This window comes from Camellia sinensis, chromosome 15 (genome assembly GCF_055761805.1).
Source record: "Camellia sinensis isolate YWXY chromosome 15, ASM5576180v1, whole genome shotgun sequence".
Lineage (NCBI taxonomy): Eukaryota > Viridiplantae > Streptophyta > Magnoliopsida > Ericales > Theaceae > Camellia > Camellia sinensis.
Window position 1 is genome coordinate 13,306,589 of NC_138975.1, and position 144,179 is coordinate 13,450,767.

At 37.2% G+C, this 144,179-nt stretch overlaps 5 protein-coding genes and 1 pseudogene across 9 annotated transcripts; 3 read left to right on the forward strand and 3 right to left on the reverse strand.

The window, feature by feature from the left end:
- The first annotated feature begins 30,245 nt into the window (after positions 1 to 30,245).
- On the forward strand, positions 30,246 to 41,247 carry LOC114296637 (phospholipid:diacylglycerol acyltransferase 1). 2 transcript variants are annotated; one of them, XM_082909455.1, is made up of 7 exons: positions 30,246 to 30,941; positions 36,014 to 36,236; positions 36,356 to 36,639; positions 37,327 to 37,654; positions 38,666 to 38,925; positions 39,463 to 39,960; positions 40,635 to 41,247. In XM_082909455.1, the coding sequence occupies exons 1-6, from the start codon at positions 30,505 to 30,507 to the stop codon at positions 39,944 to 39,946; spliced, it is 2,016 nt and encodes a 671-aa protein (XP_082765581.1). In that variant the 5' UTR covers positions 30,246 to 30,504; the 3' UTR covers positions 39,947 to 39,960; positions 40,635 to 41,247. The 2 variants fall into 2 exon arrangements, with proteins under 2 accessions (XP_082765581.1, XP_082765583.1); XM_082909457.1 differs by having other exon boundaries at positions 30,269 to 30,941; positions 39,463 to 39,955.
- Positions 41,248 to 58,110: 16,863 nt separating this feature from the next.
- Positions 58,111 to 58,659, reverse strand: LOC145812799 (uncharacterized). Its single transcript, XM_082908026.1, has one exon. It carries the CDS (start codon positions 58,657 to 58,659, stop codon positions 58,111 to 58,113), a length of 549 nt encoding a protein of 182 aa, XP_082764152.1.
- A 19,871-nt stretch (positions 58,660 to 78,530) lies between these two features.
- Positions 78,531 to 79,085, reverse strand: LOC145812800 (uncharacterized). The gene has a single exon (XM_082908027.1). The coding sequence runs from the start codon at positions 79,083 to 79,085 to the stop codon at positions 78,531 to 78,533; it is 555 nt and encodes a 184-aa protein (XP_082764153.1).
- A 262-nt stretch (positions 79,086 to 79,347) lies between these two features.
- LOC114296620 (uncharacterized) lies at positions 79,348 to 85,362 on the reverse strand (annotated as a pseudogene).
- Positions 85,363 to 92,180: 6,818 nt separating this feature from the next.
- On the forward strand, positions 92,181 to 93,608 carry LOC114296621 (uncharacterized). The gene has a single exon (XM_028240924.1). The coding sequence runs from the start codon at positions 92,181 to 92,183 to the stop codon at positions 93,606 to 93,608; it is 1,428 nt and encodes a 475-aa protein (XP_028096725.1).
- A 27,710-nt stretch (positions 93,609 to 121,318) lies between these two features.
- CID4 (CTC-interacting domain 4) lies at positions 121,319 to 137,274 on the forward strand. 4 transcript variants are annotated; one of them, XM_028240906.2, is made up of 15 exons: positions 121,319 to 121,524; positions 124,113 to 124,274; positions 124,343 to 124,504; positions 124,657 to 124,793; positions 125,046 to 125,236; positions 127,648 to 127,825; positions 127,928 to 128,164; positions 128,966 to 129,090; positions 129,223 to 129,295; positions 129,420 to 129,453; positions 131,503 to 131,819; positions 132,019 to 132,156; positions 135,812 to 135,904; positions 136,015 to 136,086; positions 136,726 to 137,274. In XM_028240906.2, the coding sequence occupies exons 2-15, from the start codon at positions 124,136 to 124,138 to the stop codon at positions 136,753 to 136,755; spliced, it is 1,926 nt and encodes a 641-aa protein (XP_028096707.2). In that variant the 5' UTR covers positions 121,319 to 121,524; positions 124,113 to 124,135; the 3' UTR covers positions 136,756 to 137,274. The 4 variants fall into 4 exon arrangements, with proteins under 4 accessions (XP_028096707.2, XP_028096708.2, XP_028096709.2 ...); XM_028240907.2 differs by having other exon boundaries at positions 121,342 to 121,524; positions 124,116 to 124,274; XM_028240908.2 differs by lacking the exon at positions 124,343 to 124,504 and having other exon boundaries at positions 121,373 to 121,524.
- Positions 137,275 to 144,179: the final 6,905 nt, after the last annotated feature.

Here is a 144,179-nt window from a genome sequence, read left to right on the forward strand (position 1 = left end):
TTAGCCTCTTGAGTGAGCATCTTATTTAGGTTCATGTTGGCCGTATCTTAGCTGCTATTTAGTGTTATTTTGCCATGCTATAGCACTGTTTTATGTTGGTTTAGGCACACCATGCTTGTTTAGCATACATATCTTGTGATGCCATCATTTGCCTTAACATGTACTTAGCATGTAGATTACCATGCTTACTTGTTTTGGCCAAGCTTTGGGAAGATTTTAGGCTTATTTTTCCATGCTTAAGGTCTGATGTAGGTTGTCTTAGCCATGCTTGCCATGCTTTGTTTAGCCTCTTTGCATTCTTGGCTTGTAAGCCTCAAGTGTATGAACCATGAGCATGCATTACTTGCATTATTCCAGTGGTTTGGAACCATTTAACATGTCATTTTAGTCCTCATAACATGCTTGCATGCTTGCATTTGATGCCCCTTTAATGTGTTAAAAGGTTGTTGTCTTATGCCCCTTGTTTAGGCCCTTGTGCATGCTTGCATGTTTAAGCCATTTAGATGCCATCTAGATGTGTTATTGGCTTTGTCTTAATATGCTAAAACTCTGATTTTGGTTGCTTAATTCATGCCATGTTCGATTTTGTTAAGTGTAGTGCAATACACCTTTGGCTTGCCTTGAATTTTGGCTTTGCTTGCATGCCTTGTTTGTCTTGTCTAGTTGGTTTGGCACCTTTCATGACTTGATTTTCAGAGCTTATAATGCATGCCATTTGTCCTTGTTTTCATCATCTTAAGTGTGCTTGAGAGTTGCTCTTCAATGCCTAAGTGTTGGTCCTTGTGTGCATGCATGCTTGCATGTTATTTGGTCCTCATTCTCTTAGCAATTAGCCACTGTTTTAGGCTTAGTATAGAGCTGTCCAAATTAGTTTAAGTCCATTATTCGCATGTTGTTGCATGCTCACCTTGTGTGTTGTTGCATACTTGTGTGTTGTTACATGTTTAGGTTGTTTAACATGTTTGCTTCATGTGTTGTTGCATGCTTGAACATCCACATTGCATCTTGCACACTTGTTGGTTTGCATTGCCTCATGCTTTGCATGCTTGCTTGCTTGCATAGGTTGTATGCCTAGTATGCATTGTGCATTGCATGCCCATGTTGCATACTTAGTTAACATGCCTAGATTGCATTGCATTGGCATGCATGCTTTGCCTCTTGAATTGAGTATGATAGAGGTTGAGCCTCACTTGTTTGTTTGATGTGCATCTCATTTAAAATCAAAGTGCATATTTGGTTTCTTGGGCCATCACGCATTGAAATGCGCGATTGGTGGTCCGAAAATCGAGAACTATGTCCCTTTAAGTCACAAACATGATAAGGGATGTGTTGGTGCACACATTTGCTTGAAATGCATTGCCATGCCTTGTTTTGCCCTCTGCTACTGTCAAAACAGGTTCTGCAGGAAGTTTTGGCCGGTGGGCTACATACAGTGCCGACCGACCAACAATTTGTGGCCGATATCTCCACAGGTGGTCGATAACCATTCCCCATGACCGGTGACCATTCCTCATGGCCGGTGGTGTTCCACAGCACTCAGAGAAGCAACCTTGGAGTTTGTGCAATTTTCAGAGGTGCCAAACAGTAAAAACAGAGGCAACTTGTGCATGGCAGTGGACTTCCGAACAGAACCGAGCATGCATTACATTGGGCCCTCTTCCCGAGGCTGTTTACCATTTTATTAGATTAGTTAATTTGTTTAACTAGTTTAATTTGTTTGTAATAATTAATTAGCTTGTAGGTTAATTAATTGTATTATTCTTTTGGTCCCTCCGAGCGAGGGCGAATTTGTAATAAGTGTGGGTGCGTGTGTACATGTTTTCCAACCCCCATTTCTTTCTCCCTTTTACTTACCTGCTTTGATGGTTAGTATTAGGGCATATTTAATTTAGCATACCTTATGCTATGCATGCGTGCATCATTCATCAGTATTGCATGCACCAGGCTCGGCACATCATGCTAACTGCATAAGTATTTCAAATCTAACTTGAATATGTGCATCAAATGGTTGCATTTTACATGCCATCCTAGGATTAGCCGAGCCTATCCTAATTGCATTCTGTATGCGTTACATTAGGCACTTAACATGGACTTGGATCATACATTGATTGCTAATGAGTTCTTTGTTTTGGCTTGGAGTACACTGTAAGTATTTTGTGCTTTAGCATCTCACACGAGTGTGAATGTTAACATGACAACATGCTTACCATGTGGCTAGATGCTTATGTGATATGAACTGCCTGAATGCCTGTGGGTGAAGGTTGGATTGCTTGAGTTGGAACAACTCATCAAAATCCGTGTTTTAGCCTACTCGCGAGTAGCAAATTTCAAAACATTTTCCAAACAAACGGATATGCGATGCTTTGTTCCAAATTAGGTGATCTAGTCTATACTTGTTTTGCTGTGCACATCACATAGTAATTCTAGCTAATTAACCGGAATAAGAACACATAATGTTTTCAAAATTGGATATCATGGTTAGTAGAGGCCGATCTTTAGATCGGGCGAGAGAGGGTGCTCATAGTTGACCTTCCCCAATCGTATCCAAGTTCCCGAGCCGAGACAATTTTGGTAATGACGGACACGTGGCCTTAGGCAAACGAGTCAGGGTTTCATAAATTCCCCCATTAAAAAAATATTTTGGTGGCGACTCTGTATCTGGCAAAGCAGTCCATGTTTGACACTTCTTTTCTAAAAATCTATTTTCTCAAAATGATTTGCTGGATTTGGACTCTTTGGTTCAGACTAAGAACCGTGACACAAAACGGAGTCCGAACTGTGGTGGAATAAAGCCCGAGGGCGCGTCCGCAGGTGGTCAAAAGCAAGAATGAAGGAGACCATCTCCAGGATCTCATTGAGATGTTCCAAATTTTGAATACCCACAAGCTGCGACTGAACGCATTCAAGTGCATGTTTGGCGTAGAGTCAGGAGAATTCCTTGACTTTCTAGTAACCAACCGAGGTATAGAAGCCGATCCTTCTCAGATCAAAGCCATTCAAGATCTCGAGAGACCCAACATAGTCAAGGAAGTACAGAATCTTATGGGCCTAGCTGTCGCGCTAAACCGATTCGTAAGTCGGTCATCAGACAGATGTTGACCATTTTTCCAGGCACTGAAGGCCGAGTTTGAGTGGGATGACGAGTGTGACCGCGCTCTGGAAAGCTTAAAGAGTACATGACCTCTCCGTCGTTGTTGGTAACCCCAATATCAGGAGATGAACTTTTTCTATACTTGGCAATTTCCCAGCATGCAGTTAGTGCAGTATTGGTACGAGCTGAAGGAGTACAGCACCTGTCTATCTTTTATGTTAGCAAGACGTTACTGGATGTCGGAATGAGGTATTTGCCGTTGGAGAAGTTGGCCTTAGCTTTAATGATGGCTTCAAAAAAATTATCACATTACTTCTATGCCCACATTGTGATCGTCTTAACGGCCTTTCCCTTAAAAGCCTTGTTTGAAAGGGCGGACTTTTTAAGGCGAATATTAAAATGGGCTGTGGAGCTCGGATAGTTCAACATCAAGTTCTGGCTACGAACCACGATAAAAGCCCAAGCATTGCAGACTTCATGGCAGAGTTTGCGCCAGGTAGTCATTATGTGTGCCTAGTAGACTTATCCGAGATAACCGAGCAAAGTGGGGAAAGGGTCGTGGGAATAGTGCCGCCCCCGTGACAAGGTGAGCAAGTGAGTAGCGAACCACCTAGTCCTATAGTGGTTCCTGAAGATACGCATGGGAATGGAGTGCTAAGACATTTAAGCAGTGAGGAACAATTCGTTATAACGGTTAAAAAATTTGGAGAAAGCACTATTAACATCCCAGATCCTAAGGCACCATCAAATCCATCCACTTATTGGGAGTTGTTTGTAGGGGAGATGTGGAAGCTTTTCGTTGATGGAGCGTCCAATAGGCATGGTGCTGGACTTGGGATAGTCCTCATCTCACCATATGGCTTGACCATTGAACAGACAATCAACCTTGTATTTCCAGTATCCAATAACGAGGCTGAGTACGAAGCATTGTTAGCTGGTTTGAAGTCAACATTCTACATGAAAGCCACCAAGCTGATGGTATCAGTGACTTCCAATTAGTAGTCAACCAAATTTCAGGTGACCATGAAGCAAAGGATGATAGAATGACCAAGTATCAAGAGTTGGTAAAAAAGGAGATCATGAAGTTTGAAATGGTAAGGATAGAGCAAATCAGTCGAGAAGAAAATAGCAAGGTAGATGAGCTGACCGATTTTGCGTCGATGGTAGACACATCTATCCCACAGCCATTGCTAATGAATTTCCTGCCACGACCAAGTATTGAAAAACCTGACGCAACCGAAGTATGCTGCGCCGAGCTAGGTCCCTCCTAGATGGACCCCATAGTGGTGTTCTTAGAAGATGGCATCTTTCCAGAGAACAAGAAGGAGGCTAACAAAATTAAGGCAAAGTCACAGCGATTTTGGCTCTTCCCATCACTAACATTGCACAAAAAATCTTTCATAGGACTATACTTGAAGTGTGTCCATCCTAGCAAGGTCAAGGCATTTTTGTTCAAAATTCACGACGGCATTTGCGGAAGCCACCAAGGGGAAAGATCGCTGGCTTATCGAGCCATTTCACAAGGGTATTGGCGGCCATACATGTTGTGGGGGCCGAGAAGAAGGAGTCGTAGAGATTCTGGATAGTCGAATCTCGGAGAGTTGTGATTCGAAGCACTCGGCAATTGGCTCGCCAGTTCAAATCCAACTTTATTTGGCCACATAGCCGATTAGGCAAAGGGGTCGAGTGAGGGTCGGCCTATTATAAGATGTGCCGAAGATGAGTTGGAAGTGGACCTAGTCCCAAGGCCCATAGAAGAAAAGATATAAATAGAAGAACATCAGCCAGAAAGAGGTAGGTGAGAATTGTAGTGCTTAACTTAGAATACAAGCATTCCTGAGTATGGTTACTGACTTGTCCGTCGGAGTGCTAATTCTGACACCCCCGACCGAAGTGTTTATTCCTTTCAGGTGACCAGAAGAGGATCACGAGCGTTCCCCACGATCGGAAGAGTATTTACAAACCACTTCCCCACACATGCAAGTAGACGCTGAGAAGTACGTCAAAAAATGCCAGAAATGTGAAAAGTTCGCGCATCAAATCCATCAACTAATAAGAGAGCTCCTACCCTTGACCAGCCCTTAGCCTTTTGTAATGTGGGGCCTAGACATTGTGGGACCACTCCCAACTGCGCCAGGCAACATAAAGTTCTTTATTGCGGCAACAAACTACTTTACCAAGTGGGTGGAAGTAGAGGCACTTGCCTCCATTAAAGAGAAAGACGTCAAGAAGTTTGTCTGACAGAACTTCATAACTCAGTTTGGAATATCCAAGGCCTTGATATCTGACAGCGGCACTCAATTTGATGGACAAATCTTCAGGGGGTTTTGCGAAGAACAAAAGATCGAATTCTACAACCCTACGCCAACATACCCCTAAGCTAATGGCTAGGTCGAGCCCTCCAACAAAGTAGTCTTAGATGGTTTAAAGAAAAGACTTGAAAAAGCAAAAAGAAAATGGGCTGAAGAACTTTCTCACGTCTTATGGGCGTACCGCACTACACTTAGGTGATCGACTGGCGAAATGCCTTTTTCCCTAGCTTATGGCATGGAGGCATTGATCCCTTGGAAATTGGCCTCATCACTATTAGAAGCAAAAATTTTGATCCTGATATGAATGGAGAAGCCATAGCTTTGGAGGTAGATCTGGCTGACGAACGAAGAGAAAGGGCATTGGTCCACATCGCCTCTTATCAACAAGAATTATCCAAAAAATACAACAAGATGGTGAATCCGAGGCAATTCAAGATTGGAGATTGGGTGCTATGCAAAGTAATGAGAAACACTCTGGTACCAGGAGATGGTAAATTGGGACCCAACTGGAAAGGACCGTACAGAGTGACCAGCTTGGCAGGAAAAGGAGCATACCACCTCGAAGATATGGACAGCCGAGCTATCCCAAGGCCTTGGAACACCGCAAATCTCAAAGTATTTTATTTTTAGCTCTTTAGACACTTGTAATTTTTCTTTTTGACATTCAATAAAACAAGTAGATATTTTCTCAAGTATAGTTCTTTCAGTACTAGTAGTCCTCTGTTTGTAAAATGGTTTGTACTCATTGCCTAACTAGGGGGCAATGTAGGTTGGCAGGTTTGACCAACAAAACTTTTTGCACTCTTTAGCCGAGATAAGGATCTAGGTTAAAGAAGGTTGGCAGGTTTGACCAATAAATTTTTTTACACTTTTTAGCCAAGATAAGGATTCAGGCTAAAGAAGGTTGGCAAGTTTGACCAACAAATTTTTTTGCACTCTTTAGCCTAGATAAGATTCTAGGCTAAAGAAGGTTGATAGGTTTGACCAACATAACTTTTTGCACTCTTTAGCCGAGATAAAGATCTAGGCTAAAGAAGGTTGGCAGGTTTGAGCAACACATATTTTTCACTCTTTAGCCGAGATAAGGATCTAGACTAAAGAAGGTTGGCAGGTTTGACCAACACAACTTTTTACACTCTTTAGCCGAGATAAGGATCTAGGCTAAAGAAGGTCAGCAGGTTTGACCAACACATTTTTTTGCACTCTTTAGCCGAGATAAGGATATGGGCTAAAGAAGGTTGACAGATTTGACCAACATAAATTTTTGCACTATTTAGCCGAGATAAGGATCTAAGCTAAAGAAGGTTAGTAGGTTTGACCAACACTTTTTGTACTCTTTAGCCGGGATAAGTATCTAGGCTACAAAAGGTTAGCAAGATTGACCAAACAACTGTTTGTACCTTCGGTATGCCAAAGGAGGTCGGTTGGGTAGACTAATACAACCTTTTGACACTTTAGGACCGAGATAGAAATCTTGGCCAAAAAAGGTTGGCAGGATAAGGTAAGACCGAGCTAATTAGTTCGGCTAGACATGCACTTAGAATAACATACAACAATAAAGAAACAAAATAACCAAGCGAAAATATCAGAATTTTTCATTGGGTAAAAGGTTCTTACAAAAGGTGGGGCATATAGCCCAGTTACAAAGCAAGGCAAATGAACAAAAAGCAAGACAAAAATACAAAATTCCATCTTAGTCAGGCAAAAATATCGTCCAGCTCAACGTCTAGATCACTATCAACTTCACCACTAGGCAGTCCTCACCTTCTTGTGTTAGATCGGTCACGGCCGCTTCATCAGTCAGGCTTAACACAGTTTGGTTGGGCAGCTTCAACCGAGCGGGCAACAAAGTCTGGAGGCCGAGGTCAATATTAACGGGAGGAGCATCAATCAAATTTGGGATTTTCTTCTCCTTTCCCTCTTGTAGGAACTTCTGTTGGACAGCGTTTGCATAGTCTATCATATAACTCGGTATGAAGTGAAGAGGAGGATTTAGAAATACATCAAAGTCCAACGCTAGACCGAGCTTCACAGCCACAGCCTTCCAGCCACATTTAAAAAAGATGTCTTTGGACGCCTCGCATTTCTAGACGTACATCTCCTCACCTTCCTTAAAGTCGCGCTCCTCAGCGTCTTCCATCTGTTTTCGCAGCGCCTTTATCTTGGCGTCTTTTTTCTTCTCTAGCTTGGCCAGTTCTCGAAGGTAACAATCCTTCTTCTCGACCAGAGCTTTTTGCTTATCAGCCTCAACAACAGTAACTAGCTCGGCCAAGTGATCCCGATTGGCTCCCAGCTCAACAAATTTTGCTTGGAGCTCTTTAAACTTGGCTTCTTTGGCCTTGCCATCTGCAACAACCGCCTTGGCCGTCCTATTTAATTCCAAAACATGCTGATGAGCGATTTTGGCTCTTTTGCACGGCTTGCAAAGCATGCGCAGTAAGATAAACTGGGCTACAAGTCGCCAGAAAAACCAAAAGGTGTGGAATTCAAGATTACCAGGGTTGGTGATTTGTTGGCTGACCGTATTGCCTTCAGCTCGGTCAAATGTGTATGGTGCTCTATATGAATGGGCAGACAGATAATCTTAGCCAAGTTGAAAGCCAGCAAATGGTCTTTTTCTGCGCAAACGGAGTCCACCGTAGTGACAGCTCAACCTTTGAAAGACATAGATGGTGTCTACGCCTAGATAGGAGACGGGGTAGCTCGGCGACCACCTAGTGATTGTTTGGAGAGCACGACCTCAAGCAGCGCGGTCTCTTCTTCATCTATTAGTCGCTGCGTCTAACTAGCCGAGGTACGATGATACTTGTTGGGCCGAGATGACGAAGCTCTAGTGGATGGAATGGCAACAACTATGTCGCGTGCTTGACCGGTTGGGGGCAGCTCAGTCTGCACTTTGGCGGTTGAGGCAGACGCCTGCTTAGTGATTAGAGCACGGATTGCCCTCTGCCTAGCCATCTCTTGTTCTTCAGTTAAGGGAACTAGGTTGATTTGGGAAAGGTTGGGGTCTGGCTTTGGAGAAGACTCCAAGAGAAAGTCGGTCACTTTAGTCTTCCTTTTACCGCTTTATAGGTAGGTCGGTTAGACGTCATGCAAATCGGTCCAATCTCATTGTCGATAGCGTAACGCGGCTTGATTAGTGTAAGCATAATTTGATTTAAGCTGGTTCGAATCTGCGAAAGATACAAAATCGCAAGGGTTAGCGCGATAGTTAATATAGCAAAGGAAAATTAAACTGAGCTAAACCGTACCAGCTGTTCCTTTGTTCTAGTTGATATTATAGCCTAGTATCTGGGCTTCTTGGTCTTCAAAATTTCCTGACACCCAAAGAAAATCATCGTCGTTTAGGTCCTTATCTAGTGTACGCTTGATGATTTTCTCTCGGTCCTTTCTTATTCTGAGGTAATAGACCCAACCGTTATCATTTTGGCTAAGCGAATATTAGTGGAAGAGCTTGGCCAATCCAAGGTTAAGACCGAGGCGACAATTTAGCTCGACTATCCCGTTGATAATCCTATAGGTGTTGATGGATAATTGAGTAGGGCATAGTCTGGTCTGTTTAAGGAACTCACAGATTAGTGGTTGGACTGGAAACCGAAGTCCCCTCTATACGATGGACACCACGGTGAAAGGAACAAAGCCTGGATTGCCCCATGGCATGGTATCTAGCTCGGCCAGGGAAAAATGGACGTCGTTTGGAATGTGGTAATCTCTTCTAAATTTGGCCATGGCTCCAGGTGAGTTCACCAGAAATCGGTATTTACTCATTGTGTTAAGTTTACTATGTTAAATATAGTATGCACAGCGGCCTAGCACGGCACTAATGTGGACTTTGGTTGGCTCGATTCAGCAAAGACACCTAGGAGCAAAGTGAATGTGTGCCTAAATAAACTAGTCAAGTCTGCACAGTGAAGAACATAGAATGTGTTATGGCTAGGTGGTGACCGGGCTAAGACAACAGTGCAAATTAGCTTATATTTTGCTTGACCAAGGGTGTGTGCGACGTATAGCTCGGCTAAAGGAAGAGGTAGGGTTTAGACTGACCTTGACCTAAGGCAAGCTTTTTTAGCTCGGTTAAGTGAGTGGCATTGCTCATAGTTCGGCTGAGGTAGTGTACGGCAATGGTTTACCCCGGTCCATTCCAATGGCAGGGCTTTTTTAGCTTGGTGTGAGGAGTGATTCCTAGTTTGGTTATATTCGTGTGCCACGCTATCAACAATTTTTTTTATTACTGTTTGTTTATAATTTTGAATCAAAATCATGGATTTGGCTAGTTTAACTCCTAACCGATTGGTGGTCATATAGATCTACATTCAATTTTGTGTGTTTTATGTGGTTTTAAGGCTTAAGTTCTATTCTAAAGCATGGATGGAGGTTTGATAGAGCAAAAGCATCAAAGAACATAAAGAACAGCAAGGGAATATCAAATAAACAATGTTGTGAAGTTTTTTTAAACTTACAAATCTACGGTCGATTCTGGTTTCGAATGGAGGAAGTGCTTCGTCGAGTGATTACGAGCTCCCTAGCGTAAGATTTAGCTTCCACCAATGGCAACAATGGCGAAGTCACAACAGTGAATAGAAGTTGGTTTGGAGTTTGGGAATGAACAATGGAAGTGGCTTTTCGAAATATGTTGTTATAATACGTATAATTGAAAGGTGGGTCTTTTCGAATTTCAGAGGCGTCTGTGACGGCTATAAACAGTAAGGGAGAGCATTTATTACACACCACGTGTCCCAGTAAGGACACGATGTCAGGATAGTGGGCAGACGCGCTGTACAACCAGCTACAATTTTTGGAAATCGAGTAAAATTGTGGGATCGGGATAATCTAAGCTCGGTTGTTTAAGTTCGATTTAGACATGGGCAGGTCAGTAAGAGATGAGTAATCCCAAACATGCTACGTAGATGGAATTAAGGGGCGATTGAGAGTGTAATTTGTGTGCAAATTGGGCTGAGATAGGAAAAGTCTTCTTTAGAAGTTGGGCTGTGCAATGGGCCAAGGAGATATTTTGTATCTCGGCTTTGGGCCGAGGTAGGTACCAGAACGGTCGGATGTGTTATTAGAATTAGGACCTATCTGGGGACAAACCTTTGTTTGACCGAGATTATTAGCAGGGTGATAGGCCGAGCTGGGTATAGCTCGGCAGGATGCCAACCTGTAGCAGGGTCATCACGGCTGGGCCATGTTGAGCACGGAGCCAAAGTAACTTGGTTGATCGTAGTGTCAGCCGAGGTAAAGGGTTTAACCATTTCACTTAGTTGGCAGTGAGTATGGTGTTATCAGGATAGGCATTATCTTTGGGAGTGTGATTCCTAGAAGGACTTTGCTAAGGAGAGTTAGAGTCCTACTAAGATTGTGCCAGGCAGAATATATAAAAGCTCATAACAGGACCAATGCACAGGTATTGCAATTCTTACTCTCAATTACATAGAGCTTTTTGTGTCTATTGTCTAATCGCTGACTTATGCATCAGAGAGGTTTCCGGCACACCACCGCCAGCTAGCTCACGTTTGTGTTTTCAGGTAGTAAAGTGACGGCGTTTAGAGGAGTGCAAACTTGCTCAACAGGATTATACGAGAAGATTATTCTGTGTTCGTACAATAAACAACACCAGTATTCTTTCGAGGACTAAAGTGGTAAAAGGCTATATTTTAAGGGCAGAGTATAATTTACACTTTTCCTGAGATGATGACCATGAAGTATTTGCAACTGTTAATCTTGGATAACGTTTCGCCATCTGAGACTTCCAACTCGTTTTAATAACGTCATCATTACGAAAATTTATTTTGAAGTTATTGATTAGCGTAAAAAAAGTGTCATTTGGCTCTTCACATGTATCGTGATTGATGGAGATTCGTCTCTTCTCTAGCATTATTCAATTCAGCAATTGTTCTGTATTCTCTTGTTGATCATTCAGTTGATCTTTTGGTCGGTTATTTGGTAACAAGGTGACAGTTGCGGTCGATAAGAGTGACACTTGTGATAAATAAAGTGACAATAGTGGTTGACAGGGGTGACAATTGTGGTAAACAAGTATTGCACCGATTATCTGGACAGTTGACCGACATGCACAAAACGTGGCATCTCCCTCGCCTTTGGATCCTTGGTTGCCACACGTCTTCATCTGTTGAAGGGTGCAAAACATGGCTAAACTTGACATAGTTGAAGAGGAGGTGAATCCGATTGGTAGAGAAGGTAAGGTCCATGATTTTTGCATTTAATGATTAAAAAACATGAAAAGACATGGAGATTTGTGATTGACTTGGGACATGGCTACTTGGTGCCTGCGAACTAACCAATAATTTTTCTCTTAGCTTATTTGGGAATTGATTATTTTAATTAATTTTTCAATTTTTATGAAAAAACATTAAAAAATAGAGAGAGTGATGTGATAAGTGTTTTGACTTTTTGACTATTTTAACCAACAATACGTCCATGATTGTTTTAACTTTTTGATTATTTTAACCAAAAATAAGTCCATGATTGTATTTTTTTTTTTTATCGACAAAAAAAAATACACATGAGAAACAATATAATGACTTTAGGTTTATTTGGTGTGATTTTCAAATTATTTATTTATTTATTTTTTAATTTTTAAAACATAATTTGGTAAAATATATATATATTGATAAGTTTCATATAATTTTATCATTTTGGAAAAATAAAAATAATTTTAAAAAATTGAAAATTATTTTTTTAGAATTTAATTTTATCAAACTAGTTTTTATTTTAATTTTTAAAATTTAAAAAATCTTTTTAAAAAGAAACTAACATAGCTTTAACATTTAGGGGGTGTTTGGCATGTATTAAAATAGCACATACTATTTTGCAATATTATTCTATTTGGCTCATAATTATCTTATTTGAGTCACATCACCTCTACTACGTCACTTCAAACCCAACTCATATTTCATGTTTTTTTTTGTAAAAAATCAAAAAATATATTTATTTAAATAATCTCAAATACTCTGGTGCCGTTTGGTAACACTTACGTTTTCAATTTTCTGTTTATATTTACAAAAATTTAAACAACTTAAATAAAAACTTGTTTGGTAAAATTTTTGATTTATAAATCAGTGGTCTCAGTTTATAAATTTGGCCAAAAAATGAAAACACAAAAAATGTGTTTCCGTTTTTAGTTTTGAGTTTTTTTTTTTTTACCACCCAACACTAGCCACCACCCGCCACTATTTTCCATCACCGTCTTCCGCCACCACCACCCACCCCTCACCACCACCACCACCACCACCACCACCTGCCACCACTACTCACCACCCACTTGCCACCACCAGTTACCACCCACTCGCCACCACTACCCACCCCTCGCCACCACCACCACCACCACCACCCACTACCCACCTGCCATCCACCCGCCACTACCATCCACCGCCCGCCATCACCACCCGCGACCACCACTTACCACCTACCATCCACCACCTGCCACCACCAGCCACTCACCACCACCAGCCACCTGCCACCCACTACCACTACCACCCACTTGCCACCCACCTGCCATCAGCACCCACCTGCCACCACCATCCACTCGCTACCACCTACCACCCGCCACCGTCACCCACCCACCCACCACTACCACCACCTGCCATCCGCCACCCACTTGCCATCATCACCCGCCACCACCATCGTCACCACCACCACCACCGCTCACTTGCTACCACCTACCACCCGTCATCGTCACCCATTCACCATCCATCATCACCACCCACCACCCACTCGCCACCACCTTCCATCCGCCAACCCACCTACCACCACTACCCGCCACTTGCTACCACCACTACCCATTCACTACCACCCACCACCCGCTACCGTCACCCACCTATCTACCACCACCACCACGCAGCACCTGCCACCCACCTGCCAACACCACCCGCCACCATCACCACCACCACCACCACCCACTCGTTACCACCCATCACCCGCCACCGTCACCCACCCGCCCACCGTCACCACTCATCACCCACCCTCTACCACCACCACCACCACCACCCGCCACCCACCTGCCACCACCACCCATTACCCGCCACCGCCACCACCACCACCACCACCACCACCAACCTACCCACCCACCACCACCCCACCACCACCAGTTACCCACCACCTACCGTCACCACTTTCCACCACCGTTTTCTATTGCAACTTGCCACCACTTGCCATTTCTCACTCTTTTTTATATTTTAAAATTTTTAAAAATATTTTGCCAATTACCAAACGCGTTTGTAGTTTATGTTTTTCTAAAACTAAACATAAATCAGTTTATAAAAATTTTGTAAATATAAACTGAAAATGTAAACATTACCAAACACAACTTTCTAACATTTTTGGCATAGTGAGCTAAAAGTTTGTTTGGTGATGTTTCAGCTTGTTTGGTTTCACTTTTCAGGATTCATTTTTTTAAAAATTAATTTTTTTATTTTTTATTTTTTATTTTTTATTTTTCATTTTCATTTTTTTTTGTTTTCATTGAATTTTTTTAATACCTTAAGTTTTAATTTTTAGATATACTTAACATAAATACACTTAAAAAATATAATATTTATGAAAAAATCTTTAAAAAATTTACTAAATATCAAAAATATAAAAATTCAATATATTTTCATATTTTTACTATTGATAAAATTTTTAAAATATTCTTTTTATAAATATTTTACTTTTTAGATATATCTAAGTAAAGTGTATCTAAAAAAATAATAAGTTGTTTAAAATTTTAAAAATACTCATTAAAAAAAGAGATTTTTATTGATAAATCCATTTTAGAGTTGTTATAATCCATTAGGTCCACAGAGGATTATTATAACCTGATTAGTCTCATATACTTTTCTTTTTATTCCATAAGGTCCATTTTACTAATTTTATATTTTTACCTGGACTATTATGCCCTTATATATATATATATATTGTGTTAATACATATACCACGTTGCCTCTTTTTTCGTTGATTCAGTTTTGGTAGTTTCTATTTTCACGCTTTTGATCATCATTCTAATTCAGATGGATACGTTTTTATTTTGCATGCTCGTGTCAAGGCTTTAATGTGCTAGGGTTTCATTGTTACTGTTGTAGTATGGTTCGGTGATTTTCGAGTGAAGACGACGAATTGGACGGTGTTCGGTTGTCATATTTTCTGGTGTATAACTAGTTCAAATCAGTTGTTTTCGAGTTACAAGACGAGTGTAGGATTGCATGGTTAAGGTTAGTATCATTTTGGTTATGAATATATGTTCAGTTTATGTTTTGATTTGTATGATGGATCAGATGCTCTGTTTTTTGATTGATATGGATCAGATGCTCTGTTTGTTCAATTATATGCATTTTACGTGGTCCTGTGGATGGGAGGTCATTCAGATTATGTGAAGAATGTGGATGTTCTCATTTTATTTTGATGTTTGCTTAATGAGGCTCTGTGTGGGTGATATAATTCAGAGTATATGTAACAATATGAATGTTCACATCTTGTTAATATGAAATTATGGAGGGTTGCTTGCATGTTGTGTAGTGTCACCTTAATGTGGTGGTGTCATTTTGATATTGTAAAATGTTTTATGTTGTGTAAAGATGGTGGTGATGGTTTTCATTATGGATTTAGCACTTGAACTGTACACATATAGGCATTTAATTTTGCACAATGTGAATTTTCATATCGTTTGGATTATTGTTAACTGTTGTATTGTTGTGTTTTTACAGGAGATAAATACCTTTATGATGTTGGTGTGCACATATGGTTGCAGTACAACTGTAATAAATGTTGTCTACGCATTGTGTTACTCGCGTTTGGTGGAGTGTTTGTGTGAAAAATGGGGTGAGTTGTCTACTGGTTCTATTTAATTGTTTTGTTGGCTACTTGGAATTAATAGGTGTGATTTGGACAATGAGGAAGAATTTTAGAACATGTTATTGCTTGCTAAATCAATGGGGGTACAACATGTAGAAGTTGTCATTGAGTTAAAAAGTGATATTAGTCAGTCGAGTAGCTCTGTGTCGCTGCGTGTGGGGGGTGATGAAGAAATTGATGCACTACGGAGGTTTTGCCACCATAAGGAGAAGGTGTTGTTGTTAGCCCTTTGGGCAAATGGTATTACGCATGCGGGACAATGGTTTGTTGGAGGTGTGCAAGAATTTCGTGATATCTTATGTAAGTATGCCATCCAATGTGGGTTTCAGTTTACGTATGTCAAGAACGAGACAACAAGGGTTACTGTGGTGTGTGCGATGTGCGAGAAAAAAGGCTGCTTGTGGGCTATACATTGTAGAGCACAATGAGCAAATGGTTTTTTTACATCAAAAGGTTTAGTGATGTGCATAGTTGTTGTACATATGTCTGAACATCGAATAATTCGAGAGTTAGTTTTGATTTGGTGTCGAGTACCATATTTGAAATTGTGAGGGACAAGCCGTTGACTCGGCCGTGTGAGGTGGTGACTATTTTGAAGAGGGATTATGGGCTAGATGTGAGCTACCACGTGGTATGGTTGGGCGTGGAGAAAGCAAAGGCTGTTATTTATGGAGATCACTCATTATCGTTTGACCAACTACGGTGGTATTCGGATGCTGTGATGCGTTACAATCCGGGGAGTTATGTCAATATTGACTATGATGTGAGTAGTCAACAGTTTTGTCGTTTCTTTGTATCATTCGCTGCGTGTATTTTTGGGTTCAATTCTTGTCGGACTTTATTATTCTTGGATGAAACATTCCTCAAAGGAAAGTACAAAGGTTAGCTACTTGCGGTAACGGCAAAAGATGGAAACAATTGTTAGTATTTTTTTAGCTGTCTATTCATGTAAATATTCACATTGAGCTGCATAGTATGGACATATGACAAATGATTACACAGTGTGTTCCACATTTACACTGGTGTCAATGTTTACATCAATACACATTGATGTGAACAACAACATAATATAACTGATTGAGAAATTAACAGTAATGTGAACATTCACATTAGTATACACTGATGTGAATGTTTACACCAGTGTCTACTAATGTGAGTTTATTCATTAATGGATAGTAATGTGAATGTTTACATCATTGATGTTTACGAAACCAAATCCAAAAACAACAATAGTAATAGGGCAATGTAGATATAAACATTCACATGACTTGTTTCTTTTATATTGTTTTCTATTCACTTTGAAATATTGTGAACAGTTGCTTAATTTTGTTATGTTGTAGGTCTATTTCCTGTTGCATTTGCGATTGTTGATTCAGAGACCACGACCAATTGGTCATGGTTCTTGCATGAACTTGGGAAAGTTGTTAATGGTAAGCGTCAGATTACTTTTATTTCGGATTGTAATCTTAGTCTTTTAGAAGTTATGCCCAAGGTGTTCCTATCGACTCACCACGGTTATTACTTATAACATTTGAAGAGCAATTTAAGAGACTAGATGAAAGGAATTGATAATGGATTTAGGGATCACCTAGTTAGTAGTTTGGGTGACTGTGCTTATGAGCCGACTGTGGTAGAGTTCCATGAAAAACTTGCAAAATTAAAAGAGGAGGGTAAGCAACGAGCACATAATTTTTTCAAGGACTTGGCACCTGAGCACTGGGCAAATTCATACTTCAGGTAATAGTAGTATCCTAATGTATTTCATTTGTCAAGTTTAGAATGGTAGTGATGTGAATTTTCAGTTATGTTTTGTGGCAATGTGAAATTTCATATTTTGTTTTGAAGAAATTAAATTCAATATTGTACAATGTTTGTGATATTGTACAAGGGCATGCGTTATAGGGAGATGACATCATAATGAGGCAGAGTCATTTAATAATTGGATTAAAGAAGCATGCAATCTTCCTATCACTCAAATGGTGGACACAATTCGTACTCAGTTGATGAGGCAAATGTCTGCACGGCGTGACCAAGTAAACAAGTGGAATGAGCTTATTTGTCCTACATTCGAAACAATGCTTCTTGATTCGTTCAACGACAGCAAGTCTTGGCAAGTTAGCAAAGCCAATGAGGATGTGTTTGAAGTTCATTCGATACCATCTGTTACAGTTGATATTGCAAGGCGTACGTGTTCTTGCTTCAAATGGAAAATCAACGGATTCCCATATGACCATGCTGTGATTGCTATTCAGAAGAGCCGCTACAATCTCAATGACTGTGTGGAACATTGCTTTCATGTAGAGACATATCGTGCAACCTATTCAGGTGCAATATTCCATATTTCATCGATAGAAAAACCGCATTTTGATCCCACAGACATCACTATATACCCACCAACTATGAAAAGACCACCCGGAAGGCCAAAAAAGAATAGAATCTCATCAAAGGGTGAGAAACTGAAGCAAATACGGTACAAAAAATGTGATAAGTTGGGAAGCCATAATCGAAAATCATGCAAGGAGCCGATATAGGGTGTACATTTTTCATTTCAACATTGTGTTTTACATGAGATTCTTATATTGACTTTTGAAATAAGATTGTATTGTGTTGGCAAACATTGTGTTGCAATAAGATTATATTGTATTGGCAAACACAATAATGGTTTGACAAACTTAGTATTTGATTTGTGTTTTTTTTTTTACTTTTTGGGTACCAAACTGATATTTTGTTGATGTTTTAATGATGAATACATGATGTGGACATTCACACTTGCGTAAAAGAATCATATTATGTGAATACTCGCACATGGGTTGAACTTTTTGACATTATTGTTGTAAATGTTGACATGAATATAAACTGTGATGTGAACTTTCACATGCATAGAGATTGACATGGTATGAACATTCACAATTGTTATGAATAAGAACAAATGTGAATATTCACACATGTGTATATTATCCGTAATGATGTCATGTAGACAATGTGAACATTCCTACACAAAATATGTGTATTATAGAACAATCGAGTTCAAACAATCGCATAAATTATGCACATCACAACACAGTAGTATATCATAAGTGAATATGAACATTCACATCAGTGGTGCAACTGTGAACATTCACATCAGTAAAACATTAGTGCATATGAACATTTACATTAGTGGTACAGATGTGAATGTTCACATTTGGCAGAGATGAATAACATTCACAACTGTTATGAATAAGAACAAATGTGAATATTCACACCTGTGTATGTTATCCGTAATGATGTCATGTAGACAATGTGAACATTCCTGCACAAAATATGTGTATTATAGAACAATCGGGTTCAAACAATCGCATAAATTAACATAACAACACCAAAGGGAGATCAAAATTCACAAGTGACTTTTTTCCATTAATAGATGTTGTATCACTGATTTACAATCAATTGTTGTGTCAAAATGTCAAAGCAATTGATATTAACATTCATATCGAGTGTTTGTTAGTTTGTAGGTGGACACCCCCCACCTATAGGTTTTAATGACGCTTTGTTTTCTTATGATTCAAAAAACTGTGTACTAATAAATCTCGTAGTCCACCATGTAGAACTAGTAAGGCTGTTAACAATTTCTTCATAGTATATGTGCGCCCGCATGATGTAATATATTACAGGTTCGCAGTCCACCCTGTAAATGCAAAATGGTTTTGATTAGCACTTGACATGTATGTTTGCATAATGGTTATGGAGGATTTGTAAAAAATGTAGTGAGGCTTACGAGTCGTCGTCCTGCTGAGAACAGACATCAACTGATATGATTGGTTGTGACGGATATTGGCCTGCTAACTTAGTCCATAGCGGTGATGACTCGCCAATAACGTGCACAACGTTCTTGATGTACTTCTTCTATGTAGGCAATTTCACATTAGGCACCAACGAACATATGTGCGTGCACATTCATTTTTAGAATTTAACGCATGACAACAATTGATATTTGTGTACAATAAGAGTCACTTACAACTTCCTGTGCTTGGTCGATATGCGGGTCATGTATGCCTGTCTTTGGGCGCAATGAGTTATAATGCCTCCACAAATTGTCTTTAGCATCATACACAACTATTGTCCAGTGGAAGTCATGGTACAATGAGAATAGTAGGTATCTCTCTCCTTGGTAGTTTTTCACATGTGCATCAATGTGTTTACTTCTTTTGCGAGGATGGTACTCTCGTATCACTTTCTGTACACATTGGACAAATAATTAATGGACTATGAAGTTTCAAATTCACATTAGCAAAAATTGTATGATAAATTTTACCAAACACATGCTCGTAAAGATGAATGATGCTTCATCTGAAGTTGGGTTAACCACCTCTTGTTGTTTTTGTAATAGTTCGGCATATGCATCTATGAGCTGCACAAATATAGGGTCGTACTATATTATTTGTGGTGGGTGAACAATGTGTGCCTGTGGCTGTGAGTGGGTGTGTGTGTCTGTGTGTGTGTGTGCATGAACAGTGAATCATCTTCATAATGGCATACATTGCTGTGTATCGATTCCTCCTTGATAAGGTTCACAATGTCATCAAAATACACGTATGTAGACTTCGAGTCTCCTTTCCATACAAGCAGCCTGTGCATTTTAAACAAACCAATGTGAATATTAACATTGCACAGTTTTGAACAAATCAAATAAATAAGCATAGTGGTGAATATTCACAATAATGGAATGTGAATGTTGACATTAGGTGTTTGTATGGTCACTTACTCATCGTCTCCACTTGTTTGTAAAGCCTGGACCTTTTGCTTGTCGTGTTTGGACATCATGCTCCAAAGTTTGAACTTGTTGGTCAAGGTCAATAATTTTTTTGGGTGCTTCACTGGTGGGTGTTTGTCCACATCTTCAACAATATGGACTGCATGGGGCTATTTTTGGCTAGGTAAGTCTGGGTACTGGAAGTCAGGCAAGCCATGCTCTTTTTCGATCTTTCTCCTTGATATGTTTCACCTTAGAAGGTGGGCTGAGATTGCGTTGCATTGGGATAGGGGGTTGCTTATGCCCTTTGGCCTGTGTGACAATATGGATTGACTGATCATCGTAAAGGTCCTGAAGAATTGTTTTCTCGCATTCTAAGTCGATGACCAACTGCGTTAAGCGCTTAATTTCTTCATCCTTCTGCTCCATGCACTTTTTTATTTCAGTATTCATGTTGGGTGGGCTTGATTGGTTGAACAATTTATGTTCAAGATCAACTATAACTCTTGCCCTTAACTCTCATGAGAATTAAAGGTGTTTGTACTTTGCTTCCCACTACCTTATGATGCCCCAAGCCTTCCGATTTTCTTTGACAAGCATATCGATGATGTTGGGTTGGCTTGTGTTTGCTATGACAATAGCTTTTTCATCATGTGGGCTGCTAAAGGGAATGTGAATGTCCTCATTACTGTCATTTAGCTCAACTCCATCCCCAGAAAATTGGGAGTTGCTGCCATTGTGCTGTTCTTCCTTGATGTTAGAGAGGTTGGGAGATGTGGTGGCTGGTTCATAAATTTTGAGCTCCACCTTCAATGTTGTACGCTTGAACTTTTGTAATTCTGTTGGGGTTGCAAAGAGTTCGCCGGCATTAACCTGAAATGAAAAAGTTATGTTACTTAATGTATATATTTGGATGGTGTCATAAAGTGAATGTTTTGATCAATAGTTGAAGGTCATACCTCATTAAAACCAATATCAGCCAAAGAGGTGGTTTTCATCTTCTTTTGTAAAGCAGTCAGATCCCACTTGACACAGCGAGGAATGACATTGGGCTTGTGAGGTTGTAGGATGGTTGTTGTAGACACCCCATTTTTGACTGTCCTCAAGACTTGGTTGTGCTTGCAGGTACATCTAGCCACAGGTTCGATTGCTCGTCGAGTAGTCGACTTTCGCGACGGAACGTCACAGGTTTGAGCTATCCAAACCCTATTTCCTTTCTGCTCCATTTTTGGACCATGTGTTGGTCCTTTTTGCTTGTTTCCTGTGAGGCAATGCCGACCACCTTTTGGCCCTACCGACCATGGTCTTGTCCCTGCCTGCTATTGATGAAGCTTGCCGGCCATTAATGAGGCACTGCCGGCCACCTCTGATGGCCGGCATAACCCTTTGTCTCAGTAGATTTCACGCCAGATCTTTTGAGCCAGCTGGTTTTCACTCATCTCTCCTCCATTGTATGGAGGGATGAGCCTCTTTTCAAGCTTGTTTAATAAGCTTTGCATTGCCTTTCTTCTATATAAAGAGAGGCTTCTCCTTCATTTTAGGGTTAAAAAAAGAAGAAAAAGGGGCTGAGAGTTATAGAGATAGCTTTGTATCTATATCTCTCTTTGTTTTTTGTTTTGTGCTTCAAAAATGTAGTTTTGTCTTAGTTTAACACACAAACACACACTCAAACACCTTGCTTGTGTTGCTGAGGCTTCTTGAAGTTCTGTTTGGTGTTCTTGGGTTGATTTGAGCTTGAAAAGCTTGCTGGAGCTGCAGTTTTAAAGAAGGTCTTCAAGGGTGAGTTTCTATCCCTTAAAACCCCCATTATTGCTTAAGCTTTTAGCCCTTCTTGCATGCTGTTTTAAGCTTAGCTTTCTATTGGAAAAAGATCTGTTTTTGCATACTTAAAAAGTTTGTTTAAGGTCACTTTTTCATTTGGGGTTGTTTACCTCCTCTTAGGCCTTGTTTGGCCTTGCTTTTGTGCCTTCTTTGTGACCCTTTGGGACCACCTTGTTTTGGCCTTCTCACCACTGAAACTCAGAGGAATTTCAGTGGTGGGAAAGGTGTTTTGAGGTCCCAAAAAGGAAAGGGTTATCCCTTCTCCTTGTGTTGTGTTTACTTGCTTTGAATGCCTTATGTGTGAGCATATTTGTTAAGCTTATGTTGGCTTGTTCTTAGCATGTATTTGTGGTTATTTTGCTGAGGCATGCCACTATTTTTGGTTGCCTTGGTCACTCCATGCATACTTAATACACTTGTAGTGTAAATCACACAAACTAGTTTTGTATGCTTCATGAAGTAGCATGTCATTCTAGCTTATTTTGTCTCCATTTCAGTAGGTTTTTGGTATTTTTTTAGCATGCCATGACTCTGTTTCGGGTGGGTTTGGTTGGTCCTTGCATGCCTTATGCACTCGTAGTGCAATTCCATGAATTAGCCTAACATGCATCATGTTTTGACATGTCTTTTTAGCATGCTTTTGGCTTAGCTCTGAGAAGATTTTGTTCATATTTTACCATGTTTAAGGTCTGATTTTGGTTGTTTTGGCCATGCATGACTTGCTTTGTATAGCTATAGTGTAGTCTAGCTTGTTAGCTTTGTGTGTCAAGCTCACTAGCATGCTTTACTTGGTTTACTTGAATGATTTGACATCATTCGTAATGTGATTTCAGTCCATGTTCCATGCTCATGCACTTGAATTTGTCACTCATTCAATGCGTTGGAGGGTTTGCCCCTTTATGCCTTAACATGAATCATTGCGTATGCCTTCATGCCTTAGCTTGCGAGTCACCATTTTAGTGTGTTTTTGGGGTTGTTATGCCATGATATAACTCTGATTTTTGTTGGTCAAGTCATCCCATGTTTGCTCCTAATAGGTGTAGTGTAATCCACCTTATTTACCTTGTATGCATTGTGCTTTATGCCCCTCATGCTAGCATGTTTTGGCCTCATTCCGTGCATGTTTTAGACTCATTTTAACATGTTTTAGGATTGTTTGGGGTTGTCTTAGCCATATGCTTCATGTTTTGCATACTTGTAGTACAAGTGCTTATGCTTACTTCAAGCTTTGAATACCATAGCATGTTTCATTTGTGTCGTGTACATGATTTGGCATCATCTAACATAACATTTCAGAGCTTGTAGCATTGCCATGTTCCCACTTCATTCACTCTTTAAGTGCCTTTGAGTGTTGTGCATTATTGCCTAGTTTATGGCCTAGCATGTATGCCATCTTGCCTAGGTACTTGAGCCTCCATCTTGGCATGTTTCGGTCATTGTTTTGACCTATTTCAGCTTTGTCCATGTTTGGTTCATGCACTTGTGCCCTATATTGCATGCCTCCTTTGTATTCTTCTTTACTAGCTTTAATGCTTTAAGGACCCTAGCATGCTTTACTTGCATTATTTAAGTGATTTGGCATCATTTCTTGTCTAATTTCAGTGCACTTAGTGTTGTTACACTTCCACATTAGTCACTCTTTGAGCACTCTTGAGAATTGTGCTCTTAGGCCTCTTTGATAGGCTATTGCATGTGCATGCTTGTATATGCTTTTGGTGCCTTCACTTTTGTGTCATGGCCACTGATTTGGCCCATGACTGAGGTCTACCCCTTTTGGTTTAAGTCCATTTGGCATGTTCACTTGCATGTTGCTTGTATACTTATTTTGCTTTGTATTGAGTATGCATGTTTCAAACATTGCTAATTTATTGCATTGTGCATGCATGCATTAGCATTGTTCGCATATCATTAGCTTTGTTAAGTTAATCATATTACATTGCATTGAGTATGCCATATAGTTGCATGTTTGCATGCTTAAGTCATATTGCATGTTTCCCATGCTTGTGTTGCATTGTTGTTTGGATTAAGTATTAATCCTGGCACGAGAAACGAGGGATGTTTCATACTTCAAGTGATGAAACGTGCCTCAATTCTCGGTCGCCGACGCTCTTGATGACGCATGATAGAGTTTTAGGCTTTATATGTTTATTTGTGCATTCATTTTTATTGAATTTGCACATGTTGGATCTTTGGCCATCATGCATCGAGATGCGTGATTGATGGTCTTGGATCCAATAATGCCTATTCCATTGATGTTTTGAAGTGATATGAAGTGGCATAGTGTATACATATCCTTGGGAGACCCTCCATTTCCTCTGTTTTGTGCTCTGTTGTAGCTTGGTGTCACAGCACACCAGTGGCCGACAACCTCTCATCCTTGGCCGGCACCCCCCTCATCTTTGGCCGGCAATATGCATCCTTGGTCGGCAATGGGGTCGGTAGTAGCTTCTCATGGCCGGCAGGCCACTGGTGCATTCCTCAGCATGGTTTTGGTAAGATCCAGCAGCTGGTTCTCAAGGACACCCTGCATGTAGAGCCTCTAAAGAACATTTGGAGAGCTTTCGGGACGGGAATTGAGCATGCATCTTCACTTTCTTCAAGGCAGAGCTGAGGCAGCCTAGTCTACATATTTTAATGCTTTACTTGTTAGTTAACTTTAATTTGTAATTTAATTAGTTAAAGTTTTGTAATAATTAGTTGTAACTAGTTATTCAATTTATTGTGTAATAATTAGTCTAATTAGCTTAATTAGATTAGTTAGTTAGCTTAGCTTAGCATAGCATAGCTTAGCTTCCATTCGGACCCTCCGTCGAGAGGGCGAATTTTATAATAAGTGTGCGTGAGTGTGTGAATGTCTTCCAACCCCACGTCTTTCTCCCTTTTACTTATCTGCTTTCAGTGGTTAGTTTTAGGACATATTTCAATTAGCATCCTTATGCTATGCATGTTTACATTATTCATCTGTATTGCATGCACCGGGCTTGGCGCATCATACTAACTGCATTGTATTTCAATACCGATTTGAATACATGTATCAAGTTGCATTTCATATGCCATCTTAGAATAACCGAGCCTATTTTAGATGCATTTTTGCATGTGTTGCATTAGCCATCTTAACATAGCAAGGATCATGCATGATTTCTAACTAGCTATTGTTTTGGCTCAGAGTACTAGGTAAGCTTTTACGCTCTAGCATACTGCATGTGTGTTAATGTTGCCATAATAGCATGCTTGCCATGAGGCTAACTGCTTAAGTGTTTAATTGCATGAATGCCTGTGGATGGCGGTTGGATTGCTTGAATTGGAACAATTCATCGAAATGCAAGTTTTAAGCCCACTTGAGGTGGCAAAATCATGTTTTCTAAGCCCACTTGAGGGTGGCAAATCCACGATTTAGCTTACTTGCGAATAGCACTTCCAAACCTTTTTCAAACAAACAAATATGCAATGTTTTGTTCCAACTTACCCGATCTAGTCTATACTTGTATGCTGTGCGCATCACATAGCAATTCTAGGTTAATAACCAGGATAAGAACACATGTGTTTTCAAAAACAAGATATCATGTTAGTAGCGGCCGATCTTTGATCGGGCAAGCAGGGGTGCTCATTGCATGACCTTCCCCTCTCGTACCCAAGTTCTCGAGCCGAGGCAACTTTGGTGATGACAGATACGTGGCCTTAGGCACGAGTCAGAGTTTCCTAAATTTTCCCAAAATAAAATATCTAGGTGACGATTCTGTATCTGGCAAAGCAGTCCATGTTTGGCATTTCTTTATAAAATTAGTTTTCCAAAACGATTTACCGGATTTGGACTCTTTGGTGATTCATCGGTCTTGGATTGCACTTTGCAAGATTAGATTCAGAACCATGACATTGAGTCCGAATTGTAGTAGTCTAATGAACAAAACGGATTTCGCGCCGCCTTCGCGCGAGGAGCCCAGGACGTTCGGGAGCGCGTCTACAGTTGTGTGCTCACACAACCAATACTTCAACAAAACAACAAAGACATATGTTATTTAGAATTTGCATAGTAATGTCAACATATATGAACATTAACAATAGTGGCACTGTTGTGAACATTCACAGTAGTATATCATGAGTGAATATGAACTTTCACATCAGTGGTATAGATGTGAGCATTCACATCTGTGAAACATAAGTGCATATGGACATTCACATCAGTGGTACAGATTTGAATGTTCACAGTTGGCATAGATAAACAACACTCAAGGACATGTGAATGTTATTATTTGAGAACATGGGTACTTACCATCAATAACATGACACAGCCGGTGACTTTTGTCGGCTTTTTGTCGTTTTGGGAAATGGAGGATATCAACGTTGTTCTAATTTGCTTGGCCCAATCACATTCTTATATGCTTTTCCAATGGGACCATATGTGCGTACTAGCCCCATCCTATTGTCTCACCGCTTGTCGAGAAAAAAAGTTTTTGGCAAGTATACATGCAGACTAGTTGGGCGACTTCTTCGTTGCCATCTTTCTTTTTGCCTTTCAATGGCTCGGTCAAAAGGGTGCGTATCCATTTTGAAGTCAATCGGTTGACATTTTTGCACCTTTTGTTTATAATGCCAGTCTTTGGTTTCGCACCATATGATATGTCCATTGGCTTGGTGTACAATCCACACCAAAAATCAGCTTGATGTCATTGTCGTATATGTTCATTTTATTCTCCTTAATATAGAAGGCATATTTTGAAGCTTTGTACATTTGTAGGACATACACAACAACATCATCGTATTTCATGCATATGTCAAGGTCGATCTCACCGTTTCTCAATGCATCTAATAAATGCCAGAAAGGTGTTTGCCGTAGGTAGCCAAGCTGTGCTTGTGTGAATTTGGTGCTTTTCATTAATTTCACCAGTCTGGTCATGTTAGATCTGTAGTTGACACGCGACATGTCAATATTGCTGCTAGTATTTGCTTGTGGGCTTTCTTCCTTGACATGGTACTCATCTCTTTTTCTCTTTGAGACTTTCTTCTGTGTAATATCTGCAAAATGGAGCATTTAAAAAAAATTAAGAAAAGGCTCATGTAATTAGCATAGTGGAAAAAATGTGAACATTCACAGCATTGCCATTGATGTGAATGTTCACAGTTGTGTGCATGGGTGTGAATGTCCACAATTTTGTGTATGGATGTGAATATCCACATCTGTACATGGATGTGGATGTTGACTGTGTCAGCACAAACACAACGTGCATATTGTGTGAGTGTATAAAAATCAATGTATGTTTATACAACCGTGAACAACATTCAAGAACGTGTAGATGTTAACACAAACAAATAAAAGGATGTTGTGAACATTTACAGTCCTAATTTGTATGGCAATGCACATTCTTACTACAATCATGCAATGCCAATCTTATAACACAATCTCAAAATTGAAATACAATTTGAAACATGGGATAACGAAAGTGATATATTTCTTCTAAATACAGTGGTTAATGTTCACAAAGTGTCTAATTAATTTACACATGTAATGAATGTTCACAATATAATTATGTATCACAACAATATCAAACACAAGGAATTTTAAATGTGAATGTTCACTACGGTTAATAACAACAATTTGATAGAGGGGGAAAGGATAGTGTCAATATTCGCAGGGACTGTATTTCATGCCACTTTCATGGAAAATAATCAAGAACTGAATGTTCAAATTATTGGATTGCCATTAACAATCAACAATACCAACAAGGCAAACATTCACAAAAGGAGAAAAAAAAAAAACTACAATATTACAAAATAATGATTGGCCAAACATTTTCAATCCATGTGAAAGTTCACAGCTTTCAACAACAATAACAATAATATCTGAAATAATTTGATTATCCAAACATTTTCAATCCATGTGAATGTTCACAGCCTTCAACAACAACAACAACAACAACAACAACAACAACAAAAACAATTTGGTTTGGCCAACATTCTTCCAAACCATTTGAATGTTCACAGTTGTGAACACAACATAATGGCAACTGTAATGTTTTTAAGTAAAAAAATCAATATAATTAGGGATTACGATTGAGGGGTTCGGATTAAAGGTTAGGGTATGAACAATATGGACTCCTATATATTGTATGAATAGAAACTTGGGATATTTGTGAAAGTTCACAATGTTATTTGTTGAAAAAGAGATTTAGGGTTTACATACAAGAATGAGTAGATTACTTACGTTTTGTGCCCATTTCGACGGTTGCGTTGTCACAAATTGCCGTCGAAGGTAATTTTGATGAAGATAGACCTTACGGATGTTCAACAATGGTGATTCCACGATTTCGGCGATCGACGGCGTAGGGATGACGAAGAAGATGATGAGACGATGCGACGATGCGACAAAGACAGTTTTCTGGGCGTTGAGACAATATGGAATACAACTTTGGATTTTTGGAATGGTAGAGATACTGTGCGTGATTTCCTGCAAGAAGAGAGGGGAAGCGAGACGGTTATTTAATTCAAAGAAAGGCTAGGCGCGTGTTTATTTGAGGGCTTTTTTGGTCTTTTAGTATGAAATGGACCTAATGGAATATTATAAAACACTATTGGTCTTATGGAATAACACTCTTAAATAATGGATTTACTGAAAAAGCACCCTAAAAAAATAATAATAAGAAACTTAATTTTTAGAAAATTGAATCTAACAAATTGAAAGCAAATACAGTTAATATTTTTTATATAAAAAATTAGTAAGATCTCCACTAGGGGTGACCCCCACCACCCCCAGTGAATGCTGATTGATCCAATTTTTTTTTTTTTTTTTTTTTGTGTCGTCCTCTCGTTGACGTGTATGTGGGGGTGGTGAGGGTTTGTATCAGTTTTGTTTTTATATTTATAATTACACTGCTATTCATTAAAAAAAAATTCGATGATTGGTATTAGATAGAGACACATTTTTGCCCTATACCACCTAATATTTTTTCTATTACAAGAATGTTCGAATTTAAAATTTGTTTAAATCACCCAAATTCATGCATATCGTTAATTATTTGTATGATTGATGTGACATTTATTTATTACAATTATCACCTTTGTTGATTAGAACTAGCACTTTATTACGGAGGGTTATTTTAAAAAAATGATTAAAAGTTAATTTTTTAATTTTTTTTAAAATATAAGAGATAATATAACTCAAAATAAATTAAAAATTAAAAAATAACTTTTAACTATCTTCGTAAAATAGTCTTGAATGAGAGCATCCTCATCAAACTCGGTAAAATCATTTTTTAGCTAATAAATTTCAAAAAATCAAGTTCATCAAATTCGCTTGCAGCTCGTCAAAATTTATGATTGCTACAATATCTTGTTACAACAAGCGAGGTACTATTTATCGCTAGATTAGTGTTACCGGATGTCCGTCCGGAAGTTCGGCTGATCAACCGGTCAAAGGAAAATTTTTTTTTTTTAAAGAATTATTTGGCTGGTAACTTATCAATTAAATAAAAAAAGAAAGATTAACAAACACAATAAAAAAATAATATTTTAATAAGATTAAGTTAGGATAGCGAGTTTGATACAATATGTACTAAAAAATGACTAGTTAAAATAGCAAAATAACTTTAATTTGACTAAAAATTTGAAAAATTTGGCGTGAATATTCTAACCAACCTAAAATAATCGAGAAACTAAGAGGTTGTTTGAGATAATCTATAAAAGTGTATTTTTTGATTAAAAAAAGTAGGGAAAAAAATGAGTATTTAAGATAATTTTTTGACTTTTTATAAAAAAATATATGTTATAATATGATAATAAATTTTGAAATTACTGTGTTGCCCCTATGGAGTTATGCATACTGACAGAGTCACGTGATGGCCAGTAGTACGGCTTTGTGGTTTAGGGGATGGTAGAACAGCTTGACCTATGTACAAAGCTTCATATATTATTTATTTATTTATTTTTACATATTTTTTGTTCAAAGGATATTTTGGTCTTTTTTGCCTTTGACTAGCGTTGTTGTTTTCCGTAAAAAAAAAAAAAAAAAAAAAAAAAAAAATTTGTAAATAGTATAAATTTTTTGACATTTGTAATGATTTTTGACCTTTTTACTTTTTTTTAAATTAGCCAAAACACCTGTTAAAACTAACGATTGAGATAAACTCAAATTAAAGAATCGTATCATTGCTCTTTCTATTATTGAAAAGAAAAAATATTTGGATATGTTTGGTTTGTGTTTGAGAGATGTGTTTTAGAGATAAAAAGTACAAAAAGTTATTTAGTTTGGTTTTTTTCAAAAGATATTTTGGAAAATTATTTTGAGAGAGAGTTTTGGAAAAAGTGATTGATTTGATGTGTGTGAGAGAGAGATTTGTTTGGAAAACTTGTTTGGGTTACAAGTTTTCAGAAATTTTTTTGGGAAAATTTGTTTGATTTAATTACTTTTAAAAACTTATTTGTAAAGAAAATTTCCCAAAATTTTTTCAGAAACACAAACCAAACGAACCCTTTATCTTCTTAACAGTGACCCACGCAGCGCTCCGTACCACCCAATCGCATTAAAGGCAAATCCATAAAAGGCAACCAACAAGCCATGCCCTTTCTCTCTCCTCCACCACAACCACCACTCTCCGGTCACTTCCACCACCGTCCACGGCGTCTAGGGTTTCCAAACAACAAACACACAGGTACAGACTATAAACATATATGATTTTGTGAATTGTTTATATGATTAATTGAAGAAGATGCCTTTGATTCGACGATCAAGAAAGGCATCTGAGAATGACAACAATCAGACTCCGATTCCGGACGAAGAAGACGATAAGAGCAAGAAAGTAGCCGCGAAGAAGGCTAGGGTTGATGAGAAGAGTAGCAAATGGTCTTGTCTGGACAGCTGTTGTTGGTTGATTGGTTGTATTTGTACTGTTTGGTGGATTCTGCTGTTTCTGTACAATGCGATGCCGGCGTCGTTTCCTCAGTACGTGACGGAGGCGATCACGGGGCCGTTGCCGGACCCTCCCGGGGTGAAATTGGAAAAAGAGGGGCTCAAGGTGAAGCATCCGGTGGTGTTTGTGCCCGGAATTGTCACGGCGGGGCTCGAGCTGTGGGAGGGGCATCAGTGTGCGGAAGGGTTGTTTCGGAAGCGGCTCTGGGGAGGCACATTTGGGGAGGTGTATAAGAGGTATTGTTAATTTTGAGTTTGTTCTGGTGACATCCGTCCAAATTGACCGAACTCGATTGATTTTGGCTAGCACTGCAAATGAACTGAACTGTTTATGAACAAGCTCGGCTCGTTAAGGGCTCGGCTCGTTTAGCAAACGAGCTGAGCTCGAGCTCGAATATTAGGCTCGTTTACTAAACGAGCGGAGCTCGAGCTCACATAAGCTCGGTTCGTTAAGCTCGGCTCGTTTATCTTTATTTAAACAATATAATAAATATATTATTTATATATTAAATAATATATAAATATATATATTTAAATAATATAAATAATATTAAAAAAAATTTATTGAGTTGAGTTGAGCCGAGCCGAGCTCGAGTTTCATTAGAATTAACGAGCCGAGCCGAGCCGAGCCGAGTTCGAGCCCAATTCCTTATCGAGCTGAGCTCAAGCTCAATAAACGAGCTCGATAAGTAAACGAGCCGAGCTCGAGCTCAGCAAAGCAAAGCTTGGCTCGGCTCGGCTCGGCTCGTTTGCAGTCCTAATTTTGGCGGATGCTTGTCTTTCGATGGAATGAAATATTTTTAAATTTACAGATACTATTCAAATGACTGATCAATTATCTTGCACTCGGATGAATCTGATCTGCCCATTGCTAACAAGTAAAAACATAGATCAGATATGATAAAATATATATTTTTATAAATATATATTTTTATAAAAATAGAAAACAATATTACAGGTAAATGATACATATTTTTTTTCATATTACTAGTTATTCGAGATTGTAAAAGTTATAAATTATAATTAAAAGAATGCCCAAATTTGTGAAATTCAAACTACTAAATCGATTGCATCCATCTACCAATCAATCTGCACGGCCTACTCAATTCATATCTGCCAAACCGATAGATGGATGTGGATTATTTTTTTCAATCCGCCTAATTTTAGATGGATGACAAATGAAATGTCACCTGACCCAACCTGATTTGCGATCACCCTAGTTTGTTGTGATGTGTGTTGGATAAATTTCATGGCCTGTTAGATGTTATTTTTTAGAATTAGTTATTTTAGTTAACTATTTAACTTTTTACAAAAAAAAAAAAGAAAAGAAAAAAGATTTGCATTGGTACTTTTTTTTCAGCGATTAGTGTTTGGAAGGTTAATTTTATTTTTTAATGGTAATTGGTTTTTTTTGGGGGGTGGAATGAAAGTAAAGAAATTGTTAGACATGATTTTTTTAATTTTTTATTAAAAATAAAAAAAAGTAAAGAGAATGAAAGAATTCTTTTTAAAAAAAAAAAAATATTTTATACGACTTTTTCCTTTCTTTATAGTGATTTTTTTGGCTTTTGGCTTAACCATCACCTTCCCAAATGACCCCTTGCTTTTGAGAAGTAAGTTTCGTTTGGCATAAAGTTTTTTTGGCTATTTTAGTCGCAAAAAGACAAAATAGGTTAAAAAGTCAATAAGATAAAATGTTAAATTCAAACTATAATTATTTTATTTTTTCTTTCACAAAAGTCAAAAAAGCAAAAAAATCCATCCCAAAGAAGGCTTTTTAGCTCCAAGCTAAAATATCCAAAAATTAAAAAGCCGACCTACATCTCAAACAAAGGCTTAATCTGTTGGATAATCATCTTTTATAATATTGTGTGGGTGATTGATTATTGAATCTGGTGCTGACTTTTCTTTTTCTTATATGAGAGTAGGTATGGGAGAGGTTGAATATGAAATTTATTTTATTTTTAGTTTTATTATTTTTGAATAAATTACAAATACAACCCATGAGGTTTATCTAAAATACAAATTCTCCTATTGGTCTGAGAAATTACAAATATACCTTTCTCAGTTAATTAGTTACGCTTCACATGAACCGTATAAAAATTATTGTTGGTCTTTATCCTAACTCTTAATTAGTCTTGCATTTGAAAGAAGTCAATCACTCCGTTTGGTTTGGAGTCTATGAAGTACAGACACAAAACATGGCAATTTCCAAAAAATTGGGACACGGACACGGCGGAGGACATGGTGAATTTTGTTTTTATTATATATTTTTATATGTCATGTAGATTCATATTACATTCATCCTAAATCAAAATTAACAAATACTAACATAGTAATATTAATTCAAGTTTCAAGTAGATCCAATTTCTTGCACGTCTTCATCATCATTAGCATCACCATATTTTTCTTCGTTTGCACCTCGATCATCTGTAAACAACACAACCTCCATCTCAGGTTCATCAAGTGAGAGATTTGCAACCTCAAGCATTCCAACATCATCAAATGGCCTTTCATCAAGTTGGAAATAAAATACTTGTCATTTGTTTCCCCTGAACATTCAACCGCTTTAACAAACATAGGCCCACCTCCGGTAACAGCCATAAAATTTATTAATGGCTTTTGTTGGGAATCACTCCATCCATCACTGGCTATACTCACACCCTTCTCTCTCTATGTGCCTCGGATAGGGTCTAACAACCTATCAAGGTCTATCATTTCTTTTTGAAGCAATGTAGTTCTCAACATGTTATACCAATGCGGTACATATCCTTGTATGTTGTTATATGCAGCAAAAGTAAATACACTAACACGGTAAGGATTTTTTGCCAAATGAAATGGCAAGTCTGCTGAATAAAACATTCCAGCTATTTTACCATTTAATCGTTCTCGAGCCCTAATGTTAAATGCTTTCGTAACAGGGTCACTACTTCCACTCCCTATAGTAGTTGACCTCTTCCTTTTTTATCCATAGATCTCCTCTGGGTCATTTAAACATAAACCTAATGATGCACTTGAACTAGAAGGAGGCAATGGGACTTTATTCAACCTAGAGTTCTTCAATTTTTCAATTTCAACTCTACTGCTCCAATTACTCTCTCAAATTCAGCTTTATCCTTACTTGTTACTTTTGGACACACTTCTATCCCTTGATTTTTTATTTGCATCAAATGGGCTTTTACCCTAGTGTATGAACCTTTACATATAGCCTGACAAAAGTTACATTGAAAAGTATTGTTCCCCCTCTCTTGCACCAGATTTTTCTAATCTAGTCACATATTTCCGCAGTGACTTATCATCTTCAGCATCAAAGGCAGATAGTGTGTTATTGGCAGAATTTGAACTAGACATTTTCTTATAAATTATAACCATTATAAATTAACATTAGAAAAGGGGGAGGGGGAGGGGGAGGGGGAGGGGGAGGGGGGGAATTTTTTACATATTGTGTATTTATATATAAACCTATAATTTTTTCTTAAAAAAAATACAGTTTTAGAGATATATAAACATATAATTACAAAAAAATAAAAACAATCTTACATACATATATATATAAATGTATAAAAATTAAAAAATGAACCCCGGTTTTCGAATACGAGAGAGAGAGAGAGAGAGAGAGAGAGAGAGAGAGAGGCTTACCTACAAAGTTGTCTGGATGGAGATCGACTGATGGGGATCTTCAGCGGTCTTCGATCGACTTGATGGGGATCGGGGGTCTTCGATTGATTGGATGGAGGTGGTGGATCGACTGGTTTAAGTCGGCGATAGGTTCTCCTTTTCACTCTATTCCTTCACTCTCTATCGTTTGTTACGATTAGGGCAAGGAACGATTTCTGTGTTGATCTTTTACATCTTTTTTTTAAAAATATTTTATTTATTTTATTTTTACTTTTTAAATATTACAATTTGACTCCAAATAAATATAACAAAATTAAAAATGAGTCTCGCCGTGTCTCATGCCGTGTGTCGATATGGACACGCGTGTCCCCGTTGTATCCCTTACAAAAAATTCATTAAATTAAAGGGACATGCCATCTGGTGTGTCCCGGTGTCCCCCGCGTATCCGCGTGTTGCACACCGTCACGACACTGATTTTGGAGTGTTCATGCTTCATTTGGAGTTTTCAGAAATAATTTTCTGAGTTTTTAATTCGTATTTTTATATTTTTAGTATTTTTTAAAATATTTTAATCAATTTTTTTATTTTACTTTTTAGATCAATTTAATTTAGATATACTTAAAAAGTATAAAATTTGTACAAAAAACTTAAAAAATTCATTGAATATAGCAAAATATGAAAATGTATTAAATTTTTGTATTTTTTTGGTATCTATTTTATTTATTGAATTTTTTTTCACTATTATTATACCTTTTCAGTATATCTAGATTATGTGTATTTAAAAAATAAAAAATTGCATAAAATATTAAAAAAATTCAATAAAAATAAAAAAACTTGAAAAACAAAAAACTTAATTTTTTGACAAGTGAGTTAAACCAAACAAAAATGCTAAAGACCCTAAAAGTTTTACCAAATTTTCTACTAAATGTCTCACATGGAAAACTTTAAGATGTATAAAGTTTCATATTTGATTTGTAGTCGGATCGATAGAGACTTTATCTCGGGTTTGTTGATTTACGTTTTGGAATCTTTTATATAATTGACTAAAGCTATGAGATAGTGAGGTTATCCAGATCTGGCAATCATCTGGCATTGTATTTGAGACTCCTTTAACCCTGCCAATACCAAACCTCTAGGCCTGATACTTTATTAATAACCGTTGGGTGGGGGCAACTTAGCTTACCAGGAAAGGGCGATTTCAATCCTTTAAACCAAACCCACGACCTGGGGCAAGAGCTGCACATGTGAGATATTTGGTAGAAAATTTAGTAAAACTTTTGGGATCTCTAGTATTACTCCTCTGATAATTAGTTTGAAGTATGTGAACACTTCTTTTTAGGTGATCATTAGCTTGACTGGGAGTTGTTGACATGACATGTAGAGTTTGGGGAGCTACTAAGCCTTGTACCCAATGCACTTTAGAGTGAAATTTTTTTGGTTATGCCCTTCAAGCATTGATTAAGGACGTGAGCTTGGTCCTAAATCCCATCTGCTTGCTTTTAAAAATTCTACTTATCATTTTATACTTGGAATTACTACAAATATTGATGCGTTATTTGTTTGATATCTTTTTGGAGGATGCTGAACATTTATCCTTTTGGTCTTTTTTTGGGGGTCCATAGTGTTAACTTACAAAAATTGGCAAATTGTTGTGGATACTTAGCAAGCATTGTTCGTCTGATCTTTTGCAGGCCTTTATGCTGGGTGGAACATATGTCACTGGACAATGAAACTGGGCTGGACCCTCCTGGTATAAGGGTCAGGCCAGTTGCTGGACTTGTAGCTGCTGATTACTTTGCTCCAGGGTATTTTGTTTGGGCAGTTCTGATTGCTAATTTGGCTCAAATTGGGTATGAGGAGAAAACCATGTATATGGCTTCATATGATTGGAGACTTTCATTTCAGAACACTGAGGTATTTTTTTGACTTTCATAATCATGTGGGATCTTATTTAAACTTCCCCTCTTCTTACACTGTTATTCAATGGATTACTTACATTGGCTTTTAGTTTAATGCTGAACCCAATTGATTAGGTGCGGGACCAAGCCCTAAGCCGGATAAAAAGTAATATAGAACTGATGGTTGCTATAAATGGTGGCAATAAGGCTGTCATTATCCCACATTCAATGGGTGTTTTGTACTTTCTGCATTTTATGAAGTGGGTGGAAGCGCCAGCTCCCATGGGCGGTGGGGGTGGACCAGGTTGGTGTGCTAAGCATATAAAGGCGGTAATGAACATTGCTGGACCTTTTTTAGGTGTTCCCAAAGCTGTTGCGGGGCTGTTCTCTGCTGAAGCTAGGGATATTGCAGTTGCCAGGTATTTATCCACTTTTTTTTTTTTTTTTTTTGTCCCCTGTTAACAACCCAAAAAAGAAGAGAAAAAAACTAACTATACACTTCTGGACTTTGTTTAGTTTTGACAGAGCAATCATCTTTCCACTATGGGTGGGAAATATTTTAACATGATAATTTGTGAGCTTGGATATCCTCCTGTTGACCTATTGTGAGATGTCGACACACATTGTCAAAATTTGTGTTTTGGGAGTGCAACCTATCAAGTATCAACCCACCAACAACGAAAGATAAAGCATACCATGTAGGAACAAAAGCTTAATTTAGGTTCTTAAAATGTTTTCTTTTCCAAAAACTAAAGCCTATTAGTAGTGGGGGAAAAGTGTTCAACTACCCTGTGCACCAATTCCACAGACTAAATTATATTTTCGTCAATGTTGTTTCTTTTCTTTAGTTGTCCTAACTTTGTTTGCATCCATCTTCTAGTCTGGTACCATATTTGTAGGAGCATGTTTTATGTTTTGGCAAACCTATTTTATTACATATTTAGTAAAGGTTTTAGAATGCATTTGCTCCTCTGGATATACTCAATATTGATAATATACTTAAAAAACTCAACGTTGATAATCCGTTACTGAAGCTTGTTGCATTTTTAAGATATGTGCTTGTCTTGCATTTGTTGAATTCTAAAAAAATCTCACCTAAAATGCAGAGCCATTGCACCAGGTTTCTTGGATAATGATTTGTTTCGTCTTCAGACATTGCAACATGTAATGAAGATGAGCCGTACATGGGATTCAACCATGTCAATGATACCAAAAGGTGGGGACACTGTTTGGGGTAGTCTTGACTGGTCACCTGAAGAAGGATACGTCCCTGGCAAGATAAAACAAAGAAACAGCGATACTCTGGTTTCAGGTCAAAATGAAACAGGCAGTATGGTTTCTCAAGTGAAATCTGCTAATTATGGCAGAATTTTATCATTCGGTAAAGATATAGCAGAGGCACCATCATCTGAGATTAAGAGGATTGACTTTAGGGTAAATTTTCTGGTTTTCTAAATGACTAATTATTCCATTAGAAACTAGTGGCTCTTTGTAAATTTGTTTTAAATTTTCCGATAAGTAAGCAGCAAACTAAGATCATTCTTCAATGATATGGAATATATGGGTTTGAAATGAATATGAGCAGCAAGTAACATGTCCATTAAATTTCAAATGCAGAAAAGGCATCTTCTTGCTGGTATAATCAATCTGGGGCGTTAGGGTCTGGGTGAGGGAACCTTAGAAGAAAGATGCTCTTCTTCCAATTATTCTTTGTTCAGTTTAGAAATAAAGAACAATTTTCTGGTCCATTACCTACTAATTCTGCTTTTCATAATTTTTTTCAACAGTATCTGGGTGAAAATTATTTACTTTCTTAAGCTTTTTCTAGCCCTGGGCCTGAACAGAATCGTAGATTATAATTGAGTTGAGACCCTTATTTTCCTGTGAAGGGACAACTCTTGAAGTATACCTTGATGATTCAATTGCATCACTCAAGCCATGCTTGTAATATGGTATACAGGGATGAGGGGGTGTCACTTGATTCTTGGGTTTACGGCCCAGAGTACCCTGCTAGGACAGGGTTCCTGATTATCATTTTTTTTTAATGGCATACTGCGTAGTTTATATCAGATATGAAACACTCCTTTTATTTTTATGGCACCTCCTCCACCTTAGTGTGAATGATGAACAGTCTTGAGCTGCCCCAATCCACTTTCAATGAAGGAGAAACGCACTTGAAAAGGAGCAATGAGCTGAGTCACTTCTTTTAATAAAAAATTGGGAACAATTAAAAGTAATGGTTTTTATGCAATAAGATTGATATATTCCTTTTTATGCCCTCCATTTAAGTTTAACAACTTTTCCACCCCTTTTGTGACTACAAACAAAACTGGTTCAAGTTTTCAGCTGTGTTTGCTGATATATTATATTAATTAATATCATGTTTGGCGTATAATGTTCAAAGTTCTTGCATTTTTGTGCTGACTTGTTCTTAATAATTTGCAGGATGCTGTTAAGGGTAATAATGTTGCAAATACCACCTGTCGAGATGTATGGACAGAGTACCATGACATGGGATTTGGGGGTATTAAAGCTGTTGCAGATTACAAGGTTTATACTGCTGGAGACATTGTGGATTTGCTTCACTTTGTTGCCCCAAAAATGTTGGCTCGTGGTAGCACTCATTTTTCGTATGGCTTGGCTGAGGATTTGGATGACCCGAAATACCAACATTACAAATATTGGTCAAATCCATTGGAAACCAAGTGAGTATTCTCATTCTTGTTATTTCATTCTCATAAGTTTTGGTATGTTTTTTTGTTTCCCCTTCCAGAGAATAGTGTGTGAAGTGTGAACCCTTTGTCCAAAGAAATGCTTACAGAGTGATTATTGTAATGCTTTTCAATTATAATCTATAGCTGTTAATACTAGGAAAAACTCGGTTAATGGAGAAATTGGAGGTTATATGATAATAAGATTACATTTGGTGCTTTGAGAAATTAGATTGGAGAACTTGTTATGGGATATTGAAAATAATTTTTCTTTGTTATCTGCAACACAAGATTGATACCTTGTTGATGACAAATTCTATCAGTCTCCATAATGGAGAAAATTAGTGGTTATATGATAAATTGATAATCAGACTGCGCATTTGAAGCTTTGAGAAATTAGATTGAAATACTGGTTCTGGATCTGGAGTATTTTGTCATTGCAACGTGATATTTGTACCTTGATGACTATTTTCATTGGTATTAACAAGAGGGAAATTAGTTTCATCAATTTTTTTTTTTTTGCCTGTCCAGATTACCGAATGCTCCAGACATGGAGATCTTCTCAATGTATGGAGTTGGCATCCCAACTGAAAGAGCATATGTTTACAGGCTGTCTCCTTCTGCAGAATGCTACATTCCATTTCAGATTGATACTTCGGCAGATGGTGAAGATGAAGATAGCTGTCTAAAAGGCGGAGTTTTTACTGTTGATGGAGATGAGACTGTGCCTGTTTTAAGTTCAGGCTTCATGTGCGCAAAAGGTTGGCGCGGGAAAACCAGGTTCAATCCTTCAGGAATTCAAACTTACATTAGGGAATACGATCATGCTCCTCCAGCTAATCTTCTCGAGGGCCGTGGCACCCAGAGTGGTGCTCATGTTGATATAATGGGAAATTTTGCTTTGATCGAGGATATCATAAGGGTTGCTGCTGGGGCTACAGGAGAAGATTTGGGTGGTGATCAAGTCTACTCCGACATCTTCAAATGGTCTGACTGGATCAACTTACCAGTGTAATTTCAGATGGTGAGGTGAGTACCTACTTTTTTTAATGGTCATTTGGATGTAACCTATGAAGCACAGACACCTCTTAGGTCACCTACCGGTGCCCAACACGTGTTGGATATGCTAGAAAAATTGAACACGTTGGGGACACACAAAGTCCCATTTTTTTAATTTTCTTTTCACTATAGTAGCATACCCAATGTTGATAAATTTTATGAATATAATAAATTTAAATACTTATAAAAAAAAAAAAAAAATTATGAATATATATTTATATATATATGAAATAGAATAAACGTGTAGTATTCAGAAATATGCCATATAATAACAATATAAAATTATTTGTTTTTCACATGTCCCTAGCATGTCATGTTATGCATTTTTTAAAAATGTGTGTCCGCGTGTCTATGTCGCGTCACCTCTGTGCTACTTAAGATATAACAACTAGTTTGTAGTTCTAATTTTTTTAGAAAGTAAATTTTGAAAACGAAGCTAAACAGATCCATTCTTTAATGCTTGATTGGACATAACAACAAAACCATTTAATTTCCATGCTTGGTCTTGAATGCCCAGTTGCATCATATGGTGGCCCATTCTTCAACCAAAATACTTCTATCACAGATGCTTGTGCATTCAAACATTTCTTTTCTTTTCTTTTTTTATGTCTTTACTTTTCATGACAACTAACTGTCCTTGTTAGGTCATGGAAGACAAGATCCAGAATGTCTGTTGCTGTTATTTTATCGTTCTTCCTTGTGGATCCTTCACTAGAACTATGTCAGCTAGAGGCTGCTGCGAGTTGTACTTTTTGTTTCCTGGTAATGAATAACTTGGTGGAGACGCTGCTCATCACTAAGGTGCCCCGAGTGAACAATTATGTTTCTGAACTTACTCATTACTTGATTGGCACGAAAGTCGATTTGGTTACTGGAATAGAAGCTGCATATTGGCTCGTCCGGTTGTCAAATTTTCCTGGAGATGGGAGCAGTCCTGGATTCCACAATTTTTTTTGAGAATAGAAAGTGTTGAAATTTATATATATTTATATTTAATCAGAAACTAATTTGTTTAGTATTTGGTATTTGGCTCAACTTTGGCATTGTCACAATAATGTAGTGTTGTTATTTGGGAATTGCAACTTGTTTGTGTATTAGTAGACTTTACAGAACTACATTTCCTGTGAGGACAACTTCTATTGGAACATGCCCAGTGCCATTGTTCTTCGATGGCATGTTAGCTCATGTTGGTCATAGTTGAAGTTGATGCATGGATGAACAATTTTTTAGTGAAAAAATGAATACTCTGATCGATAACGCTTGTGTTGTGCTTGTTGTGTGCTTGTGTTGTGCTTGTTGTGTTGTTGTTTTAGGGGTGCTCATAGACCCGATCGATCAACCAAAACTGACCGATCCAACCCAATCAATTCACTTTTAAGCCATTTCGATAGTATGTACAGATGGATACAAATAGAGATTTTTCAAATCCGCTTATGTTTGGACGGATGGCAGATGAGAAGTCACCAGACTCAACCCAATCCGTCACCCTCCCTAACAAAATGATGCTATATTTTCATGTTTTTGTATGTTAAAAAAAGACATTTTATTTAATAATAATATTAACTATTTATGAAATATAAAACTTTAGCATTTATTTTAATTATAAAAATGAAGAATAAAAAATTTGGACTCAAATAAGGCTCAAATTAGTAAAAAATTATTTTAAATAGTTTTTTAAAAAAGCATAAAATAGTAAAAATTAAATTGTCAAATCGATTTGTATTCACCTGTTAACTTGCATAGCTCGCTCAATCTGCATCCGCTAACTAAGCGAATGGATGCGGATTAATTTTTTTCAATCTGTCTAAATTTTGATGGATAACAGATGAGAGGTTATCGGACCCAACCCAACTCACGAGCACTCCATAGGCTTGTTTTATTTTCAAACAAGAAAAAAGGTGGGAATTGTAAGACCTACTATCATATAAAACAACCTTGGGAGGGTGCTTTGCGCACAACACCATGTTGCGAGTATGTGGAGGTGTTTTCTAAATCTGTTGGAATGATTCAAATTATTTATATTATAGGGTTCGTTAAATAGATCATTCATGAAAGAAATTAAATTAATTAAACATCTATAACTCATAAAAAATAAACGATTAACGTAATTTTAAAACATAAATGTAGTATTGTTACGCTAACATAAATGTAGTTCGATCATGAGACTATACATATCCGATTAACCTCATTTTTTATATGAATAATATACTAGACGAACCCTATAATATGAGAACGGTTCAGATCATCAAAATAAAATCGAAACGAACCTCACCATATAAAAATCATATTTAATTTTCATATAATTTTTATTAGAATCCTAATCTTGCTAGTTTGGTAATACAGCGGTGTCACCTCATGTTGATGTTAGCTTTTTACCCTGTTGACGGAGATGTTATGTTTCTGGGTTTTCCTTGCAGCATCATTCAGTTCAATTTCCGGAGCGCATCTTAAACCATTCTTTTCTCTTGCTAGTTTAAGTGCCTACGTCCACTCTTCAAGGGTCTTCGCGTTTGTGCTCCCATGGTATCCAACTCTAGTTCCTCGATTCTAATGCAATGCTCTTTGGTAGTTAAGTTTTTATGCCATAAGTTGTTAAGTTTTTCAGATGATCATTGATCATATTGTTTATGAAGTTGTTCATTATCTTTCTTTCAATGCCGTAATTGAATCTGTAACATATTAACTGCTATAGTCTATCATTACTTGTCGTATGGGATTTGTCATATATATTTTACTACTAGATACAGAAAGGTTTTTTGTTTTTGTTTTTTTGTTAGTTTTTATGGTTGGGTTGTTTTTACTCAATTTTGTTGCTACAGTAGTAATGCAACAGATTTCAACAAACAATGTGATTAGTTTTCCCTCTTGTCTTTCAAATTATTTAGATTTTCCACAAAGGTTTTAAGGTTGTCATGATTCATGGATGCGAGCTTGTTCTTCTTGTCTCCTATTCTTTATTTGGGATAAAAATCTGTGCACGAACCTATACAATGCCCGGTTCCTATAGGTAGTGGTTCAATGAGAATTTGAAATCGAGGTTTAGTTTGTAACACCACTATGTTTTATATCCAAACACCATTCTATTCATAACAAAAAAAAAAAAAAAAAAAAAATAGTCATAATCAAACGTCATTATGAATTATAATATAATATTACTAGATTCATAACTTATTTTACTTGACATTGAAGTGTTCTCATAATCACTTCAAGTCAAAATGGGACATAAATCAAATACCACTAAAGAAGATGTGAACTTTCTCCCTTGCTAAACATGTAATTCTGTGTTTTTTCTTTTTTTCATCAATCATTCATATATTAATTGAATTTAAATGAAACCCCATACAACTACTTTTGTCAGTGTAATAATTAATTCATTATTTTACACTTTCTTTTGTGGTTTTGTCAAGTTTAAACATCGAGTTTTTAGTTTCAGATATTTTTGTTTTTTGTTTTTGGCAATCTATTTATGTTACAGTTGTAGTTTCATCAAACAATGTGTAAGAGATAGGGAGGGTATATGAACCGCTTTCTACTACATTCCTCAGTAGTAATCTTGATCTTTAATCTCAATCTATATTTAGGACGTTAGCTTGGATTATTACTTTGATCTTTAATCTCAATCTATATTTGAATGATAGTAATCTTGGGAGGGAATGAGAATGTGAATGTGATTTCGGATCTCCATAATTCCAACATATGAGGAGTCACACTTCTTATAAAAGCATCTCATGACAATCACAGATTCATTCATAACAGTTGGCTTATCCACATAACTAATAATTTGAGTTTTATACACATTAATATGAAAGTTCAAAAATTTTAAATTAAATTTAAATTGCTAACTAGTCAAATTTTGACAAAAAAATTTAAAATCGGTTCATATTAGAAATTTATTTTGAAACTTTTTTTATTTTTTAATATGTATAGAAGACCCCATGTTAAAAGCTTGCTTTGAGTTCTGAAAAAATCAAAGCCATCCCTTCCTTTGAAAGTATTAAGAGGTCAATTTTGTGTTTAAAATGCTCTAACACTTGTCCCCTGAATTTTTTGACTTTTGTGTTGTATATCTCTCTAGATAGTAGGAGGGATGCATTTTTGTTCAGTTTTTGTATATACTGCATCCCCTTTTGTGGCACATTGTTTTTCTTATAAAATTTTATTTCTTAGAAAATATGATATTATGGTTAGAAAATGAGAATATGGGAATGCCTAAATGTTGGCGCAAGGAGTGGAACGGCTTCTTAATAACACGGTTTATATACTGATTGAAGGGACTAAATATGAAATAGGTTAGATCCAAGCCTTGGGCCGGCCCAATCCATTAGACTCAAGTCCAAAGGAGCTGGGTAAACTAATGGGCCAGCCAATTAGGCCCAATTACATCATTAACAATCCACTCAAGTCCTCAAGCACTTGGGCCCAACCCGCAGTGGAAAGGTCAGTCCAGCAATGATGCTGGGCTAGGCTGAGCTGCAGGACCTGATCCTTGGACCAAACCAAAATAGGCCGAGCCCATCTTTGTAAGCAATCTCATAGAGGGCCGAACTGAGGCACGACGGTACCAAGCCAAAGGAACCTATCAGAGAAACGTGGAAGCAGTGAATGCATACATGTGCAAGTTGCCACTTCAGTTGGTCCCCTACACTTCAATTACGGAAATGGTTAATCAAGAGAATGTGGTTTGTTGTCAACATGACTACAATGAGTATATAAACCCTTTATCAACTACCAGATGGTCCTCTACCTTAAGCAACGCTAAAGGAAACTTGACAGCACTAAAGCTCTATGAAATCATCTTGGGTAACAAGTAAGGGGTCCTATATAAACTACACTCACTTTATACTCAGGGTAACTGATCTAAACTAAACCCTACTCATTGGAAACACAACTCTCTACACTTAGAAAGCACCTTCCTCCTTCTCCGATTACTCATTCCCACACCAGAGAGGTTGTCTGGCTAACCCTGGTCGGGCAGCTTTAATGGTGTTCCTTATTGTAGAATCTTCATTTTTGGATAGTCCAATCAAGTGTGGAACTCCGATCCACAATCATCTAGTGCGGTATTCGATACGCACAATTGGTGTGGTGAGCGTGGAGCGGCTTCATCTCTGAGTTCTGCACTTGATTCCGACGATGGGAATTGAGGACATTCCACCCTCGGCATTGACTCCACAAACGGAGAAGACGAAGGACAAAGGCTTGACACTCCCGACAGTTCTGGAAGAACAGATCGGAAACAACAACTAGACTCCCGAATCTGTTGAGCGTCGACTGCCCTTCGCTAGAGGTTCTTTTCATCATTTCCTATTAGAGAAGGATTACAGAGATCGAATCATTGATTCCATGGAAATAGAGATACAAGAACTGAAAGCACAACTCAAAAGGATGATGGGTGACTTGACAGAGAAGAGGAACGACGCAGAGCCCTCACACCTGCACCAGACGAGCCCATCTTGCAATCCACCAGTGAAGAAGGCCCCCAGAAACGAATCTAGGCAGCAAAGCCAGCTAATTCCAATACAAAGTGAAGCAATGAGCTGCCACACCCGTGGTTCACGCTAGGGAAGGGCTAAGAGGCAAAAAACAACCAGCCAACAGACAGAATATCCTCCTCAGGATCTTCGTACTTAGCTGATTGGCAACAGACAAAATGAGCAACGGGGGGATCATCTTGACGGTACTGTCCATCAGAGAGAGCACCAAGCATTGGATTGGCTCGTCTCCTCTCCTTTCTCTCCAGAAATCAAAGCTATGAGACCTCCTTGTTAGGTTTTTATTCTTGGCAATCCTGTTTGACAAAACTCCTTTCAGTTGTATTTGTTTTCGCACTTTTTATTTCAGTGAGACTATGAGTGTTTAGATGCAAATCCAACCTGAAGTGTGCCTTGCAGAGAAGTTTGTGATGTTAATGCTTTCAAGATTGCCACTTCGTTGATTATGACGGGGATCGAGTTGCCCGGTCAGCTTGAGGGGGTCCAGGGGGTAGTGCCTTTGGCGGGTTCGGGGTAGCGCCATGGCGGGGTCTAAGGGCAGCGCCCCCGAAGCAAAATGCAAAATTGTATTCAAAGTTGACTGTCTGCCCTTGCTCGCTCGAGCGAAGGATTGCGTCTCTACAAAAACCTAAAAGAGCTCATTGGTCGCTCGAGCGAAGGGTTCGTGGCTTGAGTGAAGGCACTAGTGGAAATCATGCGAGTTAAGGTTCTCGCTTGAGCGAAAGAAGCTTTGCTCGAGCGAGCTTCAAAATCCGGATTTCTATAAGGAATTGGTTTTCTTCCAAAACTAGGATTACTTTGGATTTCTATAAGTAGTTGGTTTTCTCCCAAAACTTGACTAACTTCTCCAGATCTTCTTTTTGAATTCTAAGGTTTATATCTGGGGATATTTTGCTAGTTTTCTTTGATGTTTTGATTGAGTATTCAAACTCATGGTTTAAAGAGTATACATCAAGGATTATTTGTTTGTTCTACATAAAAGAGAGAGCTGTTCTTCGGTGGATTCTGAAGAATTCAAGCCTGAAACTTTGGTGGATTCCGGAGTGGCTCATCGTCAAGATAATTCCGAGGTGAAGATGGGGTTGGAAGAGACAAATAGAGGTTGGTTCAATTCGGGCGAGGATTCGCTAGGTAATTGAGAGTATACTTGTGTAATTCCTTTATATCTTCTTAATGGATTATTTTGTGGCTGTTGCCCGTGAATTTTTTATCGCAATTGGAGGTGTCCAATTGTGGTTTTTCCACATTAAAATCGTTGTGTCGATTTGTCTTGATTGTTTGATTGGGATTGTTTTATTGCTTAAAATTGATACATGATCACAAATCAACATTTAGAGAATTTCTAGATTTTTCACTCCTAAAAAATTCACCCCGCCAAAGTTCACGTCATACGATGAGAAGTCAGACCCACTAACACATATCAGCCATTATCGGCCGATGATGTCCTTATGGAGCCGAGACGAGGCACTGATGTGCAAAGTCTTTCCGTCCAGCTTGGGAGAATTCGGACTTCGATGGTTCGATCGTCTCCCCGCCAGATCGATTTATGACTGGAAGCAACTCTCTAAAGAGTTCTTGGCCAGATTCGTCTCCAACACTAAGATCCCAAAAGAGCCAGATACACTGTTCGGTATCCGAAAGGAACAGGAGGAAACGCTGTGTAATTATGCTAGAAGGTATTAGGAGGAGTATAATGATCTAGAGGAAAACATTTGCAGTGAATAGATGGCTGTAATGTCTTTTAAACACGGTTTGCATCCGAAAAATAAGCTGAGATAGTCACTTACCAAGCACCCAACCACAGCACTAAACGACTTGTGTGCTAGGATTGAGCAGTACGCTTGCCTCGAAGATGATCAAATCCCCATCGAGGTAGTATCAACTGAACAAACAACTCGACACAAAAAAAGAGCAGACCGAGGGGAACACCGAGGACTCACGGTGAATGAAATAAACAAGTCTAAATCCCATGATGCAGTTTGTGACTGTATTCAAGGAACCAATCTATCGTATTATAGAAAAGATCAAGAGAGAGCCATTCTTTACTTAGTCGCCAAAAATGTTGGGAGATCCAGCTCGGCAGAATCAGAAGCTCAGATACACCTATCACCAAGACAGGGGGCATATGACTCAGAATTGTAGAGCATTGAAGCAGCACCTAAAAGACTTGGTAACTGCTGGACACCTCCAAGACTACATTGATCAAGATAAAGTGGTGGCCAAACAAGGGAACCCTCTATCGGAACCGAACATTGAGCATCCTCCTCGGTTGGTAATAAATGTAATTCATGGAATAACTAGCCACAAGTGCGAGGAGGCACTTCAAGAAGAAATTGCCAAAGCTATGCAAATTCAGCAAGTCATGTCAATAGGGCCCGTGCCAAAAAAGGTACAAACAGTACCAAAGCCCCCTTTATGCACTGTTTCATTTACTATGAAGGATTTAGAAAGTATTCAGCATCCACATACTGACGCACTGATTATAACTGTGGGAATTGGGAAACGATTTGATGTAAAACGAGTCCTGGTAAATCAGGGTAGTGCAGCAGATATATTGTATTATGACTTGTTCAGAAAGCTCGGTCTCTCTGAGTAGCACCTCACCCCAGCGGCAGCTCCATTGGTCAGCTTTAATTCACAGCCTGAATGGCCACTTGGCAAGATAGTGTTGCTAGTTGTGGTTGGGACAAAGACCCTATAGATAGAATTCCTGGTTATCAATACACATTCTTCTTACAATGCTATACTAGGTCGTCCTTGAATTCATCAAATGGAAGCAGTCCCCTCAACCTACCACCAGCCCATCTGCTTCCCAACGGAACACAGAGTAAAGCAGATCTCAAGGGACCAAGTTGCATCAAAACATTGCTTCATGGCAGCCATGAAGGCTAAATAACTCTACAATTAGGTACAGACAGTTGAAGTAGACGAACAACCAGTCTTGGAGGATGTCGGAGGAATCCCAGCGGAAAAGATAGTAGAGGATTTGGAAAAACACCTAGTAAAGAAAGATGACCCAGAAAAGTATTTCCTTATCGGTACCTCGCTAGGCGCTGATGAGAAACTTCAGCTGCTGGATTTGTTGAGGAAAAATATGGAGGTATTCGCATGGTCAGCGTATGATACTCCAGGGTTGGATGCAGATTTTGCTTGCCATAAACTCAACATCAACCCTTCTGACCTATTGTGCAGAAAAGTCAAAAATCCTCAGTTGAGTATACCGAAGCAATAATTGTCGAGGTCGACAAGCTCCTAGCATTGAGGGCAATTCGAGAGATTCAATATCCACAATGGCTGTCCAACACAGTTATAGTAAAAAAAAAGAACGAAAAATGGAGAGTCTGCGTTGACTTTACCTGTCTTTACAGAGCTTACCCTAAGGATAGCTTCCCTCTTTCTCACATTGATCAACTAGTAGTTCAACTACAGGATATAAGCGTATGAGCTTTCTGGACACTTATAGCAGCTATTATCAAATGCCACTGTTCGGCCCAGATCAAGAGAAAACAACATTTATTACTCCAAAAGGCATCTACTACTATAAAGTAATGTCGTTCATCCTCAAGAATACTGGAGCAACCTACTAGCGAATGATCACTCGAATGTCCAAGGAGTAGCTCGAAAGGACTATGGAGGCTTACATAGATGACATGGTAGTAAAAAGCAAGCTTGCTACGAACCACCTTACAGACCTGAGAGAAGTTTTTAGTATCTTGAAAAACCACCAGCTTCGCCTCAATGCCTCGAAATGCCCTTTCGAGGTAGGAACATGGAAGTTCTTGGGGTACATAATAACTCGTAGAGGAATTGAGACAAATCCAGACCAAATCAAAACAATACAAGAGCTCGAAGTACCAACAAAGGCTAAGGAGCTACAGAAACTAGCCGGAATGATAGCCGCCCTGAATCGGTTCATTAGCAAGTCTTCAGATCGAATGAAGCCTTTCTTTCAGCTGCTAAGGACAAAGGCCACATTCGAATAGGGTGTTGAATGTACCGAGGCACTGTAAAACCTCAAGAAGTATCTCAGTACACCACCTCTCCTGTCCACTCCAGAACCAGAGGAAGAATTGTATTTGTATCTGTATCTGTCAATTTCAAATCACGCTGTAAGCGCAATGCTGATTCGAGAGGTTAAAAAAGAACAGAGACCAGTGTACTACGCTAGCAAAACTCTCTTAGACGCTGAGACACGGTACCTACCCTTGGAGAAGCTGGCTTACACACTACTTATCGCCTCAAGGAAGCAACAACATTACTTTCAGGGTCATACCATCAATGCCCTCACTGAATTCCCCCTCAGACCTGTCTTCAGTCGAGCTAATTTCTTTGGCCGAACAGCGAAATTGATGGTTGAGCTTGGTGAGTTCAACATTCGATATCAACCCAGAACAACAATCAAGGCCCAGGTCTTGGTGGATTTTGTCGCCGAATTCGCTCCCACCCAGAGCACTGAACACCAAAACTCTAGCTCGATACAAGTGTCATGCACCACCGAACTAGGAAAGCAATGCGCTTCAGAAGCATGAAAACTCTTTATTGGTAACATCTGGCAGCTCTACGTCGACGGATCATCCAATAACCGAGGCTCGGGGACAGGGGTAATACTTATATCCCTGGAAGGATTTATCTAGAAGCAAGCTCTTAGGCTTGGTTGGAAGGCTTCTAATAATGAAGCGGAATACAAAACACTATTAGCTGGTTTACGCGGTGCAGAACAACTTCTGGTTTTCAACGATTCTCAATTGGTTGTCAACCAACTCACTGGGGCCTATGAAACACGAGACGAAAGAATGGCCATGTATGTAGACAAGGCAAGGGATCTACTTAAAAAATTTCAATCCATACGAGTGGAACGAATCAGTCGGGACAAAAACAGCCATGCTGATGCTCTGGCCTGCATCGGCTTATCAGTAGATGCCAAAGATGCTAGAAAAGTTTGGGTTGAGTTTGTGCCAGAACCAAGCATTGCATCCCCAGTTCTCTGCAATAACCTAGAGCTGAGCTGGATGGATCCAACACTTGTTTTTCTGAAATCTGGCACTCTCCTCGAAGACAAGAAAGAAGCCAACAAAATTCGACATAGATCAGCTTGGTTTTGGGTCTCACCATCTAGGAAGCTATACCGACACTCTTATGTCGGTCCTTATCTGTTATGCGTGCACCCAAATCTAGTCGAAGATGTTCTTTACAAAATTCACGATGGGATTTGTGGATACCACGTTGGTGGAAGATCATTGGTGTACCGAGCCCTCACTCATGGGTACTGGTGGCCACGAATGCAGCAAGATGCACAATAGTACGTTCAGAAGTGTAACAAGTGTCAGAGGTTCGCTCCACTAATTCATCAGCCAGCCAAAACTCCTACTCCACTCACCAGTCCGTGGCCCTTTGCCCAGTGGGGTCTGGACATTGTTGGACCTTTGGAACGGGGCACTGGGAATAGACGGTTCTTCATTACTGCAACCGACTATTTCACCAAGTGGGTCAAAGTTGAACCACTGGCAAGCATCAAAGAAGCAAACATGAAGCGGTTTGTCATGAGGAACGTCGTGGTCCGTTTCGGTATCCCACGGGTACTAATTGTAGACAATGGAACACATTTTAACGGAAAGATCTTCAGGAAATTTTGTGCCGACCTCAGAATCGAATATCGGAACTTCTCTCCCGGCTATCCATAGAGTAATGGGCAGGAAAAAGCGTCGATTAAAACCATCATCAATGAAGTAAAGAAGCAGCTCAAAAGTGCAAAAGAGAAGTAGGTTGAAGAGTTACCCCACGTGTTATGGGCTTACCGAACCACGGCACGGCGCTCAACGGGGGAAACACCTTACTCCCTAACTTATGGAATGGAGGCTGTTATCTCACTTGAAGTTGGTCTCCCAACCCTCCGATCGGAGTTGTTTGAAAGTGCAAGTAATGAGAAAGCTATTGCACAAGCACTAGATATGGCAAAATGCCAAAGAGAAGCAACACTGATCAGACTTGTAGCATATCAGCAGCAGCTCATCAAGAGTTTCAACCAAAAAGTTTTCCCAAGGCAATTCACACCTGGAGAACTGGTTTTGAGGAAAGTTATGGATCATAAAAGGGTACTTGGCGAAGGAAAATTAGGACCTAACTGGGAAAGTCCATATAATGTTACAGTCGTCGCTGGAAATAGAGCATACTACTTGGAGGATATCAGGGTCAAGGTGTCACGACCCAAACCCGCCCCTATAGGTTTAGCACCGTAACCGACCAGTAATCTGTGGATTACCAAAGGCCTCTGAACAGATTATCAAGTAATAAGGGGCTGCGAAAGGAATAATACCAAATAGACAATGTCCAATGAGCTATGACAACATACATGGGACAAAACATTTTAAAACTTATTTATATATACATAAACATGCCAGTAAAGGACACCAATATTTACAAAATAATTACAGAAGTGTACTTTCCAAGATCTGACTATACAGTGCAAACACTAAGACTAGCATGAAATACAAAAACAGCCATGGCATTAAACTTCGATCGGAACCTCCCCGGGAGGCACAAAGGTTGGCAGACAAAACAGTACAGAAGGCCGTCAACTCTGGCCCTGGTCATGGGCCAGCTCACCTACATACATAATATAAACTGTGAGCGAAAACCCAGTGAATAATAACAGAGTAAAGGGGTTATATGAATAATGTCCAGCACAAGTTAGAATCCATCATTTAAATCAGAGCATAATCAGACTTCAAAACAGAAACAGATTCATATACATTTTCATATTCAAATTTTGCATAAGATCATACGTGGTACACCCATTAGCTATCAGATCAGATTGGTCCAGAGACCCGCATATACAGTTGGTACTAATGACCACAAAGGTTCATATCTTGCGCGCAAGTAGCCATGGTATTGTTACCCCCAGGCAAGGGCCACGTGCAGATTGGCCGCAGTATTGTTACCCCCGGACAAGGGCCACATACAGATTGGCAGTGGTATTGTTACCCCCGGACAAGGGCCACGTGAACTAAGGGTGCACAAATACTTTTTAGAAAATTGGACATTCATTCATCATTCGTAAGATAGCATTTCAGAAAACAGATTATACCGTACCAGTCAGAAAATACATAGGTTAAACATAACTTCACAGAGTTATTACTCACAGTGGGCCTTGAGACAGACAGACGGAGTAAACTTGGTCAACCGTTACGTGGCACGTGACCTACATAACACATAACAGATGCACACTTGAAACACACGATCTAATTGCATAAAACTTATTTTATTGGCCCTTAGTGTGTTTCTAATTTCTTATCCTCATTATGGGGTCTAAAACATGGCCTAGGAATGCCTATGATGGAATGGGGATGCAAAGATGCCTTGGAAAACATTTTTCAAAACTTGCTGAAAACAGGGGTCTCGCTTGAGCATGGCTTTCTTCGCTCGAGCGAGCTTGTCAAAATAGAGGGGTCGCTCGAGCGTAGACTCCTTCACTCGAGCAGTCTGTAAAAATGCAAAAGTACTGGTTGTTGAAATTTTACGCTCGATGCTGGCTCGAGCGTGAGACACAGCTCTTCGCTCGAGCGTAGGTCTCGTCACTCGAACGCGCGTCTGCATGCACCAAAGACCTGAGAGCTTGCAATTTACGCTCGAGCCACCATTCCTTCACTTGAGCGTAGCTCTAAACAAACGATGGTCACTCGAGCATGGAATCCTTCGCTTGAGCGAGGAAGCCAAATTCTGGAATTTCCAAATTTGCCTCCTAAGCTCAAACTAAGTATTCAACACCTCAAAACTCGACCTCTTGGGCCCATTTTTTGGAAAACACTTGTAAACTCATAGTATAAGGTGTTTCAAAGATCAATTTGTAAAATCAAAGCCCAAGGGTGAGTCAATTGAACACAATTTCAAATAAAATCTCAAGAACAAAACTTGAATGTAACATGCAAGAATCTCCTTGAAACCAAACCTTCCAAAACATGATCAAACTTGATAATTTGATGGACAACAAGATAAATGGCCACAGTGTGAGTGAAATTAATACATGCATCGAAGAAATCTTAGAATTCAAACTCAAAACATGGAAATGTATGCATGCATGCATGATTTAAGCCTCAATTCCACATTTTAAGCCAAACTAGACTCTAATCTATAATGTTTCCACGAATCAAGCAAGCTACAACTCAATATCATGATTAAGGAGATGAATTCACTACCTTAGGTTTGAATTCCAAGCTTAGTAGCTTAATCTTCCAAGTTGCCTTCAATCCCTCCAAATTCAAGCAAAATTCTAGCTGATTCAATTTTGTTCTCTTATTCTCTCCCTCTCCTATGGTTTGGTCTCCCAGAGAAGGATGATGAGAGATGCCTCTAAATGTAATAAGGTGTAATGGGGAGTGGTCTCAATTCAAGTCACTAAGTGGCATAAGTGTAATAATTCAAACTAGTGTAATTTAATGTTATTTAATCCAATTTAATCATACCAAATCAATTTTTTAATTAAACCTACCATAAAACTCTAAAAATCCTAATTAACACATAACACAAGTCAATTTCTGATTCGAATGCCGATAAGGCTTTCAATTTTGTAGATCAAAGTTCAAACCAGAACAGATATTTCTACGTCGAACAGATAGGGACACCAAGTCATGCAATCACACATGCAAAGTAGATCCAAATCCTTCCTAAATTATTGTTAGGCATAATTAAGCATGAATTACGTTAATCAGGGGTCGGGGTTATTATAGTCTTCCCCCCTTAAAAAGAGTTTGGTCCTCCAAACTCGAATTACCTTCATTCTGAGACAACATTGGGTCTAATGGAAACAAGTCCAGATATCTCTTCATCATGTCTTCCTCGGTTTCCCAGGTTGCATAGGTTCCTCCGTGGTTTTGCCAATCAACCTTTACCAACGGTATTTCTTTATTCCTCAATCTCTTGATCCTTCGATTCACAATCTGGATAGGCCTTTCCTCGTAGGTGTAATCATCTTTCAAAAGTATGTGTGTTGGCTCAATGACATGGAGCGGATCTCTCAGATACTCTCGAAGCATCGATACGTGAAATACATTGTGCATATGCTCCATTACTGGGGGTAAGGCTACCCGGTATGATACTGGATTGATCTTTTCAAGAATTTCATAAGGTCCAACATACCTTGGCGCTAGCTTGCCCTTAACATCAAACCGAGTTTGACCCTTCATCGGGGTCACCTTTATAAACACATGGTCCCCAACTTCATATTCTCTCTTTCTTCTTCGAACATCGGCATAGCTCTTCTGCCGACTCTGTGCAGTTTTCAGACGCTGCTGTATCAGTTTCACTTTCTTGGTTGTTTCTTGCACAAGTTCCGGTCCCAACAAAGGTCTATCACCTACTTCAGCCCAACATAGCGGAGATCGACATTGTCTTCCATACAAAGCTTCGTAAGGAGCCATTCCAATGCTTGAATGGTAACTGTTGTTGTACACAAATTCGGCTAATGGCAAGTAGGTCTCCCAATTTCCTTGGAAGTCTAACACACACATTCTGAGCATATCCTCCAGAGATTGGTTTGTTCGTTCAGTTTGGCCATCTGTCTGTAGGTGATAGGCACTGTTCAGTCTCAATTCAGTCCCCAAAGCCTGTTGCAAACTCTGCCAAAATCTCGATACAAACTTTGAGTCCCTGTCAGACACAATAGATACTGTCACTTCATGCAATCTCACAATTTCAGTCATATAGATATTGGCCAATTTATCAGCATTATAAATAGTTTTGACAGGCAGAAAATGGGCAGACTTAGTTAAACGGTCAACTATAACCTAGATAGAGTCCATACCTCGAGAAGAACGAGGCAACCCACAATGAAGTCCATGGTAATGTGCTCCCATTTCCATTCCGATATTGGGAGTGGTTGTAACAAACCAGCGGGTCGTTGATGCTCAGCTTTAACCTGTTGCCAATGTAGACATCTAACCACAAATTCTGCAATACTCTTTTTCATTCCAGGCCACCAAAAATTCTGTTTCAAATTATGATACATCTTCGTGTTCTCCGGATGCATAGCAAATTTACTACTGTGAGCTTCGATCATAACACGTTTCCTCAAATCACAACAATCGGGCACACAAAGACGGTTTTGAAATTTCATTACACCATTCTCAAACACAAATCCTGGCCTTGGCTTTGAATCAAATTCCTCTATGATCTTTTTCAAGTATTCATCTTCACATTGTTTTTGTTTGATCTCATCAAGAATAGCAGGTTAAGCAGAAATAGCAGATAACAGCCCATCTTGTTCTAGGTCCGTCAACAATTCCTTTCGGTTGAATAACAAACATGACAAATTCGCACTGGATTTTCGACTCAAGGCATCTGCTACAGTATTAGCCTTTCCTGGATGATACAAAATTTGCAAGTCATAATCCTTGATTAGTTCTAACCATTGCCTCTGTCTCATGTTCAATTCCTTTTGGGTGAAGAAATATTTCAAACTTTTATGGTCTGTATACACCTCGTAAGTTACCCCATACAAATAGTGACGCCAGATTTTCAAAGCAAACATCACAGCTGCTAACTCAAGATCATGTGTTGGGTAATTCTTTTCATGAGGTCGAAGTTGTCTAAAAGCATAGGCAATCACCTTTCCGTTTTGCATTAGTACACACCTCAAGCCTTTATAGGAAGCATCACTGTACACTTGAAACCCATCAGTACCATTAGGCAAAGTTAAGATTGGTGCAGTCACTAACCTGGTTTTCAACTCTTGGAAAGCTGCCTCTCTTTGTTCACTCCAGTCAAATGGCACATTTTTCTGAGTTAATTAAGTCAATGGCAGGGCAAGCTTAGAAAAGTCTTTCACAAACCTCCTGTAGTAACCTGCAAGTCCCAGAAAACTTCGAACTTCTGTAACATTTGTCGGTCTAGGCCAATCCACAACGGCTTCAATTTTCTGAGGGTCGACAAAAACTCCATCCTTGTTGATTACATGTCCCAAAAATGCCACACTGTCAAGCCAGAATTTACACTTGGACAATTTAGCATACAATTTCTTTTCTCTCAAAATCTGCAAGGTGGTTCTCAGATGTTTCTCATGTTCTTTCCTGTCTTTAGAATAAATCAAAATGTCATCAATAAATACAACAATGAAATCATCCAGATATGATTTAAACACCCTATTCATAAGATCCATGAAAGCTGCAGGTGCATTGGTCATCCCAAACGGCATTACTAAAAATTGATAATGTCCATATCTGGTTCGGAATGCAGTTTTCTCTACGTCCTCAGCTCTAACCTTTAATTGATGATACCTGGACTTGAGGTCAATTTTGGAAAACACTTGGGCACCCTGAAGTTGATCAAACAAGTCATTTATTCGGGGTAAAGGGTATTTGTTCTTGATAGTCACTTTATTCAGTTCCTGGTAGTCTATACACAATCTCAAAGATCCATCATTTTTTTTGACAAACAAAATTGGAGCACCCCAAGGTGAAGTACTCGGACGGATAAATTTCTTATCTAACAATTCCTGCCGTTGGGTTTTCAATTCTTTCAATTCAGAGGTAGACATTCTATAGGGAGTCTTGGAAATAGGTTGTGTCCCCGGAAACACTTCAACAGTGAATTCAATCTCCCTATCAACTAAGTCCCCAGGTAAGTCAGTCGGAAACACATCAGGAAAGTCATAAACAACAGGGATTGTTTCTACAGTAGTACTGTCAAATGGTGCAGTCAGTGTACAACACAAGTAACCGCTACATCCCTTTCTAAGGAGTTTTACAGCTTTCATAGCTGAAATCAAATACGGGGGAAGAACTACCCCATTCCCAATAAAAGTAAATTCAGGCATTCCCGGTGGTCTAAACACAATAGTTTTATTTGCACAGTCAAGGGTAGCACAGTATTTAGTCAACCAGTCCATTCCCAAAATACAATCAAAATGACTAATATCCAAGGGTAATAAATCCACATATAACACCATATTACCAATCATAATATCACATGCCGAATGAACATGAGTACACATCATAGAATCCCCAGACGGTGTGGATACAGATAACACATACGTCATTTGTTTTAGTGGTCTAGTCAATTTTCAAGAGAAAGCATGCGATACAAAGGAATGTGTAGAACCAGAATCTATCAGTACACATGTATTTTGAGAACATACAGAGAGTGTACCTAACACCACAGTATAGGTGTTGGGTACGTCACCAAGCACTAAGGCGAACACTCTCCCTTGCCTTAATGTTACATTGTTTGCATTCCCTCTAACATCGACCCTTGCATTTGGTCTTGCTGCGGAAACAGACCCGGTGGAACTTGTCATAGGACGATTAACCTCATTAGATCTCATCGGGCAATCCCTCACCATGTGGCCAGTCTTGCCACAGCGAAAACACGCACCTGATGCTCGATAACAGGCACCCCTATGCTTCTTTCCGCAGTCGGGGCAGTTTGGAGTAGATCCGCTACTTTGGCTAGAGCTGCCCGAGGATCCAGTATATTGTCTTTTCGAAAATGACCGGCCTTTCTTGAAACTGAATCCAGTCCTCTTTCCTCTCCATTCTGTTGTTGGTGTTGTAGTTTGTTTCTTAGCTGCTATTGTGGCTTCTGCCATCAATGCCCTGTCAAGTACCTCTACATAAGTAGGTAATTTTTGGACACCTACTCAGTCAAATATTTCCAGGTCCAACTCTCCCTCAAACTTCCGTGCTTTCTTGTAATCAGTATCCACCATATGTGGAGCAAACCGTGCCAGTTCGGTGAATTTAGCTTCATACTCCGCTACAGACATTCTTCCATGTTTAAGTTCTTGGAATTCCGACACTTTCCGATCCCTGAAACATTGGGGAAAATACTTGTCATAGAAGATAGCATTAAACTGTGCCCATGTCATATTCCCATTGCCATTTCGGACCAGTAACCACCACCTGCGAGCTTCATCTTTCAGAGTGTAGGTGGCTAGGAGGACTTTCTGAGTTTCGGTACAAGGGAACATTTCAAACAACTTCTCCATTTTAAGTAGCCACGTCTCCGCTTTCAAAGGTTCAATTCCACCATAGAACGTTGGCGATTTCATTTTCATGAATTTCGGTGTCAGATTGATGATGTCATTGTTATCTGCCTCGGCTTGTGCTGGTGGAGGCGGAGGGGGCAAAGGTTGCTGTCTCTGTTGTTGTGTCAAGGTTTCAGTCAACGCTGCTAACATCTGTTCCATTCGGCCCATGCGAGCCTCTGAAGATTCACTTTCACCACTTCCCCTTGCATTCTCCATCTTACTATACAGACATTAAATGATAATAAACACAAGCATAATCTTATTCGTTTCCTTCAATTCATTTGATTTAAATGTACATTCAGTTTTCATATTCAGTTGCATTACCACACACTCACACATGCAGATGAAATGCCCCTAACTCTTACTAGGACATCCTAAGCTCATACGGACCTGTGTGTGCGGTAGAACACGTGCTCTGATACCACTCTGTCACAACCCAAACTCGCCCCTATAGGTTTAGCACCGTAACCGGCCAGTAATCTGTGGATTACCAAAGGCCTCTAAACAGATTATCAAGTAATAAGGGGCTGCAGAAGCAATAATACCAAATAGATAAGATCCAATGAACTGTGACAACGCACATGGGGCAGAACATTTTAAAACTTATTTATATATACATAAACATGCCAATAAGGACACCAATATTTACAAAATAATTACAGATGTGAACTTCCCAAGATCTGACTATACAGTGCAAACACTAAGACTAGCATGAAATACAAAAACAACCATGGCATTAAACTTCGATCGGAACGTCCCCGTGAGGCACAAAGGTTGGCTGACAAAACAGTACAAAAGGCTATCAACTCTGGCCCTAGTCATGTGCCAGCTCACCTACATACATAATATAAACTGTGAGCGAAAGCCCAGTGAATAATAACAGAGTAAAGGGGTTATATGAATGATGTCCAGCACAAGTTAGAACCCATCATTTAAATCAGAGCATAATCAGACTTCAAAACATAAACAGATTCATATACATTTTCATATTCAGATTTTGCATAAGATCATACGTGGTACACCCATTAGCTATCAGATCAGATTGGTCCAGAGACCCACATATATAGTTGGTACCAACGACCACAAAGGTTCATATCTTGCTCGCAAGTAGCCATGGTATTGTTACCCCCAGGCAAGGGCCACGTGCAGATTGGCCGCGGTATTGTTACCTCCCGGCGAGGGCCACATGCAGATTGGCAGCGGTATTGTTACCCCCGAGCGAGGGCCACGTGAACTAAGGGTGCACAAATACTTTTCAAAAAATTAGACATTCATTCATCATTCGTAAGATAGTATTTCAGAAAACAGATTATACCGTACCAGTCAGAAAATACATAGGTTAAACATAACTTTACAGAGTTATTACTCACAGTGGGCCTTGAGACAGACAGACGGAGTAAACTTGGTCAACCGGTACGTGGCACGTGACCTACATAACACATAACAGATGTACACTTGAAACACACGATCTAATTGCACAAAACTTATTTTATTGGCCCTTAGTGTGTTTCTAATTTCTTATCCTCATTATGGGGTCTAAAACATGGCCTAGGAATGCCTAGGATGGAATGAGGATGCAAAGATGCCTTGGAAAACATTTTTCAAAACTCGCTGAAAACAGGGGTCTCGCTCGAGCGTGGCTTTCTTCGCTCGAGCGAGCTTGTCAAAATAGAGGGGTCGCTCGAGCGTAGACTCCTTCGCTCCAGCGGTCTGTAAAAATGCAAAAGTACTGGTTGTTGAAATTTTACGCTCGATGCCTGCTTGATGCTTGCTCGAGTGTGAGATACAGCTCTTCGCTCGAGCGTAGGTCTTGTCGCTCGAGCGTGCGTCTGCGTGCACCAAAAGCCTGAGAGCTTGCAATTTACGCTCGAGCCACCATTCCTTCGCTCGAGCGTAGCTCTGAACAAACGATGGTCGCTCGAGCGAGGAAGCCAAATTCTGGAATTTTCAGATTTGCCTCCCAAGCTCGAACCAAGTATTCAACATCTCAAAACTCGACCTCTTGGGCCCATTTTCTGGAAAACACTTGTAAACTCATAGTATAAAGTGTTTCAAAGATCAATTTGTAAAATCAAAGCCCAAGGGTGACTCAATTGAACACAATTTCAAATAAAATCTCAAGAACAAAACTTGAATGTAACATGCAAGAATCTCCTTGAAACCAAACCCTCCAAAACATGATCAAACTTGATAATTTGATGGACAACAAGATAAATGGCCATAATGTGAGTGAAATTAATACATGCATGGAAGAAATCTTAGAATTCAAACTCAAAACATGGAAATGTATGCATGCATGCATGATTTAAGCCTCAATTCCACATTTTAAGCCAAACTAGACTCTAATCTACAATGTTTCCACGAATCAAGCAAGCTACAACTCAATATCATGATTAAGGAGATGAATTCACTACCTTAGGTTTGAATTCCAAGCTTAGTAGCCTAATCTTCCAAGTTGCCTTCAATCCCTCCAAATTCAAGCAAAATTCTAGCTGATTCAATTTTGTTCTCTTATTCTCTCCATCTCCTACGATTTGGTCTCCCAGAGAAGGCTGATGAGAAATGCCTCTAAATGTAATAAGGTGTAATGGGGAGTGGTCTCAATTCAAGTCACTAAGTGGCATAAGTGTAATAATTCAACCTAGTGTAATTTAATGTTATTTAATCCAATTTAATCATATCAAATCAATTTTTTAATTAAACCTACCATAAAACTCTATAAATCCTAATTAGCACATAACACAAGTCAATTTCTGATTCGAACACCGATAAGGCTTTCAATTTTGCAGATCAAAGTTCAAACGAGAACAAATATTTCTACGTCGAACAGATAGGGACACCAAGTCATGCAATCACACATGCAAATTAGATCCAAAACCTTCCTAAATTATTGTTAGGCATAATTAAGCACGAATTACGTTAATCAGGGGTCGGGGTTATTACACAAGGCCATACCTTGGCCTTGGAATGTAGCAAACCTCAAAAAATACTATCAATAGACTCAACCTCACATTTATCTCTAAAGTGTAAAAGCATCTATCTTTCACTTAATGAGAATGCCTCCCCATTTCTTTGAACTTTTATTTCCAAGTACTTGTACAAGCTTTGTGGTCAGAACAGATTATTACTTAACTTGGACTTTATAACTTAAACCTTAGGGGCATATTTTAAAATAAACAGAATTAGCTTTGGTGTTTACTAAACGGAATTAACTTTGATGTTTACCAAACAGAATTAGCTTTGGTGTTTACCAAACGGATTTGACTTTGGTGTTTACCAAATGGATTTAACTTTGGTTTTAACCACATGGAAAAAGTTTCTGAACGACCGAACGGAATTTAGTTTTGGTCTGCACTTGAACATGCCAAGTGGGATTGCTCGGTGGAGTTATGTTCGGCTACCAAAATGGACCTTAGCCACGTGGAACTGTTTAGTAGAAACCGCCCTAACAAATTTTTTGATACCCAATTCTTTTTTCTTGGCAATCACAGAATTTCTTAAGTATCATCACATCAACACCTCAGTATTGCTGTACCCAAACAAAGTTGGGACAGACTTGGATAAATCCTTCAAAGATCAAACTTTCAATAGTAGTCTTACTTAGCTCCAAGTGGGGGGCAAACAATTGTTTTCTTGGTACCAACTTGGACCTAAGTATGACATCTTTCCTTTGCATCTTTTTGTCCCATTTAAAGGCACTTATGCTATCAACATCAACTTAAACAACTCTTCCAGAGAGTGAGTTCTTCAGTACCAATCTTATTTAGCTCTAAGTGGGGGCAAACAATTGTTTTTTCTTGAAGTCAACCTAGACCTAAGTAAGTTACTCTTATTCAATTACAAAGATCAGTATAACCATGAAGGTCGAGCATCTATTCGACCCCGCAAACCCAATAGTGCTCGGTCAAGGGCAAACAGTATGAACAATGCAAGTATGAAAGCAAAACATATCAGACTGCAACATCAGAAGTAAAATTCTATCAAAGGCACAGTTGGCCCCACAAAACAGTAGCAAGAAAAAAAGAGAAATTGCCTTGACCAACTTAGGGGGACCGCTCGTCAGGAAGACCAAGCCCTACTACAACAGAAAAGTAAAAAAGAGAGAGAGAGAGAGAGAGAGAGAGAGAGAGAGAGAGAGAGAAGAATCAAAATATGAAAAGAAAAAACTTTAAATCATTCCAAAGGTCACTTCAACTTTCATCGGTAGGAGGAATTTCAAGAGTAGCATCCACAATCTTATCCAGACCATCTTTGGGAGAAAAAATAGAGGTAGCTCTAATTTTCTGAGAAGTAGAAGCCTCATTAGCCACTTCTCCCACAGCTTCAGTTTCCAGGGTTTCACCCCCTTCAACGTTCACTGTCTCATTAGCAGTATCATTCTCCAGAGTCTTGGTTACAGAATTAGTTCCTGGGGAAATCTTAGCTGGAAAAGTAGCAGAGGCAGCAGCAACCTTCGGACCCAAAAACCTTGAGGGAACAGGAATATCTTGAAGCAAAGGAGACCCTTCAGGAATTTGGGCAGCGGCCAGAGCACACGTCCAGCCTTTCAAAAAAAGCTTATCTCGCAATACCAGTACGTATTCTTTGTAAGCTGCCCCAGCTTCATCCCAACCTTGCTGCTAGTACTAAGCCTCCAAAGTGGAACGTTCATCGGCCATCACCGCAATAACTACCACCAGCTTAGTCACTTTCCCTTTAAGTTGGGCCTAGACCCCAATGGCAGCTTCCTTGGACTTCTCAGCCGAGGTGATAACCTTGCTCAAACAGAATACCTCCCTCTCAGAAGTCCTGCGTCCCTCTTTCTTGGCTTCCAAATTCACCGGCAGTCTCTCAGAATTCATGGCTATTTCTAGTATGGCCTTCTCCAGTTCCTCAGCTCTAGTGATTGACAGGTGCATCTTCTAAATACACTACAATAGATAACAAGGTATTAAAAGAAAGCAAGCATTAAAAAAACACCAAAAGAATTCAGAAACACTTACAACCATCATCATTTGAAGGGTTCCCTTTAGAACTGGAATGTCACAGGGGCCGTAGTGATCTGCCATGTCTACTGGCATTAACAAAGTCTTGGTCAGGTCAAAACCAAAGTCACTAGAAACAATGACTGAATCAGAAGTAGAATGGGCCTGCCTTGATGCAACATGGGCGACTCCCATTTTTCAAACAACTCATCCTCAACAGGATCTTCAGAAGTCTCTCCAATTACCCCCTTGCCGGTCTCCCTCCTCCTCTTCTTCACCCTTGCAGCAACTAAAGCAGAAGGTTGGGCAGCAACAGCAAGGGCCAAAGGCCCCTATCTCCAACTTCACGTCCATAAGGCTCTTCGGTTCAGCCTTAATCAAAAGGGCTCCCAAAATATCAGAAGAGCCAAAAGCCTCTGCTTCCAATTCTATCAGCACTCTCCTTTTTGACATTGATCTACCCCCTGTGAAACTGGGGGCAGGAAAAGGTGTCCTTTCAGATGGCAAGCCTTGGCTTCAGCGGCAATTCGTGACCAAAGGGGTAAGGGAAGTGTCAGTTTCAGTATTAGAATCCAGAAGAGACTCAGCAAGCTTCATTTTCTTCGGGATGGTGGAATGATAAGTCGTCTGGTAGTCCAGTAATTCAGGCACATATCTCTTTTTATACCTCAAAACAGCCTTGATGGCCTCGGCATTCTTTCGGTTCAGCCTGCGCTGAAAACGGGAAGCCTCTGCAGAAACAAGGAACAACGTTAAACCAACATTCAAAATGATAAAAACACAGAAGATATCAGGAAGAAAGATTCGAACCTGGATAGCCATCTTTCTGCGGCATCCGTTCAGATTAGAACTCAGTCGCAATAGGAAACTCCCAATTACCTCCTACTTGCAAGAAATCGTTATTGTGTTTGTTTGAGTAAGGTAAGCCAGTTACAAGATGACAATCGGCCGAGCGAACATGGAGATAATAAGTGTTGTGATCCTTGTTGTGTGAAGGGGTATAGCAACCCAAAATGTCCCAAATGTCCAAGTTCAAACCCAAACGCCTGTTAAGAGCGGAGACACCACAGACAACTTGGAACAAATTGACAGACATTTGCATAAGGGTAAGCTGAACCTAGTGCAGGAAACGGCGCACCAAGGGATCAAGGGGAAATCGAACCCCTCCTTTAACAATGGCTGCGATTGGGAAAGTAACAGTACTTCTAGTGCCTATGCATTTGGTGTTAACCTTTGCCAGCGAAAAGGTCACATCATCGGGGATACCATCGTCTCGGCAAAACGAGACCAATGCCTCAGGGGTATCAACTAACGATCGAAATTTCCCCATTAACCAGGCCTAATAGGGCAAAGACAAAACTCAAACTAAGCAAAGAGTAGAACCAGACGCGGGAAACAATGGCACGAGGGCCAAAGAGGGGGATCAAGAAGGAAAAGTGAAAGAAAAGACAAATTTCAGGGGAACTTACAGAGATTAAAACAGCAGCGACAAATAGACAGCCTTGAAACGAGAACGAGAATGGCAGCAACAATGGCAACAGAATGTTTGGGCAAACCACTGTCGAAACCAACACAGAAGAACGAAAAGGGTTTGGACTCTTTAAAAGTTTGGACATAGACGAAGGGGTTTGGATTGATAACTCCAGAGAATTTATTGCACTCAGCTGGCGCGAAGGTATATAAATCACGCCCATCAGTAAGGAATCGACGCATTATCTTTGCGCACTAGTACCACGCCACCACATGTCACTATGAAAAGACACGTGCAAGGGGCGTGTATCAGGATTGAACTGCCGAATGGGGGCAGACCTGAAGCGACGCGACACTTAGAAGTGCAGAGCAGTAACTCCCTCCAAAAGGAACCTTAGCGCGAGCTAGGGGCCAAATAAAGGAACTAAATATGAAATGAGTCGGATTCAAGCCTTGGGCCGGCCCAATCCATTAGACTCAAGTCTAAAGGAGCTGGGTAAACTAATAGGCCAGCCAGTTAGGCCCAATTACATCATCAAAAATCCACTCAAGTCCTTAAGCACTTGGGCCCAACCCGCAGTGGAAAGGTCAGTCTAGCAACGATGCTGGGTAGGGCCGAGCTGCAGCACCTGATCCTTAGACCGAACCAAAATGGGCCGAGCCCATACAAAGATGTCCTACTAGGCCAGCCCATCTTTGCAAGCAATCTCATAGAGGGCCAAACTGAGGCACGACGGTACCGAGCCAAAGGAACCTATTAGAGAAACGTGAAAACAATGAACACATGCATGTGCAAGTTGCCACCTCAGTTGGTCCCCTATACCTAGAATTATGAAAATGGTTAATCAAGAGAATGTGGTTTGTTATCAGCATGACTACAATGAGTATATACACCCTTTATCAACTACCAAATGGTCCCCTACCTTGAGCAATGCTAAAGGAAACTTGACAGCACCAAAGCTCTATGAAACCATCTTGGGCAACAAGTAAGGAGTCTTATATAAACTACACTCACTTCATATTGAGGATAACTGATCTAAACTAAACCCTACTCACTGAAAACACAACTCTCTATACTTAGAAAGCACCTTCCTTCTTCTCCGATTACTTATTCCCATACCGGAGGGGTCATCCGGCCAACCCCGGCCGGGCAGCTCTAACGGTGCTCCTTGTTGCCAAGTCTTAATTCTTGGATAGTCCAATCAAGTGCTGAGTTTCGATCCACAATCATCTAATACGATATTCAGTATGCGCACTGATTATTGTCTCATAATGATTTGGAACAGGAGATCTTGAACCATACTAGACTAGTAAAAGTCATAATTTGTTTAAATAAGACAAGCAACTTTGATACCCAATTCTAGTTGTGTTTGTCAATGAAGATTAATCTAATGAGAAATTTATCCAGCGTTTTATCTAATTAAAAATAAAAATTGTTATAGTAATAAGCAAAATAGTAATACCTCAGATCCCTAAAATCGCTCATAGAAAAAAGTACTAAAGCCAATATGGCTCATACATAATGCAGGTGGGCCAACGACCAAGTGTGGAGGGGATTTGATTTTCAAAATATGGGTTGTTTTAATCTAGTTTTATTGGCCAAGATCCTTGGCTACCAAAGCCTGACTTTCAACCCTTGCACATCGTGAATATAGATGATGATATGACAGTTGGCCAACTAATTGATCGGACCTGTTGGAGATGAAATTCGGAATTGGTACATAGCCTGTTTAATACGGAAGATGGGATTTATTTGGGGATATGAAATGACATTAGGCTTGAAGAAGAATGATTTTCTCAGTAGAATGAAATAAGAATTCTAATTATAAATAATTATTTTTATAAACAAATTTAAATTTAAATTTATTTTTTTTTTGTAAGAAATTAAAATCTTAATTACTACTATAGATTATACATGAAAATTAATTTTCTTATAATTTTCACCACTTCATGATAAATAAACAAATAGTATAGATATATATATATATAATAAAAAAAATTGTGTAAATGATAGACCTCCCTTGAAATTTAAGAAAATACAATAAGTACCATAAGTTTGGTATAATTACACTACGTTCTCTTAAAATTTTAATTCATATAACACTTAATCCTCTTTTCATCATAAATTCATTAGTTGTATGAATAAAAAAATAACCAGCTTGTTTGGTTTTGGTTTCCAAAAAACACTTTTTAAAAAAATTCTACTTTTTTATTTTTCGTATTTTTTTTTGTTTTCAATGAATTTTTTTAATATTTTAAGTAATTTTTTTAATTTTTAGACACATCTATCATAAATACACTTAAAAAATAAAATATTTGTGAAAAAATCTTTAAGAAGTTCACTAAATACCAAAAATATATAATAAAAAAAACATCTTTCATATTTTTGTGTATTTATTAATTTTTAAAAATATTTTTTCCTAAATATTTTACTATTTAGATACATCTAAATAAGGTGTATCTAAAAAAGTAAAAAAAATTACTTAAAATTTTAAAAATATTCACTAAAAATAAAAAAAATACAAAAAACCAAAAAATCAATTTTCAAAAAAATGAATTCAGAAAATTGAAATCAAGCACACTGAATATTATTATCTATTTTACATTAAAATAAATATATTTTGCTTTATGTATTTTTCCTCCACATACCATCTGCATTAATTTTGGACGCTTTAATTTTACTAAAAAGAATCAATATAATTATATTAAGATTATAAGGCATGTTATATATATATATATATATATATATATATATATATATTTTATATCTCAAGCTAAGTAAATATAATTGGGGAATTTTTTTTAAGGTCCCTAATAATAGTAATTTAGAGGATAAAGGACACCAAAAAAAAGAGTTATGCATCAGGTCCCTGAACAACATGGCGCGCATTTTTAATTATTTCATGGACCAAAATACCCTTCACACAATCAACACACAGACAAAACTGATTCCGACGATTGAGTTCCATTCCAAGCATCCAACCATCTTCACGAACAATAGAACAATAGAACTAGGGTTTCAATATCATCTTCACCATCGACATTAGAGCTTCGTTATCTTCGGCAAAAATCATTCCCATTCCTTCCTCACAAATTTCTCTGATCCTGTTTTCACTGTTCATCGTTATCTCAGTTCATCTTCGTCACGTCGCATCTTCATCTCAGGACATATCAGCTGGTCATTAAAGTTTCATCCTAACTCTGGTAAGTTTTTCTACAATACAACTAGATTTTCTCTGGAAACACAGTTAATTGTATTTTATATTAACCTTCCATAAATTAGGGTTTCAATTTCGTAATAAAAAGCTATATGAATTTGAAAAAAAATATTTCTGTGTGTTTTGAACTTATTCTTGAACATGTTTGTGTCATTTTATCTGTAAATTTCTCTAGCATTTGAATTTCTCTGGTTTTTGCTTGATGTATGTTTCTTCTTTCAATTTTCTCTGGCATGTTTATTTTGAAAAAAGCTATTTCTCTGTGTTTTCATCTTATTCTTGAACATGTTTCTGTGATTTTGTCTATAAATTTCTCTGCTATGTAATTTTCTCTGTAATATGTATTTTTAATTGGAATGTCTATTACTGTCTTGTCTCTGTCTAAGTTTCTCTGGTATTTATAATTTTCTCTGACCACATCACTTTCCTCCCTTGTGTGTTTCTATCATGTTTAATTTTGTCTAGTTGTGTATGTAAATTTCTCTGGCATTTTAATATTATGGACTGGAATGTATGTTTCTTCTTTGAATTTTCTCTGGCATGTTTATTTTGAAAAAGGTTATTTCTCTGTGTTTTGATCTTATTCTTGAACATGTTTCTGCGATATTGTCTATAAATTTCTCTGAAATATGTATTTTTCTCTGGAATGTCTATTACTCTTTTCTGTGACTAAGTTATAATTTTCTCTGGCCACATCACTTTTCTCCCTTGTATGTCTCTATCATGTTTAATTTTTTCTGGTTGTGTATGTAAATTTATCTGGCATTTTAATATTATAGACTTGAAATTTTCTCTGGAATGGAAATTTCTCACAAATGGATAATTTTCTCCAGAATGTGTAATTTTCTCTAGTATGTTTATTTTGTTCAATTCTTGGTTTCAATGTAGAATAATTTTCAATGGCATGTTTACATTACTTTGTTTATTTTATCTTGCTAATTGTGGAATGAAAATTTTCTTTGGCTTGCCATGTTTACTTTTCTTTGTCTTTCATTTTCTGTGCTTGCTAGATATATGTTTCTTTTTTCAATTTTCTCTAGCTATATTTTACTTCTATATATAATTTTAACAATTATTGAAATTTTTTCTACCATGTTTATGATGCTTTGTTGATTTTCTGTGGCAATGAAAATTTTCTGTGGCTAGATGTATTCCACAGGAAAACAATTAGTAATCTGAAATTTAATTTTTAGCGTCTGATTTTGTCTGACATTTATAATTTTCCCTAGCCACCTTAGTTTTCTCCCTTACGTGTAATTTTCTCTGAGATGTCCAATTTTCTCTGGCATGTTCAATTTTCTTTAGGATTTAATGTTGACATCTTTATGTTTTCATCATTGTCTAGAAATGGCAAAACATAAAAGCAACGAAACATCGAAAACACCAAGCAAGAAACAGAAACTCTCTCAGTCTTCTTATGATCTAAGATAAAAAACCAGCAGTAAAAAATCGGAAACACCAAACAAGAAACAGAAACTCTCTCGGTCCTTTTATGATCTAAGATCAAAAACCAAACTCCAAAACACCACAAACTCCTTGCCAAAACACTCAAGTCCAAGGTGATGAAGCAACTAGCATCAAGATGAGTACCCCAACTTCAACAGACTCAAGCTCAAGGGGGAAAAAACCTGTTAAACTCCACAAACTCCTTGTCTTGCACACCTCTTTAACCTGCACTGTCACGCACGTTACTTGCATTGTCATGCACCTCTTTACTTGCGTTGTCACGCACACTTCACTTGCATTGTTGCACCCATTCCTCCTGCATTGTCATGCACTGATTCGCTTGCATTGTTATGCATCGTCCCACCTGCATTGTTATACACGTTTCACTCACACTGTTATGCACCTTTTTAATTGCATCGTTTTGCATGATCTCTTTAGTTCCGAAACACCGGGATACGTCCCTATGTTTCTCCTTCCTTCTGAAACACCGAGATACATCTCTATGTTTCTACTTCCTTCCGAAACACCGGGATACGTCTCTATGTTTCTCCTTCCTTCTGAAACACCAAGATACGTCCCTATGTTTCTACTTCCTTCCGAAACACCGGGATACGTCCCTATGTTTCTCCTTCCTTCTGAAACACCGGGATACGTCCCTATATTTCTACTTCCTTCCGAAACACCGGGATACATCCCTATGTTTCTCTCTATTTCTGAAACACTGGGATACGTCCCTATGTTCTCTCTCTTTCCTAACCACTGGGATACGTCCCTAACCACTGGGATATGTCCTTAACCACCGGGATACGTCCCTAACCACCAGGATACGTCCCTAACCACTGGGATACGTCCCTAACCACCGGGATACGTCCTTATGTTTCTCCCTCTTTGGATCAGAGCATTCAGAATACGTTCTAATGGTTATGTCATTCTGAACACCGGGATATGTCCCTGTTCTTCTCCTTCTTTGGTTAAAGAGCATTTGGAATATGTTCCAATGCTTATACCTTTCCTAAACACTGGGATACGTCCCTATGTTTCTCTCTCTTTGGATCAGAGCATTCGGAGTACGTTCTAATGCTTATGCCATTCTGAACACCGAGATATGTCCCTGTTCTTCTCCTTCTTTGGTTAAAGAGCATTTGGAATACGTTCCAATGCTTATACCTTTCCTAAACACCGGGATACATCCCTATGTTTCCCCCCTTTTGGTTAAGAGCATTTGGAATACGTTCCAATGCTTATACCTTTCCGAAACACCGGGATACGTCCCTATGTTTCTCCCTCTTTGGTTAAGAGCATTTGGAATACGTTCCAATGCTTATACCTTTTCAAAACATCGGGATACGTCCCTATGTTTCTCCCTCTTTGGTTAAGAGCATTTGGAATACGTTCCAATGCTTATACCTTTCCGAAACACCGGGATACGTCCCTGTGTTTCTCTTTCTTTGGTTAAGAGCATTTGGAACATGTTCCAATGCTTGTGCCCCCCTTTTTTCCTTTCGCATGCAACGCGTCGAAATCTTGTTTGAGACGTTGGGTGTCCCCAATGGTCGCTCTTAGTCTTTCCTGCATGGCGCATGGTTAAGATTGTATAATTCCCTTACATCCTTTCTGCATTATGATGTAGTTTGATTTTTTGCTTACTTAAAACTGTTGCATGTTGTGCTTCGTTACAGCTTTCTTTGCATGATCATAAGTTATGCTCGGCCTTGTGCATTGTCTTGCATTTTGCCCCTGCCCTTGGGCGCATATCTTTGTTTGTAGCTTGTATGCTTTGTCTAAGTCTTCGGCCTTGTCAAAAATGGGTCGTCTCTGGGCTTTGACATTCACTCCCGTCATTGTTATGACTTTCGAGTTCTGTCAAAGAGGGGCAACTGTAGACACCCCATTTTTGACCGTCCTCAAGACTTGGACGTCATCGTTTGAACACTCGATGATCATCCATGCTCGTGTTCGTTTTAAGTTCTCGGGGGTCTTGGCTACGCGCCTTGCCTCAAGATCTCTTAACTTATCTGTTTTGTGCTTGGTTGTGGACCAAGCACTTGGGTTTTTGCCTCTGAGGGCAGGGAATGGCTTATTGGCCATCCCACACCTCACCGGCCATGGCTTGAGGCCACCGGCCCTGTTTTCTTGCTACCGGCCAAACGTGTTGGCCGGTCGGCAATGTTTTCGGTCGGCCGGCCATTGTTTTGATCAATCGACCACTTTTTCTGGCCGAGACCTTTTCTTGAGGAGGTTTAAACCTTTTGAACCCTTGTTTTAGCTTCTTGAGAAAGTTTGAACCTTTTGAACCCTTGTTTTAGCTTCTTGAGGAAGCTTGAACCTTTTAAACCTTTGTTTTAGCTTCTCCAAAAAGCTTGAACCTTTTTAGCTTCTCCAAGAAGCATTGACCCTTTTGCTCTAGCTTCTCCAAGAAGCTTGAACCCTTTGCTTAGCTTCTTGAGAAAGCTTGACCCCTTTGCTCTAGCTTCCTCAAGAAGCTTGGCCCTTTTGCTACAAGCTTCTAAGAGAAGCTTGGCCCCTTTGCACCAAGCTTCTCCAAGAAGCTTGGACCTTTGTTCTTCTATAAAAGAAGAGCTCCTCTTCCATTGCAAGGGTTCCAAAAATTTTTCTAAGGCAAACAATATACATCTCTCTATATCTCTCTATTTTGAGCTCCAAATTGCTTGGTTCTTGGCCCCTTTGCACACCAACTCTTAGCCTAACACCTCCATCATCAACCTAAGCATCTTGGAGGCCATTTTCAGAGGCTAAAGGACTAGTTTTTGGTCCAAGAACCTGCTGGTTTCGCAGCTGTGCATCAAGGGTGAGAAACACCCTCTTTATTTCCCATTTTTGCATAGACTTTTAGCCTTTCTTGCATGCTATTTTGAGCTTAACTTATAACTGATAAAAGTTCTATTTTTTCATGCTATTGAAGTTTGTTTAAGATCACTTTTGTGTTTGGGGTTGTTTACCCCCTCTTAGGCCTTGTTTGGCCTCATTTTTGTGCCTTTTTTGTGAGCTTCGGGACCACCTTGTATTGGCCCTCTCACCACTGAAATCCAGAGGGATTTCAGTGGTGGGGATGCGTTTTGCGGTCCTAAGAAGGAGAGGGGTGATCCTCTCCTTTGTTGTCTTGTTTGCTAGCATATTTGGCCTTCCAAAGGGGCCTATATTTGCACACCTCTTGAGCATGTTTCAGACCTTTTTTAGTAAGTTTTAGGGCCTGCATAACCCCTTTCCAGAGCTGGTTTTTTCATGTTAAATGTCCTTCTTGCATGTGTAGAACAACCCCTTGCATGGCCTTCCAAAGGAGCACCTCATTCTAACATGTATTGGACACATTTCAGTGGGTATTTGGTCATATTTTGGCATGCCATGAATCTTTTTTTGGCTGGTTTAGTGGCTCCTTGAATGCTTCATATACATGTAGTGTAATCCATGCTTACTAGCCTATGTTGCATGTTGTTTTGGCCCTCCATTCTAGTATGTTTTGGCCATACTCCAAACATGTTTTGTTCATATTTTGGGCTGCCTTAGCTCTATTTTTAGGCCTCTTGGTCGATTGGTGCTTGCCATGCATGCTTGTAGTGTAATAGACATGCTTAGCTTTGAGTTTTGAAGCCTATTGCATGCTTATATCGAGGTGTTTGCATGTTTTAGTATCATTATGTATGATATTTCAGAGCTTATACTTGTGTCATACTCCCCTATTTTCCATGCTTTAAATGTGTTTGAGAGTTGTGCTTGTATGCCCCATTTATGAGCCTTTGCATGAGCTTCATTTAAATGCATTTCAAGCCACCATCTCATATCATTTTGCCACTGTTTTAAGGCTGCATAAGGTCTGTTTGGGGTTGGTTTCATCATTTGAACATAGCTTTGCATGACTATAGTGTAATGCACTTCACTAGTCTTTGGTGTTTGAGCCTTCTAGCATGCATAGCATGAGTGTTTGCATGCTCCGGAGTCATTTTGGAATCATTTAGTATGCCATTTCAGAGTTGGAATGTATGCCATTGTATGCCATGTTTCATCCTTACATTGCTCTTGGAAAGTTGCATTTTGTGCCTTAGGCTTGGAGCCCTTGCATTGTGCATGTTTGCATGAATCTTGGGCCTTGTTCTCATCTCATATGGCCACTGATTTAGACATAACTGAGGCTTGTCCATATTAGTTTAAGTCCATCTTTTGCATGTTGTTAAAATGTTGTTGCATTGCTTCATGTTTGCATGCTTTGGTTGCATCATGTCTTGCATGCTCTGGTTGCATCATGTCTTGCATGCTCATTGTTTAAATATTGTCACATGCTTGCATGTTTGCATGTTTGTCCGTATGTTCATGTTGCATACTTAGCTCGCATGCTTAGGTTGTATAGCATATCATGTATCTCTTGCTTCTTGATCAAACCATGATAGAGGTTGGAGGCGTCTTGTTTGTTTTGTGTGCATTTCATTTGACATTGAAATTGCACAATTTGGCTTCTCGGGCCATCATGCATTGAAATGCGTGATTGGTGACTCGAGGACTGAGGGCCACACTTCCTTGAGTCCATGACATGATAGGGAGGGTGGTTGTGCACACATTTTCTTTGAAAATGCATTGTCATGCTCTGTCTGTCCTCTGCTGCTGTCAAACAGGGTCCTACAGGAACAGATGGCCGGTCGGCCATCTTTAGTGCCGGTCGGCTACCAAAATCCAACCGATGGCTCCACTTTTGGTCGATGACCATGTTTCCATGGCCGGTGGCTTTTTATCTTGGCCGGTGGCATCCCATTCTGATCAAGGGGTGGTTTAGAAGTAACCTTGGGATTTGTGCAAGTCTTAGAGGCGCACAACAATGTAAACAGAGGCAACAATGGCATGGCAACAGGTTTCCGGGCGAAGCCAATCCGAACATGCGTGCATCCCTCTTCCCGAGGCCTTTTACTACTTTCCATAGCTTAGTTAATTTGTTTAATTAGTTAAGTGTTATGTAATATTTAATTAGTTAGGGTAGTTAATTATTTATCCGGTTTGTATTATTTGTTCGGACCCTCCGAACGAGGGCAATGTTGTAATAAGTGTGCGTGCATGTGTGCATGTCTTCCAACCCCATGTCTTTCTCCCTTTTATTTACCAACTTTCGATGGTTAGATTAGGGCATGTTTCAATTAGCATACTTATGCTCGCATGTTTGCATCCATTCATTCGTCTTGCATGCACCGGGCTCGGCGCATCATACTAACTCCATTGTATTTCAATTCCAAGTTGAATCCATATATCGATTGTTGCATCTCATATGCCATTCTTAGATTAGCCGAGCCTATCTTAGTTGCATTTTGCATGTGTTGCATTAGCCATCTTAACATGAACTAGGATCATGCATTGATTACTAACTAGTTTCTGTTTTGACTCAGAGTACTCGGTGAGTGTTTATGCTTTAGCATCCTTGCATGTGTGTGAGTGACTGCCATGATAGCATGCTTACCATGAGGTTATTTGCTTATGTGATATAACTGCCTGGTTGCCTGTGGGTGAAGGTTGGATTGCTTGAATTGGAACAATTCATCGAAATCTGTGTTTTAGCCTACTTGCGAGTAACGAACCTCAAACTATTTTCCAAGCAAACGGATATGCAATGCTTTGTTCCAAATTAGGCGATCTAGTCTATACTTGTGTGTTGTGCGCATCACATAGTAAATTCTAGCTAATTAACCGGAATAAGAACGCATATGTTTTCAAAACAAGATATCATGTTTAGTAGAGGCCGATCTTTGATCGGGCGAGCGGGGGTGCTCATAGCTAACCTTCCCCAATCGTACCCAAGTTCCCGAGCCGAGGTAACTTTGGTGATGACGGACACATGGCCTTAGGCAATGAGTCAGGGTTTCCTAAATTCCCCCAAAATAAATATTTAGGTGGCGACTCTGTATCTGGCAAAGCAGTCCATGTTTGGCACTTCTTTCTAAAAAAATCTGTTTTCAAAAACGATTTGCCGGATTTAGACTCTTTGGTGATTTATCAATCTCACATTGCACATTGTGAGATCAGATTAAGAACCGTGACAATTTGAGTCCTGAACTGTAGTGAGCCCAAATGAACAGAACGGGATTCCCTCCCGGGACGTTCGGGGACGTCTACACATTGCTAGTAAATATAATATCCATTCAAATTTGCAGTTATCATACTTACAAATTTGTGTGTTTAGCAAAATTTAATTACTTTAATTTTCATCACAGTATTGGCTATGTGAACATGCAAATATCATTGACTCGGAAGACAGTAACACAACTGACTTCCCAAGATGTACCAAATGGAACCTGCAAAGCTTGACGAAACAGTTGCAGAAGACACCAGTCCACTCTCTTGCACCTCGACAGGTTATATTTCTATCGCCACTGAAATCTCAGTGAAATTCCAAAATTTCTCTGATCACTGGTTTGTTTCCCTCATTGTGCCTTGATTGATGGAGATCAATTTTCTCTGGACTATTAATTTATGTTTCTTCTTTGGTTACCACTAGCTTATTTTTGCCATTGTAATCAATTTTCTCTGCAATCCAAATTTCTCTGACCACAATTGTAACACATTAACTTATATGCCCTGATTGATTTTCTCTAATATTTGAATTATGTTGGTTGTTTCATAATTTTCTCTGGCCCGTAAAATTGTTTCTTCTTGTGTGTAATTTTCTCTGGCCCATAACTTATGTGCCTTGCATCTTTGATTAACACTGTTTATTTCTACCATTCTAATGAATTTTCTCTGGAATCCAAATTACTCTGACACAATTATAGTAAAACATTAACTTATATGCCTTGATTGATTTTCTCTGATATCTAAATTATGTTCCTTGTCTGTAATTTTCTCTGCCCCATAAAATTAACTCCTTATCTGTAATTTTCTCGGGCCGTTACAATTTTCTCTGAAGTTTGTTTCCCATTAGTATCATTTACATGAATTTTATTTTCCTTATTTGAATTTTTTCTCTCAGTGAATTTTGTAACATTTCTCTAATAAAAGAGCCTCATGTTACAGATAGATAACAAGGAGCTAGTCAAAAATCCATCAAAGGAGTTCTGTCTTGGTAAAAAGATGAAGAAAGAATAAAAAAGGCAATTGTCAAATTCAAGAAGACATTACAAGATTCATCTGAAGAATACGGGAATGAAGAAGCAGAAGGCAAAATAGAAAAACACGAAGCCAGCAATGGACAAGAAGATCAAGCAAGCAGTGGAGAAGCAGAAGCCAGAGAAGAAAGTGAAGAAATAGAAGCAGAAAACAAAGAAAAAAATGAACAGAAAGAAAAAGACAGTGAAGAAGAAGATAAAGGCACTCAATCTAAACAGCAAGAAGAAAACAATGAGGAAAATGTTGAAGAAGAACATAATGAGCCGTTGGACCAACATCGTGATAGCATTTGTGGCTCAACAATGCATCAGCCTCAAGAATCTGAAGAATCAAAAGACACCCAAATTGCTGATCTACGTCAAAGACTAAAGGCACTTTCCAAATCTAAAATAGAAGAAGAGAGAAATTGGAATGAATTACTTGCAGAAAAGGATATTGCAATAAGAACCTTGACATCACTTAACTCAGAACTTCAACAAAGAGATAGCACAATCCAAATGAAACTAAGGATGTTGGAGGTTCAAAAAGAAGATGATACAAAAACAATTCAAGAGTTGAGGTATTCAATTTCGGAGCTTGAAAATGAAAATGATAAATTGCATGAACAAGTTCAAGAACTATCCGTCCAACTAGCAACACAACCATACCGAACACTAACACAAGTTCAACCATAAGGTCAGTGAAAATCTTAAGCCTCAAAAAGGTATGTCCTTGTATCAACATAACTTAGAGAAATTTCTATTTATTATAATTTTCTCTGTCAATTCTCTGGAAGTTAAATTTCTCTGAACACATTAGTTTCTGCTGCTTATTTTTATTGATTTCTACTGCTTATTTGATTTTCTCTGTTTATTTTCTTATTCGATTTTTGGCACTTGTTTGATTTTCACTGTGTATAGTTAGAATGCAAGTGAAACAACAACCACCAACCCCACAAGAACAAATGGCATACAAAGAACAACCAAAACAAAAGACAAAAGTCTATGGTAACTGGAAAATATTGAATCAAATAAATTTACATATTGAAATATCATCTGTTACTTCAGAGAAATTTCACTTTTACTGATATTTTTACTGTCTACAATCAAAAAAGATCCTACATCAATGATAAACAATTTAAAGGCAAAAGAAAGGAAAGAAAAGCAGCACGATCCAGAATTTCAATATCCCAAAGTTGTGAAAGTGACTAGAGGTTCAAAGCAAGCTGCAAAGCAAACTGAGCAAACCACGAAAGACAAAGAAGTACTTGATGTTGATGCGTACGTCTTGCCTCAACCAACAAATATCAGAAAATCTTAGGTTTTTCCCAGTGGCGACTCCAGGAATTTTAATCTTGGGTTTTTTCTAGTATGGGAGGTCTGTGTCATTTTTAAAACCACATGAAAAATATCTATAATTAAAGCAAACCTCAGGGAAGGTAAGTATAATTTACCCATATATATACATATATATACACAATAAAAGAAAGGATGAGGATTCCTTTTGGATTGGAAGGGTTATTTGGGCTCATGGGATCCATAACGAGTTCTGTTGTGATAATTTAAATCGTTAGTTTTATTAAATATTTCGTGTATTTTATTTATACAAAAAATTAAATCGATATGATAGTTAAAACTTGTTTAATTTACCGTATTTTTCACTAAAAAATGGACGATAATTTTTTAAAAAATAAATCATATATTTTTTATGATAAAAATAATAAATTAAACCAGTTATAATTATCAAATTGACTTAAACTTTTAAGATAAAATATATAAAATGTCAGACAAAATATACAAATTATTGAAAAGAACCCGTGATGGAACCACAGCCCAAAACTCGACGTTGTTTTGGGTCAGCAATTCATCAACCAAGTCTTCAAAGCCTTCAGACGGTTGTACTTCACACACAAGTGCAGAACAGTCTCCCATCCTCTGCCGAGTTCTTCCTCATAAATCGACTCAGGCCGAGTCTGATTCAGTAGTATTACGACCTCGACTCGGCTTTTCATTGCTGCCAAGTGGAGTGGGGTTCTATCATCTTCATTCCGAATCCGAGCCTTGAAAACGCTGTCGTCGTTGGCGGCAGCTTTGGTTGTTGTCTCCAACAATTGTCGTACGATGTCAATGTGGCTCTTGGCCAAAGCCAGGTGGAGAGGCGAGTTCCAGAGCGAGTCGAGCTCGGTAGCGAGTTCAGGGTTTCGACTCAGTAGGGCTTTCGTGAAATCAGAGTGACCACGCAATACTGCTATGTGCAAGGGAGTTTCATTATCAAAGCCCATCATGAGAGTGACTCTGTCAAGAATGAGAGTGTCTTCTTCGAGCAATGCTTCGAGTGCTTGTACATTCCCACTCAGGGATGCTTCGTACAGCCTTCTCTCCATAACTCGTCTCTTCTTGCTCATTATCATTGCTGAATGTGCGCCGTGTTGCGTTGTTACAGTAACGGCTCAAGTTTTTTAGAGATTTTACATAACTGGTTAAGTGCAATGGCGGCTCCAGGAATTTTAATCAGGGTATTCATTAAGTAACTTAAAATCTAACAACTGTATTAAAAAAACAAATATAAAAGAGAACTCTAATATATTAATATTAAAGTTTTGACAAAAAAAAACTTGCAATTAGATAAAATATTACAATTGCCATCAAAACAACTTGCCATTAGATAAAATATTACAATTGCCCTTGACGAGATTTCATATTTTGAAAACGTTGCATAATCTCCTCATTATCAATGCTATCAAATACATCTCTTTCAATGTATGTAACCAAACAATCATTCATCCACTGATCTCCCATTCGGTTATGCAAATTACTCTTTATATACTTCATTGCTGAAAAACTTCTTTTCACTGTTGCTGTCGCGATAGGTAGAGTCAATGCTAATTTCACAAGCAAATAAACTAATGGATATATCACATTTTTATCTGTCTCCACCAACTTTATAGCAAGATCACCAACTCCTTTAAGTTCTAAAAAGTCTTCACTTAAGCGCATATCAACAATGTAGTTTTGAAGTTGGATGTCAAGGACCATTAAATCTATTGCAGAAAAATCATATGGATAGAACTCTGCAAGACGAATCAACTTATGCTTATCAAAAGCAAAGAATGATTTACTAGGATTCAAGCAAGCCATACAAAGAAGTAACTAAGTATTTGCTTCTGAAAAGCGATTGTTAAGCTCTTGAAGTCGCATATCTAAGACTGTGTAGAATAGCTCAACTTGATAATGATGTAAATTTGCAATTTGTAGAGCTTTGCGTAGTGGCCGCCCACTAACTACAAATATTTCATTCATATTTGGAATAGAAATCTCATGTTTGTTACAAAATGAAGACACTTCAGTCAATAAAGATTCCCATTCATCATCTCTCATCATCTGCAATCGTTGCTTAGATACTTTAACAAGTGTCATAGCATTGACAATATCTTGATTTTTCTTTTGCAATGCTAACGACAACTCATTTGTAATCCCTAAAATATTTTTCATCAAGTGTAAAGTGAAGGCATATTCAAAAGATAGCATTAACTTCATGATAGAACGAGCTTTAACTCTTTGCTCGAGTTGTATGCCATCCTCTTCAATAATCTCAAGTACATCAATTGAAGAAGAGAACATCAAAATCAAGTTGATAATTGTCCCAAAATGTGATCCCCAACGTGTATCACCAGCACGTTTAAGACTAGTCTCTTGATTCAAACCTCGCCCACTTCTAAGTTCACCATTGTCTAGTGCTTCTGTTATTTTAGCAAATTGCGCATCTCTAAGAGCATCCTATCTCTTGCAAGAGCCACCAACAACATTCACTATGTTAGTAACAGAGCAAAAAAGTTCAACAACGTCAATGTGCATTTTAGCAACAGCTACAAGAGTCAATTGAAGTTGATGGGCAAAGCAATGAACATAAAATGCAGATTTATTCTCCCTCAAAATTAAAGCTTTAAGACCATTGAATTCACCTTGCATATTGCTGGCTCCATCATAGCCTTGCCCTCGTAGTTTTGATATACTCAATCCATGTCGACAAAATAAGGATTCAATTGTTGCTTTAAGTGATAAAACGGTTGTATTTGATACATGTACAATACCAAGAAACCGCTCTATAACAATGCCCTTTTGTCCACATAACGTAGAACAACTGCCATTTGTTCTTTAACTGATATGTCACGAGACTCATCAACTAAAATTGAAAAAAACTCATTGTCCAAATCCTTTATGATAGCATTGATAGTCTCACATGCAGCAACATTCACAATGTCTTTCTGAATATCATAGTGAGTTAGCTTATTATTTTTCAGAGTATTCCCCAATACAACTTTATTGATAGATTCATTATGATCCGCCAAAAATTGTAGAAATTCAAGGAAATTTCCTTTATCACTTGAATCATCAGATTCATCATGACCACGAAAAGCCAACCCTTGACGCAAAAGGAATCGTATGCAATCAACAGTTGCATTTAAGCGAGTTCGATATTCAATTTTTTCTTGATTTGACTGCTTAAGAAAAACACTTTGAATGTGTTGCTTTTGCTTCATAAGATCTTCACACTTCTTCACAGCTTGGTTGTGAGTACTATTAACACCTCCAACATGAATTTGTAACTTGTTTTTCATATTCCAAATTTTAAATCCCTCTGTCACAAAAGTATCACATCCCTTTCCTAAATCGGGCCTAAACAAGTAACAACATAAACAAAATGCTGCATCTTTTTCAATACTATATTCTAACCAATTCTTGTATTCTTTAAACCAAGCATAATTAAATCGACGCATAACTCCACTAATATCTCTTTGAGGGAAATTGTGGCTAAGAGGTTGACAGGGTCCTTTTTGTAAATATGTTCTTCTTATTTTGTCTCTATCATTAGGATGATATGACAAAATTTTTGATCGTAATCCTGGATCAGAAGGAAGGTTGTTCAAGTCAACACGAATTCGCTTCGAAGAATCTTGAATGTGACTATCACCACAAGTTTCTTAGGATTGAGATGAATCTTGTACAATAGTTGATTTTCTTTTCAGAAATTTGTCCATAATTTGAGAACTAAACAAAAGAGTAGGATGCACCTAAAAATATCCACACAAAAAACAGAGCTATCTAAATAAACCATAGAAAAAAAATAACTACAAGAGTATAAATAAATTGATTATAAAATTTCAGCTCCTATTTAATTTTTAAAACAAATAAAGTGAAGAAACTTAAAAAAATATTATACCTGATGACAACAAAGTATAATCCCCAAATATTATATTAACATGCATAACTATAATATTAATTATATATGGATGGAAGGTTTTGTTTATAGTATCAAGTTTAAATAAATTTTAATATTATAGAGATAAAAAAATAATACCTGATGAGATATAATTCCCAAATTTCTTTTTGCCTTTTTCTTAACAATCAGTCAACAACAGCAAAGCATGACAGTAACCACTTCATCTTCATTCAATACCAACATCCATGATCCATATTCCATAGGCAACAATGAAAGACAGAGGGGGACCACCCACAAAAAGAGAGAAGGGGGGGACCGCGAAAAGAGAGGGAGAGATTGAGAGAGACAAAACGACAGCAGCGTTGAGCCTCCCCCAAACAGCAGATTCGTGCCCTAACTACACTTTTTGCCCTAACTAACTACACTTTTTAACTTTATTCTTCCAAGCAGCAGATTCGTGCCTATATATAATATATATATATATATATATCTCATTGCAATTCTTTTGGGTTTTATTATTTGTTTAGGCAAATGGGCTAAGGGGCTAAGTGGGCTAGAGGGTTATTTGTTTTGGCAAATGGGCTAAGTAGCTAAGTGGGCTAGAGGTTTCATTATTTGTTTAGACAAATGGACCAAGTGGGTCAGAGGGGTATTCAACCATCTTGGATTGGGTATTCAAATTTTGGATTGGGTATTCAAAACTAAACTAAACCCAAAAAAAAAAAATATTAAAATTTCAAATTTGAGGGTATTCAGCTGAACACCCTATGGATGCCGTGGAGCCGTCCCTGGTTTTTCCACAAACTCTACCGATTTCAAGATTGATAAAAGATCATGTAAAAGACATCTTGCAGCACATATCAAATGTGTCTGGGCTTGAGTAAGTACAACAAATAAAATAGAAGATAACAAACAACAATTTACTAACTTAAATTGCATTAACAACTATTAGATCCCTTCTTTGTCATCTTGTAGGGCTTTAATCTGGACAAGTGAGTTGAATCTCATTACCTTCGAAGACATTGGAAACCTAATAAAGCAAAAAGAAATTTCCAACAATGTAACTCTTTCATCAAAATTTCTCTGCAATGTTCCATCAGCCTTTATAAACCAATATTACAATTATAAATGATATTTTTCAGGTCATTGATGGCTATAGAGAGATCCTTTTTGCTGACCAAATCAGAGAAAGACAACAACCAACTTCATTTTTTTCACATCCATGAGCTTAGTATGTTACTACTCTTTTATTTGATTTTCTCTGGATTTTACTTACTACTTTCTCTTGTTAAGATACTTCTTGAAGCCAGTTGTGTCACTGGTCTAATTTTCTCTGGATAGTTGTGTGCATTTAAAATTTCTCTGTCTGTATATTTCTTAAATTCCTGTCATTTCAACTTTCTCATAACATAACCATTTTTTGATTTTCTCTAACCACAGAATTTCATCAAGATGACGGAAAATCAAACTTTCCGAGTCTCATTAGTTGACAAGCATATTGAAACAGCATAGAGGAACTACAGGTTCCTCCATTTCCCAATAAATACTGGGGGTAATGAGAAGTCAACACATGGAAATCACTGGACTTTGCTTGTCCTCGACAAACAAGACAATTTATGGAGGTTCTACAACTCACTAAGGCCAAAGAGGGATGATGCAGAAGACAACTATATCAAAGATGCAAAACAATTGGTAACGAGTGCAAATTTCTCGGATCCATCATAATGTTTATGTGATGATAATTTTCAAAGAATCACATTGATTTGTCTATAAATTTATCTGTTATTTAAAAGTTATTTTTTTGCAGCAAGATTATGTGGAGAATTTTTTGAAAGCTTGCCTTGAAAGAGAGGCTCAATCACAACCCTCTTTCAAATTGATAAACTCACAAGCCACAAATTACGACTTTGAGTATGTCAACAATGCTCCACAACAAGACAGTGATTCGTAAGTTTCATATAACATCTATTAATAAGATAATCTAATTTGAATGTTTCTTGAAACTAACCATACCTATAATTTGTATGCAGACTCGATTGTGGCCTCCTTATATGCTCTATAATGAAACAATATAGCAATCATGAACCTATCAGCTCCAAATTGTCCACACAAGACATAAGGTTGATGAGGGCAAAAATCATAGAGAGATTTGTGACCGAAGTTGGCCAGTCATGGATTGAACTAATTGAAATACCTCTAGAAGAAGAACCAAAAGTGTAATAGTGAAACTAGTAAAAGGAAGACAATGTGCACAATATAATTAGGATTAACGATACAATTTTTTTTTCATACATTGAAGGAATGATGATGCTTGACATATATGTATATATCCTTTTTTGACTAATGTAAATTTCATTTTTTTATTTATTTTGACTAATGTAAATTTCATACCTATCAATGGTTAAATATATATATATATTTTTTTATTGTGATTGTCAACACAATCCACACAGAGGAAATTTTCTCATTTTTTTTATTTTCTCTGCTATTGAAAAATTTCACTGGATGAATTTGAAGCTTCAAAACACAATGCCCAGATAATTTTCTCTACTAGTGTAAAATTTCTCTGGATGAAATTGACGGATTCAAATGGTGACAGAAATGGAATTTCTAACTTGTGCATTTCTCTCGGTTGAGTGATTTGGAGAGGAGGAATTTCTCTGATTTCAGTGAATTTCTCTTGGTTGGTGAGGAAAATTTCTCTGGCTTTCAGAAAAATTTCTAAGTTGAAGTGAGTTTATAGAAATTCTTCCCTGGTCCAGAGAAATTCTCAACATAGAGAAATTTCAAAAGAGCTTAATTCTCAACTCAGTGCAATAATTTTGTGTATGCTCTGTCGGGTGTGCACATTTCTTGATGTGAGTCTAGAAAAATTCTTCCCTGGTAAGAATTTCTCTGTGAAGTCTAGAGAAATTCTGTAGATTTCTCTAGTTTAAACTTAGAGAAATTTCGACAAACACAATACACACTGTAATTTTCAATGCTAGTGGCAAATTTCTCTAGATAAATTGGACCTCACAAAACACAATGCACATTTCAACAAACATATTAGAACAAGTGTATTAGTATATATCAACAAACACAATGCACACTTTAACTGCTATTGAAAAATTACTCTGGATGAATTTGATTGATATTATTATATGCACTGTCTAAAAAATACATTTCACAAAACAAAATACACAAAGTAATCATCAAATGTAATATTCAATCAATAAAATGTATTATCTTCAACTATTTAACAAAGGTTCCTTGCATGTCCTCTTATTATGGCGACCAATACTCTCATAATGACTACACGTAATCACCCTTTTAAACTCTCCAGTAGAAGCAATTCTGTTCTTCTTTGGCCTCCCAACTGGTCTCTTACTCAATGAAGTTAAAACCATAGCATCATCAATGCTACACACTGGTTTTTCAACAGCTGGAACTGAGCCAATCGAAAACGAGTATGCTTGACAATACATATCAGCATGAAAAAATGGTTCAACAAAAGAATTCAAATTCTTTCCACTCCTAAAAATTGCAGCAATAACATGTTGACATAGATACCCATTTATTTTCCATTTTCGACATGAACAAGTTCTCAACCCAAGATCAACCATAACCGAAGGAAAACAATGCACTTCAAAGACATTATCAAATGATAAACTCACATTCCATGTCCTCCTATCTAAGAAAGACTTCTCCAATACACTATCCATACGAGGACAGAGAACTTTATTCCATTTACTAGAGAGCAGCCTCTTATCAGACCTCATATTCATGATTTGCAACCGTATCATGTCCACCAAATTTGTTATTGGCAAGTGCCGAGCTTCTCGTATCCATGAATTGAATGACTCAGCAACATTTGAATACATCTCACCATAACGTTTTCCCTTAAAATATGCATCACTCCAATTTTCATTTGGTAAATTTCTCAAGAAAACATTCACAACGCCTCCTCTCTCACTTTTTAATTCATTTAAATTGAAATGAAATGATGCCTTTGTTGGCACATATGCACATTCTGAAAACTTGGACACAATCGTCTCCCTAATCAAATTTGTGTTTCCACATGACAACTTATCCCTCAAATTTCTCTTTAGATGTTCAAGACAAAATCCATGAAAGTAGTTAGGGAAAAACCTAGCAATTCCTTCCACAATACCACAATATCGATCTGATATGAAACTTATCACCCTCTCTAATCCCAATACTTCACATAAATGTTCAAGGAACCAACACCAATTGTCTTTATTCTCAGCATCAACAACAGCAAAAGCTATAGAAAAAAAACCTACAAAATGGCAACCTCCAGACAAAATTCACTTAGTGCCCAACTCCAGAGAAAATTCACACATTGGCAATATCCAGAGAAAATTGACTTGGTAACCAACTACAGATAAAATTCACACAATCAGAATATCCAGACAAAATTCACTTAGTGACCAACTACAGATAAAATTCACACAATGACATCACCCAGAGAAAATTCACACACTGACCAAAATCCAGAGAAAATTCTCACGGTGGCCACAACCAGAGAAAAACCACACAGTGGCCAAAACCAGAGACAATTCAAGGTGCCAGAGAAAAATCATATTCACTCAATTCCTACATATATAGAAAATTTACATACTCAGATAAAATTAGACATATTTACAATTATCTTTATTCCCATCTTTCCCCGTCGCAGCAAGCATAACTCCTTTGTATCGTCCTTTCAAAAATGTTCCATCAAGAAAAAGCAATGACCGACAATATTTGAAACCAGCAATGCATGCATGAAAAGCCACAAACACTCTTTTGAAAAGCTTGGTATCTTCAAAATCTAACTCAAAACGACTACTTGGATTGTTCATCAATGACTCATCAAAATACCACAGTAATTGATCGAATGACAAACAAGAATCCCTATATGTACTACATTTTGCTTTTTCAATCCCCAACCAACCACAGTTATAACTGATTGAGACCCCATACTTGTCTTTCATTTCTTTGACAACATCCACTGGACGAGTTAAAGGTTTTGTACTTACCTCTTCAAGTATCAACCCAGAAACTAAGCTGGAAGTCATCCTAGCATGTTTACTAGTACGAACCGCCACACCACACATATGTTCATCGTTCAAAGTTCTTATGTAAAAGAACCCATTTGTTTTTTCAACTGAAGCATGTACACGCCACATACATCCCCTTGATTCCTTGTATGCACATTCTGCCGTAACCCTCAGCTTGTCATTTTTAACATACGTAAACTGAAAGCCAACCTCAATAGCATACTTGCATAAAACAGTACGGAACTCAACAACACTACCCTCAAACTTTTGTCCAACACTCGTAATATTATTTCACCAACCAGTTGACAATAACACATTTTCTTGGTGAGAACAAAACTCAGAGAGTGAATTCCTTTCAATATCCACCAGCCTATCACATTCACCATCCACAACATCTACCCAATTAGACCCCACTTCATCCTCTTGATCAGAAGTACTACATCTAGTAACTGAAACATCACTATATCAACACCACGTGCACAAACAACCCTCAACATACTCAGAAAATCAATATCATTTTGAACTATACAATTCGGATGGCCTATAATAGAATATGAAATACGCATCGTCTCGGGTTGCAAATTCTCCCATGTTTTACACAAAATGCCAACCAATTCCTCAAAATTCAATTCGCATGAAACATTAATGACAATAGTATCATTCCCATATTTGCACAGCAACAACACTGCACTGTCCATCAAAGTTGAAAGAAAAAAACAAGAAAAATAATTTGTTCAACATAAAAACACGTCACAAGAACAACATAAAAGTTCAGAGAAATTTCTAATAATTATAATTTTCTCTGGATTATAATAACAAGCTTATAACTTTCTCTGGACTCAAATAAAAGTCCAGAGACATTTACAAATTTATATTCACCTTCAAGATAACAAAAACAAAATCACAGAAAAATTAATGAATCCGAAGAGAATCACAGAGAAATTTCCTGTTAACTATTAAACACAATCATAGACAAAAAACACACAGAAGATCTGTTATAAAATTATAAGCTTCTCTGTGATTTTCACTAAAGTACAAGCTTACAATTTTCTTTGCGTCATTCTGCAATATTACACTCATATCAAAGTCCAGAGAAATTTACAAACTCATATACACCTTCAAGATAACAAAAAAACAGTGCACTGCCCATCTAAACTGAAAGAAAAAACACAAAAAATAACTTTTGCTCAGAGAAACAAAAACTTATATTCATTTTCTGCAAACTTATAATTTTCTCTGAACTACAAACTGAAAGTGAATAACAAACTTATAATTTTCTCTCAACTACAAACTGAAAGTGAATAACAAACTTATAATTTTCTCTCAACTACAAATAAAAGTCCAGAGAAATTTAAAAACTTACATTCACTTTCTCAAATTCTATCTGCATTAGAAACTAATAATATATCCATATGAACTTATAATTTTCTCTGTCATTTTTGTTGGATTATAATAACAAACTTACAATTTTCTCTGGACTATACCAACAAAAGTGCAGAGAATGAAATTTCTTTGGTTTAAACAAATTTCTCTGGTTTGAAAAAATAGAGAACAAAACTTATCATTGATCAGCATGTTGATGAAAAACAGAGCATGAAAAATGAACTCTAATCAGCATGTTGATGAAAAACAAAGCATGAAAAATGAACTCTAAACATCAAAATCAACCACACTGTCAACACTCTTTGAAATTGATCAAAAAACAAAGAATGAAAAATTAATTCCAAAAATAAAAATCAACTCTATCAAGTTGGCATCTGTCTAAAATTGATTAATAACAGCAAATGAAAAATCAACTCCAAAAATCATAAACAATTTCACTAAGCTAGCCTCTCTTTTAAATTGATCAAAACTGAGAACAAAAACCTAATGCAAAAATACACTCGAAAAACTAATATGAAATCGGAATCCTTACATAAAATTCAAAACAAAAATAAAAAATTCATGTGGAATCCCTATCGAAACCATACCTGATTCAACTCCACTGAAAAACCTACGTGATCAATACACTATAACACCTACCCGATCGTCGTAATCTCCATCGTGAAGTCCACTGCAACACTTGCGAAATCCCTACAAAATCTCTGACAAAATCTCTACCGTGAAATCAGTTTCCAAAATCTCACCGTGAAGTCAGCATTGCCAAAATCCAAACAATCTTATGTTATAACGAGGGTAAATTAGGTATTTTATAACATAAAATAAAGTTGAGGGACCTTAACCATCATAACATATTATTGTGTACCTCTCCTCCTATTAAAAGTTGGGAAGAGACCTTAGGCCAATTTTCCTAATATAATTTACCCTAAAAATGATTGGCAGCGTTTAGTAGAGTTTTAGAATTATGATTTGATAATAGAGTTGTATTTTGAGTTTGTGAGTTTTGGAATTATGATTTGAATGAGAAAAATTTGTTTGGTTATGAGTTTTGAAGAGAGTTTTGAAGAGAGTTTTGAATGGAAAAGGGGTCACTGTTGTGCTCAAAGCATAGCAGTGACTGTGATGCCTTCGTTTGAGGTGTATTATGATCTTATTTTTATGATCCAAACCGTTTATTTTGTAGGGTTTGTTGAGTAATTCATGCCTACCAAAAATCATATTAATCGGATATCAACAACTATATGATCTATAACCAAAAAAATAAATAATAAGTTTTTTTTTTGAGAAATAGTATAAACAATATGCAATTCGATCATATAGTTATTGATATCCGATTAATATGATTTTTGATAGGCATGAAGTACTCAACAAATCCTACAATATGAATGGTTTAGATCATAAAAATAAGACCATAATACACCTCAAACGGAGGCACCACAGTCACTGCTGTGCTTTGAGCACAGGAAGGACCCCTGTTCCGTTTTGAATTGAGTTTGAAATTTTTGATTTGACATTTGATATTTAATTCAAAAACTTACAATTCATAACCAAACACACAGCCCAAAATTTTATTCAAAACTTATAAAAAAAAATTAAAAAATTTCTAAAATATTTTTTATTTAAAATATAAAGACAACAAGTGCAAAACAAAAAATACTGTTTCGGTCAACCGGCCAAACGACTGACTAGACGTCCAAGAGGATGACCGAGTAGACGAGATTTCAAACGCGGGTATGAAAATGATTTTTGACAACTAAAACTAAACGTAATATTCAAATCAATGGGTGAAAAATTGATTATAAACTTTTTTGAAAACTAAAACTAAACGTAACATTCAAATCGATGGGTGAAAAATTGATTATAAACTCCCACCAAACACAGCCTTATTTCTCTCACCTTCCTCCTAACTAAGTTAACCCATAATCCCCTTTGATAATTCTAATTGACAAAGCCCCAATTGTTTTTCCATTTACTGAGATAGATGATTGACATGACATTGTTGAGTTTGCATTGAAGGACAAATATGTATGTAGATTGTTGAGTTTGCATTGAGGGACAAATACATGTTGAGAGGGGAGTTTTGGATCGGACTGTACGGCTGAGCTACGGTAACGCGGGTTGGTCAATTCTCACGGCGCCGAGCTGTGTTCTCAGTTGGCGCGGCCCCCGGCTTGTCATGTTCCGAGGGAACCGGCCGATCAGGCATGGGTTGGGGTCTGACCGAGCAATGACCTGGAGGGCATTCGGCTGGACTCGAGATGAAGTGAAGCAACCGAGCTAAGGGCAGCCCAGGCCAGACTGAAGACAGGCGAGGGCCGGCGCGCCCTACCGGTCAGCCGAGGTGGCCGGACTACATATGATTTAGGATGAAGGAAGAGCAGGGAAGGGCCGGCACGCTTCATGACCGGTCAGCCAGGATGGACCGGTCACGCGCAGCTCGGTTATGAGAATCCGACTTTCTCTTGTTCCCAAGGGATAGGTCGGCAAGATACAGCTCAGTTGTATGGCTTGTGATGGCAATTCTTCTTAAGAGATAGACCGGTTGTGATACTCCGGTTAAGCATGCCACCTGGGCCAATGGCGTGAGGGAGAGGAAATCTGCTCCAGGCACGTGTCAATACCCTTTGGCGGTTCTGCATGTACTGGTTGAAGGACTAGGCCTTTACACGCGTAAAGTGGTGAGAGGCGAGCACTGCCAATTGTCCAGGGAAGGACAGCAGAGGTAGTGCGCGCACAATCCTGAGGCTGCATGGCCAGCCTAGAAATAGGAAGGGAAGATGAACGTTAGAGGTAAGCAACTCGCACTAACTGAAACATTCTCTCTCTCTCGAATAGCCTCTTTCTTCCTCTAGTGATCTGACTTGATCGTCGGAGGGTCTATCCGGCACACCACCGCTGGGCAGCTCACCGTTCTCTGTGTTATCAAGTTAGACGCCGTCACGTGAAGCTTGAACTCCAAGGAGTACGGAAAGCAAAGGAGATTTCGCCCCCCGTACAATTGGCTCCGTCTGTGGGAAGTTCTTTGATACTCAAACCTTGTTTTTCAAGCTTCCTCCACCATATCCATGGCCAACAACGACAAAACTCCACTGTCCGTCGTCGATGGCGTCACACCAGAGTCTGTCCGATGGAGAGAAGGCCCTTCGAATGTTCCGGCCATGGCGGGCCTAGAAACCTCTTCGCGAGGTGCGCGAGACAAACGCAGAAGGAGTACTGATCGCTCGAAGAGCCCAGAGGGCCGTCGGCAGTAGGGGGATTCCCGTGCGCAGCATCTGGAGCACAAACTCAAAGACCAAGATGCCCTCATTCACAGGATGGTGGCGGAGATGGAGATGCTGAAACGTCAGATCAAGATGAAGGGTGTTGCTGGAGAGGGCAACTTCAGTGAGCGCACCCCGTCCCCTCGTTCTAGCAGTCACCGCCAGGAGAGGACCCACTCTCTCTCCATCACCAGGAACTATAGGGTTAGAGATTTCGACCGAATGGAGGACAGATCCCTCACTCGAGATAGCACATACCGTCCCTCACGCCATTCTCTGACGTCACGATGCTCTTTCTCCACCCGTTCCAGAGACCTGAGGGATGTATTGAAGAAGAGGGTGCGCCGTCGAGAGGCTCAGAGAGTGCCGGCGTGGCAGAGATTGAGTGCCCCCGTTCACTGTAGCGAAGAAGTGGCGATGCCAGCGCCCAGAGTGATGGCCCATGCGCCAGTGGACAAAGAGCTGGCGAGACTTACAGCCACACCGTTGTCTCCGAAGATCGAGAGTACACTACTCCCTGTCGGATTCCACCAGCCTAAGTTCACCTTGTACGACGGCAAAACGGATCCGTACATGCACGTGAGTCATTACCGGCAAGTAATGGTTGGCCACCGGCGCAATGACGCCTTGATGTGCCTCATATTCCCAGCAAGCTTGGGAGAACTGGGCCTGAAGTGGTTCGAAAGGCTTCCAGAATGGAGTATAGAGGGGTGGCAGCAACTAGCAGAAGCCTTCGTCACCAGATTCAAAACCAACACTCGAACGCCGAAGGAGGTCGATCATCTTATAGGCGTCAAGATGGAGTCAGGGGGATCATTGAAGGCATACAACGCGAAGTACTGGGAAACCTACAACGAAATCCTCGACTGCCCTACCAATCTGGCGATCACTCAATACAAACGGGGTCTCCTAGTCGGGCATAGGCTGCGGGATTCGCTCACAATGCACCAATCCACAACCATGGAGTCCTTGATGCAGCGGATCAATAAGCACATTCGTGTAGAGGATGATGCCGCCTCCGCAATCAAGAAGGTTAATCCGGCCGCAGCGGACAGAAGGGTAGCAGGAAAAGTTCACTCGGTCAGGCAGGAGGATAACCGCCCAAGCGACCGGCCAAAAGATCAACGGCGTGGCCCAAACCGCGATGACAGAAACAAGGGTCGCAGAAACGACCGAGCTGATGCTCCCTGTGATGCAGCGGAGGATGCTAAGAGAAAATTGAAGGCGCGGACTGGAATCACCACGGTCTTTAAAATACCTATCTACCGCATCTTGAGTGAGATCAGAAGCGAGCCTTTTGTTTGCTGGCCGGCCAAGTTGGGGAATGCACAGAGAGGCTTCAACTCAAGGTATCGCTGCACTTTCCATGAGGAACGAGGACACCGAACGGAGGACTGCTTGCCGCTCAAACAACATTTGGAAGAGCTAGTGGCTGCGGGATATCTTGACCAATACATAGATGGGGGTATGAAAACCGCGCCATTGGGGCAAACCGAGCCAAACGGCCTAGCCGCCCTAGAGGCAGCACCCCAAGGCATAATCAAAGTCATCCATGGCATCGTTGAACCAGCAAGGGTCTGCGAACTCAGAGGGATGATTAAGAAAGCCGAGCACATAAGGGAAGTGCTCTCCGTTCAGCCCGCTGTGAAGAAAGGGAAGACCGAGGAGAAGGACATTCTTACCTTTTCGAGCAGGGACTTGGAGCGGATCCAGATGCCCCACAATGGCGCCCTAGTGGTAACTCTTCGCATCAAAGACTTTGACATCAAGAGGATCTTGATCGACCAGGGAAGTTCGGTCGAAATTATGTACTATGACGCGTTCAAACAAATGAAGTTGGAGGACAAGGACTTGGCCCCTGCGACGTTCCCTTTGGTTGGTTTCAACTCTCAGCCAGAGTGGCCGGTAGGGAAGATCATACTGCCGGTCAAAGCGGGTTCAATAACAAAGCAAGTAGAGTTCTGGGTGCTCAAAGTCCCATCCACCTATAACTTAATTTTAGGCAGGGGCTGGTTGCACGCCATGTAAGCAGTAGCATCGACTTACCATCAGGTCTTGCGTTTTCCGGCGCCAAACGGACAAATAGAGGAAGTTTGGGGAGACCAGGTGATGGCGAAACAATGCTTCGTTGCGGTAAATGGCGGCCGAGCAGCTAAAGGATTTGTCCAAATAATTGAGGGACCCGAGGGAAAGGAGGTCCTTGACGATGTAGGAAGAAAGGCCGAGGAAAAATCGGTCGAGGATTTGGTGGAAGTACGCGTCAACGAGAACGACCCAACTAAGTTCTTCCTCTTGGGATCATCTTTGGCAAGCGCCGAGCGGTTGGATTATGTCAACTTCTTGGTCTCCAACATGGAGGCTTTTGCGTGGACGCCTTACGATATGCCTAGCGTCGACCCTAACTTCATTTGCCATCAGTTGAACGTCTTCCCAAACGCGCGGCCGGTCATTCAGAGGACTCACCGCTCGGCTCTGCACCATGCCGAGGTAGTGGCAGAGGAGGTCAAAAATCTATTGGAAGCGGGAGCGATAAAAGAAGTGCAATACCCTCGTTGGATATCCAACACGGTGGTCGTCCCGAAAAAGAATGGCAAGTGGCGAGTCTGCGTTGACTACAAGACAGTTAACCGTGCATGCCCAAAGGATAGCTTCCCCCTCCCTCGAATTGACCAGCTGATGGACTTGACCGCTGGCCATCAGAGGTTTAGCTTCCTCGATGCATATCGCGGCTACCACCAGATAGCCATGTATGAACCAGACCGAGAGATCACATCGTTCACTACTCCTAGAGGCCTGTATTGTTGTAAGGTCATGCCATTCGGACTGAAGAACGCCGGGGTGACTTTTCAGAGAATGGTGAAAAAGATGCTCACTCCTCTTTTAGGCCGAACAATGGAGGCCTACATCGACGATATGGTGGTAAAGAGTAAAGAGAAGTCTCAACACCTCGCCGACCTAGCAAAAATGTTTGCCATACTTAAGCGCCACAAACTTCGTTTGAATGCCTCCAAGTGCGCCTTCGGCGTCGGCATTGGGAAGTTTCTGGGGTTTTTGGTCACAAACCGAGGGATTGAAGCTAACCCATCACAGATCAAGGCTATACAAGAGCTGGAGCGCCCAAACTCCACGAAGGACGTGCAACATCTTGCCGGGATGCCAGCCGCGCTGAACAGATTCATCAGCCGGTCTTCAGATCGTTGTAGGCCCTTCTTTAAAACTTTGAAGGCCAAGTTCTTTTGGGATGACGAATATGACCGTGCACTGGCAGACTTAAAAATATACCTTTCCTCAGCCCCTATCTTAGTCACACCTCGGCCAGGCGAAGAATTGTATCTCTACTTGGCTGTCTCTAAACATGCCGTGAGCGCCGTCCTAGTCTGCGCTGAAGGCATCCAGCACTTGCCAATCTTCTATGTGAGCAAGACTTTGCTCCCGGCTGAGACGAGGTATCTTCCAATGGAAAAATTAGCGCCGGCCCTGATGATGACATCAAGAAAGCTGGCACACTATTTTCATACCCATACAATAGTTGTGTTAACCGAGTTCCCGCTTAAGGTGCTTTTTGAAAAGGCAGACTTCACCAGAAGAATTTTGAAATGGGCCGTGGAATTAGGGCAGTACGATATCAAATTCCACCCGCGCACTACAATCAAGGCTCAAGCTCTTGCAGACTTTGTGGCGGAATTCGCCCTTGGAATGCATCCAGTTTACCTGGTTGATTTGGCTGGTGCAGATTTAGCACAGCCCACGGTTCTGGTGATAGAAACGAGTGTTGGCTCAAAAGCGGGAGAAGGCCGAAGAGCGACCGCACTAGAGGAGCCGAGTGACTTCTTGAAAGACGTGCTCAATCAAGGCAAGGAAAGAGACCAGAATGAACCGATCAGAGACTTGGAATTGAGAAGCTCCCAGAACCCCTCTGATTGCTGAAAGCTATTTATTGGCGAGATGTGGAAGCTCTTCGTCGATGGGGCATCCAACAGGCATGAGGCCGGGCTGGGTATCGTACTGACTTCACCAGATGGGCTGATTATCGAGCAGGCAATTACGCTCGACTTCCCAGCATCCAACAATGAAGCGGAGTATGAAGCCCTCATTGCCGGGCTAAGAAGCGCATTGAGAATGAAAGCGTTAGCCCTGATGGTATTCAGCGATTCCAAGCTGGTGGTCAATCAGGTCTCGGGGGAGTATTAGGCAAAGGATGAAAGAATGGCCAAGTATCAGGCGCTGGTACGCGCAGAGATCAAGAAGTTCGCTGCAATAAGGAAGGAATAAATCGACCACGAGGAAAACAGCGCGGCTGATGAATTGGCCGGACTTGCTTCTGCTCAGACAGCTTTTCCTAACCCCTTAATGATAGAATTTTTACCTCGGCCAAGCGTTGAGGAACCGGAAATGACCGAGGTGCTCTGCGCCGACTTGGGTCCTTCCTAGATGGACCCCATCATCGTCTTCCTGAAAGATAGAGTTCTACCAGAAGAGAAGAAGGCGGCCAACAAGATCTGGGCCAAGTTAGAGCGGTTTTGGCTCTCCCCATCCGGAGCCTTGTATAAGAAGTCTTTTACCGGGCCGTATCTGAAGTACGTTCACCCTGCTAAGGTGGAAGCCTTCCTTTATGAGATCCATGAAGCCATCTGCGGCAGCCATACTGGGGGTAGGTCACTGGCTTACAGAGCAATTTCCCAAGGTTATTGGTGGCCGTGCATGCAAGCAGACGCGCAGAAATACGTTCGCCGATGTGAAAAGTGCCAAAAATTTGCTCACCAAATCCACCAGCCAGCGCGAGAATTGCTCCCCCTTATAAGTCCTTGGCCGTTCGCACTCTGGGGATTGGATATAGTAGGGCCACTCCCAGCAGCCCCGAGCAATCGCAAATTCTTCATCGCCGCCACCGATTACTTCACAAAGTGGGTTGAGGCTGAGCCACTGGTGACCATAAAGGAAAAGGATGTGAAGAAGTTTGTTTGGCAAAATGTTATCACTCGCTTCGATATACCCAATGCCCTCATCTCAGATAATGGCACTCAATTCGATGGGAAACTCTTTCGCGAATTTTGCGAAGAGTTGAAGATCGAATTCTATAATTCAACACTGGCCTATCCGCAGTCAAATGGTCAAGCAGAGGCCTCAAACAAGACCATCCTGGACGAGCTGAAGAAGCGGCTTGAGAAGGCCAAGGGAAAGTGGGCTGAAGAACTCCCTAGCGTACTCTGGGCGTACCGCACTACGCCAAGACGGTCGACCGGAGAGACTCCGTTTGCCTTGGCCTATGGCATGAAAGTCGTTATCCCGCTGGAAATTGGCATGCCAACCATCCGGTCCGAAAGCTTCCAGCCAGATTTGAACAATAAAGCAGTGGCATTGAAGCTAGACCTTGCCGAGGAAAGGAGGGAGCGGGCCCTAATCCACATAGCGGCCTATCAGCAAGAACTCTCCAAGAAATACAACAAGGCTGTGCACCCCAGGCTGTTCAAGATCGGGGACTGGGTCTTAAGAAAAGTGCTGGGCAACACGGTGATCCCTGGCGAAGGAAAACTCGGTGCAAATTGGGAAGGACCATACAAGGTGACTGGTTTCGCTGGCAAAGGGGCATACCATCTGGAAGATTTAGATGGCAAAGCTATCCCCAGACCGTGGAATGCAGCCAACCTTAAGATCTTTTACTTTTAAAATGTAATTGCTTAGCTTTTTAGACCTTCAGCCTTTTGGCATTTGATGTAAAGATAGCACTGCTTTTTGTAATGAAAAATAGCCCTCTTATTGTTTTGTTTCACATCTTTCTGTGCAATGACACCGTAAGGATACAAGGCCACAGTGGATGCCAGGGGCAGAGAGACTAACCTGAATGGGACCAGACTGATTTTCTCTCGCCGGTATAGAAATAGACCGCACAAACAGTTGGTGTATTGTCCAATGAAATGATTGGCGTATGGTCCAATTCACATAAGGACCGAGCTGGTTTTTTGCTCGCCCAATTGGGATGTTGGCGTCATGTCTAACTTAAATGAAATATTGGTGTTTTGCCCAATGTAAAGGCCAAGTTGATTCTGCTCGGCCAAAACAAAATGTTGGTGTTTTGCCCAACCGATAATAGTCGAGCTGACTTTGCTCGGCCAAGCGATATGTTGGTGCCTTGTCCAACTTACAAGAAGCCGAGCTGACTTTGCTCGGGAAAAAAAAAAATGTTGACGTTCTATCTAACTCCTAGGCCAAGCTGATTTTGCTCGGCCATGTCGGAATATTGGTGTGTTGTCCGATCTAAAGACCGAGCTGGTTTTGCTCGGCCAAAGTGAAATAATTGTGATTTGTCCAACTTCTTTTAGGGCCGAGCGGATTTTTGCCCGCCCAAAAACAGGACTTGAAGTGTTGTCAAAGCCAGAGCGGCAGTGGTAATTTTTTCTTGGCCGAATGAAAATTTTTGGGTTCTTTCGAAAAATCAAAGAACCGAGCTGCCAGTTGATTCGTGGGCATTTCAGTTGAAGAAATTCTGATTTTAGCTTGGCATATTGCGCGGCATTGTCGACCTACCAGTTGTGATGCATTAAAGTTTGAACGAAGAAATTTGCACGTGCCAACCGAATAGAAATAGGAGTTATATGAGCAAAAAGTTCAAATTTCATTGATCAAGGAAATTGCATTACAAGTGAGGGGCTTAGCCTGGTTACAAAAAACAAAAGCAAGCAAAATAGAAAGGAACATCTTCAATCCAACTCCAGGTCGACCGTCTGCTCGGCGACTTCCACAGTCTGCTCGGCGACCTCCGCGGTGTGCTCAGGCAAGCCTTCCGCCTCATCGCCAGCGCCCTCCACGGCGGCAAACTCCCGATCGGCCACTTGATCTTCCGCATTTTGAGATGCTTCAAGAGAAGTTTGCTCGGTTTGTTGCGCGACTGTGGCTTCTTCCGCGGCTTCCTTTTTGGCCTCCTCTATGAGCCTCTTCTGCGCGACGCTCGCATAGGCCTGCATATAGTTCGGTATGAAGGCCGCAGGCGGATGTAGGAACATGTCAGCATCCTAACCAAGGCCAACTTTCTCTTCGGCAACTTTCCAACTGCACTGGAAAAAGATGTCCTTGGTCGCCTGCACCTGCCGTTCATACGTTTTTTCGCCTTGAGCATAGCCCTTGTCTTCGGCGTCGCTAACCGCCTTATCTTTCTCCTCTTTATGGGCATCGCGCAGCTTCCTCAGCTCGGCGAGATACCGGGCTTTGGTCGACTTCACGGCCCGCTGTTTGTCCGCTTCAGCTCGGTCAACCTTTTGGCTCAGGTTATCTCGTTCGGCCTCAACTGCTTCCTGCGCGGCCTTAAGCTTTGCTATCTCGGCCTTTTGGGCCTTGTTTTCAGCAATGGCCTCGCGCAGACTCTGCCGCACGGCGATCATGCGCTCATAGGCGAGATAGTTCTTTTGCGCGGCCTGCAAACAAATGAAAGATTGTGAGTATTCAGAAAATCGAGCAAAAACCGTACAATAACTTGAAGAAAGAAGTGAAGAACTTACCAACACGATCGACTTAGCCGTCGAGCGAAGCACCTTCAGGTCGGACAGCTCGTCGTGCTTCTTCATGTCAGCAGGAAGGACTAGCCCCTTGGTCATGTTGAAACCGAGGGAATAATCCTTGTCCGCATACACTGAGTCGGCCGAAGAGACTGCCTGACCCTCGTATTTGATCTTGGGCGCCCAAACCGGGGGGGAGGTTGGGCTCTTGGAAGGCCCGGTTGGTTGTTGCTCGGTCTGGTCCCCCAGCTCGGTGGAGGCGTGCTCAGTGGAGTCTTCATCAACGAGGTGCTGCCCTATCTAGTCTTTCCTCGGTCACTTCTTCGACCGGCTAGCTGGTTGTTCGCTGGCAAGAGCTAGTACAGCCCTTTCCTTTTGCCCAGCTGGAATGGAAGATGTTTCCCCGGTGGCTTCCGTTGGTTGGGACTCGCTTTCCTCACCGGTGATCAGGGACTTGATTGCCCGGATCTTCGTCATTTCTTGCTCGGCAGTGAGATGAACAAGTCTAATCAGGGAAAGATTTGGGTCAGATTCTAGGGAAGGAGCACGGAGGAAGTCGGTAACCCGGCTTTTGCGCGGCGCTTTGTAGTTGTAAGTCGGTTTAAAGCCGAGCAGCTTTGGAGACTCCTTTTCCTCGGCCGGATGACGAAGCAGAACTCTGATGGCCTCTTGATTAGCTCGGGAGTAGTCGTCGGCCAAGAGCTTGTAATCTGTAAAAATGAGTATTAGATCGACGAGAAGAAAATCAACGCAGAAAGAAAGTAATGCAGTTTGCCGAGCTACTCACCAGCACTGCCAAAATCTTTCCTAATGTACCAGCTCGATATGGGTGCTTCGGTGTCCTCATACTGACCGGACACCCACAAGAAGTCATCGTCATTGGTTTCCTTGTCTGGGTTGCCCTCGATGAGTTTTGCTCGGCCCTTCTTTACCTTCAGGTACCAGCAAAACCCACCTTTATTCTTGCTGAGGCTGTATTGATGAAATATTTCGGTGAGGCTGAGATTGAGACCGAGCCTCCTGTTTAGCTCGGCCACTCCGTTTATTATCTTGTATGTGTTGTTGGACACTTGGGTTGGACAAAGCCTTGTCTGTCTCAAAAATTCGCAGATCAAGGGTTGGACTGGGAAGCGAAGTCCTCCTTCGACTATGGACACGACCGTGAAGGGGCACCGGTCTAGGTCTCCCCAAGAGGTATCTCCCTTCTTGGCTAGCTCTAAAACGACGTCGTCTGGAATATTGTGCTCCTTACGAAACTCGGCCATCGCACCGGGCGAGCTCACCATGAATCGGTACTTCCCCATCTATCTCGGTTTTATTTGGTGATTTAGTTTGTAACTCGGTCAAAAATTTTGGTTTGTTTGCTCGGACGATGAGCTTCACCAGTGGCTGAAGAGGCCTGGTCGGTCCTAGTTTGTTCTGTATTATTGAAGAATAATTCCAAGGGTTAGCACAGCATAAATTGCACGGCTTATACATGGAGCTCTTAGCCCGGTAAAAGGATTTTTGGCGTTTGGGCGGGGAGACCCCTATCTCGGCTCGACTACTTGGCCGATTTGGCCTTCCTAGTTCGGTTCTGATCCTCTATTTTCAGCTCAGTCAAGGCCCAAAAAAAGAACACGAACTAGTTTTAGCTCGGTTAAGTCCGATTTGCGGATCTAAATTAATATTTAGCCCGGTTCTATCCAGTGTTCATCCAGTTCATCCTAAGTTCAGGCCCATTCATTCGAGCTCAGGAGAAATAGGGGCACGGAGGCCCCATCCAGTCCTACGGTTTCCATTTCACCCTAGTGTATACGAGGTCTAAACAAGGAGGGGGAGCTCTAATGCTCCTAAGCGAAGAACACGAAGAACAGTGGTAAAAATAAATAAATAAATAATAAAAATGAAGAACTCGAAGAACTCGAGTATGAAAGTACGAAAGAAGGATGGAGAAACTTACCAACGCTAGATGCCCAGCAAGATTCAACCTCGCAGACTTGATTGCAGCTTCGGGAATGGCAAAAACGGACGTGGGGAGCAATGGCAGTAGGGGAAGAAGTGTGGGACGTTTGAAGGCTAGGGTTTGGGCTTGAAGAGGGAAATGAAAAGTGAAGGGGGCAAAAGTGACCCCTCAAACGTATATTAAAAGTGGTAGGAAAACCAAACGGCTGAGCCGTTTGAATTCTGCGCGTGGAAGACAGCGGGGTGGTACGAACCACTGGTGCGAAATCGCGTGGCACTGAGAGCGCGGCTGTCAGTACGGTAGTATGATCCACGACAAGACTGCTGAAACGATGACCGACCAAATGGGATAGCCCGGTGACAGCTTCAAAGCCCATCACGCTCGGCTTGGTACTAGCGCAACTTGGGGACCGTTAGCTCGGCCGTTGTGGTAACCCCAATCACGATTAGCTCGGATGGGATTAAGGGGCAATTGAGAGGGGAGTTTTGGACCGGACTGTACGGCCGAGCTACGGTAACGCGGGTTGGTCAATTCTCATGGCGCCGAGCTGTGTTCTCGGTTGGCGCGGCCTCCGGCTTGTCATGTTCCGAGGGAACCGGCCGATCAGGCATGGATTGGGATCTGGCCGAGCAATGACCTGGAGGGCATTAGGCTGGACGCCAGATGACGTGAAGCAACCGAGCTATGGGCAGCCCGGGCCAGACTGAAGACAGGCGAGGGCCGGCACGCCCTACCGATCAACCGAGGTGGCCGGACTGCATATGATTTAGGATGAAGGAAGAGCGGGGAAGGGCCGGCATGCTTCATGACCGGTCACGCGCAGCTCGGTTATGAGAATCCAACTTTCGCTTGTTCCCAAGGGATAGGTCGGCAAGATACAGCTCAGTTATATGGCTTGTGATGGCAATTCTTCTTAAGAGATAGACCAGTCGTGATACTCCGATTAAGCATGCCACCTGGGCCAATGGCGTAAGGGAGAGGAAATCTGCTCCAGGCACGCGTCAACACCCTTTGGCGGTTTTGCATGTACTGGTTGGAGGACTAGGCCTTTACACGCATAAGGTGGTGAGAGGCAAGCACTGCCACTTGTCCAGGGAAGGTCAGCAGAGGTAGTGCGCGCACAATCCTGAGGCTACATGGCCAGCCTAGAAATAGGAAGGGAAAATGAACGTTAGAGGTAAGCAACTCGCACTATCTGAAACATTCTCTCTCTCTCGAATAGCCTCCTTCTTCCTCTAGTGATCTGACTTGATCGTCGGAGGGTCTATCCGGTACACCACCGCCGGGCAGCTCACCGTTCTCTATGTTGTCAGGTTAGACGCCGTCACGTGAAGCTTGAACTCCAAGGAGTACGAAAAGCAGAGGAGATTTCGCCCCCCGTACACGTGTAGAGCTTATTGATTCCAAAACTTATTGATTCCGATTTGGAAAATAAGTCTTGAAACGACGCCATGGAGCCACAAATAGATAAATTCTATTTGGTTCTCCTTTATCCGTTAATTTTGTTTTCTTTTATTTTCATAATTTATGTTTATGACAAAAATAAATATTTAAAATATTATTTTAAAAATTTTAAATTTATTTCTATGCCCCAAAAAAAATAAATCATGTAAAATGGTAAGCATTATTTTATTTTTAATCTTTTGTGTTAAGTTAAGTTATAATTTTTTTTAAAAAAAAAATCTAAAATCTAATTATGATAATCAAACCAAAGAAATCTGAGTTGTTGGCCAACAAATTTTTTTTTTACTTACAATTGATTCTCAAAGTGCAGGCATGAAAAAAATAGAAACACTGAATTTATTTATTTTAAGACAAAAAATAAATAATTTTGTCATTTTTGGACAAACAATTTAAAATCTTTAATTTAAAATAAAGTATTTTGCAATTGGCCACCCATTTAATTTGATGGGGCGAGTTTTGGTTAGAAGCATCCACGAAATTTTGTAACTTATAGAGAATGAATGTACATAGTGTATCGGTTCAAAAATAAAAAATAAAATAAAAATACATAGTGTATAAAAATACCATTGATGGGGAATATTTAAATAACAAACATGTACATGTAGGTTGTTCATAATTAATGATGGAAGTGATCATTTCACCCTTGGTTTTGTTGTATTTAATATTGTAAGTGAGTTGAGTGGTTGGTTTTTTAAGTTTTACATAAAAATGTAATAAGGTGAAATATGTGTTTAAAACTGATTTGTTTATTTTAATAAGTCTCAAATGAATTTTAATTAATATGAGATCTAACTAGTTTGATTTTTTATTTTATTTTATTTATGTAAATTTATAGAGGGTTCGCTTGGGATGTGGGTTTTTTTTTTTTTTTGGCTTTTTTGCTATTTTAGCATGGGGCTAAAAAGTCTCGTTTGGAATGGACTTTTTGATTTTTTTGACTTTTGTGAGAGAAAAAATATAATAATTATGGGTTGGATGTGATATTTTGCTTTATTGAGCTAAAAAACCTATTTTATTTTTTTTGTGACTATTTAGCCAAAAAAACCTAGGGCTTTTTCTTCCCAAATGAGCTTAGAGTCAAGTAGTAAATTGTTCAGTGTTGGAATAAAAACTTAACAAATTTTAAAATGTATTTAAATTTAATTTATTTATGTAACAAGTTGATTTTGAACAAAATTTTTAATGTAAATAAATATAAGTTGGGTTCATTCGTTTTATAATCATAGTTTCATTTCCAATTTTCCCACTACCTCAGCTTATTTTGGGAAGTATATTAAAAGTCAGTTTTTTATTTTTATTTTTTAAAAACATATAAAAAAAGTAGAGAGGTGATATGATTTGATCCAAAAAAATTAAAAAATTAACTTTTAACCTAATTACCAAAATAGGACATTCTCATCAATTTTTTTGCGGGAATGCATCTTCATCAATTTTGAACTCAAACGGTTGAACAAACCGAAATAATGGACTAAGTCAATGAATCATTGATGATTCTTGGTCATTGCAAAGCCGTATTTTGAGGTATATTTTTGCATATAATTTAATCTATGCTTTATTACAGATTTTTGTTGCATCATATATTATATGCATATAAATTAATTTATGTTTTAATTTATGATTTTAGGTTCATTTATGTTCCATGTCCACACACAAAAGAAGTTCTTTGTGATACTTTGCGCAATTGTTTGATGGATTGGGATCTTGATAGAAAAGTGTCTGCTATCACTGTTGATAATTGTTCTACCAATGATGCGATGATTAACATTTTGTTGGATAAATTGGATAGTAGTTCTCTTCTTTTGGGTGGGACTTTGTTTCATATGCGTTGTTGCGCACATATTCTCAATTTGATTGTCAAAGATGGATTGGATGTGATAAGAGTAGGTGTAGAGAAAATTCGGGATAGTGTAACTTATTGGACAGCAACTCCTAAAAGAGTAGAAAAATTTGAAGAAACAGCTCGTCAAGTGAAAAATTTGAATACTAAAAGATAGGACTTGATTGTGTTACTAGGTGGAATTCAACATATTTGATGCTTCAAACTGCCTTGTTATATAAGGATGTATTTTACCGTTTGAAATATAAAGAGACCCAATATACAACATTGCCAAGTGAGGAGGAGTGGGAGTTCGCTAGAGAAATTTGTGGGAGATTTAAAATATTTTATAGAGCAACTAAATTGTTTTCTGGAACTAAATATCCCACAGCTAATGTTACTTTTCCAAATTTATGTGAGATTAGGATAACTATCTCCCAATGGCTCTCTTGTTCAATTGAGGTTGTTAGATCAATGGCATCAAAAATGTTGGGAAAGTTTGACAAATATTGGGTTATTATACATGGTCTTATAGGGGTTGCTGTTGTACTTGATCCTAGGTACAAACTTAGTGTGTTGGAGGTTTATTTTGATAAACTTTATGGAGATACAGCTGAAGAGGAAATTGCGAAGATTCGCCAACTTTGTTATGATTTGTTGCAAGAGTATCAAAGAAAACTTAGTTTGGGAACTGATGCTAATGTTGAATCTTCTACAAGTTCAAATTTTGGGGATTCAGTGGTAGTTTCAGATTATGATTTGTTTATTAGTAGAAAGCGAAGAAAAAAAGTCAACAATGTAACATCAGAGTTAGACCATTATTTAGAAGAGGATGTTGTGACAAGAACTCCCAATTTTGATGTGTTGACTTGGTGGAAATCAAATGCATCGAAGTATCTAACCTTACAGGCAATAGCTAGGGATTTTTTAGCTATTCTGGTATCCACTGTTGCTTCGGAGTCTACATTTAGCACTAGTGGTAGGTTGGTGAGCCCGTATCGGAGTAGACTTCATCCAGATACTTTGGAAGCATTGATGTGTGCACAGAGTTGGTTGTGGGCTATAGAGATGCAAGGTACTTAAATAAATCAATTTGTAATTATTTTTAAAATAAATATATTTTCATTGAATAGTCTTAGTACTTAATTTTTTTTCTTATTTTTCAGGTAATTCAACATTGGAATCAGTTGGTTACGCTACTATATATGATGAGATGGATGTGAATCAAAGTTGATCTTTCTTTTACATTTCTCTTGTTGGACGGCTCAAACTTTCATAGTAGGATCTTTTTACATGTTATGCATTGTCTTTCAATATATGGATGTGAATTAGAGTCTAGCAACATTTTTTTCTTTGATCTTTATTATCCTTGTGTAGGTTTTGTTGCTGGAGCGTTGTTGCTGTTGAAATGCTGTTGCTGCTGGAGTGTTGTTGTTGTAAGAAACTTGTAAAGACTTAGAGTTGAAATGTCAAAGAATGCACTTTGTTGAATTGGGAGCTAAAATGCCAAAGAATGTGCATTGGGAGTTTAGTGTGTTTTGCTTCTAGTTGAATTAAGCCTTACTATGAACATCTAACTATTTTAATAATTTTGTGCAATTCATTTATGATATTTACAATTACACAGATAGATACTTTGACATACATGTGTATTTAGAGTGAAGTTATCCATATGTGGGTTTTGGTTGGCAAAGAGTTTTTTTACATTATTTTGTTGGTTCTGTCTTTAAGATCTTTGCTGTGCATTTTGATTTGTTACAAATTTTTTTTTTTTGTGTGTGTGCTACCGTTGGGATGAACATGGATAGCTATGTATTAGTGTTGGTTGATAGAGATCAACAAACAATTCCTTGTTTATGCCCTGATGCAATTTAATATGGGTCTTATAACACTTTCTTCAAACAGGTTCTTTCACATTTTATTTCTTCAAACAAGCTCTTATAACATTGTAAACAGGTTCTTATAACATGTAAGAGAGAGAGAGAGAGTGAGAGTGAGAGTGAGAGTGAGAGATGGTTGTAATTTTTTTTTTAATCTTTCACGTTCTTCTACTTTTTTTTTCAATTACTAAAACTTATTTGATTGTCTCAAAATTATATATTTGATTATTATAAAATAAACTTTTTAATTAATTAATTAATGTGTATTTGATTTTGTTGTTGAACCAAATAAAATAAAATAAGATTGAATGTATATTTAACTTGTGAACCTTAAAAAAAATAAAAAAATAAAAAATAAGTTGTTAACATTAAATATATTAAAAAAGAAAGAAAAAAGATTGAAGGTATATTTAGCTAAAACCTTTATTAAAAAAAAAATTGTTAACATTAAATATATTAAAAAAGAAAGAAAAAAGATTGAAAGTATATTTAGCTTTTGTTGTGAACCTTAAAAAAAAAAAAAAAAAAAAAGTGTTTGTTAACATTAAATATATAAAATAAAAATGGGGATTAAAGTGAGTTACGGAAAATCCAAACCCATTAGGAAATGGGGAGGGTGGTACCCATGGGGAATGGGGAAAATTTATTATAGGGGAATGGGGATGGAAAATTAATATCCACCCCATTAACCCCCAATTGCCATCCCTAGCAATGATCGTTGATTAAAAATTATTAAAAAAATATATAAGTATTAAAATAACATAAAAATTATACATAAATAAAATATATAGTATTTAAATGGATAAATTAGTGAAATATTCTTTTCCAATTTTGGCCATAGCAGATGATCAATATGTTTTGTTTTATTTTATTTTATTTATTAGTTAACATCACTCAATAATATTATTAGAGCTGTTGAAATTTCTTTGTGAAAAAAAAGAAAATTCACTATGAAGAGCAAAAACGCTATAAAAATGTTGAGAGATCTCAACTATTATAAAAATATTACATGTTCTTTATCTCATAAAATTCTAATATCAAAGACATTAAATTAAATACTCATAAATTATAATAAAATTGTTGTATAATATTACTGATAATATTTAATAATGTTACAATTGATAAAAATATCATTCAGTGTATTTGGTTTGAGTTTTTTGGATTAAACTTTTAAAAAATTGATTTTTTTTATTTTCGTATTTTTTTGTTTTTAATGAATATTTTTAAAATTTTAAACATTTTTTTTTACTTTTTTAGATGCACCTTACTTAGATGTATCTAAAAAGTAAAAAATTTGTGAAAAAAAATATTTAAAAAAATTAATAAATACATAAAAATATAAAAAATGTATTGAATTATCGTATTTTTTATATTTTTGGTATTTAGTGATTTTTTAAAAGGTTTTTTTACAATTTTTTTACTTTTTAGGTATATTTATATTAAGTATGTCTATAAAATAAAATAATAAAAAAATTGCTTAAAATATTAAAAAAATTCAATAAAAACCCAAAAAACGGAAAACAAGAAAAAAGAATTTTCTAAAAAGTGTTTTTGGAAAAATGGAACCAAACAAAGTGATTATTTTTGTATGGAGTAAATTAATTTTTTAACGCTTCCTCGTAACAATTTGATTAAATAGAATCATTTTATATTTTTTTAGATAAATTATTTAAGTTCTCAATCGAATTATTTAAATAAAATTGATTGGAATTAATATTTAAAATTAAAAAAAAAGGGTGTCCACTTCGATTAAGACTCGTATAATAGGGTGAAAATATTGTAGTAGTTCCTAACTTTTGACTCCTCAAAATTTTGTAAATTTTCCACGAAGAATCCACTTTGAAGATTCAGCATTCGAGCGTCGACATCAATAATTGGCATTCCTGAAGAAAAAGACAAATTTTGTAGAAGATAATGCCTCTCTTCAAAAATCAGAGATAAGCACGCCAAGAAAAGATAAATAGCTATTGTAAATATCTATGTCTGTAAGTATTTGTGTCTGTCAGTAATAAGGCTTCTCCTTCACTCACTACTTTAATAAAGCAGATGACTCCTAGCCTGCCTTATTAAAGAAAAGCTGTGAAAATCCTTACACGTGTCCTATAATCAATTATAGTGTCAAAATTTTATCAAAAAATAAAGATTGAATGATATGCGATGGGGCCTAAAGCAGTACCTGATATCATTATCCTAATCTTTTATTGATAAAATTTTATCTATATCTAGAATAATGATTTGAGTCAAAATCTATGCATTTATGGCATAGAAAATCTTATAAAGTCTAGTAAAGTCTATGGCTTAGACTTAGTAGCCTTTAGACTTTTGAGTCTAAAACTTTTGACGTATAGATATTTTTTTTGGCTTGTATGTATCAACCATGTGTATAAATTGGCATTCATGCCAACGGAAGAGGCAGAATAAAAAATTTCCCTTCACTCTGCTTTGTAAAAATTTTCAACCCCTCTCAAAAACCTCTAAGTGTACTAAGTCTTTTAGAATTTCAGAGTCTGTAATATAATCTTTGTAAGTATATTTCTTATTAATATGAAGTGTGAGTAGTTTCTCTTTTTCCTTAAATATTTCAAAATGGTAACTCTTCTATTCTAAAAATTTATTTATTTTTTGAAAAAACTAAGTTTATGGAATGCTTGTTTGCTCATTAATATTACATGCTTTGCACCTTCGTAGTATTTGATGTTTTCTAATTTATTACTGAGTGACCTTAGCTGAAGAGCCCGCGTGAGCCGTGGTTAGGCGTTGGAGGGAAAATTGTAGGCAGAAAGGGAAAGGTAAAAATTAGAAAATAAAAATATACTATGTTGAACGAGGCTTAGCTTCAAGGTGGGAGTACATGTAATGAAAACAAACATTGCCTAAAAATAGTTTTGCCAAAGAAAAAGAATTTTAGAATAAAATGAGAGCAACCCGAATAGAAATATTAAGAAAATATTGTCCATAAAAGAAATTTAAAAAATCAAAACTTTATGCCCTTAGAAGAAAAACTAAGGATTAAAATCAAAATTAGTATTGAGCTTATACAAGAATTAGAAGATCAAAAATTAAGATATCAGTTTCTCTTATCATTAGCCTCTGGCAAATCTCTAGAAAATTACAGTTTAAAAATTTCTCAAATAAATAGATAGCTAACTGTAAAACAAGAAACCTTAAAGCTAGCCATACAACAGCTTAAAGACCTATTAGCATAACTGTAGAATTAATTAGATAATTCTCAGCCCAATTTCAAAAGAGTGGTAGACCACTAACTCATCACCCCTCCCAAAATTTGGTATCAGAGCAGTGTTCGATTTTAGGACAGTTCAAGTTAGTTTATGCATTTTGCTTATGGTAATAGAGTAGTTTTTATTTTTGGACAATTTAGTTATAAATTTCATATTATAGTAGCTTGTAATAATTTTAAAGTAGGATTTAATTTTGTATATGAAAAGAGTAGAATATTTAGATTTAGAACTCAGCAATCATAATCATCGCCTTAGCATAGATAAAAATAAATTCCGTTGTAACTTTGGAGATGCTTTTACACATTAGCTTCATAATGAACATAATCCTCAGTTAAATAGTATTGTAGATTATCAGATTAATATTGTAGAAAATATTAAAAAGGACATAGATAAAATTTGTAGTCTTTTTACTTCATCAATAGACTATCTCCGTAATACCCGCAGTATAATTAAAGACCAAGATAAAAAAATTAGACCATATCCAAGATCAGTGTAGTTCAATTTTACAAAAACGAACAAATTTAAATTTAGAAAAATTTCCCACTAAGTTAGAAATAAAAACTCTAATTTCAGCTATAAATACTAGCAGCTCAAAACAAATAGAGTTAGAATTTAAGCAACTAATTGAACAAACCCATAGCCAGATAAATCAAATAGCTAACAAATAGAACAAATCAATCAAATTCAAGATAATTTAAAACAGAAATTAGAAATTTTAGAACAACTAATAAGATCTTAGTTTATGAGTAGTGATAAAAAAAGTTAATAGAAATTACCAGACTATTTTAAAACAAGCAGAAGATTTCATAATAACCCAGAAGGAATCAGTAGCTATCAAGGAATAAATTAGTCAGATAAAATATCAGTAAGACAAAATAATATAGAAATTTTATTTCTAATCAGATTGTGTAAAAAATTTGAAGAATTATCAGAACAACTATACAGTTTAGAAAATCGTTTAGCTTCTCTAGAAAGAATAATACTTCAAAAAGGAAAAGAAATAGAAGGACAAGTAAACAAACCCCAATCTCAAGTAAACGAATAAGATATAGCTAGATATCTTGAAAAACTTAAATTACCAAAGAAACCTATCTGTAGAACTTACAGAAAATAAAGATGTTTAAACAGCTAGTAAAATGAAGTAGTAGCAAAAAGCGTAATGAAGATGAAGGTATTAAAATGGAAGAATTCATAGATGTAGAACAACAGATAGAAAAATTTAAGAAAGAAAAACTAGAATTAATTCCAGCTAAATATGTATATAAGTTAGGTAAAGTTCATAAAAAACAATATCTATTTAAACACTACGGCGAACAAATGATTAGTGTAACCCATGAAGATGAAAAAATAGAGCTAAATTTAATAGACAGAGAAAGCTATAAATATGCAGTAAATGAACACCTTAAAATGACCCACTTAGGATTAATTGTAGTACGAGTTAAAGCTTTAACTAGAGAAAATCTAGGAACTAAAGTTTTTGTATGTCTTTATGATGATAGATTTAACGATGTAGGACAAAGTATTTTAGGCAGCTATGAATTAGATATGAATTCAAAGGAGGAATAGTTTATTTTACACCAGATTTCCAATTACCAACCTCGACCTTTCATAAAAAGATAAAAATAGGGATAAAAAGCAGAGGATACAAAATGAAAAAATGAGAAAATAATTTATTAGTTTGCACAAGATTTTTAGGCTTAGCAGTCTCAGAAAGCAACACTCATTATAGACTCACTAATGATTAGAGAGTTAAGTTATTAGGCGCAAAAGGAATAAAGGCACTACCAGCTTAAAAATTTAATTCTGAAGATAATGCAGCATTAGATTGGAATTTAGGAGATTTTCTAAGACAAAAGAGATTAGCCCCTCAAGATAACTTATTATATCAAAGAGCAGATGGAAATTATGCAGTAAGATTCACTCAATATACGTATGTAGCACCAGAAAAATCTGAATATGATGAGTTTAGTAGTATAGATAGGGAAGAAAATCAAGACAATCGTAGTGACATAAATCAGCTTTATGTAATGACAGAGGAAAAAACAATATCACAAAATAAAATATATAATATTGATGAGATAGACTTAGAGAAATTCACCCTAACCGATATGAATAAAATATTAGATACTAGCTATTATGAATATTTAGACAGAGGAGATACCCATGACGAGGCAGTGTCATTTTTAGATCAAGAATTTCATATTGAGTATGTAGATGATATCATAGAAAATAAAATACATCGTAGCAAGATATTTAGAATGCCAAAACAATCTAATTTAGAAGATACTTTTTACATGAACACAGAAAGCACCAGAACTAGCAACCCACAACCAACTGTGGAAGATCCCGTAGAACCAATGCATTATGCAGTAGGAGGAAGAAGACCATTAGCTAGTTCAGGACGCAGTAAAGCATATCCAAATAAAAGCTATAGATTTCATGAAAAACGTAGACAACCAGATATGAGTATACAATTACAGCCAGTTAATAATCAAGGAGCCCTTTTAGATTTAGCCAGATTCGACCCTCAGATATGACAAGAAGTGATAGAAAAATGGGAAAAAGATACGGTAAAGGCATGGATGAGTAATCCCTTTGAATCAACGGATATGTGGGAATATATGGAGAAACTTTTAAGAGATTCAGCTTATAAAATTTGTCTAACTTTTAAAGGAAATTATGATGAGACAATCAAACAGCTTAAAGAATTAGGAGATAACCCATGAAATTTTACTAGTTTTATAAAAGAAATACTTATAGGATATGACCCTTATAGAAGAAATGATTCCGCTAAAAGCATAGCATTAACTGAGTTAGATCAGATAACGTTAGGAAGTTGGAAATATATTGTACCCTCTAGTAAAGAATACTTAGCCATAGCAGCTAGAACGGGAAAAAGTTTTGATGAAGAAATAGGAAATAAATATTTTAGAAAACTACCCGGAGAGCTAGGAAGAGAGATAGAAAATAAATGGTCAGTTTATTATGCAAGTTTACCAGCTAAAATAGCCTTAGGAGAAGTAAAAATAAGAGGAACTTTAGGAATAGGACCTAGAATAGTTTATATGTTTTTCAAGATCAGAGAAAAATGTATAGAGGTTAAAATACAAAAAGATTTGAAAAAACAAAATTATGATTTTTGTAGCAATATAATATATATACTCCCTAACCATATGAAGATAAATATAGTAGGAAAAAATATAAAAAAATATGAAAAATATAGAAAAGAAAAATATCGGAAGAAAAAATATAAAAATTCATGGAAAAAATAAAAATTCATTAGAAAAAGTAGAAATTTTAATAGGACAAATTATAAGCAACTACTTAAAGAAGAGAAAGATAAAAGAAAACAAAGATATGTTAGAAAACTTAATAGTAAAAAATGCAATTGTTTTATATGTTGAGAACCCAATCATTTTGTAAAAAACTGCCCAAAAAGATAAAGGCCTAACACTAATAGAAAAAAAGAAAGACTACATATTATAGAAGACTTAGAAGAAGATATAGTTAGCATAAATAGTGATGATTCAGAAGTCTATAGCATAGTCAGTGATTATGAATATCAAATAGAAGCCATAAGTTCAGATAGTGATTCAGAAAGTGATACAGAGGTAGATAATCTTCTAGGACAACTTAACCAAAAAATAGGAATGACTCATTCTCATAATACTTTCTTTATGATGGAATGTAATGCAGATACTGAACGTCAACTTAATTTTCAAATAGGACTAGGATTTGATACCACTAGATGCAGTTATTGTAATTGATTTCCAGCTAAAGATAAGAGAGCTCAGTGTTTATTATGCAGTATAACCTATTGTATAGTTTGTCTAGAAAAATTAAACATGACACATAAGATAACATCAGGAAATAACAACGAGCTGTTAGAAGATCAAAGTATAGAAAGTAGAGAATTACATCTAACAATTAGAGAATTAGAAGTACAAGTAAGAGAGCTTAAACTTCAAATACGTGAGATAGAAACCAAAGCTAATTTTGACATAGAATGTTTAGAACTAGAAAATAGACAGCTTAAACAGTAGCTAGAACAATTTCATAATAAGTACCCTTTAAAAGATAAATTGGTTGAAGAACATATGAACTCTTTAGAATTAGTCAATCTACTTGATTCTCAACTCTTTAGTCAATACTCTCAAGCACAACCAGATAATACTTATTTACCATTTAATTACCCTGTTATACCCAAGTCCAATTTAGTTAAGATCTTTTGTGTAATTAAATTTGTAGAAAAAACTCTTAGTATAAATGTCATGATAGATACCGGAGCCAGTAAATCATACATCGAACAACATATATTTCCACCAAGATGGAGCACAGCTTTAACAACTCCAGCTTTAGTTAGTATAGCTGATGGCACTAAACAGACATATACACATTGCATCAATGGTGCACAGATTAGTTTTCATCATCTAGGTTCTCAAGCTCAACATATAGAATGGTTCTCATTACCTCAAGTTTGGATTGGAAATACCCGACAAAATTATCCTTTCATTTTAGGACTTAACTTCATACTTAGCCTACAGGGCGACATGTTTATCAGCCAAAACAACATTAGTTTCTTCAAACGAACTGTACATACACCCATAACATATGCCCTTAGCACTATCGCCTATTCATCAGAGTTGCGTGCGAAATATGGTGGTACCATAGGAGTAGATTCAATTCCCGCTAGTTTTTTATTTCCTAGTAGAAACATTTTTCCCGAGGTAGCCCAAAAGTATATACCTGATGAGATAGCAAATATTTCTTTAGAAAGTTTAGAATTAGAAGATTTAGAAGAGTTTGATTTTGAAGAAAAAAGAGACTATTGGAACCTAGAAGATTTTCAAGAAACAGTTAACTTAGAATTAATTTTTGCAAAAATAGGAAAATTAAAGAAAAAATCAGTATACAGAAGAACAAAAAATGATTTAGATGAAATAATAACATTAGCTGAAACAACAGAGATTTTAGGAGAACAACCTAGAAATATTGGGAAAGAAATAAAGTTTTAGCCAGTTTAGATATAAAAAATAAAGATTATAGGAATACATCAGCACAAATAGATCATACGCCAACAGATATAGACAAATTTAGAACATAGATTAAGGAGTTACTAGATTTAAGAGTAATTAGACCGAGTAATAGTCCGCATAGGAGCGCTACATTTATGGTTAGAAATCATGCAGAGATAAAAAGAGGAAAAACTATAATAGTGATAAATTATAAAAGATTAAATGACAATACAGAAGACGATAAATATAATATACCAGATAAAAATCAACTCATAAACAGAATACAGACAGCTAAAATATTTAGTAAATTTGATTGCAAGTCAGGATTTTGGCAGATAAAAATGGAAAAGGAAAGCATACCATGGACAGCTTTTTGTTGCCCACAAGGACATTATGAGTGGCTAGTCATGCTTTTTGGATTAAAAAATGCACATTCTGTATTTCAGCATAAGATGGATAGCATATTTAATAAATATAGTTTTATATTGGTATATATAGATGACGTATTAGTATTCAGCCCAGATAAAAATAGTCACATAAATCATTTATATATAACGTTAAAAGAATTCATAAATAATGAAATAATAATCAGCAAGAAAAAGATGATATTAAATAAGCCTCATATAGAATTTTTAGGAATGGAGTTAGGAGATGGAAAAATTAGGTTACAACCTCATATAGTCAAGAAAATTTTAGATTATCCAGATAAATTAGAAGATACAAAACAACTTCAATCTTTTTTAAGAATTTTAAATTATGCGCGAATGTATATTCACAACCTTAGTAAAATAATAGGACCCTTATATAGTAAGACTACACCCACAGGACAAAAATATTTCAATCAACAAGATATAGCTCTAGTTAGAAAAATTAAAGACATTTGTAAAAATTTACCAGACCTACACTTCTCTTAGAATCAAAATATATAGTCGTAGAAACAGACGCAAGTCAATTAGGATGGGGAACAATATTATTAGCCAAACCTAGTAAGTATGATAGTAAAAATAAAGAACGCATTTGTAGATATAGTTATGAAAAATTTAAAGAAAAATACACAACCATGAGCAGCCTAGATTTTGAAATATTACGAGTAGTATATGCAATAAACAAATTTAGATTATTTTTGCACAAACCCTTTACAATTAGGACAGACTGTGAAGCTATAGTTAGATTTCATAATAAACTTAACGAGCACAAATTAAGTACTAGAAGATGGGCAAATTTTTTAGATTGTATAGTAGGACAAGGATATAAAGTAGAATTTGAACATATTAAAGGGAGTGATAATAGGTTAACAGATTGGTTAAGTAGGAAATTTTATTTAGAAAAAGAAAATAACCAGTTTAATTTTTGTGTAGATAGTGGAGAACAACAAAACCATGAATTTTGAGGGATTCGCTCTTCCCATTCATGAAGGCAGAAACAAGTTCAAACCATTAACAGGAATTGAGCTAGACCTAGTTCAACAGTGTCTCTTAGATAACCTTTGGAACAACCATAACCATCCAACTAAACGTCTGTCAGCCTTAAACTCTCTCAGTATATATTTTTTAAAAATCCAAAATAAACCTTTGTCTAAAAGTTTTTCTTTTTATGTAGTAGCTAAAGGAAGTAAGCCTGGTATTTACCATGATTGGATAGAAGTTGAACCCTTAGTTAAAAATTTTCCCACGCCTCAGTATAGAGGATTTTATGATTTTGAGTCAACCAGTACCTATGCTTGAAGACAAATAGGAACCAAGTACTATATCAGTCAGATAGCTAAAGATTACCTGGACACATAGGGCAAGATGCGGTCAACTATTCTTGTTGCTAGTGGAGTTCCAATTAGCCAGATAATTGGAAGCAGTAGTTATAACCCTCAGATAGATTCTCAAAATCCTCTCAAAATGTGCAGACATTGTGAAGGCCTTACTGGAAATTTCAAGAAAATTATGGATAAAGGCAAAAAGGTCAATGAAGAGCTAGACCAGCTCCGAGAGGAAGAAAAACAATTGAGAGCAATCATTCGAACCCTAACCAACCAGCTTAAAAAATTAGCTCTAGGAAAAACAGCTGCCCCATTTCCTAACCAAGAAATCAGACAACTCACCAGTGAGGAATTTGACCAATTGAGTGCTAGAATGTATTTCTACAAACATTCTATCGTTCGATCTTTTTGTGAGAAAAGCCATGAAATAGAAGACCTCAAACCCCATATGTACTCCTTAGCCGAAGATAGCAGAAATAGCGAGCTAGTCACTATTCAGCAGTTTCTTCAAGACCTCTCCATAGCAGGAGTCCAATGCCCTGGTATGGCTTATCAATGGACTTATGAGATGAAGAGCAGCCCTGCTTAGAAGAGGAAAGATGTATAAAGAGGTCATAACATTTTGGTCGATGCCAATGTAATTTAGATTTCAGTATCTGCCTTTGTCAGATAAATCTAGCAATGTTCGAACCATTGGAGATAGAGATTAGAGGCGAAACGCGTTATCTAACAGCCTCATAATTGTTAGATTACGGCTTTGTCTCCAGAATTTTTTTTTTCAGATCCAGATTAGACAGATAGCTTTGGGAATAAACTTGCTCATTCAGTACTTTGCGTAATGGAAGAGCATCATCTATATGTAGAAGCATTAATTGATAGCAGATTACCAGAGTAGAAAGGAATAATGTGCAATCCAGCTAAACATAAAATGTACCTCAGAGGAACCTCGACATTTCCAGGATACCCAGGACTTCTCAATCGGAGACCCTGGCCATGTAGAAGATTTTCACTCAGAGATCAGCTCAATTAATGGAGGAAATTTGCCAACAATCCTCTATTAGCATATAATGGAAATTATGGACGTCTAGTCTGCGAAAGATAGAAATCAGAAGATATATTGTAACTTAGCTATCCCGAGATATCCCTTCAGCAAAGAGACATTCGTCGATGAAAGTCAGTCCCAACTATCAGCATAGCGTCTCTCATGAGTCACCAGTAATGAGAGAAGATGACCAAGATAATCAATGGAACGATGAACCAACCATGGGAGATGGGGATGATTTTTATGACCAACTTTCAGTAGCAGACCTGGATGATCTTTCAGATAGAATGTATGGCTAAAAAAAATAAAACTAAATAAATAAAATAGGGTGTCCACTTCGATTAAGATGAATTGGGTGTGCAATGTACATATTATATTTGTGAGAACTTAAATAATTTTGTAAGATAATTTACGTATATTTGTGAGAACTTATGTAATTATATATGGTATATACTATTTTTTTTTTGTTACAGAAAAATCCTCATATCTTTCTGTAGGTTCAAGGCAACGCCCGTGATGAAATCACCAAGATGTCTTGTTGTTCATTCTAGATGAGAGAGTATAACCTACACAATGTGAAGTAGCACCTTGGGGCTCTCCCCCCAGCCAACTGCGCTACCGCCACAAATGTATATGGTATACACTTGAACACTTAAAAATTATTCTATACATTAATATGAAAAAGAAAATAATAATGGATTTTTTATTGATAAATCCTATTTAGGGGTGTTCTAACCCAATAAGTCCACCAAAGAAAATTATAACTTAATTAGTCTTACGTATTTATGTTTTTATTCTATGAGGTCCTTTTTTTTCTGATTTATATTGTTTGTTGGGCTGTTATATTCTTATATTTATCGTTGATATGTACTACATAAAAAAAGATATACACATTTTCTCTTTGTTGCTATATCTATTTTGGTATTTACCATTATCCACGTTTTTCTTTTTTATCAGTTTCATTCACATATGTGGTATTATTTCATTGTGCGTGGGTTTCGAAACTCTCTATTTGGTAGGGTTTAGAAACTTTAATTTACACATGGTAGTGAAATAATATTATATTCTTCCATTGTTGCGGTGAAATTTTGTATTCCTCTATTGTCATTTTGTATTCGAAGTTCTATGTTTCTTCATTATTGTAAGTCGAAACTCTGTTTATATTAAGTCAATTTGGTTACAACCATATCTTCAAAGATATGTTTGGTTTGATTTGGATTGGTGGAATGGTGAAATTGCATATATTGTTAATGATAATGATAATGATAAAGATAATGATAAAGATGAGGATGTGGGTGATGTTTCTTTTATTTTTAGAGTGATTGAGTTTTTTTTTTTTTTTTTGATTTCTAATTCTATTACTGCCCTTGTTTTTATTTTTTTTTTGTCAATCAGTGTGAATGTTCACATTTCACATTGTATGAAAGTATGTGAAATAAGTGTTGAAATATAGATATAAACATAATTATATATTTTGCAAGATGTGAATATTCAGATATCATTGGTTATTTGTTATCATATTTGTTGTTTGAACAATCATTTTTTGTTACAATTAAACAATTGAAATCGTCATTTTTCTTTTTCTAATTTTGTTTCGTGTTGTAGTGTGAATATTTACATTGATATGAATTTAGTTTTTCTAACATTAGTTGTATGTTAATTGTAAATTGTGAATATTCACATTGTATTTTGATATGATATATTTATTTATTTATTTACTTTTTTTTGAAAGTTAGTGTATTCTGTTGTTTTTTTTTTTACTATGTTTATTGTTGAACAATATTTTTGTTACCATTGAACAATCGAAATGGTTGATTTTCATTTTTTTTTAATTTTATTTTATATTTTCACGTTGCAGTGTGAATGTTCACATTGGTATGAGTTTATTTTTTTAAATCTAGTTGTATATTAATTGTAAATTGTGAATATTCACATTGTATTTTGGTATAAGTTTTATTTTTTCGAAAATTAATTGTATATTTGTTATTTTTGTTACTATACTTGTTAGTTAAACAACCATTTTTGTTACCATTAAACAATTTAAATAATCATTTTTTATTTTTTTCAATTTTGTTTTATATTTTCACATTGCAGTGTAAATGTTTACATTAGTATAAGTTATTTTTTTAAGACTACTTGTATGTTAATTATAACTTGTGAACATTCACATTGTATTTTTGTATAAATTTTATTTTTTCGTAAGTTAGTTGTATGTTTATTGTGAACATTTACATTGTACTTTAGTATGTGTTTTATTTTTTCAAAAGTTAGTTGTGTGTTTGTTATTTATTGTGAACGATTATATTTTGATTTTTATTCAGGTTTTTTATTGCGTTATTTTTAAAATTTTCAAATTATAAAAAGGTTCAAAGTTTAGAGAGATTTTTTCCATAGAATAAGGGAAAAAATTTCTGTTTAGAATGAGAGAGATATTTTCTCCATAAAATGAGGGACTGTTGTTATGTATAAGTTTCAAAATAATACATGTGTAAAAAATTATGATTTGACCATATTACATTAAATATGACTTAATAAAATATTTAAAAAGAGTATAAGTTACTGAAATAAAATACTTTAAAAAAAATTATCAAAAAATGACCCAATAAAATAATAATAATAAACAAGGTAAGAAGAGTAACTTGATCCTTATGTTATACCGGACTAGTTTTGTCGGTCTTCACTGTTTTCGAAAAAGACAAAATTTAATAATTTTGTAAGCATCAAATTTAAAAAAAAAAAAAAATTTTAAAAAATAGTTGGACCATGCTGCTTAGGCCAACCGGGCTCATCATAAATCCTGTTTTAATAATTTAAATTATTCATTTCTTAGACTATAATGTGTAGATTATTTTATATAAAAAAATTATATTGACCCGATAATTATAATCACGTTAATTTATTACATTTATCTTTTAAAAAATGAATAGTCTAATTTTTAAATAATATTTTTCGTTAATTTTTTGTAAATAAATATTATAAAATAGCATAGTTATATTTATCGAATCAATTTGTTTTTTTTCGTAAATAATCTATATGTTGTGGTCCAAAAATAAACGATTTGGATTATCGAGTCAGGAGCCTCGATGGACCTAGAGACCCAAACAACATGTTTGGACAACCTGATGACTGAAAAAATATAGTTAGTTTTTACCCTTTTGATATAATTATACTAACATATTTTTTAATGAAATTAAAGCGATTGAAACTAATGCAGCTAGAGCGTAAATAAAAATAAATATATATTTTAATAGCAAATAAAAGACACATATTTTCCATCTAATTTGATTCTCAGTAAAATTATTGATTTGATACAAATTACTTCAGTTATTTAATTAAAATATGTTCATGTTCATTTTTTTTTTTTTTTTTTTAATCAAAATTTATGAAAAAAGGAATGTATCTCCAATACTTCATTTATAAAAAAAAAGTTCATCAAATTTAAATTTGACGAAAGATTCGAAAAGTTTTCAATTTGATGAAAAAAATTGTCTCTAATTTAATTTGACGAATATTTGATGAAATGATTGAAAATAAATTTTTAACACTTTTTATTTTTATTTTTATCAAATTTAATCTTAATGGAAGAAAATATGAAGGATTAGAGATATTTTTATGTAAATTAAATATAAAATGTGACCGATGTAATCATATCAAAAGTGTAAGATAAACCATATTTCGTGAAAATCTTAAGTGAGGTGAAAGTAATTTACCTTTTTTTTTTCAATGAATGTTTTAAAAATACAAAAAAATTAATACATACTAACCAAGTAAAAATTATTTACGTGATATTTTGACAAATAACATATTACAATACATTCAAAGTAAGGAGTTGTTTGGAATGATCTAAATAAGTGTACTTTTTGACTTTTTATAAAATATGAGTTAGGTTTGAAATGATGTGATAGAGAGGTGATGTGATTTAAATAAGATGATGTGACTTAAATAGAATAGTAACTTTTTGAATTTTTGAATTTTTTGTGTTACGCCAAACTTATCATTATTTATCTTGTAACTACTTGAATAATAACACAACTAAATAATTAATTATTAATTTTTTAAAATAATTATAAAAACAGTTTTTGGGTTTTCTTTTCTATAATTCACCCGAACCGAACCGTTTTATTAATGTCAACATTTGAAACGGGCGGTTCAATCCGGTTTTTAAAACATTTCCAAATGGTCCGTCCTTTGTGTCTCTCTCTCTTTCTAAGCGCACAAGCACTCATTTCCTCCGATTTGTGTGTTTCTAAAACCCTAGATCTCCATCGCTATCGATCGACGCCTCGAAGAATCGCAATCGCAGGTAAATCTTGTTCCTTCGAAGTTTTAATCTCAAAGCATTACGGACTGTATCTGTCGTATTGTTTAGATCTCAAGATTCCAACAATATTCCGTTTGGTTGCCGAGAAAACGGAAGAAAATGATATTAGTGAGTAGAAAATTTTTATTTTTTTGTTATGTTTATGATCTGGTTTTGGAATCATTCCTGAACTTAGCCAAAGATTGGAGGTTCTTGTTCTTTCTGGTTTCAGATAGAAAATTTTGAGATTCCGATCCTATATACGTGTTTCCGTATCATCTTCTCCGATAGGAGTTTGCTTGATTTGAATTATTGTTGATGCATGTTAAGGATATAGAATATTTCATTACCTATTTTTTATTTTTATTTTGTTGTATATTTTTCATTTGTTGGCTGTAAAATATACATATCGAACTTATATAACTGTAAAATAAAAAAATAGCATTGATTTCCACAAGATTAATATTTTTTTATGGAGAACATTGATTGCATAAACTTAAGAACCATCTTAGGGATTAGAAATCACTAGGTTGACAAAGTCTCAACTACCAGTTATTGAGATAGATGATTGGAGTTGGTGAGTTTGCATTGCATAACAATGATGTTGTGGAGCTGATCGATTTGAATGTGGAAAAACTCCTGCGAGTTTGAAAAGTCTCAAAACGATGCCATGGAGCCACAAACATACAGTTCTACTTGGTTCTCATTCAAGATCTTCATCAACAACCCAAAAACTGAAACTTATTAAAACGTTTAAGAGTAAATATTTCAAAATGAAAGCATGATAAGTACTATTCATCTCATGGTCAACCTATATATAATGAGTTATTGCTTGGCAAAAAATTGATTAGTTTACCTACACGCAAAATGAGTTAAAATTGATTCTTGAAGTAAAGATGGATGAAATTTTTAGTTTTAAAAATAGTGAGATTTCTTCATTTTAGGATAGAGAGTTTTAATTTTGTCATTTTGGCACCATCAATTTGAAACCCTAAATTTGAAATCTTGTACCAAATTCTTGCAATTGGCAATCTGTTTTGCAATATTTAGGCATTAATTGATATTTTTGTTTGTTTTGAAATAGTAAAATTTTATTGTCCTTTTTCAGTGAAATTTCATTTTGCTAAAATGGTTTATTTTTGATAAAGATAAATAGAAAAAACATGTTTGGTACACCTTTTTTTAAAAAAAGGGTTAAATGTGTCTTACCTTTTTGTAGTTTAATGTGAAAACACATTATCCCCTATGCTTTAGAAATATAACCCCCTTGTGGTGTGAAGCGCAAAAGTAACAGATGTCAAGGTTAACAGTGCGTGTGCAACATGCACAGAATTAAGCCCATGTGAATATTGAAATATACAAGATACCATTTTTGCTCTCTCTTTTCATCGTTCTTCTTTCTTTCTCCTTCTTTTCCCCTTCAACACTATTCAATAGCATTTCCCCCCCCCCCCCCTCCCTCCCTCCCTCCCTCCCTCCCTCCCTCCCTCCCTCTTATTTAAAAACAAACCCAACAAGCACACACCCATTTCCACCATTCCTGACAACACCAACCAGCTTCAAAAACAAACCTAACAGCCATCCTTACTAGAGGAAGCTTTCTCCCATGGTTTTCACGTGGCTTTGGCACCATCTAGTTTCAATTGAAGCGGCCCTGGAATTTTTTGAAGATGGAAATTTGGTCTTGAGACTTGCCAATGTGTAGATTTTTAAACCTAAAGGAGGTTATGTGTTTTTGGTAATTAACCCTAAAAAAAATATGTTTGCTGTGTTACCGGATGTGGTGGCTGTCAGGTGGGAGGATGTTCGAAGTTGTTTTTTTTTTTTTTTTTTGGGGGGGGGGGGGGCGTGTGTGTTTGTGGAGGGAATAAGAACTTGTTTTAAAAAAAGCGAGACACAATTTGTGAAAAATAAACAGAAAAACAATAAAAATTGTTACCAAAAGCATAGTTGTTAACTCATTACCTTTTGCCTCTTACATGCTATGAGGGAGAGTGGTATAGAAAGCAGTGAGAAGACCACAATAACTAACTTATCCGTGGTTAACATAAAGAGTCAAGTAATGGACGTAGGGTTTGGCATTAGGGGGTTTGAGTCTGTACTATTGAGCGCAATGTTGGCCTCAATGTTCTAGTCTATTCCACTTTGGTTTAGCTTGGTGCGGTTGTACCCTATAGATATGTGTATGTATATGTATATACATAGAATAGAACTTTGTTGAACCATCTCATATTACTCATTTTCTACATCGGAGCCCTGTATTAGAATTGTAATTTTAGATGTCTTGAATGAAGACTGTTGAGTTTAGTTGATATATGGGCCTCCTTGATATGTGAGACTCATGTTATAAAGGTGTGCCCCATCACCATTGTTTGAGTTTAGTGCCATAAACTTGGTTAAAAACAAACCAAGAAGGGGTGTTTTTTCAAAAGACCAGATAATTTAAAGGAAGTGGATCCAATGTGGTCCATTTTTCAGACTATCAAAACAATCCCTTACTTGCTTTTTAAAAGGTTGATTAATTATAATATTCTTCCTTTTTTTTTTTTTGGCATATGATTGAGTAAACTGATCTTAACTTTTATTTTCAGTAGATTAAAGCTCACTTTTAGGAATGAATTTGCAACAAGTAGTACAGCCCAGATCTTCAGTTAATGGGTATGGCCGTCGGAGGGGTGACAGAGAAAGTGTGAGTAGGCCAGAGCATAAGTCGCAATCTGGAAAAACAAACCTGAGCAGACAGAACAGTGCAGGTGAGAATAGTTGAGCTAGATTGGCTATTGTTGTGTTACATTCTTTGGTCTAACTTTAGAAGGAACAGGTCTATCAACTGGCAGTAAAGGTGGAGGTTATGAAAGTCTTTCACGTGACCGATTGGTATATATAACGACCTGTCTAATTGGTCAAAATGTTGAAGTCCAAGTTAAAGATGGATCTTTATTTTCTGGAATATTTCACGCGACAAATGCTGAAAAAGATTTTGGTATGTACTGAAAGTTTGGAATTTTTCTGAAAATAATGCATTTGTCCTACGTGTTGTTGAAGTTGGTTCCTTACCTTTTCTTAGCAAACCATTAAATGCAGTTTGGTATATAGACATTTTCCTCTCAACATTAACTTGGTTGTCATTTGCAGGAATTATTTTGAAGATGGCCCGCTCAATAAGGCCTGGTTCTTCACGTGGACAGAAGTCTATTGCAGATTCCATGAGCAAGGCTCCTTCAAGGACTTTGATAATACCGGCTAAAGAACTCATACAAATTATTGCAAAGGTTCTGCTGTGTTCTCTTTCCATGTTTTTTAACTTCATTACTCCAGTGCTGGATTTCGCTTGGTAAAATTAATTTTAATTTTTAAGTATTTGAGACCAATGATTGTAGGGATACTTTAGAAAGGTAAAGATAGCCAAAGGATAGTATTCTGATGTTTGCAGCATTTTGTACTTGTAACGTGTTTGTTGGATGAAGTGGCCGTATCTGTCGATTAGATATATAATGATCTATTTGTGTTTTCACTTGGACCAGGGTGTGTCTGTAACCAGGGATGGTTTTGCAAATGATCTCCAACATGTAAAACAGCAGGACATCATGCTAGACTCTTCTATATCACAATCTCGTCATGGCGACGTAGAGAGGGAGTTGGAACGCTGGGTCCCTGATGAAGATGATCCTCAATGTCCTGATTTGGAGAATATATTTGATGGCACTTGGAATAGGTTGGTTTTTTATTTTTTATTTTTATGATCTCTTGGGTAAATATTCTGTAGGGGTTTTTCATGGATCATATTATTAGGAAATTATATGTGGTTTTGTATATATCTTGAATATGCTATTGGTTAATGAGTTTAAAGTTTCCTAATCTTTAATCATTGTCTTTCTAGAATTAAGAAAAACCAACTGGCAACGGCCTATAAATATCTATGTAATTCTTCTATTTGATGGAATTTAGTTTAGGAGAAATACCACTGAATCAAGCTTAAACAAAAAGCTCTAAATAGTGGTTTAGAGATTTCTTGCAACTTATTCGAGAAATCCTGCAATCTGCCTTTTCAGATATTAAGCCACATTATAGCCCTATTCCTTTCCAAACACAAAATTCTTTCTTCTCCTTTTCAAAAATCTGAAATCTAGAAGCTTCTTGATCCTGTTTTTTTGGTATAGTTGGTGTTTGGACTCGGTTAATCTGTTGTTGAACCAATTTTTGGATTTGTAGAGGCCTATGAGTAAGGTTTTTGATGTATAGTTTATACACTTGTGTTTACAGCCTACAGCTTACACCCCCTTCGTGCTGCTTCAATATAATCTTATACTTATGAAAAATAAAAAGCATGTGAATATATTTCAGTTGCGTCTTTTCCAATGTTATATTATATCATTACTAACTTCTCCATCAGGTATATATTTGATCACATAAGTATGCCTAGTGAAATCCTTTTTTTGTGTTCTTAGCACCAGGCATTTTACCTCTCTACGATTCATATTAGATGGTGCTTTAAGATATGGTATGTAGATCTCTTTCCATATGATAAATAACATACTTGTTGAAATCCAAAATAGAGCAGGAAATTTGCTTTTATGGTTGATATCTCTGACATCGAGATCAAGTTGATTTTTGTTACTTGTTTCATGTATTCAATCATTGCTCAATTATCACTTGCTATCAAGGTTCTGAAAAGTGGTTGCGGCCGCTGTAACGGTGGCGGTAGCGCGGTTGCGGTAACTGAAATAGTGAATTTTTTTATTTTTCACACAATTTAAAAAAAATTTACCGATACGCATGTTTTTTTTCCATGATCATATTTATTGGGTTTAAAATAAATATTGATCAATTTTTGTAAATTTTTAAGTGGTATCCAATATATTTTATATTTTTAAATCACTATAAACTGAGTCTTTTACATTTTATTTTAATAATTAATGACTTTATATTATTCAAAAAATCAATCACTAACTATTGTATATAAGATAAACAGAGACAAAAGTAAGAGAATAAATAAGAGCCTAAATATATGTATATATATATTTTAACCAAGCCAAATAGATAATGACCACACTTACTACTATTATTATTATTATTATTATTTTCAAACAATATATAGATAGTCACACAAACAAAATGGTTGAGTGATAGCAGCTGAATAGAATAGCATAAGTCTTACAGTTTCAACAAATCAATAACATGTTCTTCATCTTCCCTCTCTCTCCATCTCTCGCTTGCTCCTCCATTTTCTCTCTTTATCTTCCCTCTTCTCTCTATTCCTCTTCTCCCATTTTCAGTTTTTTTTTTTTTGTGTTTTTTCAAAAGAAACAGTTTGGAACCGTTACGTAACGGTGCGTAATAGGCCATTACAACTGTTACGGCGCCATTACGACTGTTACGGCAGCCGCTACGGCCGACACACCTGTGAATCTCAGTCACACTGCAAAAGCGGCCATAACAGGTGGCGGTAACCACCAAACCGTTACGTAACGGTTGCGGCCGCTTTTTAAAACCTTGTTTGCTATAGTTTCTTAGATAGACCTTGTCTAGCTTAATAGCATACTAGAGTCTGAAATCCATTTTATAATGTTAAGAGTCTGAAATCCATTTTATATTCAATTTACCATTTAAAAAAAACTTCTGTCATACTAGCTCATTAGAAATAGCTTTAGATCAGTAGTTATTAGAAGTTTTAATTGTAACTAAACCCAGCCTACATGCAGCTCCATTTGATATGTTGTGGGAGTGACCCTTTCACCCTTACCTTAAACCTCCACCTCATTGCTTTTTCACTAAATATTTTGATCTCAACATTTATTCTCTTCCATGATTCTAGTCATAGAGATTTAAGTCAGACTCACAGGTGCTATGAACGTAATCCAGGAGATTAACAAGAAAAAATGAAAAAATAGATGAGGTTTAATTTGTTGAGAAAAGAATTATCTGCCTTGATTTGACAAAAGTTGATACGTAGTGTTATTTGACAGGGGATTGCTTTAAATCCTTCTCTTGACAGTTTTTTATTTTTATTTTTTGTATAAGGGTTTCCTGTAGTTTTTATGTATATTTCTGTTCCAGTTTTATTATAATGTCATTGAAGTTCATTCATTTTATATTGCTTTGATGGATGCACTTTTATAATCATAGGTCCTGGAATCAATTTGAAGTAAATGAAACATTATTTGGAGTGAAAAGCACCTTTGACGAGGAAATTTATACAACAAAACTTGAGAGGGGTCCACAGATGAGAGAGTTGGAAAGGGAAGCTTCAAGAATAGCGGGAGAAATTGAGGGTGAGGAAACCCAAGATATACATTTAGCAGAGGTGATGACTGATCTCAATTTATATGAACCCTTTATCTCCTTATCTGCCTCCTTCAAAAATTTCTCCTCAAATTTCTTACATCACATTTCTTTTATATGATAGGAACGAGGGATTCACCTTCATGAAAAATTTGATATTGACGAGGAAACGAGATTCTCATCGGTCTTTAGGGGGGTTGACGACAGTGGATATGATGAAGATGAGGACGCATTATTGGATTCATGTAATAGTGAAACCTTTGGTGGTGCCTCTGGTTCTGTTGTTGGCAGGCCGTTGGCTAACTTGACCAGTGGGAAAAGTAATGATGGAGCTCAAATGTCATCTTGTTCTTCATCTATGGTAATCTCTTAACCATTTGTTATCTTTTTGTGGACTTGTTATTATCATTCATGGCTGTAGGGATTCAGGTTACTGTGTAGGTCAGTTGTTTTATGTATCAAGCCAAGTAAAATGATTTCTTTCTTTCTATCTTATATATATATATGATATGATATAAGTGAAGTTAAATCCACAAACGGCGCCAAAAGGGGAGCAATCTCTGTACACTACTTAAAAGTGTGCCTATTCCTCTCCCTTCATACACACTGCATCAAACACAATGAAGCCACTACCCTAGCAGCACCCATCTGCGCAACACACGTATAACTATATAACTGACTTCAGCATAACCCACAGAACTCCAAAAATAGAGAAGAGCATAGTGAAGAAATGTGTAACCACCTCACATTGCAGAAGCAAAATGATCCACTGACTAGACCTTTCTGCACATGCAGTGCCAATTGGGAAGCAAGTAACCAATTTTCCCAACTTGTCAATGGTGTGTGAGAATAGCATCTAGGATGCTAAAAGTTGGGCAACCTTTTTCAACCCTGGTAAATCAAGTTGAAATGAAATAATGACCGTGAAAAATATTTATTGAAATCATATCATGGCCTAAATAGTTAATGGCAAATGTAAGAGTCTGCTCGACTAGAATTTTTTTGCACATGTTTTTTTTAACTCCCGGCTGTTATGTGATTGGGATACGACTACAAGTGACAAACTTTTTGTCGTCCATTTGTCTTTTTTTCTGTAGAGGAATAACTGAGCATCTTCTAATTTTAATGATATGTGCTTTTCTTCATATTTTTTGGTATGCAGGATGAAATACAATCTTCTCTATCAAACACTGCAAGGGATGTACACTGCTCTGATTCTAATGATCATTCTGGACAGCTGTCATCTGAATCTCTCTCTAAAAGTTCAGCTTTAGATAGTGAAATCAGGTTTCTTGTTATTTTCGCTGATTAAATGTTAATTACTTTTTTATATTAGGATAAAGGAACTACTTACATTGTCATTAGAACTAAAAGAGGCTTATCTTTGTTTTATGTCTAATTCCACATCCTGAATTTTAGGATTCAGGAGAATCAGTTCAGTGCACAGTATGCAGGAAATAATTACGTTAAGGAGTTTGTAGAAAAGCAAATGGTGAGTTAAGATTTGATTGCTATTACTTGTCCTGTGTAAATTTAGAGGGATTTCGTTTAATTGATTTTTGGTTTTGTTGCTTATGATACTTTCTAACAATCATATTTTGGTAATATCGATGCAGTTAGCTGAGGAGGCACAAACATCAAAATCTGAGGGTGAGTGAACTTTTTCATCCAGATTTCTGTGAACTTTGCATTGTATTTTAGCTGCCCACTGTAATTACAGGCTAATTACAGCCTTAAATAATTCTAATGAGATTCATCTGTTTTTTTATTTTTTATTTATTTTTTATACGTAGTTCATCACTCTGTAGATGAATTGAGTCTAAGATTAGGTCAATTGGATGAAATAATGATTACGGTTTGCTGTGCAGTAAGCTTATTGATAGATCTTTTTAATCTGTAGTTGATGGTTAGTGCCCAGCATTAGAAAGTCTGATTGTCTATGACTCCGCCTGTCATTTTGGTGTTCGTCATAGGATTAAAGTTACTGAGATAAGTGCTCAAAACGCAGAGAATGAGAGTGGGAGCGAGAGCACAAGAGTGCAACTTCTTAGACTTCATAAGATGTACAACGTGTGAAAAGAGAAGGCTCAAATTGACATTAATAGAAATTTCTAGACTCTCACATGGATGAGAGATAGAAACCCTCTTTTTCCCTGAAGTCCCATTTAAGTGCATTGCTAAATAAATTACAACATCTTAGGTCAAAATATTATACAGTCTGTATTATATTTATAAATGTTCAACCTTGGGATACTATCCTTATATCCTAAGATTTAGGGTTTAGGAAGGTCTGATCCTTGGACCCACACCCACACCTGAGTCCATGTTACATAGGAAATTGCCAATTGGAAGATCAAAAGAGCATTTGCTCACTTGGGTGGAAGGATTAGGTCACTTATGTTGATAATCTAGCAGGAATTGAATGTAATGTAATAGATGGTCTGCCATAAGGGTTTCTCTGTGGAAGAGGAATCCAAACCAATGAGAAAAAGAAAATGAGCCCATAGCAATTGCTTTAGCTTATGATGCTCTTTTAGTAATTTTACATATTAGGACTATTTGGCCAGTTATTGTTGTTATCCGTCTTGTATCTTATGTAGTTCGGATTAGGTGAATCATTTTTTGCTATGTGAAACAATTTATTAATTTGGAATTGCTTATCATTTTTGAGTTACATTTCCTTTAGTTGCCATATTGTAATTGTTTTCATATTTTAGGCGTTGTACTTTGATTTGAGTTGGTGTCTTCTCTTAGAAGGTAATCCAACTTTTTAGTTGTTTACGTGCTTTGGAGTTCCAAGGTTTATGTATGCCTTCTGGGTTTTTTTGTTATATATAATAAAGGTATGCAGATTAAACAGGACTAGAGGTAAAAGAATTGATTTGCCAACAAATGAGGGTTATACTTTTTTATTGATTTGAGTCTGGATCTCAAATATGCTCTCATATAGTAGGGTGGCTTCAATTCACATCCTTGTTAAATTTCTTTTATCTTCCTGCATATACATTTGTTTCTTATACATTCTTTTCTTGCAAAGTTGCTCATCAAGTCATCTTAACATTCACATTTTTAAATATTCTAATTTTTTAACATATTTTTTCTTGGCTAACCAACATTGTATCATACAATAAAGTTAGCGTTATGGATATCTTATAGAACTTTACCTTTGTATCTTGCTACAATCATAAAGAGACACAGATAGTACTTTTCTATTTATCTATTGTAGTTATTGTATAGGCTACATTGTTCGTAATATCATATTCCTTATAGATAATTGATCAAAGATATCAGAAATGATTACTTTTGGATATAACATTTCACTGTTGTATGTATAAACTGTGGATTGCTATATGTATATATGCACGTTATGTATATATATTATATATATATATCTATAAAGTTAGAAATTTGGTTAAAAAATAGGTGTTTCCATTTTTTTTAAAAAATCGCGGCCATGTAGTCATCTAATTCTGAGGTTTTTTGCAAAGAAGAATCAGAAGCAGGATACATAGAGGGTATAAACATCTTTCTATAGCTAACGATAATGGGGTTTGGATAACACTTTAGTCCAAAAACACATGAAGGGTAAATTGGCAAATTGGATAATTTTCTCATCATCTGCACAATCTTTTTCTATGAATGTTGTTCCCGCAACGTCAAATTTATTCTTTTGAATGGGAGAACTATTGCTTTACGCAGATTTGCAGCCATCACTGAGGGCAAAGAAAGATGGCTCTGATGGGGGATTATCTGCGAATGCCACATCATATACTTCTACATCCCTTGGCTCATCCAAGGATCGGGAAAAGATGAGTTCTCCCAGTGGACTAACAGAGGATGCAGCTCCCATGAAGCCACAAGGAGCAACACAGTCTGCTAGATCCCATGGACGGCCTGGTAGTTCTGCTTCAGAGCGTGGGGGTGCTGCCTCAGCTTCTAGCGCTCAGGTCTTATCACCAAGCTCATCAATGAGTTCATTGTCTTCGGAAAAGTCAACTCTGAACCCCCATGCTAAGGTGCCATGATTTTAATTTGTGCACTTTTTCTTGATTGAAGACCATTTAGCCTCAACCATTTCAAATCAGATTTGCATGCAGATGCATGTGCTCTCCTAATTGTAAAGAGTAAACCATTTAGTATAGTATTATCAGGTGCATACTGATCCATTGCTGATTAATCATACTGCACTTTTGCTCTTGTTAAAATCTTGTTCAGGAATTCAAACTCAATCCGAATGCAAAGAGTTTCATCCCATCTCAAACTCCTTTAAGGCCTGCTTCTCCAGTGTCTGATGGCTCCTTTTATCTTCAAACTAATGTTGCTCCTCATATGCATGGCATTGTAGGCCTTGGGGTAAGTCATTCAATTTGATTACAAGTGTTCCTTGCTCAGTTTCCCTTAGTTCCAAGTGTACAGATCAATAGCCAACATGTTATTTGACAAGTTTTATATGCCTACTTGATAACTGGATCCTCGCTGAACATGTTATTTGACAAGTTATATATGCCCACTTCATAACTGCACGCTCCCTGAATTACCATTTGCCCTTAATGGATTTTATTTTTTTGATTTCTTATCTTGGTACCATAGGGTGCCAACATGACAGACAAGCCAATGTATTTCTTTATTTTTGTGGCTGTTACTTCTTCCTGTTATTATTTATTATGAAGATTCTTTTGCTCATGATCCTCCCTCTCTCTCAGAAATGAATTCTGTGGCATGTTAAAATCCACCTACTCTCCACCTACTTCACCCACTTAAACCTACTCCACTAAACCTAACCCACTACACCACTACCACCTCACCTACTCCACTAAACCTAACCCACTACACCACTACCACCTCCACTTCACCTACTCCTTACCTACTACACACTCACCCTCTTCTATATATAGGAATCATGAATCATTGTAATATATATCAATATTCAATCAATCAATAATACAATTCTCTATTTCTCTTTATACATTAAATTTCTTCATGGTATCAGAGCCATAAGATTTAGGCCCGTATTTTGTTTTCTCACCGGCGGGCAGCCGGCCGGCAACCTTGCCTTCGCTGCCCGCTGGCGGCGCCGCACCTGCGCTGAAGGTTGCCCAATTTAGGCGGAAAGTTTGCTCGGTATTTGGCATTGTAGTACCATTAAAACTCTGCAGAACTTTCTCTCTCCTTCACTCCCAGTTTTCCTCTGCGCTACTCCACACCCCCCACCCATTTCATATTTGCCCTTATCCACCGCCACAGTTAACAAATCATCTGATTCAAGCTATTTCTTCTTCATAATCTACTTCTTTATTGTGCACCTTGTTCCAGGTGATAATACTGTAGATGGCAGCATCATCAGCTTGCCTAGTGGGAAGTGGTTTATCTACCCAACTTTCTTTTTATTTTATTTTCTTTTCTTTTATTTTATCACCCACTCACTTCTTATGATGAAAACACAATGGACCCAACTTCATGCCAGCCACATGGGCCTGTCCCTCCGCCAATGCTCTCATCCTTTTCCTTTTTTCATATATATTTATTTCGCCAACCAATGCCACTTTTTTTTAGTTCCTTAATTTATTTTAATAACATGAGTGGCCTCTCTTTTCCACCATCTCCCTCTTTTTCTACACAATATTTTTGTACCACCGCCCACTCCATGATTTCCATATTAATATTATTATTATTATTATTATTATTATTATTATTATTATTATTATTACACAAAAAAAAAAAAAAAAAAAAATTCATTCCAGTTGATTTTTCTGCCTTACCACACCTACCATTCGAGTTTGCCAAACACACTTATTTTATTCATGTCAGGATCAACCACGATCATAATTTTACACGAAAAAAAAAAAAAAAAAAAAACCACCATAACACACCCAACACCCACAGTGGGATTTTTCTTCTCTACTCTGCTGCAGGTCTCTTCTTCTTGCCTCCGTCCTGGGCGGCCCTTGACGGTGTTGCCTCCGTGTTTCCCACTCCACTGGGCATGATCACTCCACCCTGCTCCTCCAAATCGGAACATAACAGTTGCCTTCCGCTTCAGCTCCTTGTTTTCTGCCTTTAGCACACTTATCTCTGCTCGCGCATCCTTATACATGCGTTGGAGCAGAGCCAGCTGGGAGTTTAACTGTTGCACCTCATTTGTCTTGCTCTGCAACCGGTGCGACAAGTTTGTGACCGCCGTCATGGTCTCCACACATGACTTCAGAGTATACTGATTGGCCTCAATATCAGTTTGCACCGCCATTTTTTGCTCCACCGACCGCATCGGAAAGTTCAACGGAGCAAACACAGAGGTGTTTGGTTGAGGTTCACTGGCCACCGCACCAGTTCTCTCTCTTGTTGACTCATTGAGGTCGGGAAAGAGAGTAAGCAGTCCACGGGAAGACGAAGTCATTTTCTGGGCAACAGAGTGTTACAGCGTATTACAGAGTTTCTCTCTCAGCAAAGGAAGACTTTTTCAGAGGTTTCTCTCAGTTTTTCTGTCTCAGCTTCTGCCTCAGCCTCAGCCTCAGCCTCCGTCTTGGTTAAATAGCCGAGGCAGCCACGCGTATCGCGCGCCACTTGACGACAGACGACAAAACGGGCGCGCAAGCCAATGTGGTGACGCGTCTCGCAATCATGTCTAGCGCATCTTTTTATGACTTGGGCTAGCCTTTTTGATGGCACGCCTTTTTATGGATTGGGCACGCCTTTTGATGGCACGCCTTTTGAAAGATTGGGCACGCCTTTTGAGGGTGCGACTTTTTAGGGGTCCGACAAGACTCTGTAAACTGTCCCGACATTGATTCCGGTTAGCTCCTTTATGGGTCCGACAAGACTCTGTAAACTGTCCCGACATTAATTTCGGTTAGCTCCTTTATGGGTCCGACAAGACTTTGTAAACTGTCCCGACATTGATTCCGGTTAGTTTTTACAAGGGTCCGACAAGACTCTGTAAACTGTCCCGACATTGATTCCGGTTAGTTTCTACAAGGGTCCAGCAAGACTCTGTAAACTGTCACAACAACTGTCACAACATTGTCTGCTACAACGGTCCGACATGACCCCATAAACTGTCTTCTACATCGGTCTGACACCGCCATCCAGTGCCCTCTACACCGTTATGACACCACCATACAGTGTCCTCTACATGGTTATGACACCCCCATACAGTGTCCTCAACAACGTTATGACACCACCATCCAGTGTCTTCACCAATGGTCTGACACGACCATACAGTGTCTCTTATCCTCTTTTATTTTTATGTATTTTCTTGTTTTGTTACTCTCTCCAAACTCAAGTTGGTTAGTTCCTATCCCCCTTAAGTTTGCGGGGGCTATTAAAATCCACCTACTCTCCACCTACTTCACCCACTTAAACCTACTCCACTAAACCTAACCCACTACACCACTACCACCTCACCTACTCCACTAAACCTAACCCACTACACCACTACCACCTCCACTTCACCTACTCCTTACCTACTACACACTCACCCTCTTCTATATATAGGAATCATGAATCATTGTAATATATATCAATATCCAATCAATCAATAATACAATTCTCTATTTCTCTTTATACATTAAATTTCTTCATGGCATGATTTTTAATATCTTACTTCCTCTTGTACTTTATTTGTTGGTTGAAATTCTTGAACTTCCTCATTGACTGTGTTTTGAGAATTTGGTGGCTAATAGCCATCTGGGAGTCGAGGTTATTATGGTTTTATATAAATTTCTACAATTTTAGGCCTGTCTAAATTCTGTGGATCAATATTATATTGCTTCATGCACATTTGTTTAGATATTGTAAAAGGAACATACTTGGGACGCCATGGTACTTGTTGAATTAGATAGTTTTATATATTTTTTTATTTTTCATTTTTTTGTGGTCTCAATGAATAAGATAGTAGTTGCTCTGCAAACATTATATTCTCTACTGAGTAAGGAGATGTTTGAAAAGTTGGTTTATGATTGCATTAAGTTCTGTGGCTTATTATTGGTGATTTATTGTATGGTGGTCACAGATTGGACACTCATTTGCGCACCAGCCTGTTATGTATCCTCAGGTTGCACCAATGCAATCACCACAGGCATACTTCCATCCAAATGGACCTCAAGTAAGCCATTGCTTTGTGGATATTCTCGAATAATGTATTGTTTGGTAGTGTTATGGAAATTAAATGTAAAGCTTAGATATTAATTTTTTTTGTATTCATTCTTATCGCAGTATGGGCAGCAGATGATTCTTGGTCACCCTCGGCAAGTCCTTTACATGCCGACATATCCCCCTCCCCCTCCTGTAAGAAAATTAGATTGCATTCTTTGATTTTACATGATTTTAAGAATTTTCGTTATTTCTTGTCAGATTAGTCAAATGTAGGTCAGTTTACAGTGGAAATTTCTCCAGCATTCTATAGGAAACCTGAAATAGCTGCCACCTCTTTGCAATTGCAGTCTCCTCTAGAATTATTTAAGCACCCCTATAGAGAGTAACGTGCATAGAGAGACTCTCATTACCCCTATAAAAAATTTTAAGGACCCCTAATATTTTTAAAATTTAAAAAACGCAACTACAACTTACTCCCTTGAATTATTAATTTTTTCAGTAGTGCCCCTTTGACATATGCATCTGCTAATTGTTCTATCAAACTGATTTGGAATTTACTTGAATTTTATTGCTAGTTGAGAAAAATATATATTACTATTCTTAGAATTGTTGATCAGTAAGTATCCATTAGGCACTTTTGGGTTGATTAGGTTTTGTGCATATTGTTAGAAACTTTTGTAATATCTCATCGTTGTTGATTATGGTGGGGGGTGGGGGAATGAAGATCATGTTTAGCATGTGCCCCTCCCGAAGTTAAATTTCTTGCTTCACCAGTTGTTGCAATTGAACCAAATTGGAAAATTCATGCAATTATGTACCTTGCATTTGCAGGAAATGCCATACAAGGGAAGAGAATTTTAGGAAGTTGGTTGACTGCATTCAGAAACACAGATGTGCTTGTACCGAATAAGCTTCTAATGACAGACTACTCGGAAAATTAATTTTCCGTTGAAAGAGCCCAGCAGCTGATGAAAGACTTCATAATTCTCAAGCACTATTTGTGCTAGGGCTATCTCTCTCTCTCTCTCTCTCTCTCTCTGATGAGATATAATTCAATAACCTTGTAACCTTCACAATTCTCTGATTTGTTGATGTTTTTAAAGATGCAGTACCTTTTTCTTCATTTGGGTGTTGTTTTTATTTTGATTTTTAAGTTATTTGGATTCAACTCAAGAGGCATACAAAGGTTTTTACCTCATTGCAAAGTGTGTTTAGTTTTTTCGACAAGACCAGGGTGGCACCGAAAATGCCAAGTGTTTTATGATGTATCAATGGATTTGGTTAACGCCATTTGCTAACGCCGGTGGCCTTGCTTGGGAATGGCTTCTTATGAGGTTAGCTCAAACTTTCAATAGAAATGTTGTGAATTTATGGTGCGTATTTACAGAGCATTCATTTGCTTGATTTAAGATACTTCGATCCACAGGTACTAATCCTGAAAAGGTTGGCCTCATGGTCAAGGCTTGTGATGTGGGGGTGTGCTCCTTCCAATATCTCAAGTTTGAAACCTTGTAGGTGCAAATAATTTTTTGGGATTACTCCGTATGGGATTTTTGCCCAGACTTTAATTGGGACCTATGCAAGGGGAAGGTTGGATTGGTCTTACGGATTAGTCGGTTCAATGGGTTGGATATTGAGTTACATAAAAAAAGGAAAAAAGAAAAAAAAGATTCATAGGTACTATACTTGTAGTTGCGATCTCTCCTCACCTAATGAGGTTTTCATTGAGTATGCTATGGTTCAGTTTTTGGTTTAATCCTACTTTGAAATCAAACAGATTAGGAGTAAGTTTGAGGTTTATTTTCATTTCCTTCTTTTGATTGTCTACATATGGAAAGCCATTTCACCCTAGTTTGGCAAATGTATTTTTTGGCCCTTATTTTATTTTATTTTATTTTAATTTGCAGTCTTTAGCTGCTTCTAGATTAGAAACTCTTGATCAAAAAAAATAAAAAAAAAATGAGATTTTTTTGTTCCATTAAAGATAAACAAACAAACCTAGCGTTAAAAGCCCCTTTTATCAGACACCAGGTCTGGATTTTGAGTCTCATTTCCTCCCATTTTCCTAAGGTTGGATATATATTAGAATGTTTCTTGCACCTCCATAAAGAAAAAGAAAAGAATATTTGAAAAAATTCATGAAAGGAGGAGGAAAATTTTGGTTTAGATTAGCAATGGGTTTATTTGTTGATATCATTCGAGTGTTTGGGTTAAATAGCTAGGTTTACTTCCTTTCATTTTGAGAAATAGTTTGGATACAGGCTAGATGATTAGTTGTAAATTAATATTTGGTTGTGTACTAATTACACTTCTAAAGGCATTTATCAAATATTGAAAATCTAGGTATTTAACACTGGCATGAATTTGAAAAATGATGAAATTTGCAGAAAAAAGTTTCTTCTTCTAAAGACACTTCCAAGAAATTCACATGCCAAGCCAAAAATTAGGCATGTAACCTATCCTATGTCGAGCTTGAACTACCAACTTTTATTAGGGGAAGTGTTTTTTTGGCAGACATAAGAATTTAATTAAAATAGACAAAAAGAAAGCATACATTAGAGTTTTATATTATATTACAAAGCCAACCAAATGAAGACCAAAAACCATGCCACCAAACTATAAAAATAAAAGAGGATATAATTAGATTTGCCTCCAGTTTGGAGAACTAGATGCGGTTATTTCTCGTGCATGGTAGAGACTGGGGTATGCTGCTTAGACATTGGGATTTTTGTCAAATATTCAGTGTGTTTGGTTTCAATTTTTTGAAAATTGAGTTTTTTTTTTTTTTTTTTTTTTGGTAATGAATATTTTTGAAATTCTAAGTAATTTTTCTGCTTTCTTAGATGCACCTTACTTAGATGTATCTAAATAGTAAAATATTTGTGAAAAAATATTTTAAAAAATTAACAAATACACAAAAATATAAATAAAAAAAATGTACTGAATTTTGGTTTTTTTTTTTGGTTGTATTTTTAATATTTTGTGAATTTTTTAAAGATTATTTCACAAATATTATACTTTTAAGTGTATTTATATTAAATGTATCTAAAAATTAAAAAATTTATTTAAAATATTAAAAAAATTCAGTGACAACAAAAAAAAATACAAAAATAATTAGAATCATTGAAACAAGTGTTGGAGTCACAAGAGCGAGGTGAGGTTTGGAACCCTGCCGTGAGGGGGGATGCCTCTCGAGCGGGAGCCTAGTTGAGTTTTGCTCTAAAAGATAAATGAAGGTCTTTTTCGCTCGATTTATAAAGGGCTCGGCCCCTTCACAAAATAGAAAAACCAAAGCATCACTCCTTCATTTTGATTGTGTTGCGACGTTGATTGCTTAGCTTTGGAGTTTGGCATTGCTTGCCCAAGAACCAAAAAACGAAGTGATAAACCCAAGGTTCCATAGTAACGAGTATAATCTACGAAGCAAGCTTAAGGGTTCTCTAGAACTACATTCGTTGTGTATTTTGCTTCATAAGTCTTTATCAGTCATTAACAAAACTTTTTTTGTTTTAAACATAGAAAAATATCATTTGTATCTTTCACTTAAAAAGTAATACAGTCCTTTTTTTGATTAATTATTATTATTTTTGATGAACCTTATCTAAAATAGCAGATTCATAATAAGTCTAAATTATCAAAATCTTTACTTTGGACAAATAATATTCAATATTGACAAGAAAGAGTAAAGAATGTCACATTGTTTTGTTTTCTGGGTTAAAAAAAAAAGAAAAAAAAGGACCATGTTTGAAATTTCTAATATGCCGAGCCGCAGCCACTTAGAGCTTCGGTGGGTCTCGTGTCGTTATACCGTTACCTATACAAATAAAAATTATGTATTATTTATCCTTTATAAAATTTAATAGTGACCCTCCTTAAATTATGTAAAATTTTTTGTATTTTTTAAAATTTAAATTTTTTCTATTTTAATATTTTGATTATTCTTATACACTTTTAATTGATAGGTCAAGATAAGAATTGAATCAATTGATAATTCATTTCTTATTATGAGATTTGTTTAGTTGCTTAATTCTCTTCATTGTGGGGCACTTTTTTTTGAGTTGATAGGATTGAATTTATTGATTATTTGGTTAATAAAATTTAGTTATTGATTGTAGATTTATAAGTCATGTTAATATAAATCTCAGGATAATTGTAACAAAAATAAAAATAAAACTATATAAATTTAATAATATCTCGTTGTTACTTGTTATGGGGGGAAAAATTCAATATTGTGATTAATATGTGCCTCCTCTACATTAAATTTCTAGCACCGCCACTGCTAATATATTTTTATAATTTAATTTATATGATATGTGTTAATTTTTTATTTGTCATACATTTAATCGAATAGAATCCATGAATTTGAGAACCTAAATTGTGGATCTATAGTATTGTTTAAGAAAACAAACACAAGTTGTTGTGTTTGTATTTTGATTGATTAATATAAAATTTTTGGGTAAATTACACTGATACCTTGAGATTTTTGTTTAATACAGATCCCCACTCACATTTGAAAATTTACACCTACCCACTGTCAGATTAAAATGACATATTTGTCCTTAGCCTTTATACATATAAAATAATATAGATATTTTATTCATGTCATTTCAAGGAAAATAATAATCATTTTTATAATTTAATCCATATGATATGTATTATTTTTTAATATTTTAAGAGTTTTTTTTTAATTATTTTTTAGATACACCTTATCTAGATATACTTAAAAAGTATAATATTTTGTGATTTTTTTTTTAAATTCACCAAATACAAAAAAAAAAAAAATACAAAAAATTCAATACATTATCTTATTTTGTTGTATTCAATGATTTATTTTTTTTTTAAAGATTTTTGTATAGATTTTATATTTTTAAATGTATTTAGATTAAATTGATCTAATGTAGATATAATTGTGGAAATAAAAATGAAAAATTATGTTAATATACAAAAATTTATATTAAAAAATCATAAAAATGTTGGAATAGTGATATTGTTGTAAATATAAATCATATTTTTAGATGTTTTGTTTTAAAGTGAAAGATCACCATTAAGCTATATCATTGTGCTTGAAAATTCTATATAAAATTTTATATTTGTATATTGTCATTCAATAAAAATATGGTCACATAGAATTTAATGGTAAAAAATTATAAAATATAGTCATGATGATAGGAAGAAAAATGATAGGAAAAAGGGCAAAATTGTCATTTAGAAAAATTAAGGACATGACAGCAGGAATTTATGGAGCAATTTATAATCAGATTATAAATCTCAAAAAGAAAAATAATAGGTATGTTTGGTTTGGTTTTGTAGAGTGATTTTGGGAAAAATTTTCTAAAAAACTTGTTTGGTTTGTAATTTTTCTAAAACAATTTCTAAAATCACTTTTTTTCACTTACACATCAATTAATCACTTTTTCTCTCTCTTCTTTTATTCTCAATCACTTTTTCTCTTACACACATCTATTCAATTATAACAAAATATCAAATCATTCTAAACTCCAAAATCACTTTCAAAATACACAACCAAACAAACTACTAAAAAAAATTTTAAACTCTCTCCTCAAAACAATTTTTAAAAACTACTCTCCTAAAATTAAACCAAATATTTTTCAAATATAAAGAGATCTGTATCAAATAGAAATTTCAAGGGCGGCAGTGTAATTTACCTTTATTTTTTAGTTATAGAATATCTATAAGTTGGCTTCCAAACATGCACCATGTAGAACAAGATGTTGAATATTGTAATTCATTTAAGTAAGATATAAGATTCCTAGTCGGTATCTATGTTTTAAATGAGTTGACGGGATGTATCAGCACCCTTTAGTTTTCGATTATTTTGACAAGAGGTCATTTTGGTTTGGTTTGTAATGTGAATTGGTTTTTTTAATTTTTTGATTATTTTAATTTAGAGTTAAAAAGTTTTATTTATGGTAGATTTTTAAATTTTTTTGACTTTTGTGAAGAAAAAAATAAAATAATTATAATTTAAATATGACATTTTTTAATTCGAAATTAAAAGGTCTATTTTATCTTTTTATAGATATTTTAACCCCAATTCTTCCCAACCCAACTTTCCAATCGAGTGTTTTGTTTGGTTTGTGTTTGAGATGTGGAATTCATGCAAACAATTTTATATTTTTAGTATAATTATACTAAACATATGTAATTAGTTGTATTTTTTAAAAATTCCTGAGGGAGTAAACACCACCCAAAGCCTCCGTTTGGGAAGTGGGTTGGTTTTTTGACTTTTTGACTTTTTTGGTTATTTTAGCCTGGGCTTAAAAGCTTGGTTTGGAAAGAGCTTTTTCGCTTTTTGGCTTTTTTGAGTTTTTTTGTGAGAGAAGAATGTAATGATTATGGATTGGATGTGATGTTTTGTTTGTTATGACTAAAATAACCTATTTTATTTTTTGTGACTAAAATAGCCAAAAAAGCCCAAACCACGACTTCCCAAACGAAGCCAAAATAATGTGAATGTGATGAGTTCGAAATTATGAATCAATGCGGTTTTCTTTTGTACAACTTTTTTTCAAGTTAAATGTTGATAATTAGAATCTATAAGTATCATTTTCTTGGTTTTGAAATAATCAATTTAAATTTATTTTTTTGTTGTATTGTCAGTTATAAACAAAAATTGTACTAAATAATTTGATATAAATTAAAAATAAAAATAAAAAAAAAAGTATGAACAGCTCAATAAATTGCATAAAAAAGGCATGAAAGTAACTTTATGTAAGAGCGTGGTCATCTGATCTGATTTTATGCTTCTTGAACACGTTGGTTCTCCTCATAAACCGGTTTAAAGATTAGTTTAACCCCAAGGTTTATTTTTGGTATCAGAGCTAATCACATACTCAGACACAATTTATGTAAATTGATTTTTGAGGGTGAGTTTCTATTTAATAATTTGTACATTTTTTAATTTGAAATAAAATGAATCACAAAAATGCATTACGAAGGTTGCGTTTGATTTATTTTTCAAAACTCGACTCTGTTTTTAAATTATGATTTAGATGCAACATGTTAACTAAACACATTTTTAAAATACAATTCAAAAAATTACTTTCAAAATTCCTCTCTTTTTTATTATTATTATTATTAGTCAATCAATCAATCATATTTTCTCTCTCATCTCTCTTACATTCTTGCACATTCTCTTACATTCTATATATACATTAATTAATAAATAAAAAAAATTACAGATCCTTCCAAAACTATTTTCAAAACTCATAAACAAAATAAATTTTCTATTTTTAAAGAGTGTTTGAGGAAGATAAAGCTATTTTTTGACTTTTTTAATTAATATTTGTTTATATTGTTACATCACATTCAAATGATCAAAATATCTCCACCCAAAGGATTTTGTCCTAACCCACAAATATAAACATGTAATTTCACGGGTAGCTTTTTGCTACCTTTCCAAATAGTTTTGATGTCAAAAAAGCCAACTTTTAACTTTTTTGGCAAGTTACAAAACACAGCTTTTATTTTTCTTTTCAAATGGCACTTAAATCACGATTCAAAAACTCAAAACTTAAAATATAACTCCATACTTACAATTACAAAACTAAATCAAACGGAGAATTTGGGGGTAACAAATACTACACGTGCCTTTAAAATTGATTACAGTTATTTTCACAATCCAAACATGTCCTATGAGTCTTTTTATTTTTATTATTACTCTTGACATAAATGATTCGCTGTGGCAAGAACAAACAACGACGTGGCTCCAAAATATTGCAAAATCCTTGATTATTTACGGTTCTCTAATATTAAATTAATTAATAGCAAGTATATGAATTATAAATTATTATCATTACGTGCCCATCATCTATTTTTCTATTGCGGGTCACCGCCTCAATTTTTAAATTGTTAATTGAATATATTGGTACGTATTTAATTCAATTTAACAGTTGTAGTTTTATCTCTAATCATATTTTTTTGGATATATATAATTCACTTTTGGGTGTTGAGCTTGTGCTTAATTGTTTAATTTTCTGGTCTTATCTTCAAAGTACAGTTTATAATAAGTTTTATCCTGGGATAATATAGTAGTTATGGTGGGACATTTGAAAGTTCGAGTCCATCAACTATAATGACAAAAATATATATATATATTACAAATATTTATTTAAAATATAAATTCTTTCCTGTAATTTAAAAAATTATATACTCCATTAGAGTTTGTATTTTAATAGAGTTCACAAAAAATCAAAAGTACTTAAACACCCACCTATACTAAAAGACAATTACTATATGAATAATGCTATATAAATAAATATATA

What these genes read in the sequence shown, in the direction of transcription:
- CID4 (XM_028240906.2), top strand. Translation starts at nt 124,136, where the DNA reads ATGAATTTGCAACAAGTAGTACAGCCCAGATCTTCAGTTAATGGGTAT. An exon ending in GAGCAGACAGAACAGTGCAG is followed by an intron (nt 124,275 to 124,342) that starts GTGAGAATAGTT and finishes TAGAAGGAACAG; the next exon opens with GTCTATCAACTGGCAGTAAA. An exon ending in ACAAACATCAAAATCTGAGG is followed by an intron (nt 129,454 to 131,502) that starts GTGAGTGAACTT and finishes TGCTTTACGCAG; the next exon opens with ATTTGCAGCCATCACTGAGG.
- LOC145812799 (XM_082908026.1), bottom strand. Translation starts at nt 58,659, where the DNA reads ATGGAACAGATGTTAGCAGCGTTGACTGAAACCTTGACACAACAACAG.
- LOC114296637 (XM_082909455.1), top strand. Translation starts at nt 30,505, where the DNA reads ATGCCTTTGATTCGACGATCAAGAAAGGCATCTGAGAATGACAACAAT. An exon ending in TTTGGGGAGGTGTATAAGAG is followed by an intron (nt 30,942 to 36,013) that starts GTATTGTTAATT and finishes GATCTTTTGCAG; the next exon opens with GCCTTTATGCTGGGTGGAAC. An exon ending in TTTCATTTCAGAACACTGAG is followed by an intron (nt 36,237 to 36,355) that starts GTATTTTTTTGA and finishes CCAATTGATTAG; the next exon opens with GTGCGGGACCAAGCCCTAAG.
- LOC114296621 (XM_028240924.1), top strand. Translation starts at nt 92,181, where the DNA reads ATGGTTGGCCACCGGCGCAATGACGCCTTGATGTGCCTCATATTCCCA.
- LOC145812800 (XM_082908027.1), bottom strand. Translation starts at nt 79,085, where the DNA reads ATGATAATGAGCAAGAAGAGACGAGTTATGGAGAGAAGGCTGTACGAA.